The sequence below is a fragment of the Squalius cephalus genome (assembly GCF_949319135.1).
Source record: "Squalius cephalus genome assembly, chromosome: 2".
Classification (NCBI taxonomy): domain Eukaryota; kingdom Metazoa; phylum Chordata; class Actinopteri; order Cypriniformes; family Leuciscidae; genus Squalius; species Squalius cephalus.
In genome coordinates, this window is record NC_137123.1 from 3,905,293 (window position 1) to 4,049,471 (window position 144,179).

At 38.8% G+C, this 144,179-nt stretch overlaps 7 protein-coding genes across 9 annotated transcripts; 3 read left to right on the top strand and 4 right to left on the bottom strand.

Annotated features, from left to right (window-relative positions):
- The first annotated feature begins 244 nt into the window (after positions 1-244).
- Positions 245-21,430, top strand: slc27a1b (solute carrier family 27 member 1b). Of its 2 annotated transcripts, none has more exons than XM_079864471.1 (13): positions 245-462; positions 1,292-1,465; positions 2,708-3,102; positions 4,262-4,426; positions 6,619-6,688; positions 6,843-6,934; positions 11,702-11,811; positions 12,652-12,861; positions 14,581-14,707; positions 17,023-17,160; positions 17,230-17,394; positions 18,083-18,229; positions 20,321-21,430. In XM_079864471.1, the coding sequence occupies exons 2-13, from the start codon at positions 1,293-1,295 to the stop codon at positions 20,476-20,478; spliced, it is 1,950 nt and encodes a 649-aa protein (XP_079720597.1). In that variant the 5' UTR covers positions 245-462; position 1,292; the 3' UTR covers positions 20,479-21,430. The 2 variants fall into 2 exon arrangements, with proteins under 2 accessions (XP_079720597.1, XP_079720596.1); XM_079864470.1 differs by having other exon boundaries at positions 245-458.
- A 2,281-nt stretch (positions 21,431-23,711) lies between these two features.
- On the bottom strand, positions 23,712-31,645 carry LOC307154496 (uncharacterized protein). The gene is made up of 4 exons (XM_079864500.1): positions 31,627-31,645; positions 30,919-31,086; positions 30,327-30,717; positions 23,712-25,952 (listed from the first exon to the last, which is right to left on the bottom strand). Exons 2-4 carry the CDS (start codon positions 31,084-31,086, stop codon positions 24,853-24,855), a joined length of 1,659 nt encoding a protein of 552 aa, XP_079720626.1. The 5' UTR covers positions 31,627-31,645; the 3' UTR covers positions 23,712-24,852.
- Positions 31,646-39,400: 7,755 nt separating this feature from the next.
- LOC307154507 (uncharacterized protein) lies at positions 39,401-44,539 on the bottom strand. 2 transcript variants are annotated; one of them, XM_079864513.1, is made up of 4 exons: positions 44,490-44,539; positions 43,749-43,916; positions 43,185-43,563; positions 39,401-41,702 (listed from the first exon to the last, which is right to left on the bottom strand). In XM_079864513.1, exons 2-4 carry the CDS (start codon positions 43,914-43,916, stop codon positions 40,693-40,695), a joined length of 1,557 nt encoding a protein of 518 aa, XP_079720639.1. In that variant the 5' UTR covers positions 44,490-44,539; the 3' UTR covers positions 39,401-40,692. The 2 variants fall into 2 exon arrangements, with proteins under 2 accessions (XP_079720639.1, XP_079720638.1); XM_079864512.1 differs by lacking the exon at positions 44,490-44,539 and adding an exon at positions 44,350-44,398.
- A 5,387-nt stretch (positions 44,540-49,926) lies between these two features.
- On the bottom strand, positions 49,927-59,811 carry LOC307154503 (uncharacterized protein). Its single transcript, XM_079864508.1, has 4 exons — positions 59,789-59,811; positions 59,037-59,204; positions 58,511-58,898; positions 49,927-51,862 (listed from the first exon to the last, which is right to left on the bottom strand). Exons 2-4 carry the CDS (start codon positions 59,202-59,204, stop codon positions 50,844-50,846), a joined length of 1,575 nt encoding a protein of 524 aa, XP_079720634.1. The 5' UTR covers positions 59,789-59,811; the 3' UTR covers positions 49,927-50,843.
- Positions 59,812-74,250: 14,439 nt separating this feature from the next.
- LOC307154506 (uncharacterized protein) lies at positions 74,251-85,817 on the bottom strand. Its single transcript, XM_079864511.1, has 4 exons — positions 85,788-85,817; positions 85,051-85,218; positions 84,457-84,844; positions 74,251-76,454 (listed from the first exon to the last, which is right to left on the bottom strand). Exons 2-4 carry the CDS (start codon positions 85,216-85,218, stop codon positions 75,445-75,447), a joined length of 1,566 nt encoding a protein of 521 aa, XP_079720637.1. The 5' UTR covers positions 85,788-85,817; the 3' UTR covers positions 74,251-75,444.
- Positions 85,818-108,869: 23,052 nt separating this feature from the next.
- On the top strand, positions 108,870-115,758 carry LOC307154531 (B-cell receptor CD22-like). Its single transcript, XM_079864545.1, has 7 exons — positions 108,870-109,208; positions 109,307-109,555; positions 111,712-111,966; positions 114,440-114,521; positions 114,671-114,716; positions 114,890-114,970; positions 115,123-115,758. The coding sequence occupies exons 1-7, from the start codon at positions 108,938-108,940 to the stop codon at positions 115,138-115,140; spliced, it is 1,002 nt and encodes a 333-aa protein (XP_079720671.1). The 5' UTR covers positions 108,870-108,937; the 3' UTR covers positions 115,141-115,758.
- A 1,242-nt stretch (positions 115,759-117,000) lies between these two features.
- On the top strand, positions 117,001-127,389 carry LOC307154787 (GTPase IMAP family member 8-like; the record flags this gene model as incomplete). The annotated part of the gene is made up of 4 exons (XM_079864871.1): positions 117,001-118,026; positions 118,787-119,803; positions 125,648-125,767; positions 126,803-127,389. The coding sequence occupies exons 1-4, from the start codon at positions 118,008-118,010 to the stop codon at positions 127,387-127,389; spliced, it is 1,743 nt and encodes a 580-aa protein (XP_079720997.1). The 5' UTR covers positions 117,001-118,007.
- Between the last annotated feature and the right edge of the window lie 16,790 nt (positions 127,390-144,179).

Below are 144,179 nucleotides of genomic sequence, written 5' to 3' on the forward strand. Positions count from 1 at the left end.
CATTTTAGGCATATTAAACTATTATGAAATCAAACAAATTGTGAAATAGCGAGTCAGTTCATTCATTAAATCCTGAAACGTTCTAAGAACATATTTAGTTGTGAGCTGAGACAGCCCTCATTGTCATTTGCCAGAGGGTTGAGTTGTGACAGGACCCCAAAACAGCCAGTCTAGACACGCAGAACCCGGAGAACCGGCAGACCCGTGATTGACGGCGGAGTCCACCAATGAGAGCGGAGCTCGGGGACGTGGAGGCGGGGCTTCCAAGGCTTAGGAACGCGCACTGTGAGCCAAGTGAGAGTTCGCGAGCGTTAATAAAGGGTTTGGTGTCATCTAGAAAGTCTATCCGTTACAAACATTTCTCAATAAGTTCTCGTCAGCTGGTGTAACGTTCAGCATTTCTCAGGGATTTCTTTGGGCAGAGGATTGAACAGCGGTCAAACCCAAGCGGAGCGCAGGCAAGTGCGTTTCATGAGCAGTGCGCGTACTTTACACTATTATTATACAGCCTACGCAATGCTTTTACATGTATTTAGTTGATTCTTCAGTTAGCATAACGTTTTAAAATAATGGATGATGAAAAATGTTTTTATTCCATCCATTTTAGCTTTACAGAATAGATTAACACATATCTATTTCTGTGATTACTGTCTTTTTGTAAAAGAAAAAAAGTATTTAAAAAAGTATAAAAGTAGTTCGAATGAGGAAATTATACTTTTTTTCTCTTTTTTTACTTTGTCAGAATAATTTAAACATTTTCAATTGGGTATTTATATGTACAATTGATCGTTTTTGTAATAAAGAATCACTGTCCAAAATTCTGCTGTCATTTCCACCATCACACCAAAGCATTTTAGAGAATAATTGATTTTATTCATAACCTTTTCTTATTGAAATGAGATGTGATGACAGTGGAAGAGAAACAGAGTTCCAATTTCCGAGATTTATTTTAATATTTTTTTTTAGATACATTAGCTAATCGTAATTCAGAAACAATTAATATTTCTACTTTATTGACAGCTAGCAGACTTGTTCAGGTTCAAGGCTCATCCACCTTATTTAAAAAAGAAAAATTAAAAAATGCCATCACATGTCATTACCAAGATTTACCAATAATTATTATAAAAATTATAGGTTAAAATGTAGAACCATTTCGTTTTCACCTTTTTAATCACTTTTTCTTCCGCCTTCACTGGTTAATTTTAGGTCATGTAGTGTCAGAAATACACGTATCCTCAAAGAACATGTGTATTAATTAAAAGCGTGTTTCCTCTGGTCTTCTGTGGTCCAGGATGGGTGCTGGAGACGGGTTTCGTGCCCCAGTGGCGGTGATCGCTGCCGGGCTCGCGAGTGTCCTGGGCCTCTCGTGGTTCTGGAGTTTGGTGGCACTTTCAGGAGTGTATTTGTGTTCTGGAGGATGGTGGTTTCTCTATGTGGCCGCATGCACCATCAAGAGAGACATGATGCAAGTACAACCTACTTTCTCTCACTTTGTTCAGTCGCGTTGTTTGGACCAGTGGGTGATCTGACGATTTTATATTGTCATCGGTCTTGAAGACGTCCACGATCCTCTTTTCAAGCGAATCGTAGAGATCATCGAGCCGTAGGGCTGTGCGATGAATCAAATTTTAGTTTCGGTTGTGAATCCTGAAAAATCATATTATGAAAATATGATAATCAAGATAAAATGATCACTGTGCCACATGCCGTTCCTTTCCTTTAAAGCGGTGCGCTCTCGCCCCTCCTTAAAAGCCTAAAGTCCACATCAGTGTCTACTGGGGGACATGCTTTATAAAAAGTTATTAAAAGTGTATTAAACTGCGAAAGAGTCTGATCCCCACGAGAAAAGTATACATGTGGTTTCAGGCATGCGTCAAATATACACAAAAATATGTGCAAATGTCCGTCTTGCCGAGTATATGTTACGTTTTAAGGTGAATAAACAGATGGGAAAGAAATTGGATGCGTGTCGTCATATTAGATCTATTCAGTCTTAAAGCCTGATGCAAAAACTGCTGTCTGTGTCATTAATGCTCAACAGAAGACAAAGACTACATCACTCACTGCTCTTGACTGAGTCACTTTAGTAGTTTTAATAATAATCAGTGCTTTAAAGTTCAACTCAGGGTTTAATGACTATTTATTTTGACAACTGATTGTTTTTAAATTGTGCAAATTTTCAAGTCTGGATATATTCTCGATACTACATCTCACAATTGTGAAGATCGCGACTCAGATCGTGGATTGTGGTTGTTTGTTATAAGATCGTAATATGAAATTATGGGAAGATTGCCCCTAGGATGGCGTACAATGTGCTGTATGTAACTTTTTCACTCGACTAAAAGCATAAAAATACCATGATATGTTTGCATATATTGAGGAAACATGCGACTCGTTCCTCTGAAAAACACTTCTACAGCCAGTTATTTTACGTTATTATACTCTGAAATGTGTTTCCAGGCTGGAATGTGTGTTTTTGTTTTGTTCTGTGAAACTGGACGTTGCCAATTTGCCGATTTTCATTGTCCTTTGCGCTCGTTCCTGTTGCGCATGCTCAAACTGGCGACCCGTGTGAGCGCCGTCGAGTCTGTGGAGGCGGGAGAAACGACGATCTCCGATATTTTGAATTTGGACTGCAGTACCTGTTCTGACCACTAGCTGTGAATCTTACAGACTGCACCTTTAACTCTGTCTTTGTCTCTTCCAGTGGTCTGTACGTACTGTTGCGTGTGAAATACTTCATGTATCATTATACCCGCACACGCAGCACCGTCCCGTCCATATTCGCCCAGCAGGTGGCGCTCCACCCGGACAAACCGGCTCTCATAGATGAGTCCACGGGCGAGGTGTGGAGCTTCTCCGAGCTGGACCGGCGCTCTAACGCCGTGGCGCGGTGGGCCGTGGCGCAGGGCTGGGCGTCGGGGGACGTGGTGGCCATCTTCATGGAGAGCCGGCCGCCCACGGTGGCGCTGTGGCTCGGACTGGCCAAAGTGGGCGTGGAGCCGGCGTTCATCAATTTCAACCTGCGCCGCGATTCGCTGATGCACTGCGTGAACGCGTCAGGAGCGCGCGGGATGGTGTTCGGGGCGGAGCTTCTGGACGGTGAGATGCGCTCTACTTTACTTTCGTCTGTGCGCAAACTAAACTGACGTGATTTTTCTCAATGGCCAGTAGAGACATTTAGTGAGAAGTGTGTGTAATAACCAGGGGTGTAACAGTAGTGGCACAATATATCGCAATGCAGAAATGCAACAATGTGTATCGTGGATAATTCTGCCGAAATGAAAATTAATGTGCGAGAAAGACATCACGTTTTTACGAGTTTTAGTGTCAGCACTACATTAAACTACTATTTATAATGTATAATAATGCAATGCGGGAATATTTGTGGATCCTGATAATGTCACATATCTGATGTTACCAGTAAAAAGTGACTTAAATTATTGTAAATATAGTGACAGAGCTTCTGGACGGTGAGATGCGCTTTTTATTTTGTTCGTCTGTTCGCAAACTAAACTGTTTTTTTTGCAATGGCCAGTAGAGATATTGTGTGACAAGTGTGTCTAATAACTGATGGTATATGCATAATTCAATATGAGCAAATGAGACCAAATTATTATTATTATTTTTTTTTATATATATATTTTTTTTACATTTTAGCACAATATTTACTCAAAATTTGTTTAATAACTGAAATCTGTTGAAATATTATAAGCTATAATATGTTGACATTATAAATATATATATATGTATATATATATAAATATAAATGTAATTAATATTATTTCATTATGAGTTTTAGTGACATCATCTCCTACTCAAGGCCGGACTAATTGTTTTGTTTTTTTCAATCAGATGCTCAATTAATTATTTCATTAATTCATAAGTAGGCAATGATGGTTTTGTAAATGCAAGGGTAAAAAGGACAAGCCCTTTGATATATAAATAAATAAATGAATAGAATAAATAAATAATATAGTAATAGATAACACATAATGATAATAAAAAAATAAAGAATAAATAATCAAGTAATAAATAATAACATAAATCCTAATATAAATAATGATAATAAATAAATCAAATATATAAAATAATAAAATAATATAGTAATAACTAATAGATATAATGATAAGTAAATCAAGTAAATAATAAGTCGCATCAGTTCCACTAAAAGTGAATGTGAATGTATGTGTGTCTGTCTGTGTCTGTGTCTGTGTGTGTGTGTGTGTGTGTGTGTGTGTGTGTATGTGTGTGTGTGTAGTGCTGCTGGAGGTGAAGGGGTCTCTGGGCTCGCTCTCTCTCTTCTGCACCGGTGTGTGTCCTGGACTCGCGGCGCTGGACTCGCTGTCGGCACAGAGCCTGGACTCGCTGCTGGCGTCATCGCCACACACACCGCCCGCCGTCACACACAGCAAGGGCTTCAACGGTCGGTGTCACACTCCACTCTCTGTGTGTATGGATGATTTATGGTGTGTGTGTGAGAGAGAGAGAGTGAGTGAGTTTTTCACGACAGGTAAATGCCTCCACATGTCTTACATATTTTAGATTTTGCAATCGTCCCGCTCTCTCAAATGTCATGAGGGCACGTCTGGGTCACATTTCACTGCGAAAACCATTTTATGCCCCCCTCCCTTTATTTTTTACCTTGTGATATTCTTTTCATTAAAATAAAGCACATTTTCCCTCCCCCAAGTTTTAACGTAATTCTTATAATTATTTTAAATATATTTATTTATCAAAAGTCAAATTTATTTATACAGCACCATAAAAAAACATTATAAGCAACAATACATACTAATATAACAATAACAATTTATTATGGTTGTTTATAATAGTATATATTTATTATGTTTTTAATGTTGATTCTCATTAGATTCTTATTATATCATATTATATCATATCATTATATCATAACTGAATTATCACAGATATTACCTTGATAAATACATGCTTTTATAACTGTAATTTTATGTGTACAATATGTTGTTTATGATATAATCATGAGAATAATCTTAATAATCTAGTTATCTTGTTATATTACTTATTATGTTTGCTTTATTTAAATCTACATAAATGAATCAGCATAGTAACATATTGAATATAATATACATCAAATATATAACAAATGCATTTAAGGATATATATATCATTAGATACAATTATTTAGTGAATTACAATATATATGTTTTATTTTGGGGGAAATGTGCTTGAAAATGAAGCCACAATGCTAAAAATCCAAATAATCTTTAAAACAGGTTTACTTTTCTTTATGCACAGTCTAATTCCTTGTCTTTTTTTCTGGTGAGTTTGAGTTGAAAATGAGCCGGACGTGTTTTTGGCAGGTCGCGTGAGATTCACCCCTTTATAGAGAGAGATTACGTGTGTTTTCAGCCAGAGAGCGAGTGGTTAAAGTGGGGAAAAGGTTACATACCAGCCAAGAGCGCATGAAAGAGAAAGAGAGAGAGAGAGAGAGAGAGACTGAAAGAAAGTCTGAGGCACAAAAGCAGATTGTGTGAGAAAAACACGATGAAGGGAGAAAGAGAAAACACATCCGGTCCCTGAGGACCCGATCAGGAGAAACACAGCAGTGTCTTACACAGAGTAAATGTGTCCGAGGGTGAACTCTCATTGGTTAATCACCTCTGACCCAGTCAGCTGGCCTGAGTGTGTGTGTGTGTGTGTGTGTGTGTGTGTGTGTGTTTGGTGGTACACTCATCTCCAGACGCCAGTCAAATCTGACACAACTGGAAACAGGATTCACACTATGTATTCCTGACCTTTCCCCCATAATGCATATGTGGGACCCAGTTCGATTCATGTCCTCCATTGCACAACCCATGCTGTCAATGATGATTATTAATGTGTGTATAGTGTGCGTTTATTTCAGGGTCACTGTAAATCACAGGGAATAAAACAGGGCTATTACAGTTATGAGATAATATAAAGATTTACAGGCCTAGAAATGTGCAAATCCTTAAAATTCATAAAAAAAATTGAATGGATTTTGATTTTTTTTTTCAGTTTTAGTCAGCTAAAAAATATTTAATCGAAATTGCTTTTTAAATGAAGAAAATCTGAGAATTTAATGAGGAGAATTTTTTAAACAATATACTGTATATATAACATAATAAATTATTTAATATTATTATTATAAAGTATTGTATTGTTTATTGTAAAGCACTTTATGATGCTATATAAATAAATTTGACAAATAAATCTATTTAAAATAATAAGAACGATTACAGTAAAACTGAAGAGTGAGAGTTGGCGAGAGAGAACATGCTCTAAAAATTGTCACTAAAATGAAAAAAAAATTCTAGTTTGCTCTGCTATAAAATATTTAATTGAAATTGCTCTTTAAGTGCAATCAGAATTATTTATTTTTTTTAATTTGTCACTAAAATGTATGGAAATTCATTGGCCAAAATGTCAAAAGGCACGTTAATGGAAATAGAGCTGAAATAACCTCGATGTATCCGTTTAAGAGTTAAAATAATACTAAATTCCATTGTTTTCTTCTAGTAGTAGTGCTAGGGCTCACGTTAGCATGTAGTAATTACAATCATCTTTACAACCGAAGCTCTGTGAGTGTGTGATACTGTGTGTCTCTGGTCTCAGACAGGTTATTCTACATCTACACCTCAGGGACGACAGGTCTGCCTAAAGCCGCCATCGTGGTCCACAGCAGGTTTGTGCAACACTGCTCTTAAAACACTGAGCAAACATCATCTGTACGACTGCTTGGCTCTGTGTGTGTGTGTGCGCTGGGTCATCTGTGTGTGTGAGTGTGCGCTGTGTCATCTGTGTGTGTGTGTGTGTGTGTGTGTGCGCTGTGTCCACAGGTACTATCGCATCGCTGCGTTTGGATATCACTCGTTCGGTCTGCGGCCGGATGATGTAGTTTACTGCTGTCTGCCGCTCTATCACTCCGCAGGTTTGCAGGACACACACACACACACACGTTCAACACTCTTTGTGCACTTGACTCGCTCGGGTGTGTGTTTCCCGTGCAGCGACGTAACTCGCTGCTTCACTACTGTAGTACGACGCACCGCTGAAGAAATCATCACGACTGTTTCCAAAAATGGGTCAATTTTTTGAAATTGAGATTTACACATAACCTGAAAGCTGAGTAAATAATCTTTCCATTGATGTGCGGTTTGTTAGGATAGGACAATATTTGGCCGAGATACAACTATTGATAATCTGGAATCTGAGGGTGCAAAAAAATCTAAACGTTGAGAAAATCTCCTTTAATCAGAGGCGGACAGAGTACACAGCTACATTACTTGAGTAAAAGTACAGATACCCCTTGCTAAATTTTACTCAAGTACAAGTAAAAGTACTACAGTCAGATGTCTACTTAAGTAAAAGTACTAAAGTACTTGTTTTTAAAAGTACTTGAGTATCAAGAATACAGGAGTACATTTTCTAAATATTGCATTACTACTGCCACAGTGCTTACATTGGTAAACACAGCGAAAACTATCATTAACTTGTTCAGAAAATTGAAATAGTCTGGCGAGGTGGGGCCACGGCTTGGCACTTTCCCGGGATGCGATATTTTTTTTCCCAGGATGGTAGGGGAAGACTCATGAATATTCATTAAGGAAGTCATCCCTGATTGGTCTGATGACCTACCCCTAACCCCACCCCTAAACCTACCCGTCACTGGGGGTCTTATGACCTCCATAACCCCACCCCTAAACCTACCCGTCACTGGGGGTCTTATGACCTCCATAACCCCACCCCTAAACCTACCCGTCACTGGGGTTAAGACCAATCAGGGATGACTTCCCTAATGAATATTCATGAGTCTTCCCCTACCATCCTGGGAAAAAAAATATCGCTCCCGGGATGGACCTGCTGCGTCTTCATCCATTGTTTCGTCCATGGTTTCATCTCTTATCTAAATCTGACCATGGAGTTGACTTTGGCGGAAAGCTGAAGGTGATTGCTGATAGGCTGTCCCAATCAGTGGCGCCTGCACAATCCAATCACATTTGAGAGGGTTTCCGAGATGTTTCTTTTTTCCTTTTTTTTTTTTTAGAAGTAACGGGTACTCACAGTTATGGATAGAAATGTAGTGGAGTAAAGAGTACAATATTTGCCTCTCAAATGTACTTGAGTAAAGTCATGAGTACTCCCCAAAAATGATACTCGAGTAAAGTACAGATCCCTTAAGACTGTACTTAAGTACTGTACTCAAGTAAATGTACTCAGTTACTGTCCGGCTCTGCCTTTAAAGTTGTGCATTTATGTTCGTGATTGTGCTGCATTCACTCACAAAAATTGGGCATAAACGAAAAATCAATAATTTTGACCCATACAATGTATTGTTGACTATTGCCACAGATATACCCATGCGACTCGTGAATGGTTTAGTGATCCAGGGTCACATATTATCGCAAATTGGTCGTTCAACCATGTAAAATTGAAATTCACCCCTTTATAAAGATTGGTTTAGATCATATCTATCTGGTCGGATTCAGTTTGTTCAGATAAAACAATTTAAATCGCGGATATCTCAGATAACCAGCGGTGTACCTCAAGGATCAGTCTTGGGCCCTCTTCTGTTTATCGTATATTTATTGCCTCTAGGACAGATCTTCCGTAAATTTAATATGAATTTTCATTGCTACGCTGACGACACCCAGCTCTATATATCTTCAAAGCCTAGTTCGATATTTCCGTCTTCCTCTCTGTTGCTTTGTCTCTCTGAAATAAAATCATGGTTTACATGCAATTTTTTCAAGGTTAATAGCGCAAAGACTGAAATTTTATTAGTAGGCACTAAAGCAAAACTGCGTAATTGTGAAAGTTTCTCACTTGCTATCGACAACTCTGTTATCTTTCCTTATTTTCAGGTAAAGAGTCTGGGTGTCGTCCTCGACAGTACTCTGTCCTATGAGGCTCATGTTAATAATATTACACGGTCAGCATATTAATATCTGCAAAATATTAATTGTCTCCGACCATCCCTTTCTGTTAATAGTACTGCTGTTCTGGTGCATGCATTAATAACGTCTCGAATTGACTATTGCAACTCTCTGCTCAGTGGTGTCTCACAGAAACTCATTCACAAACTTCAGATGGTTCAGAACTCAGCAGCTCGGATCATTACACGAACACCTTTGAATGAGCATATAACTCCGGTATTAGAGCATCTTCACTGGCTTCCGATCAAATACCGTATCCAATTCAAGATTTTACTTTTTACTTATAAGGCTCTTCATGATCTAGCACCTTCATATCTGAGTGAACTTCTGCATGTGTATTTACCTACTCGATCCCTCAGGTCTTCTGCTTCTGTGACTCTTATAGTACCATCTGTGCGTTTGACTACGATAGGAAGTCGAGCTTTTAGTTGTATAGCTCCGTCGATTTGGAATACTTTACCACAAGACATACGTAATAGTCTTAAGGCCCGTTCACAACAAGCACGATAACTGTAAAGATAACGATAAAGATAACTATATATGCGTCCACACCAACGACCGATAACGGTCTTTTTATTCTAAGCACGCGCGCGCCAGCGCTGCGGTTTCAAAGTAGCAAAAATGGATGACCTGCTGCTGCTTTACGTTACAAAAAAATATCAAAAGAAAAACAGGCGCTTTTGGGTACACGATATCCTTAATGTATACAACGCCTTTTTCACTGCAACTTCAGCAATGTTGTCAAAACTAGCGCTGGATAGCCTACCTGAGGTAATTTTGTTACACTATGCTAAACTGCATAATATCTCATCGTTAATCCTTCTCACCATTTATTCCCAGGATACGACCGATTGCTTTCCATATATCCATCTTTTTTAACGTATCCTTGAAAAGGGGGTTTGACTTGTCAAACAGTGGAGGATTTTTTTGTACCTCGCGCCTTTCAAAAACGGTGCGTTAAATCTCTTGACAAACTAAAAGACGTAAATGACACTTATATGTATTCTAAATAAAAGACACAGATTGTACTGAATGTCAGCTTGATTATTCTGCTCAAGATCAGGATTTATTGAGTCCACATGTCATGCAAACTAGAGACTCTTCTTCTAACCACAGGTCGAGATCTGTCGTTACACACACACAACTCTGCGATGCTGTTTGCGAATGTTCGTTATAACGATGGTTTCGGGAAACACTGACTCGTTGAACTGCTGATAATGACTGAACTTGCGAACACAGTTGGCTAACGATGCTTTCGGGAAACACACCCCTGTTCAGCGTATAGATAACATGAATAACTGATAGTCTGAATAACTCTTCATTATAGCGATATAGACCAAGTTCGTAAATCGGCCCATATTTGAGTTTACTGATATACCAACCGGTGTAATAGTTCACCTTGGGTCAGATCCATAATCTACCAGCCTCGTCAATGGATAAACAATTTGTTCTTGTGAGCTTGAGTAAATATTGTGTAAGATGGGTGTTTGCTTAAATTCAGCACTTTTGTGTGTATTATTTACATGATCAGTTTAAGTAAATACTATAAAGGGAAGTATATACCTGCATGTTATCATCAGATATCACCACTGACCTTTTTAAAACCATAATGGATGACTACCAGCTCATCCATTATGGTTTTAAAAGGTCAGTAGTGATATCTGATGATAACATACTGGTATATACTCCATAGTTTTTGTAAGGATGTGTGCAGGGAAGCTGAAGAAGACAGAAGACTCAGGTTCAACAAAACACTAACAGGTTTAATTCCAACTCAAAACACAAACAAACAGGCAGTGCAAACACATCTCAACATAACAGAGACTGGACCGAGAGTGAAGGCAAGCGTGAGGCTTAAATAACAAACTGAAATCCGCAGATGATAAATGACACACAGGTGAAACTAATGATGACGGTAACCATGGAAACTGAACAGCGGACCATAAACAAAACAGGGAAACTGATCAAAAAACAAAACTAAAACCAACATAACCCTGACAGTTTTATGAATAAAATATTAAATATTTATCAGGTGAATTTGATATGAACACAACCCGCAGTAAAAACCTTCAGATTATAGATATTAATGAAAATTTTAAATTTGGTGTATGTAAGTGCTGCTAAAGTGGAGAAAAAAACTTATTTTAAGATGTCAAATAATTATCAGGTGAATTACATATGAACAAACACCTCAGTAAAAACCTTTAGAATATAGATAGGAATTAAACTGTTAAGTTTGGTGTGTGTAAATGCTGCTGAAGTGGAAAAGAAAACTCATTTTGAGAAAAATGCCTTTAAAAAATATGTACTGTAATTGAAATCTACGGATGCAAATAGATAAAGTGCAATAAAATAAACACTTAAAAGCGTGCTTTTTTCTTTCTACTAGTCTGAAACAAACTTAATAAAATTCCCAAAATTGACCAATGCATGAAAAAACAACAATGTTTTCTCCTGCAGAATCTTGCCTTAAATATCTTTAATCTCATGTGACCAGTTTTTAACATTTAATCCAGAAATATCTATACTGAAAAAGATTGATATATATCTATATCTATATCTATATCTATATATCTATAAGTATATATAGTAAAGGTATACAGTATGAAACCTATTGTTACGTCTGTGTCTCTGCGGGTTCTTGAAGGAACTACCGCATTAATTATCCTTTTTAAATTACGAAATATGCCATTGAATGTATAGTTTAGGTCACATGATCGGTGTAATCAACCAGTCAGCTCCCTTCTTTCTGTGTTTTCCAGGTAACATCGTTGGCGTGGGTCAGTGTCTGCTGCACGGTCTGACTGTGGTGATCCGCAGGAAGTTTTCCGCTAGTCGTTTCTGGGACGACTGTGTCAAATACAACTGCACGGTGATGACCTTTGACCTCAATCACAGTCATGTTTGATTGGCCAATGAGAGTGCAGCTGATCTTGTAATTGTGCAAGGACAGTAAATTATCAGACTTTTACAGTGCATTTTTCATTCAAATCAAATTTTATAGTATTTTGGTGCAAATTCATCTGACACTCTGTCGTTTCCAGTCCATATATCTAAAAATTCTTCAAGAAAATCAAGCATTTACTAGATAAGTAAAACGCCATAAGAAATTCTGTCTCGTTTCCTGATAAAAAAAGAGTTTTTACTTAAAACTAGCAAAATTATCTGCCAATGAGGTCAGAAAAATAATATTGTTTTCCATTTGAATTAAGATTTTTTTTCTTACCCCACTGGCAGATAATTTTGCTAGTTTTAAGCAAAAACTCACTTACTTTTTTTTATTTTTTATCAGAAAACAAGATAGAATTTCTCATGTTATTTTTACCTATCTAGTAAATGCTTCTTGATTTCAGATATATATTTTTTTAGATATTTGGACTGGAAACAAGACAAAAATACTAAGTAAGAAAAGCATTTTTTTGCAGTGTTCAAAATAAAAGTGAAATGCTGTACCTTGAAGAAAACCAGTTTGTGACAACCAAGATGTGTCGTATACAATAAATAATTGGCTTTACGTACTACTAATGAATTTAGTTTGTTTTTAAGGTCTTTTTTGCTTACTTTTGTACGATAAACGAGTCTGTGGAGGCGGGAGAAACCACGATCTCCGATATTTAGATTTGGACTGCAGTACCTGTTTCGACCACTAGTTGTCATTCTTACAGACTGCACCTTTAAATAAAAGTTAAATGCTGTTTGTGTGTGTTTGCAGGTGGTCCAGTACATCGGTGAAATCTGCCGGTACCTGTTAGCACAGCCGGTCCGCGCGTCCGAGTCTCTTCACAAGGTGCGTGTCGCCACGGGCAACGGTTTGCGTCCCAACGTCTGGGAAGCGTTCACTAAACGCTTCAACATCAAACGCATCGGTGAGTTTTACGGAGCCACCGAGTGCAACTGCAGCCTGGCCAACATGGACAACAAGGTGCGTGTGTGTGAATCTGAACTCATTACATTTAATGGGCCCTATTGTAACGATCTAAGCGCATGGTCTAAAGCAAAATGCGCAAGTGCACTTATGGCGTGCCCGAATACACTTTTGCTATTTTAAAGACGGGAAAAATGGTCGGTGCTCCCGGCGCATGATCTAAAAGGGTCGTCCCTATTTTCTTAATGAGTAATGGGTGTGTTTTGGGCGTAACAATATTTAAACCAATCAGAGTCTCATCTCCCATTCCCTTTAAAAGCCAGGTGCGCTCGCGGCATGGCGGATTCGCTATTTACATGACGAAATTTGCAAGCGGAAAAACTGAATGCGTCTTGAGAGCGCAAACGGATCTGCTTGTGCGCGAGGTTAAAGCTGTGTGTGTGTGTGTGTGTGTGTGTGTGTGTGTGTGTGTGTGTGAGAGGTTAAAGCTGTGTGTGTGTGTGAGATTAAAGCGCAAGCAGACCATCTACGGGACAAGCCGGATTCCACCATATCTTTATGTACACAATATTGATCTTTTACATTGTAGTCCTTTTATTTATAATATTTGGCATGTTTGTGTGCTGCTGTGTGTCCCTGTGTGTGTAATAAGTAGAGTGTGTGTGTAGTAAGCAGAGTGTACGCGCGTTGTGGACCCGCCTATAGACGCACACATTACTAACACGCTCTTTAAATAACAAACAAAATATTGTGCCATTGACTTTAGAGCAGGGTTCAGTCGGTCAATGACTCAGTCTATTTCAGCTCCTCAAAATAGCAACGTGTCAACAATGCGCCTGAACACACACCTCGTTCTCAGACCAGCAGCCCATGGGTGTATAAATGGGCGCAAATGCATTTGCTATTTAAACAACGTGGCGCAGGACGTGAAAATGATAACTGCGTCAGGCTGAAACTAGCAAAACACACTCGCGTCGCGCCTGGCACTGCATTGCTCTGGGTGTAAGATAGGCATGTGTGTTTTATTGATGTTTATAAAACGGTTAGTTCCAGTCCTTGATTCTGATTGGTTAATAGCTGTTTTATTCATGATAAAACACGGCTATGACCGCTTCACCCAACGGTTCTATGTATCACAACACCCCTAGCAACCACTCTTAGCAACGTAAACACATGTTTGATCTCATTGATATTGTTCATTGAAGCTAGAGTAGAGTATTGTGAGAGATTGAGTAAGTGAGTGTACCTGCATTTACAGTAGACATAGCATTCTCCTTTAGGTCAGTGCTATATTCATAATAAAAAAATCTGTTTGAATGTCCCCTGCGATATCTTGTCCTTTTAACAGTTCAGGGGTTTCCCGAGCCTATAGTCCTCTGTCAGTTGCGTCTTCCTTCTCCTTGTTCACAAGTTTGAGTCCTTTCAATATAAAAGTCTTCTCTACTGACTCACTCACTCATAAAGACAGTCTTTTTTGGTAAAATAATGTATGTATCAGGGACTATTTTTTTCCAGCGGAAGGAAGGCTTGTAGTGATTTTACTTCATGAGAGTTGCACTGATACATATTTTTCGGCTTTAATATTTGTATTGTGTGGTAACCGTTTTATAAAAGCAATCAGGTACTCGAGGCAAGTGCTGTATGGTGAATAAGTCACGGCTGAAGGTGTTACTCCGCTTTGCGTCATGCCTAACAGCGCCCTTCAGCCGTGACTTGTTCACCATACAGCACAGCCTCTCGTACCGTGTTGCTTACGTACTGTGGTCCTCCGGCCAGGTGGGGGCGTGTGGCTTCAACAGCATGATTCTGCCCAGCATCTATCCCATCAGACTCCTGAGGGCCGACGAAGACACCATGGAGTTAATCAGGGACAGTCGAGGACTGTGTGTCCCGTGCAAACCTGGTGAGAGAAACACACACATACACAAACACAATCTGAACCTGAAAACACACAGTACATGTGATTTATTTAAATAATAATAATAATAAACTGCATAAAATATTAGATATTTTTGTATAATGATGCTAAACTTTATAATTGAAACAAAAACGTTTGGGCTCAGTAAGATGTATTAATGTTTTTGAAAGTCTCTTCTGCTCACCAAGGCTGCATTTGTTGATCAAAAATACAGTAAAAACAGTGAAATATTATTACAATTCATAATAGCTGTTTTCTGTGTGAATATAAAGTAAAATGTAATTTATTCCGGTGATTAAATCTGAATTTTCAGCATCATTACTCCAGTCTTCAGTGTCACATGATCCTTCAGAAATCACTCTAATATGATGATTTGATGCTCAAGAAACATTTATGATAATTATAAATGTTGAAAACAGTTCATATTTTATATTCATATTTTATATTCAGGTTCTTTGATGAATAGAAAGTTCTAAAGAACAGCATATACTTGAAATAGAAATCTTGTATCATAATAAATTTCTATATTTTACTTTTGATCAATTTAATGCATCCTTGTTGATTAAAAATATTAGTATCTTTAAAAAAAAATAAAAAACGTACTGACCCCAAACTTTTGAACGTTATTATATATTTTGCAATAATGAATCTGGTGATCGTACATTGTCCCTTCCTTATTGAAACAAAGTATGTGGAAGTAGAATGAATGATATATTGTTTCTTTTAATATATTAGCACGTCATGTTGTGAATATTATCTACATATTTGCCAGGCAACTGGAAGCAACCCGAGCAGCTGTGCAGTTTTCTGAACACACAGTCTCATGACAGAGTAAACAAGTGCATGTCGAAAGTGTTTCTAAAGGTCTTGCTTTATATAATTTGTAAATGGGTCAAAAGGCATCTTCTGTCTGGCTAGTAACGGTAACATACACTTGGTGTGTCCTTGTTTGTGCTTAAAAAACACATTTCACATCAGAGACAAATGACAGCCGATGAGACGGTGCTGTAAATCTGTGTTATCTCAGGGGCCGTTTAAAGAACACCATTTTCAACTAAAAACGGGAAACTTTTGATGTGTTTTGACACACGACAACAGCGTTTCGGGGCCCTGAAAATGCATGTTTTTGAAAGTTATACTGTTATTGTCTCCATGTAAACAACAAAAAACGTGATTTTGTGAAAACGGTGACATCATGGCGGTGCATATTACAGGCGCGTATTGTTTCTTTTACAAAGTGAAGTAAAACCAAATACTGGCCTGGCAGCAGATTCCAGCGATTTTAATTGTTTTCACAGATCCAAGTGTACGGCGATCATTTTGACAATGTTGTCGTTTGTACGCGAAAAACGCAAAGGAGAAACTTCTCCATTTTTAGTACATCGCTGTTGTGTAAATGAGTACCCTTAGTGTCATTGAGATACTATTATAGTTTTTTTTATATTAATATTTTGAATTAGTTTTTTATATTTTTCATTTCAAGTATTTTTTTCATTTTTGACATTTGTATTGTTTTTAAAATATATATACAGTATGTCTATACAGTTTACATTTTTTATTTCAGTTTTAGTTATTTTAGTACGTTAAGTTAAACAAAATAAAAATGAGAATTGTTTTCCTCGGAAACTAGCTGAAATAAAATCAGTTATAAGTAAGAAATACGTTTTTTTCTATATATATATTTTTATCTCATTTAACATGCATTTTACTTCAAGTAATGAAAATGGATTTTTTTATCTTCATATTTTAGTTTACTATAATTACCCAAAATTTTTTCCTCTTCTTTCTCTCCCTTTCTTCTTCCTTATTACATCTTTGACTATTACTATATATATATATATATATATATATATATATATATATATATATATATATATATATAATATATATATATATATATATATATATATATATATATATATATATATATATATATATAAATAATGAGCATTGTTCTACATGTATAGGAAACACATTTTTACACACACACTTCACATAATTACACGTACATCCTACTTTCTGTTTTATGTATTTTGTATTGATGGTATCGTCTAACTATATTTTGTTCTATGTTCTGCTTTAAAAAAAATAAAATAATAATAATAATAATAATAATAATATATATATATATATATATATATATATATATATATATATATACATATATATATTTATATATATACATATATATATTTATATATATATATATATATATATATATACACGTATATATATATATAAATATACAAGACATTTAGCCCTACAATACAAGTTTTTTGTGTATTTTCTGAGCATTTTAGGAGAACCAGGGATCATCGTTGGCAGAATCAATCCACTTGATCCATTACGGCGTTTTGATGGCTACGCGAATCAAGAGGCCACCAGTAAAAAGATCGCACACAACGTCTTCAAAAAGGGCGATTCTGCGTATGTATCAGGTAAAGTCGAAGCTCTGCGGATGCGGCCCGATCCTCCTGGATTCCTCTCACTGTGTTCTTCTGTCTCAGGGGATCTGATGGTGATGGATGAGTTCGGATACGTGTATTTCCGGGACCGAGGCGGGGACACGTACCGCTGGCGGGGCGAGAACGTCTCGACCACAGAGGTGGAGGGAGTCCTGAGCTCTCTGCTGAATCAGACGGACGTGGCCGTCTACGGCGTCTCAGTGCCAGGTTAGATGTCCAAAGTAACTAGCAGAAGACGCTAGGGGTGTAGCGATACCCTCATGTCACGATTCAACACATATCGCGATACTGAACTCACGATACCATATTATTGCGATACTCCAAGACATTTGATAAAAGAAATAACAAAAAATGTACTGTTGATTAAAATGCTAAATCTGGTGTTACATTGTGTGTGTAAATGAATAGTCTTGGACTTGGTGCTGGAAACCCAATGAACAATAGAGACACCAGAATATTCATGATTCTGAAGCTGAAAATACTGAATTATTTTAGACCAATATATTTGCACTCTGACTAGATATATTTAAAATAATGTTGGACTTTTTACGGTTAACATCAGACATTTGGCATTATCAGGACACACAAATATTCCCACATTGCATTATTATGCATTATATTCAACATTATATATAGTAGTTTCATGTAGTACTGACACTAAAACTCTGAGAACGTGAAATTTTTCCTCGTACAGAAATGTTATTTTTGGATGAACTATCCACTATGTATTGAACTATATTGTATTGCGATATATTGTGACATGATATTGTTACACCACTAGAGGACGTTTTAAATAAAGAAAAGAGCTGCAGCTGCTTTATATAATGCAGTGGGGATTTGTTTAGCCGAGTATGTGCAATAAAATTGCTCCATCCATGCCTCTCTTCTTCACCAGGTGTGGAGGGGAAGGCAGGAATGGCCGCCATAGCGGATGTGACGAATCACTTCGACTGCGAGGCTCTTCTGAAGCACATGCAGAACACTCTTCCCTCTTACGCTCGGCCCGTCTTCTTACGGCTGCTACCCGAGGTCGACAAAACAGGTGACGGATTCATACACCATTCCCCACAGTCTTACACTGCTTTCCTCAAACATACTCTGTAAAAAATTATTAGATGTGCGGATCGGCTGTAACGTCTCCCAAATCTGCTGTTAAAGATAAATCATCCGCCCGCCCAAACCACCCGATCGTCACGTTATAATTATTGAGATTCTCAGTGTGAAGCGTGATGATATGGTATAGCATATTACACTGAAGTAGGCGGCTTTTAAAGTCAAGGTAGGCAATTTATTTGAATAAACACTCTTTGATACACTGGCTGAAACTCTATTCACATCCTGATAGCAATCAATAATAGAAGTGGTCTAAATATTCAAACATGTACATATACCTTCTGTATATGGTATAAATTAACTAATTAAATTGACTAATTCATGTAAATTATCAGAGAGGTTGTTGAGTCGAGATGAAAAACAAATGAAATAAATAAGTAAAAAATAATAATTTTATAATAATAATAATAATAATAATAATAATAAAAAAACAAATACATAAAGAAAAGGGGAAAAAAGAAAAGAAAAAAGAAAGAAAGGGGGGGGGACAAGGTGCAAAACAGATTTGAGTACTTTTAGTAAACTAACATTATATCGGTTAAAGAAATAACTTTTGCTTTTCCACTGTAAATTTAAGTTCAATCCATAAAACCTAAAACGTTGCGACCAAGATTGTTTTTATGGTGAAGTTCTGGCGATCTGTCAGTTTCACTGATTCTTTTGTTTAGCAGTGTAAAGGCCCGTTCACACCAAGCACGATAACTATAACGATAACTATATATTTGCGTCTACACCAGCGAATGATAGCGGTCTGCGCTGCGGTTTCAACGTGTGTATGACGTCTCTGAACATGTTTCTGCTGTTCTTGTTGCATTTACTTTACCCAGCCGATGTCCTCAGCATGCTGTGTTTCGAGCGAAGCTGGTGTAATCGATCTAATAACCTAACAGTGAATTTAGAGACGTAGTCAATATACTGGAATAAAAACAACACTCACTGCGATTTCAAAGGAAGCAAGACAGTTACTACGTTTACATGCAGCCAATAACCCGTTCAAAACCAGGATATTAGCAATAACCCGGTCGCGCACGGCCATGTAAACACAGGCAAAAACCCGAATATGCTCATATCCCGGTTTTTAAAAACCCGGATATGATCCCTGGGGTACCCCTTTTCTAACCCGAATATTTGGTCATGTAAACGCGTATCGGCATATCCCCATCAACAGGAACATTGATTTGTGTTCTGCGCATGTTCTGGAATCTTGGTCTTTTGAGTAGAGACGGCGCATACAAAACCCCGCGTGCAGTATACCGGAAGTAAACAAGAAGTAGAGGTAAACATGGCGAGATGCAGCACAGCACCACACTTTTGGAGCGAGGAGGAAAGCGCAAGCAAACGCGATCGCTATCTGCCCCGAACTATTCATTATCCGCGTGCTGCTGCTGCTGCTGTTGTCTTTGGATACAGGAAGAAGAATCGGAAATGACTCATATTGCGTCTTAAGGTTGTCCGTACGTCCAGACGCTAACCGTGCGTCGCCGTTTACATCGGGATATTGCCAATTGATTACAAAATCCATGTATACAGGAGTAACTCTCTCTGCTCACGCATGTAAACGGGTTATTCCGAATGTTTCAGAAACCCCGAACCCGACCATAACCCGGATATTGACAGCTTGTAAACGTAGTCAGTGTTGTGAAAATGAGCACTGGATACCTGAGGTAATCCTGTCTATGAACCATTGTTTTCCTTATGCATTTTCCTGAAAAGGGGCTTGACTTTGTCAAACAGTGGTGGATATTTTTGGACCTCGGCGATTAACTTCACCACAATGTCGTCTGCGATTTTAAATTTGAGTGATTCTGATTGGCTGTCAGTGTTTTATCTTTCGACAGCTGGGAAAAAATCGTTCTGAAAGTGATCCCAACGATATCATTCCTCGTATCTTTATCGTTATAGCTGTGGTGTGAACTCTTGCTATTCTTTAATATGGAGAACGATTTTTAGAACTGTAACTTTATAGTTATCGTCCTTGGTGTGAACGGGCATTAAAATCTTTCATGTCTTTCATCCCCAGACACATTTAAAATAAAAAAAACTCGCCTACAGAAGGAGGGATTCGACCCACGACAAACCAGCGACCAGCTCTTCTTCCTCAACAGCCGTTCGGGGCGTTACGAGCGCCTGACGGACGGACTCTACAGCGACGTCATGCAGGGAAACGCATCTCTATAAGAGCCACACTGAGTCTCTATTGTGTAAATGTCATAGTGGGGCATCAACACGCAGTTTATTGTTCAAAATCAGTGAGAGAACTGCACTACAATCAAGCTCATACTTGACGCACTGTTCGGTTAGCACTTGAAACTACTAGTTCTGCCTTTCACATCATTCTGTAGTAAAACAAGTGGCGTATTTCAATTCAGGCACATCAGTAACAGGCTGAGATTACTTTTATCATTGCAGACTTCTTACATGTTTATAGAGTTTTCTGATTATAAATAATGGACTGAACTCACTTTGTGAGATTAAGCTGAACTAAACACGTGATTTTTTTCCTCAATGGATTGCATAAAATGTCTCTCTGATATCACTGAAATAGGTTTCACGAGGTAAACATTACTGTAAATGACAGAAAAAGAGGATGTGGGGGAGCAGACTAGACTAGATGATCAGTTGTGCTCTGTCTGTGCATCATTTTGATGGTTTTGGAGAGGTTTTCCCATTCATCTGCAATTGAGGATGAATATCTTTATCCAGGTATTGATTTACAGCACTGTTTATGTGGTCAACACTGTAACTGAGCCTTCGATTTCAGCCTTACAGACAGAATTACAGACTAATAATGGTAACAGTATTACAGACCAACAATGTGTAAAACATCTCAAATCAAATGTTAAACTGTAGAATTTCTTTTTTTTAAAAGCAAAGACTTCTGAGCAACTCAGTGAAGTGAAGTGTGTTGAATCAAAATGTTTTGGTGTGAAATGTACTTGATCATTAACCATTAGAAACCCAGTCAGCAACATAGTGTGTGAAAGCCGTGTGTGGGCCGGATCTGGGCCGACGCTGTGTTGCTGTCCGGGAAATCAGATTGTTTTATTCTTTTTTCAGATGTTTTGACTATTTTACATTTACTTGAACTCGATTTTCTAAACAATTTTAATAAATTTAACGTAACAATAAATACATGAGCTTGTTTATTTTCCATCTTTAGATAATCGGGCTTAGAGAAAACAACGAGAACAAATGCTGCAAAGTGATACAAATTCCTCTCTTACTCTCATTCTCATAGAATCAAGTTTCGTAAGTGCCAAGTGGTTTAGCGAGTACCAATGGGAAAAGAAATCATGTTATGTTTAGTACTATTTTTTTTACCATTATGATTTCTTTCTTATAACTATTTTCCACATGCTTACAGAAAATAATTGATTAATTTATGAATTATTCCTCTATCAGTTCGAGGAATAAACTGATTTCTTGCCTCTTTCACAGTTTACCTGAAGTCAGTGTTTTCTTTTTATTGTATTTATTTGTCGGAATGATCCGTTTGATCTTTCATATTCTCATTAGTTTTAAATTTGCTTCTAAAATTTGTTATAGCTGTATATCAGTTTTATCAAATTAGTAACTAATTTCTCAAATTATTTCATTCTCATGTGGCCCCCATAATTTTCCAATTCATTTGACAATTTTTTGTCTTTTTTCATTTTTAGAAATCCAATAGCTTCGTTTATAAATAAATACAGTCAATACTCTAATTTTGTTGTTAAGTAATCAAATTTTGTAAGAATGTCCAGAATAAGATTAATTTTCTTCTTGATTAACTGCATCAGATTAATCAGGTGATTTACTGACCTGTAATTGGTGGTGCCTTTCTCAAGAAATCCTCTTTTTCTGATTCAGATGCTCAATGATCGCTTTTACTTGCACTGCTCACTGCTCTCTCTCTCTTTCTTGATCTGGATGAATCAATGACGGATGAATGGAAAGGACAGACTGAAACTGCTCAGGTTAACTCCCCGTATTTGAGTATATGATCACATGACTGCAGCGTGCAAATGTTTCGCTTTAACCTTTCAGAGATATTGTAGTTATTAATAATGAAATAAAATCTCTTTGTCACTCTAAATGGAAAGTTTTATTTTACTTGGATGCTTCTTAAATAATTTAATTGTTTAATATGTTAGTCAGTACATTTAACAAGTTTCATTCGGTACATAAATCTTCTATAGAGGATTTGAAAGAAGGAAAGGATAAGCTTATTTTATAGTATTCTGCACAATGATAAAGTCTATATAGATTAGCATTACATTATAAATATAATCTATTATTATGAAAATACCTGGCATGGCTTGAAAAACACAGGTAACTCAAATATCATTGCAATCATGTTTATTGTCTTCAAAACATCTTTATCTGCATGTTACAGCGAGATCTCTGTAAGCTGTGTATGTGTTCGTGGCTTCCTGGAATGTCACATGATTATGGCTCTTCTTCATGTTTCATATATGGACTATTATTGTGCATAGGGCGCCCTCAGGCTGTTGGTATGAATTGAAAACAGTAAATCAGTGTATACAGCGCTCATAATGATTACATCAATGCATTCGGGTATAAATTCAATAAATATTATTCCTGTCTATAGAAATCTGATGTAAACCTATGAGAATCTATCAATATTTCTCCAAATCTGCACATTTTTGAGCTAAAAGCCCTGAGGGATGTTGTTTTGTCAAGCGCTGTCATGACGACAGCACAGAGTTTTTTTTGAAAATGAAAGCTGCTGACCCTCATAATTCATATTAAAGGTATCACCTTAGTTTTTCATTTCATAACTCCTGACACAAATTAAGAAATAACTGTCGCTATAAGTTTCTCAGAATACAATAGTGGTCAAATACTGAAACTTGAGTCTTATATCTTTTTAATGATGTATAGTTTGTCAAGGTATAACATTAAATCTGATAGTAACTTTGAACTAAAAAAAAAAAAAAAAAAAACGCTTCAGTGCGCGGGCGCACTGGCAACGGTTAACAGGTTAATTAAAATAATGCACTTTTATGTATGCACTATTATTTACCACATAAAACGTCTCGGTTACTGATGTAACCCTCTTTCCCTGAAGGAGGGAACGGGAGACGTAACGTTGACCTGATGACGTAATTGGGATCGCCTTGAGAGACCAATCTACTTCGAGAGTATTAAAACAAGCCAATGCACATTGGCATGCGATAATTGCATCAGCTGCTCTGCTTGCAGCGCAAGCATATAACGAGCAGTGGGTGCGTCGCATATTTGTTTTACGCTGAGGAGCCGAGACGTGTTCGGCCGTACAGCGATGGTCAGCAATGGTGACGACGGGACATTACGTCTCCCGTTCCCTCCTTCAGGGAACGAGGGTTACATCAGTAACTGAGACGTTCCCTATCAGTCGCTCGCCGTAATTGGGATCCCTATGGAAAACGCCATGGTTGGAAAATGCCACCCTACGCAAGACTCTCAGACCCCCAAATGGCTGGGGCAGAAGGCCTGCGTAGAGGGAGTTCAAACTGCTGTTCCATTACATCCCACACAGTGGAACTCTTTGGATAACACTGGGAAAGCGTGCCTTTCCAGGGGAGAGGGACGCTGCGGAAGCCACATCCTGCCCGAAGGAAGGTAACATGTGGAGAATACACATATGGACTGGCCGGTTAGGCGCAGTGCAACATATGGAATATCACTGAGGTGGCTCCAGCCTGAGAAGGGGGAGACGTGACGCACGTATAAATTCTCCTCCCCCTTCACATCGGTCACAATAATTTTAATGAAGAGACGTTCTCCTGAGGAATCAGACTCGTTTTCCTCTTTTGAAGTTTAACACTGTCAGAAAATTGTAGAGCAAGAACAGTAGAACCGCTCGGTTCCTAAGCGAAAGACAAATATGCGACGCACCTTCTGTTATATGCTTGCGCTGCAAGCAGAACAGCTGATCCAATTATCACATGCCAAAGTGCGTTGGCTTGTTTTAATACTCTCAAAGTAGATTGGTATCTCAAGGCGATTCCAATTACGTTGACGTTATGTCGAACGTGAGCGACTGATAGGAAACCATATAAAATGGTTCCGATATATAGTATGTTAAAAACTACCAACTCACATAAAAATCCAAGAGTCAAACTTACCAACAAAAAGAAACACTGATCATCATAATGATGGCCAAACATTTTCAATACAAAATCAACATCTATTTGTTTAATCCTGCTCTGCTGAGATCTTCAGAGATTTAATGTCTTCTTTTCTCTTCAGTTAATCAGAATTCTAACCAGACTGACTTTATTTCTGTCAGACGTCTACAGGAGTTGTTATTGAGAATTAACATTAATTAGATTTTTATGTGGCTGCTGTGACAGTGTGTTTGTGAAATATATTAGCTAATAGTAATAGTTCAAGTTACAATCATTCTGTCCAACACAACTTCATATACAGAGTTTAGTTCAATCCATCTCTACTCTCTCAATCCACAAGCTCAATGTGACACTGCCTCCTACTGGCAGAAAGAGCTCAATGTACAGTTTCAGGATGAGCTCAATGAGTCCTTTATCCAGATTTACTGATGAAAAGACACTATGATGATTCAGGAGCAGTTTGTTCTTTAGCATGTTTCTTCTGGTGGGTCTGAAAACTACCTAAATAAGCGAATCTCTCGTTGCAGATGGAGCAGCGGTAAGGCTTCTCTCCTGTATGAACTCGCTCATGAGTCTTCAGGACGTCTAACCGAGCAAACGTCTTGTCACACTGAGAACACTTGAACGGTCTTTCTCCTGTATGAATCCGCTGGTGATTTTTTAAGGTACACTGTTTACCGAAACTCTTCCCACAAACGCCACAGTGATACGGTCTTTCTCCAGTGTGAACTCTCTGATGAAGTCCAAAATTAACCGGACTAAAGAAGCTCTTCCCGCAGTAGGAGCACAGGTACGGTTTCTCTCCGGTGTGAGTCCTCTCATGGCAAATCAAATAAAATTTGTGACGGAATCGTTTATCGCAGTGTGAACACTGATAAGGTTTCCCCTCAGAATGTATTATATGGTGTGACTTTAGAGAACTCGAGTTTGTGAAGGTTTTCCCACATTCGCTGCACTGGTACGGCCTCTCGTTGGTGTGAATGCGCACATGCTTCTTCAAATGGGATCCATGGTTGTAGCTCTTCTCGCAGTGAGGGCACTTGTACGGCCTTTCACCCGTGTGTATCCGCTTGTGAGCATCAAGATTCCCTTTGGTGCTGAAATACTTGTCGCACTCGCTGCAGTGGAAAGTCTTTTCACCAGTGTGTATTCTTTTATGACTTGAAAGTTGTTGTTTGTTGCTGAAATACTTGTCACACTCACTGCAGTGGAAAGACTTTTCGCCAGTGTGTGTCTTCATATGAACTGTCATATTAGATGGAGTGGTGAAAAAATCCTTCCCGCACTGTTCACAGTGAAACTCCTTCTTCACGCTGTGCTCTTTTAAATGAAGTCTCTTCTCTTCTAAGGTAGGAAAGCTGATGTTGCATCTCTTGCAGGAGAAGCTTTTCTGTTCTGTGTGTGTTCTCTCATGTCTCGCTAAATGTCCCTGTGAGCTCAATGTTTTCCCACAGGTGACGCAGGAGAAACTCTTAGCCTTCAGCTGATCTTTTGATGTCGAGGTTGTTTCTTCATCAGAAGATGAACCTCCATTCACATCTGAAAATAAAAAAAGGTATTAAAATCTTTGTTAATGTTAACTCACACATATACTAATGCATCTATTCACGTTAACAGCACAATTAGTTAACATTAGTTAACAAGAACTAACCATGAATAATGCCTGTGAAAAGCTTTACTGTTTTGTAAGGTTAAAGGGTTAGTTCACCCAAAAATTAAAATTCTGTCAGTAATTACTCACCCTCATGTTGTTCCAACCGCGTAAGACCTTCGTTCATCTTCGGAACACAAATTAAGATATTTTTGATGAAATCTGAGCCATGTTTCACTCCTCCATAGGCTTCTATGTGACCGAAACTTGCTGGCCCAGAAAAGTTATTAAAGAGATCGTTAATATAGTCCAAGTGACTCCAGTGGCTCAATCTTAAGTATATCAAGCGACGAGAATACTTTTTGTGCGCAAAAACAAACAAAAATAACGACTTTATTCCACTATTCATTTCCTTCTCTCTCGACCTCTAGTTGGTTCGCGTAGTGTTTTTGCGCAGCGCGTCTGTGTTACACGTCACCACGTAGGCTCACTATTGGTCGACGCCGGTCATGTGTGTGTTGCGTGATGACGTGCAACACAGACGCGCAGCGCAAAAACACTACGAGGCCCAGAGAGAAGGAAATGAAAAGTGGAATAAAGTCGTTATTTTTGTTTGTTTTTGTGCACAAAAAGTATTCTCGTCGCACGATAAACTTAATGTAGAGCCACTGTAGTTACTTGGACTATTTTAACGATGTTTTAATAACTATTCTGGGCCGGTGAGTTTCGGTCACACTGGAAGCCTATGGAGGAGTCAAAATTCTGTCAGATTTCATCAAAAATATCTTAATTTGTGTTCCGAAGATGAACGAAAGACTTACATGGTTGGAACAACATGAGGGTGAGTAATTACTGACAGAATTTTCATTTTTGGGTGAACTAACCCTTTAACTTACTGTACATATTTATTAGAGATGTCACGATACCAAAATTCCAGTAGTTGGTACCGATACCATTCAAATTTTACGGTTCTCGGTACCAATTTCGGTACCACAGCAAAATCTGTTGGAACTATTTTTCTATTTGATTTAACCATTTAAAAAAAAAAATTCAATTCAATTCAATTCAATTCAATGACTTTATTATTTATGATGGTAAGCATAAGTAAATTATACATGAGCATTGAAGGCTATATGCTGTTTAACCCTCTGGGGTCTAAGGTGTTTTTGGGGTCCTTGAGATGTTCTGACATGCCCTGACATTTGTGCTTTTTTCAGTTGCTTATAAACATATTAATGGCAAAAAAAAATGACACACTATTTAGCACAAACAGGGCTGCCAGAATATGTGAGCAACAAGAATGTACATGTCTGCATTTTTGAGAGAATAATGTTTATGCGTGGTTATTGAAAAAAATAAAAAATAAAGTTTCTGAAATAAAGCCATAAAACACATTCTAAATATGTGCCAATAAGACTTTTGTCTAATGGATGTCATCACCTAGTGTTTTTTCTTCAAAATGATGTGAAAATCACCCTGCCTTATCATTCACATAACACAATACATTGATTTGAATTTTGCAAAGCACTTTCTGTTTGGAAAGGCAATATGCGGAGTGGGCGTCAACGATCATGCATATTTAGTGGTTCACACCTGAGGAGACAATGGGGCCTGCATACTTAATTAGCCATTCATTCAGGTGAGTCACTGAGCCACAAGAATGCAGGAGCAACAGTTGGAAGCATCTCAATTCTTTTTTATTTTTCCACATATTGTGCTTGCAATTTGGCCTATAATATCCAAGGAAAACATGTCTAGTAATTGTGCAGTTAATTCTCATACTGTATTTTCAGTTTTGGAATATTTATCCTCTCCCCAAATTTGTCACTAATAAAATACAATAAAAATTATTTAAAGAAAAGGCTTATATTCACCTTTTAATAGTTTGTTTACATCTACCTTGTAAATATATTTTTTTATTAAAAAGGTTACAATTACAACAACAATTCAAGTGTAATCTTTCTTTGTAAAAACTAAAGTACCGGTATACATTTTATCATACATATTTCAAAGTTAAGGATTTGATTGATTATTTGATTACTTTATTTTTACATGAGCAAATATTGGCAAACAAAAGCTTATTTGAGGTGGCAGATATTTTACAGTAAAAATGTATAATCTATCCAAAACTAATCAACGAAATGTTGTCTTTCATATGTCTGTAACATAGGTCTTTCATTTTTATTATAAGAAATATAAATGTTAATTTGCAGTTTAATACGTTGCTTATACAAATACATTTTATTTCAACATATTTCAGTCGATTTTTACTCAACTCAGTATAGCAATACAGTTTGCTAAAACATCATCATTCATTCACACAGAGACGCAATTTAAATTTAAACTGTCTTTTTGCGAGTTGTGGTAAACAGCGCGCATCTCTGCGGCTGCCGTTCATTCATTCACAGAAACGCGATTAACTTGAGAAGGAAAAAAAAACTAACTACATATTCGGATCCTCTCTCCTGCAATACCCGCACTCTGAGGTAGATTTTCCATTATTATTATTCCTCACAGCGCTGCCAGATGGTGTAAACAGTAGGCTACAATGATATGATTAAACTTGTGTTTTCTCGAGCTGATATGGGGGCGTTCACAGGTTTGCTTGGATTGCCTCAGTAATTTGCGTTTGAATAGCACGCGCTCTCCGTGGGCGTGTTCACATTACATTTGAATGAGCTGTAATTAGCTCGACTGGAATCGCTCTCTTTTAATAAAGATTTCACAAGATGAGAATATTTGTTTTTTATATAAATTACCTAATTTAAAAGAAGAGAATTCAAGCTTCATGCCTGTGTGTCTGTATGCCTGTTTGACTGAGTATTTGCTGAGTTATGATTCATTTTCGGACGCGTTTCAGAATGGTCTTCACTGACAGAGAGAAGGCAGAACTCGCATCACGTTTATTTTTCTTTATTTGGCAAAAAGCACAACACTTTGTTTTTATTTTGAGTATACACAAAATTAATACACATTTAACAGAATTGATTGATGTATGAAACTTGCTTGTAATATCAAAGTCAACAAAGCAAAATTATTTTTTTTTGAACTGAACTGAAAAAAAGCGAGCCTATCGCGCCGGCACGATTGTCGACCTCAGGGGGTTAAACGTAAATATTGCTAATAAAAAAAACAAGTGAAAAATAAACAACCTTCTATGCACAGATTATTATTATTATTATTAGTAGTATTTTTAATACATGAAGACAAGGCTAAATCTACTTTACAGTAGCATAATATAATTATTTCTGTCAATTTCTTCAAGTTATACCGAACTTTTATTTTGACGGGTTGCCGTGAAGACCTTTGAGTTTCTGTGTGTGTATGATATGACGATAGTTTTTCTCAAATGAAACGGTAAAATGCTCATGAAGTGACTCTCAGAGCGGCTCTGGAGATGAAGTTCATCACGTCATCATATCGTGAGGCAGCAGAGACTGAAAACAGCGCGAGCGTCACTCGTGCTTCAGTGTGTGTCTGTGCGTGTGTGTGTGAGGTAAATGAAACCGCATGTTTGTGCCATTCATTCACACAGAGACCAGCAGAACATGCAGGGTTAATATTTAAACAGTCTTTTTGCGGTTTAATATACACAGACACTATATATATCGTGGTATATATTGGCTGCAGTGATCCTAGTAAAAGAGTTAGTCTGAAGCCCCGCGCATAGATATACACAGAGCGACTGAAAGCAGCTCCTATTGGTGGGTACCGGTACTACAGAAATGCTGGTATCGTCACATTTTAAAAATTTCAGTACCGACTTGGTACCGAAGTACCGGTACTTTTGACAACACTAATATATACATTAGTTTATGTAGCAGTTGACACACACTAAGGATGAACATGTTTTTCCGCTAGTTTCCGCTGTAGAATTATGTTTACCAACAGCCCAAATCAATGCCTTACTATTAAATAATGTTGATAAGGTACACAACAGCATTTTTACCTTTAGGGTAAGATGGTGATTTAGAAATGTTCATCCTTAGTGTGTGCCAACTGCTGCATAAACTTATGTATATATGTACGGTAAGTTAACTAGTGTTGTCAAAAGACCCGGTACTTCGGTACCAAGGCATTGTTCAAGGTTAGTTCATGTTAACTAATTAACTAATTGTGCTGTTACTGTGAATAGATGCATTAGTATATGTGCGAGTTAACATTAACAAAGATTAACTAATGCTGAACAGAGTGTTTTCAGCACATCGGTTCACAGTAACTAATGTCTGCACCTGCTGATTTAGGAGCACAACTAAATGTTTACACACATTCTGAGTATGATTTGCTATAACAAAAGAAGATCATAAATGGAAGATACACACCTGAAGGAATAAAATCATCATTGTCGTCATTTCGATTATCCTCGTCCTCATTTTCTTCATCCTCAACATAATTTCCTTCATCATCCTCATTCTGAACATCTTCATCCTCCTCCTCCTCCTCCTCATGGCTCTGCTGTTGTTCCTCTGCTGTGGTTTCTTCTCCTCGTCTCTCTATCAGGTTCCTGCAGTCCTCCAGTTTGACGGAGCACATCTTCATCTGCTGTTCTCCAGCGTTACAGTCAGAGGTTTGATCAGCGGATCCATGATCCTGAGCGTCAGTATAACACAGTAAAGTGAGGCTGAGCTCTGAGTCCTGTGTGTCTCTGGATCTCCAGACTGAATCCTGAGCTTCTGTCCCATCAGTCACACACACCGAAACCTTCTCCAGATCCTGACAAACACATCATAGATCAACACAAATAAACAACAACTTGTTGATATTAGACTCATTACTCAGCATCTCTAGTGGTTATATTGGTGATTTGTTTGCATATTTTGCTGCTGGCTTAATTTAAGATGTGCATAAGAAGTGAGAAGCTAACAAAACTGTGGTTTGATTGAGCTGAAGGATGAAATGATGAGCTGCTCAAACCTCTCTGTTGGGGTTGTCTCCTCTTTCTCTCAGCTTTGCCTCCAGTGACGCCACCTCTTTCTTCAGCTGACAGATTTCAGTGATGAAATCCTCAATATCCAGCATGGACAGATCAGTTCCTACTGATTTACAGCAGATCACATCCATCTGTGCTGTCATGGTCAACATCTGAAGACAAACACAACATCATTACAGGATGCATTTATCCACATTTATATCAATCTAAGTTTCAATGTGGAGTTTTAATGTACATTTTCTGTAAAGCTGCTTTGAAACGATGTGTATTGTGATTGTGAAAAGCACTATACAAGTAAATGTGAATTGAATTATAATGAACTGACACGTGATTTAAACTCAAAATGACGAACAGAATAAGAAAATGATTGCATTTTCTGATAATATTAATATACCGGTAGACATTAATTTGAGATATAAATAAACATATGTTGAGGCGTGTTTATGTTTAAATTAATTATCGTAGGAATATCATTACAATACATTATCATTATCTAAAACTGCTGGATTTAAACGTAGATTTCAAAAATTGAACATGATAATGTGATACTTGTACTCGTTTCTAAGCGTCATTTAAGTGTCCAGCACTGAAAATTAAACGTGTTAACTTTTGTTTCATTACAAATATCACAGTTAAAACAGCTACTGTAGTAAGCAAAGGCTAATGTGTGTTTATAACTACAATATACTTACTATTACCAATACCCTTTACTATGGTTACTGTGGTAAAATCACGGTTAATTCATTTTTTTTATGAGAAATGCGAATAAGTAGTTAATTTAAAGCTCATTAAAAGACTACAGACAGAAAATCAACACTCACACACAGTTAAAAACAACACACCTCAGTGTGAGCGAGGCTTCCTCTTCTTCAGTGGTTTTACCGGCGGACTGAAGAGCGTCACAGAGACTCCTACAGGTTTCAGGAAGAAACGCTAGTCAGTAGATATATCGTGATTCGTGTCTACAGAAGGAAGAGGAAGAAAAAAGTTTTTCCATCCAGAGGATTAATTTCTTTGCAGCAAATATCTTACCTGACATGGTGGCACAAATGTTCTGGGAAAACACATGGCATTGAAAATGCATAACCCATGGCTCTTTCTTGATTAAATAATATTTAAAATCCCAATAATTTGATTATGGCTTTTATGAATGACTTTTTAACAAGTCTAGCTCAATCAATCTCTCAAGTTTAAGATACAATCATTGTTCTATTCTGTCCAACACAACTTCATATACAGAGTTTGGTTCAATCCATCTCTACTCTCTCAATCCACAAGCTCAATGTGACACTGCCTCCTACTGGCAGAAAGAGCTCAATGTACAGTTTCAGGATGAGCTCAATGAGTCTTTTCCAGATTTACTGATGAAAAGACATTATGGGGCGGTTTCCTGGAGAGAGATAAAACCTTGTCTTCAGATTAACAGAAATCTGCTTTATCTGTCATGGTTTTAAATAGTCCTAGACTTAGTCTAAACCAGAGTTTAAGATCCTCCAGGATATATAATTTTGCATAGGGCTGAATTGGGAGAGTAACGTTAGAGGTTTTGGGGTTACCATTGTGGTGAAGTGTCGAGTATGAGCTTGGGTTGAGGAACTGCTAACCACCATTCAAATTTAATTTAATTACAAAACAATCACTATTGTAGTGTTATAAATACAATAGATCTGAAACATTAATACATTGACTTTAACACATTGACATGTTAAATCTTCTTACGATAAAGTACTGGAAACCAGCTGCCAGTTTTTTACCGTAATTTTTAGTTTGATTATGTAAAACTTTGTAAAATTAGTTAAAAAATTGCTACCGTATTCTTTACAGTAAGGTACAATAAATGCAAGGGTAAGGTTTTTTTTTTTACTGTGTACTTCCAAAATCTGTACATTTAACAGTATATTACTGTATATTACTGTAAACTTACATGAAATGTCCCATGAGAGCATGAAAGTTATGAAATTGTCCATAAGGGTACATACTGTTTAGCAATTAACATTTCTTTTCCATTTGCTTTTTTACATTTTTTTACCGTTAAAATTACGAAAAAATTTTACAGTGTAGATTTTGTATAATATTCTATTCAAAATTCAATATTGGAGAATGAGTTGCCCTTTAAGACATTTGTTGTTGAAGAGGACTTTGTCATTTATTCTGCATGACTCTCTCTCTCCTTTTCTGCTGTCGTATCAGGTTTAGTCGAGTTGCAATGAGTCTGCAACATTATCAGTGATATATAAGCATTTACTGAAAAGAAATGCACAGTAATTGCTGTTGATGATACTGACGTGTGAAATTTGTTTTGTTGTCTAGTCATATTCAAAGATTGATGTTTCAGTTAGACAATTAAAAAACAAACTTGCTTTAAAATCAAAGGTTCAAACCTGAACGCTATGACTAAAATAATACGAGCACTTTAAAATATCAGTTTTTCTATTCTATTTCTATTGGGAAGAACAAAGCATTTTTCCCCTCACAGACTTTGAAAACACACAGCTAAAACTCCACTTGAGGGCGCTATAAACGTGCTCTTGAAGATTTTCTTTGACTGCTATAATTGAATGTTTATAAAAGATATTTGTTATGGCACAAGCGCCAAAGAAAAGTCTGATTGGGTGGGGGAAGTTTCACAGGCATTTGTTGGGAGAGTAAGTTTGCTGGATTAGCAATGGTGACGACGGGACGTTATGTCTCTCGTTCCCTCCTTCAGGGAACGAGGGTTACATCAGTAACCGAGACGTTCCCTCCTTCAGGGAACGAGGGTTACATCAGTAACCGAGACGTTCCCTATCAGTCGCTCGGCGTAATTGGAAAACGCCTATGGAAAATGCCATGGTTGCTGCCACATCCAGCACTCTACACAAGACTCTCAGACCCCCAACTGGCTGGGGCAGAAGGCCTGCGTAGAGGGAGTTCAAACTGCTGTTCCATTACATCCCACACAGTGGAACTCCTTGGATAACACTGGGAAAGCGTGCCTACCAGAGGAGAGGGACGCTGCGGAAGCCATATCCTGCCCGAAGGGAGGTAACGTGGAGAATACAGATGGACTGGCCGGTTAGGCGCAGGGCAACATAAGGAATATCACTGGGGTGGCTCCAGCCTGAGAAGAGGGAGGCTACAGCAGACAGTGACGGTAGAGTGGACTCTGCCTAGGGAAAGACACAGGGGGTTCTTCTCAATATCCCTCCTCGTCTCCTCGCTCCTCCGTCCTCCATCCTATGACCCGAAAACCGATCGAGCTCAGCTATCTTGGAGGACATCTCAATTCTCTAATTGCACCGCGAGGAGGCGAGGATCGAGGAGTGAGGAAGCTTCCTGAGGAGTCATGAGTGAGGATACACAGGTGTATCCTTTACGGAAGAGCTTTATTGACTAAACGTGACACACATAAATTCTACTCCCCCTTCACATTGGTCACAATCATTTTATTTTATACTTTACCTTTGCAGTTTATATAAACCACACATCTCACATATTTCAACAGGTTATCTTGCTTTATTATTTATTATGAATTTCTTAAATAATCAAACTAATACAGCATAAGGGCCGATCCTTTGAACGCAGCTGATGATGCGATGAAGTGACGCTTGAGTGATCAAGTATTCCAATGTATAAAAAAAGCTTTCATTCGATTTTTATGTCCTCATTTTCGTTCCTTGCGTCCTTCCCTCGCATCCCACAGGGAGAGGAGCTGAGACGCGAGGAAAGTAAGCGAGGAAAGGATACGAGGATGCACAATTAATTATTTAGAAGCACCCAGGCTCACCACAGGGAGCTGGTCGTGGAAGAATACGCATTTGGGATCGCCGCAGGGATCACGACATATGGAACTCAGCCTAGGACAGGTAACACAAGCCTACGAGCACTATGCCATGCGTCAGATGCTCCGCAACGTCTGACTGCCGAAGCGGTGCAGAGGTACTCAACAGGGTTCGCCTAAGTGGGGAACTCGACTGGAGCACACAGGAAGAAACCGGCTCAACACATAGGCTATAAAACCTAGCCAACGTGTCAGGTGTCGCCCAGCCTGCAGCTCTACAGATGTCTGTCAGCGAGGCGCAGTGTCCCGGCAGGCCTTGGGCTTCGTAAGCCAAAGCAATAGCATCCACTATCCAGTGGGCCATCCTCTACTTGGAGACAGCCTTTCCCTTCTGCTGGCCTCCGTAACAGACGAAGAGCTGATCTGAGGTACTGAGGTTTTGCGTTCTGTCCATGTAAAGACGCAGATTACGAACGGGACAGAGAAAAAGCCAGGGCTGGGTCTGCCTCCTCCAAAGGTCGCGCTTGCAGGTTCACCACCTGGTCCCGGAACCCTCTTGATGGAGGCCAATGCAATCAGGAGTACTGTTTTACAGGACAGAAATTTTAATTCCGCTGACTACAAAGGCTCTGGTCTCTGAAGTGCCGAAAGGACCAGGACAAATCCCAAGAGGGTATAGAGAGCTGGTGAGGCGGATTTAGTCTCCTCGCCCCCCTCAGGAACCTGACAATCAGGTCATGCTCACCCAGCGACTTACCTTCAACTGCATCGTGATGTGTGGCGATAGCAGCAACATACTCTTTAAGGGTGGAGGAAGACAGCCTTCGCTTAAACATATCTTGCAGGAAGGAAAGCACGGCTCTAATCAAGCAATTCCCCTTTAACGCATAGAGGTGCCTTGTAGAGGGGGAATGAGCCAGTCGTCGAGGTAAATGAGAATGCTTTGTACTGATATGCCCGCCCCTGGAATGCAAAGTGAAGAAACAGTCTGTGTCGAGGTGGAATCGAGACAAGAAAGTACACGTCCTTCAGGTCGATCACTGCAGACCAATCTTGGGGGCGGATGCACTTGAAAATGCGCTTCTGCGTAAGCATCTTGAAAGGCAGCCTGTGAAGGGATCGGTTCAAGACACGCATGTCCAAGATAGGTTGTAACCCACTGCTTTTCTTGGGTACAATGAAGTACGGGCTGTAGAAGCCAGTCTTCATATCGGCTGCAGGGATCGGCTCACTTGCTCACCAGTGAAGGCTAGGGGACGCCGGGAGAACTGAATTGCATAGCCGAGTCTGATGGTACGGATGAGCCAGCGAGACTGGCTGGGAAGCGCCAGCCAGGCTCCCAGACACCGTATGGTGTCTTGACAGACGTACCTGGGGTGGGGCAGCGCGGTGGAATGCAGGGACCAGACTCAGATGGCATAGCGGCCCGAAGTGGGGTCTGAGTGTGCAGTGCAACACTAACCTGACTCCACCGATCGGCAGGGGATGAGTGAGATGGCATAGACGCAAGCACATCAGGCTAATGCTGGTGAAGCAAGAGGGTGGAGAGGCATAGCAGTGTCTCACACCTCTGCAAGGTTTAGTCGGGGCGCTTCTGGACCACAAGGGTGGACATCATCTGGCCAAAGGGCCAGCGCTGTGACTTTAAACACAGTCAGTAACAAGGCGCAGCTCAACCCCGACTCAGAACTACCTTCATGCAGTATGACTGACCCGGGAAAGCATGGCTTCCAAGTCTGAATCTGATTCAGCATGAGCATGCACACCATTATAGTGGGAGCTCAGCATCATCATCATTTCCAGAGTGTAACAGCCCTCTCTCTGATGCAGCGATCTTGTCTAATCCTCCCCTGGAGCCCCGAATGAAATGCTAGGTCCATCATGAGAATGACCAGCATCCCATCGAGAAGCTGCCAGGCATGCAGAACAGTGAATGTGGTCGTCAACTTGACACACTGATTGTTTAACCTTAATGAAAAAGGCAAGACAAACAGCATGCTGATGTGGTCATGTTCTCATAAGAGAATATAACCACCCACAAACAGAGTCTCAACATGTTTGTGATACGATAGAGGAGTGAGGGGGAGTGAGATCGCGGCCAGCGCTGTAATACCAACACCAGATTGAAGAGGCATTCTCCTGAGGAAGCAGACTCTTTTGAAGTACAATACTGTCAGAAGATTGTAGAGCAGGAACAGTAGATCCGCTCGGCCCCAAAGTGAAAGACAAATATGCGACGCACCTTCTTCTTGTTATCTGCTCAGGCAGCAAGCAGAACAGCTGATGCAATTATTGCATGCCAATGTGCATTTGAATTGAATTGAATGAATTGAATGAATAGCTTTATTGGTCACTAGTCACAAGTACCAGCGAAATTCCGCCATCAACCTGTCCATACAAACATACATACAATATGACAAGGGGGTAGACAGGACAGGAAGACAGAGCATTTTAGGAAAGAATACAGCATAAACATGAGGAGAGGTGAGGAGAAAAAAAGGCCACCCCCAGACTACGCTCCTGTAAGGAGTCCAGTTTGGGAACAGTAAAAAACACCTCAGCAACATTTGCACATAATCAGTACACAACATGAACACACAAGACTTGCAACAGGGGAGGGTAGTGGGGGATGGAGGTAACCCAGCACAAGCAAGCAGCCATCCGGTTCCTGCAGCCATTCTTCGGCGCTGGTCGGACCCGCCTGCCAGACTGGTGGTATGTAGCGTCGAAGGCGAGGGATGGGGGTATGGGGTGGTGATTGCATATCTGTATATATGTAGTGCGTGTATGTGTAGGCCTGGAGAGCCGCTGCGTCTGGCATCCTAATCTAGCCTCAGTCCGCAGGATGTCATTGCGAAACACAGCAATTGCTATGGAGACAGCCTTGATCAGGTCCCAGACAGAGTCAACAATCAGCAGGTGTTTGTGGGGGATGGGGGAAGGAACGCAAGGGCGTCACGCTGCAGTGCTCTCACCAGGGGGAGTTGTTGTTGCAGCAGCGGCCTCGCCAAGGCCACTGCTGGTTGAGGGGGGCCGAAAGCAGATAAGATTGGGGTTGTTTGGTCTTGGGACGAGTAGCTGCATTCAATTTACACAGCTCCTGGTCCATTTTGGTCTCGATCCATTTGCCTTTGCAAAGCTGTCAGCTTCTCCAAGATGTTATCCATATTTTGGTTCATAGTCACCAAAGTCACAGTCTGAGTGCTGACAGCTCTGCCCACTGCTTCAATCATGACGGACAGCCTTATTGGGTTTTGGACAGCTGTCACCGTCTTCTTAATTCCTCGATAAACCAGGGCAATGCCTAATCCAAACAGCAGAAAACCTGTTATCATGGTTCCGAATAGGTAGATATCTTCAATGTCCTCCACGGAAAGAGCCGCCAGACACACGACCCGCCACCTCTCCCACGCGTCCATCGTGTAGCCAGCTGCGAACGTCCCGGCAGGGCAGTCAGGTTCCCCCGAACCCAAGCTTCTCGTCGAGAAGATGGTGTCAATTGCGTTGAGAGACCAGTTGATCAAATCCATAATTTCTTAATTTGGAGAGCAGTGTGGAGAGAGTCTCTCAAAGTACAAGTAGACTATACGAGACGAGAGGAGCAAAGCAGGGTAGATAAGGGAGAGGAGGGTAAGAAAATGCGACCGCCTTCGTTGAGAGCAAAAGAAGAGTTTGGCTCGTTTTAATACTCTCAAAGTAGATTGGTATCTCAAGGCGATTTCAAATACGTTGATGTTATGTTGAACGTGAGCGACTGATAGGGAAACATATAAAATGGTTCTGATATATAGTATGTTAAAAACTACAAACTCACATAAAAAAATCAAGTCAAACTGACCAACAAAAAGAAACACTGATCACCATAATGATGGCCAAACATTTTCAAGACAAAATCAACATCTAGTTGTTTAATCCTCCTCTGCTGAGATCTTCAGAGATTTAATGTCTTCTTTTCTCTTCAGTTAACCCTCTGGGGTCTGGGGTGTTTTTGGGGTCCTTGAGATGTTCTGACATGCCCTGACATTTGTGCTTTTTTCAGTTGCTTATAAACATATTAATGGCAAAGGTGTAAATTCACTCTATATAGCACAAACAGGACTTCCATAATATGTGAGCCACATGTATGTACATGTTTTCATTTTTGAGAGAATAATGTTTATGCATGGTTATCGAAAAAACTAAAAATTAAAGTTTCTGAAATAAGGCCACAAAACACATACTAAATATGTGGCAATAAGACTTTTGACTAATGGATGTCATCGCCTAGTGTTTTTTCTTCAAAATGATATGAAAATCATCCTGCCTAATCATTCACAAAAAAACGATACATTGATTTTAGTTTTGTGAAACACTTTTAGTTTGGAAAGCCAATATGCGGATGGGGCGTAAACGCTCCAACAGCATCATGCATATTTAGTAGTTCACACCTGGTGAGACTACGTCCCTGCATACTTAATGAGCCATTCATTCAGGTGTGTCACCTATAGCTAACTTAAATATACAAGCTTCATAAAAATGATCATTCTAGGAGAAAATTTCAGATGGCATTTAGAGGCTTTTGCATCTGAACTCTTCATATACACACACACACATATATATATGCATGCACATACATACTTTATAATCTTTTCAAAACTAGTCAACGTCTTTCAAAACTAAAGTATACATTTTATCATACGTATTTCAAAGTAAAGGATTCATTAGTTAGTTGATGACTTTATTTTTGACAAAACACATACAGTATATATTCCTCATCTCAGTATAGCAATAGAGTTTGCTAAAAGCTGTTCATTCAATACAGCAGTATTTGAAAATCGATCATATTTTGTAAAATTACATTTATATTTGCATTTATGTCAAAACCTAGACACTTTTAAACATCAAAAGGACATTTATTAATATGTATTCGTGTCAAAATGACAAATAAACAGATTTTCCTATTCAATTTTGCATGGAAACGCTTCCAAAAATAGGCGTCGGTTCTATTTCTAGAATGCACGCGTTTTCCACGCGGCTCGTGCCGCGCCTGAGACGCGCGTCTCACACAGGCAGTGTGCAAACTCTAAACTGTTAACATGGGAGCCGAAATAAAAACGGACACGCCACGCAGCTGAGACGCTTACGCCACGCATCCAGTGTTTCACCGGCCTTATCCAGCGGATGTGGGCGTTTCACAGGTTTGTATGGATCGCCTCACATTTGCGTTTGAATAGCGCGGTCTCCGTAGGCGGAGTCACATTAAAACTTAATTAGCTGAGATGAGAATGACTGACATCTCTCTCTTTACATACATATTATATAAACTGTGAATATTTGTTTTTTATAAAAATTACTTCATTTGAAAGAAGAGAATTCAAGCTTCATGCCTGTGTGACTGTATGCCTGTTTGACTGAGTATTCGCTGAGTTACAGTTCATTTTCGGACGCGTTTCAGAATTGACTTCACTGACGGAGAGTAGGCAGAACTCGCATCATGTTTATTTTTCTTTATTTGGCGAAAAGCACAACACCTTGTTTTTATTATGAGCATACACAAAAAAATACACACTAAACAGGATCGATTGATGTATAACACAAGCATATAAGATAAAAAGTAAAAATTTTTTTTTTTTTTGCACTCATACGGAAAAAAACGAGCCTAAAGCGCCGGCGCGATAGCCGACCTCAGGGGGTTAATCAGAATTATAACCAGACTGACTTTATTTCTGTCAGACGTTTACAGGAGTTGTTATTGAGAATTAACATTAATTAGATTTTTTTCTGGCTGCTGTGACAGTGTGTTTGTCAAACATATTAGCTAATAGTAATAGTTCAAGTTACAATCATTGTTCTATTCTGTCCAACACAACTTCATATACAGAGTTTAGTTCAATCCATCTCTACTCTCTCAATCCACAAGCTCAATGTGACACTGCCTCCTACTGGCAGAAAGAGCTCAATGTACAGTTTCAGGATGAGCTCAATGAGTCCTTTATCCAGATTTACTGATGAAAAGACACTATGATGATTCAGGAGCAGTTTGTTCTTTAGCGTGTTTCTTCTGGTGGGTCTGAAAACTACCTAAATAAGCGAATCTCTCGTCGCAGATGGAGCAGCGGTAAGGCTTCTCTCCTGTATGAACTCGCTCATGAGTCTTCAGGACGTCTAACCGAGCAAATGTCTTGTCACACTGAGAACACTTGAACGGTCTTTCTCCTGTATGAATCCGCTGGTGTTTTTTTAAGGTACACTGTTTAGCAAAACTCTTCCCACAAACGCCACAGTGGTACGGTCTTTCTCCAGTGTGAACTCTCTGATGAAATGCAAAATTAACCGGACTAAAGAAGCTCTTCCCGCAGTAGGAGCACAGGTATGGTTTCTCTCCGGTGTGAGTCCTCTCATGGCAAATCAATTGAGATTTGTGACGGAATCGTTTATCGCAGTGTGAACACTGATGTGGTTTCTCCTGAGAGTGTATTTTATGGTGTGACTTTAGAGAACTTGAGTTTGTGAAGGTTTTCCCACATTCGCTGCACTGGAACGGCTTCTCTTTGGTGTGAACGCGCACATGGATCGTCAGATGGGGTTTGTGGTTGTAACTCTTCTCGCAGTGAGGGCACTTGTACGGCCTTTCACCCGTGTGTATCCGCTTGTGAACAAGAAGAGACTGTTTAGTGCTGAAATACTTGTCGCACTCGCTGCAGTGGAAAGTCTTTTCGCCAGTGTGTGTCTTCATATGAGCTCTCATATTAGATGGAGTGGTGAAAAAATCCTTCCCGCACTGTTCGCAGTGAAACTCCTTCTTCACGCTGTGCTCTTTTAAATGAAGTCTCTTCTCTTCTAAGGTGGGAAAGCTGATGTCGCATCTCTTGCATGTCAAGTCTTTATCTTCTGTGTGTGTTCTCTTGTGTCTAGCTAAATGTCCCTGTGAGCTCAATGTTTTCCCACAGGTGACGCAGGAGAAACTCTTCAGCTGATCTTTTGATGTCGAGGTTGTTTCTTCATCAGAAGATGAACCCCCATTCACATCTGAAAAGAAAAAAAGGTATTAAAATGTCGGTAACACTATACGATAAGGTTCCATTAGTTATTGCATTGGTTAACATGAACTAACCATGAACAACGTCCCTGTTCAGCATTAGTTAATCTTTGTTTATGTTAACTCACACATATACTAATGCATCTATTCACGTTAACCCTCTGAGGTCGACAAACGCGCCGGCGCGTTTTGCCGGATTTTCTTCACATTGTAGCACTATAAACTTAAATTACTCCATCATTTATGGTCATACAGAAAAAATAAATATAAAAAAAGAATCTGTGATATTTCTACTTTTGTATGTGTCCACTTACAATCAAATCAAAACATTGTGCTTTTGTAAAATCAAGAAAATAAACAGGGTGTGCGTTCTGCCTCTCCGTCGCGGTGAACTTTTTTTTCTTAAGCACGTCTATAAACTGAAACAAAACTCAGCGAATACTTGTCACACATTTATGAGCCATATACCTTTATAAACATTTAAGTGTGTACTTTTAAATGATCGGATTCAAACTGAAAACAAATATTCTCTGTTTAAGTAATTTGTATAAAACCAACAAGATGTCCAGCTTCTCAAACGCTTGCTCATTATTTTTTAATTTGAACACGCCCACGCACGCAAAAGAGATTCATATGCAAATCTCCACATGGAACGCGAACGCACTCGTTACCTCAGAAACAAAACACCAAAACACTTCACAAGTCTCTGCTTTTTTCAGAAGAAGAAGAACGCGATTTGAAGACAAGAAAAATATAAGGTAAGAAATTCTTACCTTAACTATCGTTCAATGAACATGTTCAGGCACAACAGTGGATGCAAGTTGCGCAAACACAAGCAAGTGGAGAGTAGGGCTGGGCTATATATCGCATGACATTGTTTTGCGCATCTCGTCAGTAAAGCCGGTTCCTTGATTAGTAGTAAATCACCATCACCTGCTTTCAGATGGAGCGGCATTTACTCAGCTCAGCTTGTCAGTTAACTACGGCTCTTTGTTTTTTTGGCTTTACTGACGAGATGCGCAAAACAATGTCATGCGATATATCGCCCAGCCCTAGTGGAGAAATACAAACAATGAAAAGTCCCAGTGCGGATATTAGTGAAATATTCAAACACATTCGATATAAACAAATATATTTATACAATAATAATGGCAATATATTTAATATGTGCTTGTGTTGTTAAATTGAGCTTATAGTTTCCACTGTAATTGGCAAAGAACGTACAAGTATATCTGTGTTAACTAATGAAACCTTACCTTATCTAAACTAATCTATATTTTTCTATAACTTCGAGAGCTTAAAAATTAAAGATAAATGTGAAATTGTGATGCAGCTCATGATACAGTGTTTTCAGCACATCGGTTCACAGTAACTAATGTCTGCACCTGCTGATTTAGGAGCACAACTAAATGTTTACACACATTCTGACTATGATTTACTATAACAAAAGATCATAAATGGAAGATACACACCTGAAGGAATAAAATCATCACTGTCATCATTTCGATTATCCTCATCATCATTTTCTTCATCCTCAACATCATTTCCTTCATCATCCTCATCCTCCTCCTCCTCCTCCTCCTCGTAGCTCTGTTGTTGTTCCTCTGCGGTGGTTTCTTCTCCTCGTCTCTCTATCAGGTTCCTGCAGTCCTCCAGTGTGACGGAGCACATCTTCATCTGCTGTTCTCCAGCGTTACAGTCAGAGGTTTGATCAGCGGATCCATGATCCTGAGCGTCAGTATAACACAGTAAAGTGAGGCTGAGCTCTGAGTCCTGTGTGTCTCTGGATCTCCAGACTGAATCCTGAGCTTCTGTCCCATCAGTCACACACACTGAAACCTTCTCCAGATCCTGACAAACACATCATAGATCAACACAAATAAACAACAACCTGTTGATATTAGCCTCATTACTCAGCATCTCTAGTGGTTATATTGGTGATTTGTTTGCATATTTTGCTGTTAACTTAAGAAGTGAGAAGCTAACAAAACTTTGGTTTGATTGAGCTGAAGGATGAACTGATGAGCTGCTCAAACCTCTCTGTTGGGGTTGTCTCCTCTTTCTCTCAGCTTTGCCTCCAGTGACGCCACCTCTTTCTTCAGCTGACAGATTTCAGTGATGAAATACTCAATATCCAGCATGGACAGATCAGTTCCTACTGATTTACAGCAGATCACATCCATCTGCGCTCTCATGGTCAACATCTGAAGACAAACACAACACAATTATTACAAGATGCATTTATAATGAACTCACACTGATTTAAACTCAAAATGACAAAGAATAAGAAAATGATTGCATTATAATATTAATATTATATAATATAATATTAATATACCAGTAGACATTCATTTCAGATATAAATAAACATATGTTGAGACGTGTTTATGTTTAAATTAATTATCGTAGGAATATCATTATAATTATCATTATCTAAAACTGCTGGATTGAAACGCAGATTTCAGAAATTAAACATGATAATGTGATACTCGTTTCTAGGCATCATTTAAGAGTCCAGCATTGAAAATTAAACGTGTTGACTTTGGTTTTATTACAAATATCACAGTTAAAACACAGCTACTGTAGTAAGCAAAGGCTAATGTGTGTTTATAACTACAATATATTTACTACCAATACCCTTTACTATGGTTACTGTGGTAAAATCACGGTTAATACGTTTTTTTAATGATAAATGCGAATAAGTAGTTAATTTAAAGCTCATTAAAACACTACAGACAGAACATCAACAATCACACAAACAGTTAAAAACAACACACCTCAGTCTGAGCGAGGCTCAGGCTTCCTCTTCTTCAGTGGTTTTACCGGCGGACTGAAGAGCGTCACAGAGACTCCTACAGGTTTCAGGAAGAAACGCTAGTCAGTAGAATTTTTTTTTTTTCATTCAGAGGATTCATTTCTTTGCGATAATTATTTTACCTGACATGATGGCACAAATGTTCTGGGAAAACACATGGCATTGAAAATGCATAACCCATGGCTCTTTCTTGATTAAATAATATTTAAAATCCCAATGATTTGATTATGGCTTTTATGAATGGCTTTTTAACAAGTCTAGCTCAACCAATCTCTCAAGTTTAAGATACAATCATTGTTCTATTCTGTCCAACACAACTTCATTTACAGAGTTTGGTTCAATCCATCTCTACTCTCTCAATCCACAAGCTCAATGTGACACTGCCTCCTACTGGCAGAAAGACCTCAATGTACAGTTTCAGGAGGAGCTCAATGAGTCTTTATCCAGATTTACTGATGAAAAGACATTATGAGGCGGTTTCCTGGAGAGAGATAAAGCCTTGTCTTCAGATTAACAGAAATCTGCTTTACCTGTCATGGTTTTAAATAGCCATAGACTTGTCCAGAGTTCAAGATCCTCCAGGATATATAATTGTGCATAGGGCTGAATTGGGAGAGTAACGTTAGTGGTTTCGGGGTTACCATTGTGGTGAAGTGTCGAACATGTGCTTGGGTTGAGGAACTGCTAACCACCATTAAAATTTAATTTAATAACAAAACAATCACTATTGTAGTGTTATAAATACAATAGGTTTGAAACATTAATACATTGACTTTAACACGTTGACATTGTTAATCTTTTTTACGGTAAAGTACTGGAAACCAGCTGCTAGATTTTTACCGTAATTTTTAGTCCGATTATGTAAAACTTTGTAAAATTAGTTAAAAAATTGCTACCGTATTCTTTACAGTAAGGTACGGTAAATGCAATGGTAAGGTTTTTTTTTACAGTGTACTTCCAAAATCTGTACATTTAACAGTATATTACTGTATATTACTGTAAAATTACATGAAATGTCCCATGAGAGCTATTACAGCTTTTCATTGTCCATAGTAAGGGCACATACTGTTCAGCAATTAACATTTCTTTTCCGTTTGCTTTTTTATATTTTTTTACCGTTAAAATTACGACAAAAATTTACAGTGTAGATTTTGTATAATATTCTATTCAAAATTCAATATTGGAGAATGAGTTGCCCTTTAAGACATTTGTTGTTGAAGAGGACTTTGTCATTTATTCTGCATGACTCTCTCTCTCCTTTTCTGCTGTCGTATCAGGTTTAGTCGAGTTGCAGTGAGTCTGCAACATTATCAGTGATATATAAGCATTTACTGAAAAGAAATGCACAGTAATTACTGTTGATGATACTGACGTGTGAAATTTGTTTTGTTGTCTAGTCATTTGAATACACACAGCTAAAAACACCACTTGAGGGCGCTATAAACGTGCACTTGAGCAAACCTTGCCAGCTGTGTGCAAATTAAAATGTAGTTTCCACTCCTATGTCGTAGTAAAAATCAATAAAGGGCACCTTGTTTTTAAACTAAATGAGAAAAGATGATGCAGAGATGCTACGTTTTCACTATAGTACAGGCAAAATTCACCGTTTTGAGTTATACACGCTTACAAATCCTCTCGTGCACTGTAAAACCTAACAGTAATATGTACTAAATGCAATTGAGTTCACAGCACTCAAATATTACCGAAACTTGAATGACTGAAACAGAACTCAAACTGAATGAGTTATAGAACAAGTAATAATTGAGTGTTTATAAAACATATTTGTTATGGCACAAAAGCCAAGGAAAAGTCTGATCAGGTGTTGATGGTGAAGGATTGATGATGACAATCATTTAGTGACTTGATTCACTGATTTCATTCATAGTTTGATCTCTGATTCAAAGGGCAACATATTAGTTTTACTCAAAACTGTGATTCTACAGCATAAGAGCTAGCCATGTTGTGACCATCAGATAAAATGAGGGATTTTACAAATAGTTGTGCACTAAAAGTTTCACATAAAAGGTATTGCATTACCAAGACTCACACAGACATCAAGAATCAGCATATGAATCTCAACAATGGTGATGATTAATTCATGCTGCAATGCATGCTGGGTACTAGCATAATACAAAACTCATTTTTTAATGGTCACCATTGTTGAGATTCATATGCTGATTCTTGATTACTGTGTAAGTCAGCATGATACCATAGAGGTTTTTAAAATCTGCTTGTCACAACAATGGGCCTTACAGCAGAATCAGTTCTATTATAATGAATAATACAAGTAATACATCACCAGTCTAATCAGAGATTAGGCTCTGGAAAAGATCAGAGAATCAACTCACTAAATTATGGTTTTTATCATCTTAACACAACCACATGCTCATATTTTCTTTTGGCGTATGTGCCATAACAAATGTGCTTTATAAACACTCAGTTACAGCAGCCAGAGGAAAAACTGGTGTTATAAAGTCAATGTCGGTCAGATGTTTTGACTATTTTACATTTACTTGAACTCGATTTTCTAAACAATTTTAATAAATTTAACGTAACAATAAGTACATGAGCTTGTTTATTTTCCAGCTAATCGGGCTTAGAGAAAACAACGAGAACAAATGCTGCAAAGTGATACAAATTCCTCTCTTATTCTCATAGAAACACTCAAAGAAAAGTGTAACGGATGATCATGTTCTGTCAGCATGTCTTGTAAAGGCCGTCCAGAGGCTGTTAAATCTCACATAAAGACACAGAACAGTCTGACTGGCGCAGGAGATCCAGCATAGAGGGGTTCAGTGAATGTGTGTGTGTGTGTGTGTGAAGGACAGAGTGCGTTTAGTCATTGTGCGAGACAAGACATCTTAAACGAGAACACTTCAGCTGCCAAGACCGTGCATTACAGCCGAACAAATAATCATAATGGATCTCGCCACCAGGATGGTTCCCCGATAACTAATGATTCCCTAGAAATGTTTTCCTGGTTGCGTTCGCACCACTAGTAGGAAGTTCCTGTTTTTTTGGCGTGTTCGCAACGCAGGAACTAGGAACCATTTCAGTTCTGGGATCTCCTTTTGGAGGATCTAATTTATCCTACTTCAGAGAGTAGTGAATCAGCGTGAGTGAAACTAATGATGATGTGACGAGCAGCTTCTTCTCCAAAGTTCTCCTGAATCCATTTCACAGCGTTCTTCTTTTCGCCTGTGAATCTCTCATCCAGGCTGATGACCAGCAGAAACACACGAGGACCAGGAGCAGATACTCTCATACACTTCTTCATTTCTGCCTTAGTTTTGTTTTGATAAATTTTGATGTATCTTGGAGGCCTGTCGATTATCGAGATACTCCTGCTACCTTTTCTTGTCATTTTTTTGTAACTGACTCTGGATTAATATCCACTGTAAACTGTCAGTTAATCATACAAAATGTATTATGGATTAGAAATGATATGGTACTTTTTGTCCTTGAAGTTTCACAGCGATCACTTGTTTGATTTTCTCCTGGCAAGATGAAGGATAAAGATAAAACTGGTGAAAAGTCTCATTGACTTTTAAATTGGAGGACAGACCTGAGTCATAGAGATTCAGTAAACAATAGACAAGTAAACAACCACAATAGACAAGTAAACAACCACTTAGAACAATCAAATGACAGCAAGTTTCGTAAGTGCCAAGTGGTTTAGCAAGTACCAATGGGAACTGTTATGTTTAGTACCATTATGATTTCTTATAACTATTTTCCACATGCTTACACAACATAATTGATTCATTTATGAATTATTCATATCAGGTCGAGGAATAAACTAATTTCTTGCCTCTTTTACAGTTTACCTGAGGTCAGTGTTTTTTTCTAACTCTTGTCTTTTTATTGTATTCATTTTTCTGAATTATCCGTTTGATCTTTAATATTCTCATTAGTTTTAAATTTGCTTCTAAAATTTGTTATAGCTGTAAATCAGTTTTATCAAATTAGTAACTCATTTCTCAAATTATTTCATTCTCATGTGGCCCCCATAATTTTCCAATTCATGTGACAATTTTTGATGTCTTTTTTATTTTATTTTTAGAAATCCAATAGCTTTCTTTATAAATAAAGTCAATACTCTAATTTTGTTGTTAAGTAATCACATTTTGTTAGAATGTCCAGAATAAGATTAATTTTCTTCTTGATTAACTGCATCAGATGTAATATTGAATACAAATATTGTAGTTATTAATAATTACATAAAATCTCTTTGTCACTTGTAACAATATTAGCTCAAAGGGGAAATATTAACTATAATCCATAATTACCAATTATGATTAATTATTCATATTTGGGTCAGTTAATTAGATCCACTTTGAGGTAAGATAACTTAACCCTTTAGGCGCCAAGTTTTTTTTTGAAAAAATGCTGGATTTTGACATCAAAATTTCAAAAGCTTGTGGCTTGAAAGGGCTTAAATATAGAGATCTACTGTAAATTAGAAAAATGTTGGGGATGACTGAAATTTTATGTGGGGTGTAAATATACTAATCTAATTTGCATATTATGACGTCATCAGGGGGCGGCCCTCTTGAATTTCATAATATTCAGGAAATAGTAGATATTGAACTGATGTTTGAACTTATTTGCATGTTTTATTTTTATTTATCCTCATTCCAAATGATGAGAAAAGAGGAAACCAACAATAACAGGAGAAAGTACTAAATTATTACTATACTATATAGTAAAACGCATGTGAACAGTAGCCTACTTTTTGATCAGTTCATCAGTAATATTCAGGAAATAGTAGATATTGAATTGATGTTGGAATTTATTTACATAAGAGGAAACCAACAATAAAATAGGAGAAAGTACTAAATTATTACTATATTACAATACTTTAGTAGTAAAACACATGTGAACAATAGCCTACTTTTGGATCAGTTCATCAGTAATATTCAGGAAAAAAAATATTTGGAGTGTTTTTTTTTTGTTTGTTTTTTTGTCTTTTTATCCTCATTCCAAATGATCAGGAAAAGAGTACACTAAGCTTACGTCCACCCCCGCCACCCCCATCCCCGTTGGGCAAATGGTCAAAATGATCTGCTTGTGCTTCGTGAACATTCGCACCTTGCACGGCGGCACCATTGCGCGGCAAAGATGTACCGGGAGATGCGCGCGCGGCACGTTGCGCGGCAAAGATGTACCGGGAAATGCGCGCGCGGCACGTTGCGCGGCAAAGATGTACCGGGAGATGCGCGCGCGGCACCATTGCGCGGCAAAGATGTACTGGGAGAAGCGCGGGCGGCACCATTGCGCGGCAAAGATGTACCAGGAGAAGCGCGATCATTAGACGGCCGATCGTCATTTCCGAAAGGCAAATATTCCTCTTCAGAGTCAGAATCGGCGAATAACATTTGAACACATCCTCACGGACCACGGTACAAGTTTTTATTAGCCATTTTCTCTCACAAATCTCACAATTTACTCAGACGCTCTGAACTGAACTGCTTCCGCATCAATGACACGATCGCTCACTTGCTCTGCTGTTTCCTCCAACACTTTGAATAGGAACATGACGTAATTTTGGTCTTGAATCGAAGTATTACATGTCTGCCATCTAGTGGTAGGGAATACAAATGAGATATTACACCATATTAGGATCTACAGCCTGTTTTATTAAGTATGACGTCTTGTCGCAATTTTGCGACTTTGGCGCTTAGAGGGTTAATATTACAATCAATTAATCAGTTCCAAACAACTCTTTGATAATTAATTTATTCTAAGAAAAGTGTCTCTTTCATGGTCACTGAAAAATAATTATTCCTTAGCTTGTACAGCACTTAGAACATGTAACAAGATCAAGATTGTAAAAGGGACTTTGTATGCAAACAGAGGATCAGAAACCAAATGCATAATTGTGCACAAGTTTTATTAACTAAATCACAAACATAACTAAACTAAACAAACAAACGAACATACATACATTCATCCATACATACGCAGGTAATAGAACTATGGAAAAGATCTATTTCGGTATGAAAAGAACCATCAGCTTATCATTTTCAGAGCACCTCATTAAATTGACACTTGCATAGTTTGAGGGTGCAGGACAATTCTTGAAGTGGTTGAAAATTGTCCGTGAATGTCAAAAGTCATGGTGCAAGTTGCAGTCTTCTCTGCTGGGTGGAGGAGATATGATACACTTGCATGGTGGTTTCAAGCACATGGCTGTTGTAAGTGGAAGCCTGCTGAGGGCACGCGGGCACTGCCTCCTACTGGCAGAAAGAGCTCAATGTACAGTTTCAGGATGAGCTCAATGAGTCCTTTATCCAGATTTGCTGATGAAAAGACACTATGATGATTCAGGAGCAGTTTGTTCTTTAGCATGTTTCTTCTGGTGGGTCTGAAAACTACCTAAATAAGCGAATCTCTCGTCGCAGATGGAGCAGCGGTAAGGCTTCTCTCCTGTATGAACTCGCTCATGAGTCTTCAGGACGTCTAACCGAGCAAACGTCTTGTCACACTGAGAACACTTGAACGATCTTTCTCCCGTATGAATCCGCTGGTGATTTTTTAAGGTACACTGTTTAGCGAAACTCTTCCCACAAACGGCACATTTATACGGTCTTTCTCCAGTGTGAACTCTCAGATGAAGTCCTAAATGAGCCTGACTAAAGAAGCTCTTCCCGCAGTAGGAGCACAGGTACGGTTTCTCTCCGGTGTGAGTCCTCTCATGGCAAATCAAATAAAATTTGTGACGGAATCTTTTATCGCAGTGTGAACACTGATATGGTTTCTCCTGAGAAGAGTGTGTTTTCTGGTGTGACTTTAGACAGGTTGAGTTAGTGAAGGTTTTCCCACATTCGCTGCACTGGAACGGCCTCTCGTTGGTGTGAACGCGCACATGCTTCTTCAAATGGGATCCATACATGAATCTTCTATCGCAGTGAGGGCACTTGTACGGCCTTTCACCCGTGTGGATTCGCTTATGAACATTAAGATTCCCTTTGTTGCTGAAATACTTGTCGCACTCGCTGCAGTGGAAAGTCTTTTCGCCAGTGTGTGTCTTTATATGAACTGTCATATTATAAGGAGTGGTGAAAAAATCCTTCCCGCACTGTTCGCAGTGAAACTCCTTCTTCACGCTGTGCTCTTTTGAATGACGTCTCTTCTCCTCTAAGGTGGGAAAGCTGATGTCGCATCTCTTGCATGTCAAGTCTTTCTCTTCTGTGTGTGTTCGCTCATGTCTCGCTAAATTTCTCTGTGAGCTCAATGTTTTCCCACAGGTGACGCAGGAGAAACTCTTGACCTTCAGCTGATCTTTTGATGTCGAGGTTGTTTCTTCATCAGAAGATGAACCTCCATTCACATCTGAAAAGAAAAAAAGGTATTAAAATCTTTGTTTATGTTAACTCACACATATACTAATGCATCTATTCACGTTAACAGCACAATTAGTTAACATGAACTAACCATGAACAATGCCTGTGAAAAGCTTTACTGTTTTGTAGGGGTGTAACAGTACGTGTATTCGTACCGGACCGTTTCGGTACAGGGCTTTCGGTTCGGTGCACGTGTGTACCGAATGACTGAATGCAATTTTTTTGTGTGCGGAACATAGGTACATTTTCGTGTTTCCACACGAACATATTAAGTGTTCAGCGCAAATCCCGCCCTGCAGCTGATTGTAAAGTTTTACCCGTCGTCTATGGTCGTCACTGTAACCTAAACCAATGAAATAGACTGCAGGGCGAAAAAACGCTTTTCCCGTTCGAGTGCGCCGCCGCACTCTCCGTTCCGTGTGTGTGTGTGTGTGTGTGTGTCTTAGGGCTGAACGATATTCTGTTTTAACATCGACATCGCGATGTGCGAATGAGCGATAGTCACATCGCCGGAACATGCGATGTGAAGGGTAACGTTAGTAGTACCCATAAGAGAACGGTAGCACACAGTAAACACGAGTTTGTTGTATGGCTTTTTGCTGGGGTGACATACGCGTTCTGCGTGCCTGCACAGTGATTGGTTCGCTGTGCCGCAGCTCACCGCGCTCACAGCCAACATTCAAAAATGCGCGACGAAGAGGATCCGCCGCAAAAAAAAGTCAAAATCAGCTATTTGGGACTAGCCTATTTCGTCTACAAAAAGGAGGATGTTGACCAAAAAGAGGTAGGCTACTTTGCTGGAGTGTTATAAAGTTGTGGATGGTTGTCTTTTTTAAACATTCGTTTATTTTTCGTGTTCGCATTTATGAGGAAAAAACAATGTTACGTGATATTACGGACGCGACCGTTATGAAAGCGACACTAAAAGACTGCTTTAAAACTTTCACAGAGACCTCAAACAGAAAGCACAAAGCCTTTCTTTAAAACGAATTTCGTTTTGTATTAATTTTATCTTAATTTTAATCAGTATTTCATTATCCAATTTCCTGGATTTAATAATGATTAGCCTAATAATAATTAAATATAGCAGCCAGCGCCTGAACCCGAGATTAAGCTATGATCCATGAACCGAAACTCAGCGTAAAAGGTAGCCTACTCGCCTCACACACCTAAAAAAAAAAAAAAAAAAAGAAAGAAAGAAATATATCTATTATCTACAGAAATCTCTACTTTTAAACAGAACCATTAAAAAAAATATAGCTATATTTAATCTGTATGAAAAGTGCATTTCTCCCGATCACTGCAGCGAAGATTGCGAGTCAGTATATTGTCAACTTCATCTTTACAGAAAACACTTGTTTATTAATAAACAATTAAAATGTCTCATTGTAACATTTTACATATTATTAATCATTACTTTTGCTGGGTCTAGGTGCCGTTTACATGAACACGTCACTGAATCAGCACAGAAAACATAATTTTTCAGGTCCTAGAACCCGAAGAACGTTAGGTCCTGCGTAGAACGTTCACCGAATTCTGAGAGAAATATGTTTCTGGAATAAAATATTAAGTGGCCTTTTTGTTACTTGTAATGAAGCTTGCTTATTAGTGAAATTATTAATAACATGGAATGGTAATTATTGACTTTAGCCTGGATTGATGGCTCGCAATATCGCGATATATATCGTTGGGAAAAAAATATCGCAATGTAATTTTTTTTCCAATATCGTGCAGCCCTAGTGTGTCTGCGCGCTGCGCTCTCTGCTCAATGTTCAATGTTCGACTCCGTGTTTGCGCTGCGCGTTCTGCTCTGTCGTTAACGGCCCAAACACTCCAATCATGTACCGATCACGCACTGGAAAAGCAAAGTCCGCTCAAATAAGGTGAAATTTCTCAGTAGTACACTTCTGTTTGCTGAGCTGGTATAGTCATGCTGGCAACAATGGTAAAATGACCTGCTCTGATCACATGCTCTGGTAATAATAGCTTTGTACTATAGCTTTGGACTATATTTTATTTTGATAATTATTAAAAAAGTGGAAAAAAAAAATCTTAAATTGATTATGTTGATTGATTATTAAAAAATAGTAATACATTGATATATTTATGCTTAATATTATTTTAATATAGGGCTATTTTCTGTTCCTTTTTTCCCCGTGTTTCATTTAATTAGGTGATTATAAGTTTAATTATTGATGATTACAAGCTTGGAGGAATTGCAATTAATTACAGCAAATTGTGCAATTAATTAGTTCTTTTTTTTTTTTTTATCGATTCCCAGCCTTAATTTTTAAATATGAGCAGGCCTACAAGCTGGGATTGGTAATGCTGCACTGTAATCATAGTTATTTATTTATATTTTTCATTATATTTTATTATGTGATATTGGTTTGAGACTGAGAGTATTTTATTTAGTGGAGAACTTTGCAGCAGTATCTTATTTCTTATTCTTTTTTTTATTTTATATCTATTTTATTATATTTTATTAAAAAGTGTTAAAAAAAGTGTAAACAAATTGTTAAAAAAAGGTTATAGTAATAAACAACCTGCAGTTTAATGTTTGCATTTCTTTCCCTTACTGTACCGAAAATAAACCGAACCGTGACTTTAAAACCGAGGTACGTACCGAACCGTGATTTTTGTGTACCGTTACACCCCTACTGTTTTGTAAGGTTAACTTACTGTACATATATACTAGGGATGATACCAAAATTCCAGTAGTCGGTACCGATACCATTCAAATTTTGCGGTTCTCGGTACCAATTTCGGTACCACAGCAAAATCTGTTGGAACTATTTTTCTATTTAACGATTTAAACATTTTTTTTTTAAAATTCAATTCAATGACTTTATTATTTATGACGGTAAGCATAAGTAAATTATACATATAAACATTGAAGGCTATATGCTGTTTAAACATAAATATTGCTAATAATTATTTTTTTTTTAAATCAAGTGAAAAATAAACAACCTTCTATGCACACATTATTATTAGTAGTAGTATTTTTAATACATGAAGACGTGGCTAAATCTACTTTACAGTAGCCTAATATAAGTAGCCTAATATAATTATTTCTGTCAATTTAAAAAAAAAAAAAGTTAGTCTGGAGCGCCGCGCTTAGATAAACACGGAGCGACTGAAAGCAGCTCCTGTTGGTGGGTACCGGTACTACAGAAATGCTGATATCGTCACATTTTACAAATTTCAGTACCGACTTGATACCAAAGTACCGGTACTTTTGACAACACTAATATATACATTAGTTTATGTAGCAGTTGACACACACTAAGGATGAACATTTCTAAATCACCATCTTACCCTAAAGGTAAAAATGCTGTTGTGTACCTTATCAACATTATTTAATAATAAGGCATTGATTTGGGCTGTTGGTAATCATAATTCTACAGCGGAAACTAGCGGGAAAACATGTTCATGTTTATACGCACTTTACTATCATTACTTGAATTCAACAAAGTATTTATTAATGGATTTTGTGAACCTTATTGTAAAGTGTACACTATTTCAACATTAACTGATGTGTTACTAACATTTGTAGACTCTTTATTAACATGACTAACCATTAATAAATTATTATTATTATATTATTAAATGCTTTATTAATGGTAAGTCATGTTAATAAAGAGTCTACAAATGTTAGTAACACATCAGTTAATGTTGAAATAGTGATTTTTAGAAATTTTTTTTTTTTGATTTTCACGATAATATCTTTGATATAATATCGATATCTTTGGGATGTGGTGGAACGGGAGCTTCGTGCCCTGGATGTGCATCCCACAAATCTCCATCAACTGCAAGATGCTATCCTATCAATATGGGCCAACCTTTCTAAAGAATGCTTTCAGCACCTTGTTGAATCAATGCCACGTAGAATTAAGGCAGTTCTGAAGGCGAAAGGGGGTCAAACACAGTATTAGTATGGTGTTCCTAATAATCCTTTAGGTGAGTGTATATTTATATGGACAAAAAAAGGACTCTTATTTTGATATTCTGGTTGAGGAGTCGAGAAACGTAACAGTGAACTGCGCGTGCTCCCTCATAACTGCAGAGGAGCTGTAAAAGAGCAGACGTGACTTTTCACTTTATTCTGTTTTACAGGTAAAAACATGGACATTCAAAAGAGAAACATTTAACTATACAACAGCGATTGCACTATTACCAAGTATGGTGAATGTAAAGTGTTAAATGTGTTTTAGTTTCTTTCTGCAAAGTTTAACGATTTTTGCCAGATACACCTCAGTTTGTAAACGCCACTGAATTGCATCAAGGAAGCAAATCTACAAAACACTTTTCTTCACCTGAATGGCTGGTTGAAAAACATTTAAAATGGAATGACGACTAAAAGGAAGTTTTAAACCAGCCAGTAAACCAGGCTAAAGTCTTGTGGGACAAACGACTAAAACCCAAAGGACGGCTCGTCGGACATTTGAATATAAGAAGTATTGTATCAAAGACTGAGCAAATTGGGGGTCTGCTGATGGACTCGAATTATGACTTTCTTTTTCCCTCGGAATCACGGCTGAGTTATCACCAACGACTGCTTTTGCTGTACAGGGGTATCATGTTTTTAGGAAAGATAGAAAATACTGGGCGGAAGAAGCTAAGAGATATCAACTCAAAAGTATAGCCTATCAGATCAGTATAATCTTACACAAATGATCCTTGGCCCAACTAGGGTTACTCAATCAACAAACTCAGATAGATTTAATTTTTAGCAATAAACCTGAAAGAATTGCACTATCTTATTATTTACTAACAGGTATGTCAGACCACAACTTGACCTTAATTGTAAGAAAGTTGACAAAACAACGATTTTTATATAAACAAGAGGGCAAAAGCTTTTTTAATATTATACCAAAATCCCTAGTTGGTCAATTCGAGGATAAATTAAAGCACCTGGACTGGAATGATGTTCAGCAGTCTGGTGATATAGGAAAAGCATTTAATACTATGATGGATAGAGTTAATATGACTAAAAATGAATTTTGCAAAAATGTCTCTTACTCGTCGAGTAAAGTTGGAAGCTAATGAAGCAGAGAGACTTGGCATAAAGGCTGCTCTTAAATCTAAATTACCACATGATAAGAGAAAATTCCAGAATTTGCGAAATAAAGTAGTAAAAGAATTAAGGCCGGCCAAAGCTGATTATTTTATTAAATTAATTGATGATTCTAAAGGAAATATTGATACAATTATAAAGAAGGAGAATAAATCAGTTCAAAATTGGATTATAAAGGACCGATCGAAATTAATTGAAGATAAAGAACAAATAGCCTAGCTAAAACTTATAAATTTTAATTTTAACTTATAAATCACTTTTTTTTGCAAATCTCTAACACACCTGATAAATCTGACAATAACAAACTCCTATTTTAATTGATCTGCTACGGCCTTGACGTGGATGAAATCATACCTGACTAATAGGAAACAATGTACAAGAGTGGTTGATAAGTGATAATAGGAAATAGCTGTCCTATAGGGGTTCCTCAAGGGTCTATTTCAGGACCTATTTTATTTAGTATTTATATTAATGATCTCCCTTGAGGAACCCCTATAGGACAGCTATTTCCTATTATCACTTATCAACCACTCTTGTACATTGTTTCCTATTAGTCAGGTATGATTTCATCCATGTGCAGATCGTGAAAATCAAAAAAATTTATTTCTAAAAATCACTATTTCAACATTAACTGATGTGTTACTAACATTTGTAGACTCTTTATTAACATGACTTACCATTAATAAAGCATTTAATAATATAATAATAATAATTTATTAATGGTTAGTCATGTTAATAAAGAGTCTACAAATGTTAGTAACACATCAGTTAATGTTGAAATAGTGTACACTTTACAATAAGGTTCACAAAATCCATTAATAAATACTTTGTTGAATGCAAGTAATGATAGTAAAGTGTGTATAAACATGAACAACATATTTTCCCGCTAGTTTCCGCTGTAGAATTATGTTTACCAACAGCCCAAATCAATGCCTTACTATTAAATAATGTTGATAAGGTACACAACAGCATTTTTACCCTTTGGGTAAGACGGTGATTTAGAAATGTTCATCCTTAGTGTGTGTCAACTGCTACATAAACTAATGTATATATGTACGGTAAGTTAACCTTACAAAACAGTAAAGCTTTTCACAGGCATTGTTCAAGGTTAGTGCATGTTAACTAATGTTAACTAATTGTGCTGTTAACGTGAATAGATGCATTAGTATATGTGTGAGTTAACATAAACAAAGATTAACTAATGCTGAACAGGGGCGTTGTTCATGGTTAGTTCATGTTAACCAATGCATTAAGTAATGGAACCTTATTGTAAAGTGTTACCGATATTTCTAACTTAAAATGAACACAAATATATTTAATGAATCATGCACTTACCATCATGAAATCCTATACTATCAGTCTATATTTTTCTATAACTTCGAGAGCTTAAAAATTAAAGCTAAATGTGAAATTGTGATGCAGCTCATGATACAGTGTTTTCAGCACATCGGTTCACAGTAACTAATGTCTGCACCTCCTGATTTAGGAGCACAACTACATGTTTACACACATTCTGACTATGATTTGCCATAACAAAAGATCATAAATGAAGATACATACCTGAAGGAATAAAATCATCATTGTCGTCATTCCGATTATCCTCATCCTCATTTTCTTCATCCTCAACATCATTTCCTTCATCCTCCTCATTCTGATCTTCATCCTCCTCCTCCTCCTCCTCATGGCTCTGTTGTTGTTCCTCTGCTGTGGTTTCTTCTCCTCGTCTCTCTATCAGGTTCCTGCAGTCCTCCAGTGTGACGGAGCACATCTTCATCTGCTGTTCTCCAGCGTTACAGTCAGAGGTTTGATCAGCGGATCCATGATCCTGAGCGTCAGTATAACACAGTAAAGTGAGGCTGAGCTCTGAGTCCTGTGTGTCTCTGGATCTCCAGACTGAATCCTGAGCTTCTGTCCCATCAGTCACACACACTGAAACCTTCTCCAGATCCTGACAAACACATCATAGATCAACACAAATAAACAACAACCTGTTGATATTAGCCTCATTACTGAGGCATAAGAAGTGAGAAGCTAACAAAACTGTGGTTTGATTGAGCTGAAGGATGAAATGATGAGCTGCTCAAACCTCTCTGTTGGGGTTGTCTCCTCTTTCTCTCAGCTTTGCCTCCAGTGACGCCACCTCTTTCTTCAGCTGACAGATTTCAGTGATGAAATCCTCAATATCCAGCATGGACAGATCAGTTCCTACTGATTTACAGCAGATCACATCCATCTGCGCTCTCATAGTCAACATCTGAAGACAAACACAACATCATTACTACAAGAGGCATTTATAATGAACTCACACTGACTTAAACTCAAAATGATGAACAGAATAAGAAAATGATTGCATTTTCTGATAATATTAATATACATTCATTTCAGATATAAGTAAACATATGTTTAGGTGTGTTTATGTTTAAATTCATTATCGTAAGAATATCATTATAATAATACATTATAATTATTTAAAACTGCTGGATTTAAACGCAGATTTCATAAATTAAAGATGATAATGTGATACTTGTACTAATTTCTAAGCGTCATTTAAGTGTCCAGCATTAAAAATTAAACGTTATAACTATGGTTTTATTACAAATACCACAGTTAAAACACAGCTACTGTAGTAAGCAACGGTAAATGTGTGTTTACAACTACAAATACACTTAGGCTACTATTATTACAAATACCCTTTACTATGGTTACTGTGGTAAAATCACGGTTAATTCGTTGTTTTAAAGGATAAATTCGCATTAGCAGTTCATTAGTTAGTTTAAAGTTCATTAAAACACTACAGACAGAAAATCAACAATACACACACAGTTTAAAACAACACACCTCAGTGTGAGCGAGGCTTCCTCTTCTTCAGTGGTTTTATCGGCGGACTGAAGAGCGTCACAGAGACTCCTACAGGTTTCAGGAAGAAACGCTAGTCAGTAGATATCGGGTGCTTCTCAATTCTTATTTGTGCATCCTCGTTTCCTTTCCTCGTTTATTTCTGCCTTAGTTTTGTTTTCACTATCATTTTTTTGTTTTGTTTTTTGGATGTATCTTGCAGGCCTGGAGTGTCGATACTTTGAGATCCTTTTACCCTTTCTTGTCATTTTTATCTCAGAATATTTTGTAACTGAGTCTGGATTTAAATCCACTTCGAACACTTCTCTGCCCAGGATTGTGTTTCCTGTTGCACTCTTTCCAGCTCCAGTCATTCCCAACAAAACAATCCTCAGATCTCCTGAAGACAGAAATACAAATTGTTTTCAAAATAACACACACACGTTTGTAAGAAATAGCCTACTTGTGAGGACCTCCATAGACGTAATGGTTTTTATACTGTACAAACTGTATATTCTCGCTCTCTGAAAAAAAAAAAAAAAAAAAACATGTTCTGTTTAGTACTATTTTCATTAATTTCTCTCTTTTGACTATTTTCCACATGCTTACACAACATAATAGATTTAGTCTAGATGGAAATAGGGGTCCACGCGCACCCCCCGGCTTTTTTTATGCCACCTGATTTTTTAAAATCTTTAAAGTGTCTATTTTCAGAATCTGCCAGGTGCCAAGCTGAAATAATGTCCCAAAGGCTTCATTTTTAACCCTTTGCTGCACCCGACCGGAACCCGAAAAATAAAAAAATTATATAGAAAGTGGCTTAACATTTGAAGTAAACAACATACAGAGACAAATGAACACATTTTCCCATACAATTCTGACCCCAGGAATTTAATGGAATGGTTATTTTTGACATTTGATAACATATTGACCCTATTTCTGGACAAAAATAGCAAAAAATGGCCAAAAATGTGTAGAGGATCAACTATATTTTCATTTTCTGAAGCGCATAGGGTGATTTTTTTTTTCACAAACTGTTATTTCTTTATTATTCAAGTGTCTATTTTAAAATTAAATTGGGTACCAAGCTGAAATAATGTCCAAAATGCTTTATTTTTAACCCTTTGCACCAAACCCGAAAAATCTAATGTGATATAAAGTGCCATAACTTCTGATGTAAACAACTCACAGAGACAAATGGACACATTTTTCCATACAATTCTGACCCAGGGAAATTGTTATTTGTTATATTTTACAACATCTTGACCATCTATGGTCAAAAACAGCAAAAAAAAAAGCTAATTTGACACCATTTTTATTATACTAATAGCAGCCTGAAATGGGGTTTATTTTAACCTTTTACTGCACCTATCCTGAACCTGAAGAAATTAAAAATAGCTTTACTTTTGAAGTAAACAAAACAAAACAAAGCAAATTAACTTAAACAAAAAAAAATCCCAAAAGGTCCAAAAAGTTGACTAACTGCCAGTTGAATGTTGGGGCTTTGCAGTTGGCAGTTGTGGCCGTTGGTTGGTGCCTACAGATCACCATCTCCCACTGCTCTCTTTTTTGGAACAATTTCAGTACGTATTTGAAACTATAATTGATATACCTTTGTAGTCATAACTAAGTCATAAGTCATTTTTCAACAGTTTTTACTATAATCACAGGCTTTCGGAAAGCGAGAAGCTATCATATCTGCACAGTATCCGAGATATGAGACTCTGTTAAGCAGCCAGTTCACCGTACCGCATGATGGATATTTGTGAACAGATTCCATTAACATTAGAGGACTTGCCTTTGGATACAATTGGCTATCACCAATACTGCTATAAAAGCTTTACAGGGAAAATAGATTGTTTACAAGTGTCAAAGGCTTCTACATCTGGTGAATCATCATCATTGAAAACGGACTCTCTGCGCCATGTCAAATCTCTGTCAATTCAATCTGAAGGAGCTCCAAGAAGGTGTTCCTTCTTGTTTCCCAATCAGTGCATTTTCTGTGACAAAGCAAAATCCAAGTTCAAGGGCAAGACTGAAGAGCTTACAAAGTTTCAGAGTTGGAAACACAAGGAACTAGCCTGGAAAGTTATTGAACCTAGGGCACAGGAATTAAAGAAAGAGGCTCTTTATCGCAAGGTGTAGGACAAGGACACTTTTGCAATGGAAGCTAAGTATCATCTATCATGCAGAAACAACTTCAACACAGAGTACCAAACCCATGAGCGTGGAAGGGAGAGAGCAGAAAAGGCAGCAGACAACATTGACAGCCTGCAGGCCCAGATAGCAGCACATAAGTCGTATTGTGTGGTAAAGGATTACATTCTTAGGAATGTGATTGAATGCAAAGAGGTTGTCCAGCTAAGACCCAACTTGTACATGAAGACATTGGAAAATAACGGTCATTGGAATCGAGAACGGTCACTTCATATTGCATAGCTAATATGCAGTGGGAAACTCCTTTCCTCGAGAATATTGAAGCTAATAATTTAAAACGCAGTGCAGCTGCACAGCGAACACAGCAGAGCGTCTAGCTCGCCCATTGGCTGTGCTGCAGCAACTGCACAACCTTTGGCGCGCTCTGACGTGTTTGGCGCCAAGTCATCTGATTGGGTCGCACGTCAGAGCGCGCCTAAATGGGCGTGGCCTTAGTCTATAAAGGAAGCCCATTCTGGCCAAATAGCAGGTTTAAATCGACTGAAGCGACAAATCCCAACAGATTGTAATAGTGCGGCAGGCTATGCAATACTCGTTCCCTTACTCTCAGGGAACCGAGGTTACGTTAGTAACCGAGTACGTTCCCTTTCGAGAACGGTCACTTCGTATTACGTAGCTAATACGCAGTGGGGACGCAATGTAAAATGCCGCACTATTAGCAAGTGGCTGCATACAACTGGCTCCTAGGGAAGCACCCTGAGGCTCACAGAAACAAGCCATAACAAACCCCAACATAGTGACAGTAACCAGACGTGAGTCGGGTTTCATGAATAAGGGGCTGGAGTATAAGAGCCGGGCTCGCTCCGAACATAAGTCCCAGGACAATTGTGCTAATGGACAGTAATAGGTAGACTGATAAGATTCGGACCCTAGCTGGAGTACTGACGATGCAGCGGCCATGAGATCAAGAAGCCTCTGAAACTTATTGAGGGGCATGCACGCACCCACCCTGAAGGACCCCTTATAGAGAGAGCGCACTCTGGTGTGAGCCGCGCTCTCATCATTGTAGAGTCGTTAACTGTGCCCAGAAAGATTACCTTCTGGCTGGGTAACAGTTTGCTCTTGGAAAAATTGACCCTGAGCCCCAGGCATTCCAATAGCTGAGGAGCATGGATCTGTGTGTCAATAATTCGGTCTTCGACTGACACATAATGAGCCAATTGTCGAGATAGTTCAGCACGCGCACTCCGTTGCCTCGGGAGAAAGTGCTGCGTCCATGCACTTTGTGAAAGTACGGGCTGCTAGAGACAGACCGAACGGTATGACCGTGTATTGATAAGCCTACCCCTCGAAGGCGAATCTCAAGAATGGCCTGTGATGGGGCGTTATCTGAATGTGAAAGTTAAGCCCAATTTATACTTCTGCGTCAAACTTACGCCGTAGCTACGTCATAGGCTGTGTTTAGCGCTTACCCTTCGGCGTACCCTGACGAGCACCTCTCCAAAAATGTAACAACGCGTCAATTCTACGCGGACGCAAGCGCTGTGATTGGTCTGCTAGAACCCCTCCCTCAGGTTTCACATGGTCCCTCTGCATGAGTAATTGCGCGTCAACGCAGACAATGACGCAGAAGTATAAATTAAAACCAATTACTTGCCTACAGCGTAGAGGCTCTGGCGTAGGTCCGATGCAGAAGTATAAATTGGGCTTAAGCGTATAAAAAGGGCGAACCGGCGCGAGGATTTGTTTGGTAGTTATCATTCTGAATGGCCATCTCATGAGAGCTTTGTTCAGAAGTCTCAGATCTAGAATGGGGCGAGTGCCACCGTCCTTTTTTGGTACAAGGAAGTAACGGCTGTAAAAGCCTGACCGGCTCAGCGCGCGCGGGTGGGGGGTGGGGGGGATTGACTAATTCTATCGCCCTTTTTTATAGCAGATTTTGCACTTAGGTGAGAAGCACGTGAGCCACGCCGCTTCTCACGAGGTCTCGATGACCGCCTGAAACCGTGAGGGTCTGCGAGGGAATTGGAGCGAGTAACCTCGCTTTATAATGTACAAAACCCATTTCGACACTACAGGGATGGGTTGTGAACCGCTCTGGATCTCCAGCCAACAGCAGTGGGCGGGCATAGATGGGCGGCAACTGCTTCTTCGAGCAGAGGCAGTTTCTCATAAACTTTTTCTGCTGCGCCGTCAACAGCGGAGAGCGTGGCGGAAGTAAAAGCGCTCGTGCGTGCTGAGTATGGTGCACGCCATGATTTTGCGAGTTCGTCGTGGACCTCAGGGAAAAAAGGCGCTGGCTTGTGAGGGCGGGGTCAACAGAGCCCGTCCACTCTTCCTCAGACGCAGCAATGGAGAGGCTGTCGTCGTGTTCTTCGTGCGATCCGCCGAGGGAGGCGAGACCTGCCACTTGAAGGGAGAGGGGCGTTGGTCTGCCTGAGTGAACAGGACCAGCGAAGTAGACTGAGATGGAGAAAGTGAGTGAGAAAGTGAGAAAGCGACGGTGTCGTCGTCTCGAAAGAGAGCTAGCCGGCCGCGTCCGCAGTGTTGAGATGGGCAGGCTCTTGCAGTGAGAGCAGCCCGCGGCAGAGAGTGCAGCTTCAGTGTGGGTGGGTCCCAGGCACGTGGCGTACTCCGAGTGCCCATCTTCCTTGTGTATGCGTGCTCCACACGAGGGGCGAGGCATTTAAAACAACATTCGCTAAATTTGACTCTTTTAGAACTGAGTGTCGCAGCGGCGAACACAACAGTAGCAGTAAAAGGATATAACGTTTTTCTCGCCGGATGGCCTCAGGAGAGCAGCGACAGAAGGGAAGTGGCTTCGAGGTGAGTTGAAGTCGCTGTCTACTGTATGCAAGGCTTGCTCTAGCTGTTATTGCTTGTTTCGACGGCGAAAGCTTCAGAGGAGGTCAGAGACGTGAAGAGTCGCTGAAAGAGATAAAATCTGCTATTTGGCCAGAATAGGCTTCCTTTATAGACTACGCCCATTTAGGTGCACTCTGACGTGTTGGGCGCCAAGTCATCTGATTGGATCGCGCGTCAGAGGCGCTTGGCCAAAGGTTGTGCAGTTGCCGCAGCACAGCCAATGGGCGAGCTAGACGCTCTGCTGTGTTCGCTGTGCAGCTGCACTGCGTTTTAAATTATTAGCTTCAATATTCTCGAGGAAAGGAGTTTCCCACTGCGTATTAGCTATGCAATATGAAGTGACCGTTCTCGATTCCAATGACCGTTATTTTCCAATGTCTTCATGTACAAGTTGTACATCGGGTGAGATCGGGTGCTTCTCAATACTTATTTGTGCATCCTCGTTTCCTTTCCTCGTTTATTTCTGCCTTAGTTTTGTTTTCACTATCTTTTTTTTTTTTTTTTTTTGGATGTATCTTGCAGGCCTGGAGTGTCGATTATTGAGATACTCCTTTTACCCTTTCTTGTAATTTTTATCTCAGAATATTTTGTAACTGAGTCTGGATTTAAATCCACTTCGAACACTTCTCTGCCCAGGATTGTGTTTCCTGTTGCACTCTTTCCAGCTCCAGTCACACCCAACATAACAATCCTCAGATCTCCTGAAGACAGAAATACAAATTGTTTTCAAAATAACACACACACGTTTGTTTAGAAATAGCCTACTTGTGAGGACCTCCATAGACGTAATGGTTTTTATACTGTACAAACTGTATATTCTCTCTCTGAAAAAAAAAAAAAAAAAACATGTTCTGTTTAGTACTATTTTCATTGATTTCTCTCTTTTGACTATTTTCCACATGCTTACACAACATAATAGATTCATTTATGAATTATTCCTTTATCAGGTCAAGTAATAAACTGATTGCTCGCCTCTATTAAATTTTACTTCAGTGCTTTTTTCTAACTTAGTTCTTTTTATTGCATTTATTTTTCTGATCTTTCATATTCTCAGAGATTTTAAAATCTCATTTGCTCCTAAAATTTGTTATAGCTGTATATCAGTTTTATCAAATTATCTAATTTCTCAAAAGATTTTCCAATTCAATTAATCATTTTCTTTTGTCTTTTTTTTATTATTGTAATTTTTAGAAATTCAATACCTTCGTTTATAAATAGTCAATACTCTAATTTAGTTGTTAAGTGATCAAACCAGAATAAGATTAATTTTCTTCTTGATTAACTGCATCAGATTAATCAGGTGATTTACTGACCTGTAATTGGTGGTGCCGTTTCTCAAGAAATCCTCTTTTTCTGATTCAGATGCTCAATGATCACTTTTACTTGCACTGATCATTGCTTGCTCTCTCTCTTTCTTGATCTGGATGAATCAATGACGAATGAATGGAAAGGACAGACTGAAACGGCTCAGGTTAACTCCCCGTATTTGAGTATATGATCACATGACTGCAGCGTGCAAATGTTTCGCTTTAACCTTTCAGAGATATTGTAGTTATTAATAATTAAATAAAATCTCTTTGTCACTCTAAATGGAAGGTTTTAATTTACTTGGATGCTTTTTAGATAATTTAATTGTTTAATATCTGATCAACTGTAGAGTTTGCTGTTAAGGGGATTTTGGTTTTTATAAAATTACTTACAAATGTACAGTCATTGAGTTTGTGTGTGTGTTTGGATCTTATTTCCAGAATATACAGTACTGTGCAAAAGTCTTAGGCATTTTATTATCTTTAGACTTTTGCACAGTACTGTAGTCACGTATTTGTTATATTTTTGTATATGTTATAATGTTCGGCCTTCATAGTGTAATTATATTGCAACCTAAAAGCTGTCAAATATCCCCAATAAAACAAGTCCCAGGCACTCAAAAAAAAAAAAAAAAAAAAAAAATCCAAGGAGGAGAAGGAAAAAAAGGTTAAAAAGCCTTTATTAATAGTGGCTTAAACCATTAAAAATGCCAACATGTTTCGACCAACATGGGCTGCGTTCCAAACCGCATACTCAATGAGTAGGTACTTAATTTCAATGAGTACTTACTTAACGAGCGCTAAAAGAGTAGGTACTTTATCGCCAAATCTCGTTGAGTATGGATGCGATCCGGACATCATCCGCCATGTTGACGTTATCATGTGACCTATGACGTTATCACAAGCGCAACAATTTAAAAGTTATGAGCAACAGGTGCACCGGCATCTCACTGCATCAGTAGGCTACAACCTAACAGAACGGTTTTCATCAGCGTCTGAAATGGTTGGCATGTCTGCAATAGTTAGACGAATGTGTGCCCAAAGGAGACGTCGGGCAGCCGCTCGGAGATCTCGCCTTTGGAGAAGACTTATGTTTTCATACTCCAACAAAGCAAGTATTACTACTTAAAAAAATAAGATTACCCCAGAATGAATTGCATTACTAGCCCACCCCACCACTTATGGACAATAATAATGACAAATGCTGACCAGCACTTAATTATATAACATTTTCTTAATTAAAATTATATATTTTGGTAAAACAAGCAAACTGTTGTATTGTCATATGACATAGATGTATGAATACACACTAGACAAATGCAGCTGATGTGAATACATACAATTTCATTCAAGCAATGATTAATGCAAGAATTCATGAAATTAATATTTTATTGAAACATGAATAAATATTTAATATGAAACATGAATAAAAATAAGTAAATGAATGAATAAAAGATATCAAATAATCACAATAAATAAATACATATACAAGTCAATACCATATGAAACATTGCTTTATTCAAGCTTTTTGTTCTAACAAACTATCTATATTTACAGGCGGTGAACCCCACATCATACTGCCATCTTAACAGAGCTGTTCCCATTCTGCGGCTCTATTTTGATGAAGCAGCTGACCACCGTGCCCACCTTCGCCTGTCTTTGCCATCCATCATGTCCCTCATTGCTGCAGTCAGACTGGAATCTGACCATGGATGGGAACGGGAGATTGAGGTCCTTGTGTTCCTGCACTGGCTGGCCCATGCAGCATCTTACAGGGTGGTGTCGCAGACCTTCGACATCCCAAATACCTCTGTGTATAACATTGTGCACAGAATGAGCAAGGCCATCATGGGAATTTTGAGGAGGGTGATCTGCTTTCCGACCGGAGATGACCTGGAGGCAATGGGAGCAGGATTTGCACAGCTGGCTGGGTCACCAGCTTTCAGCAGAGCAGTTGGTGCAATAGACGGCTGTCATATCCGTATCAAACCTCCAACAAATAACTCCCACTGTTACTTCAACAGGAAGCTGTTTCACTCCATCCAACTCCAGGCCATCACTGATCACCGGGGGAAATTCCTTGATGTCTTTGTGGGATATCCTGGGTCTGTGCACGATGCCAGGGTGCTGAGGAACAGCCCTGAGTATGCTGGCAGCCTTTATCCTCCTGCAGGCAAGTGCATCCTCGGGGATGGAGGCTATCCTTGCCTGAGTGCCCCCATCTGCCTCATCACCCCGTACAGAGAGCCAGTACAGAACCCTGTGCAGGCTCGTTTCAACAGCAAGCACTCCCGTGCCCGCAACATCGTGGAGAGAGCTTTTGGGATGCTGAAGACACGCTGGCGCTGCATTTTCTTCAAGGCCTTGGAGGTGAGCCCTGCCTTCGTGCCTGAGGTTGTTGCGTGCTGCGCTGTGCTTCACAATCTCGCTCTAGTCAATGGGGACATCGTTGAGCCAGAGGATGAGGAAGACCTTGATGACGGCCTCCCTGATCCCCACAACCTTGAAGCAAGAGTGGGAGAACATGTGCGGGAGAATCTGGCTGCTGCTGTGTCTGCTCCAAACATCCCTGTGCCTGCTCTCCATGAGCACGACTACCTTTAAAACATTTAATAAGATTAAAATGTTTTACAATTCATGTTGTCAGCATTCTGTTTCTTGCCAAATGTAATTTTATAGGTTTACAATTACATGCAAATATTTGTTAGAGCTTTACTACCTTTGTGGTGTAGTGGGCTAAACCACTGAACTGGTTAGCAGACGATTGCTGGTCGATCAGCAAGGCTCTTTACTCCAGGCTGGCCCAGGGTTATTGTCCCTGTAATAAATGCATTTAGTCACTTTGGATAAAAACATCTGGCAAATGCATAAATGTGATTGATTTTTGTAAAGCTTTTTTTTTAAACGGTCTCAGGCATAAACGCTCAAAGCTGCTTATTTCGTCAAGGTATTACTATAATACAAAATGCATACATACATTTACTACAATTTCGATTTGGTGGGTGAAAGGGTTAGTTCACCTCAACATATAAATACAGCCATTATTTATGTGCTTTCATGCTGTTAGATCCCTCTGTTTTTTATTGTTTAAATACAAAAGGGGATTTTTGTCAAGTTTGTTCTGCTGGTTTCATACAATATCAGTCAATGGAGCCCAACTTTCAGAAGCTTCCTGTCATTTTGATGATGCTTTTGAAGCTTCTGAAAGTCTATTGAGTGGTACTGTATTAAACCAACAGTACAAACCTGACCAAAATCACCTTTTGTGTTCAGAAAAAAAAAAAACAACAACAACAGAGGGATCAAACAACATGAAGGGGAGTAAATAATGACTGAATTATTTGCTTGGGTTCATTAACCCTAGTTAATGCAAAACTTAAGGTAGTTTGTGTAAACAGTCTCAAGTTCAGCTTAGGTCATGGAGGGCTATTGTCCAACCCTAATTATACACACCTGAATCAATTTAAACCAATTAATAACTGACTACTTGAAAATCACAGACAGGTGTGCTGGAACTGAACCCTCCATGACCTGCCTTGAAAATCCCTGCATGAGCTCTGTGTGCATTTAGAAGTCATATAATACACTCCAATAAAACTGTTGTTTTAAAGGTTTTTTTTTTTTTTTTTACATTACATCACACATTCACTAATTATTCATCACTTCATAAATATTTAATTTATGAATTTTATCACAATCTTAAAGTATCACTAAATTTCTAGAAGTCTATAATGTAGGCTACTGTGAATGCCTAGAAATTGTTTGTTTTATATACATAGTATTGTACAAAAGTCTTAGGCCACCATTTGTTGTTGTTGCACAGTACTGTGTGTGTGTATATATATATAAATATATATATATATATATATATATATATATATATATATATATATAATTTATTTCATTTTAACCCAAATGTGTAAATGATCATAATATGTTTTTTGTCATTGATTTTATTTTTTGGCAAGAATTTCAAGCACAGAAAGGAATTTTTCATCCCTTTCTTTTGTTTCTTTATCTCTCCTTTCCTCTCTCTCGCTTGCCTCCCGGTGCCATCTCTCTTCTCTTTCTCTTACTTCTCTTTCTTGTCTCTCGTCTCTCTCGTTCTCTTCTGTCCTCCTTCTCCTCCATTTCTCTCCACAGTCTCTCCTCCCTCTCAGCTGCTTTCCTCTCTCTCTCCTCCTCTCTCTCCTCCATCTCCTGGATCAGGTCCTCCAGGTCTTTTACCCTTTTTCTGGGTCTTGCTGGCTCTGGCCTCACTGAGGATGAAGAGGCCACAGCAACATCCGGCCCACATGAGGCAACGAGGGCAGGAGGAGTGATGGAGGGTCTGCCCCCAATTGCCTCATCCATGGCAGCGTACCACTTCCAGGATGCTGCTGTGGCCCCTCCATCCTCAGTGCTCACCCCTGTCTGCGGACATTTCAGATCCTGCAAAAATGCACAAGCATGATACAAAAGCAGTCATTTTAACATCACAATATTTAATCATTTCATTTCTGTATTAGAAGTAACAAAATGATCTTACTTTGTATTTTTGTTTAAGGTTTTCCCATTTTTTTTTTTACAAATGCTGCCGTCACCCTGCCTTGCAGGTCCTGCTCCACCACAAAAGATCTGCAGCAAATGCAGAGAAATCAAGGATCAAAAAAGTGCTGTAATATCTCTGTTGAAATATACTACAAATAAACAATTAAATAGATTTTTTATTATTTCTGTATACTCACTCAAAGCCTTTGATGGCAGCATTCCGCTTTCCGGTGAAGAGGGCTTCATGAGCTCTCCACACCACTCTCCACCGGATAAGCAGATGTGTATGCTCATCCGTCCCTGTAACATCCAGACAAGATTTACGTTACCTCTGTGATTTATAAGCTCAATACTACATTTACATGTTGATCATAAATGTTCCACAATTTTTCTAATGATTTGTACTAATGGACAAATAAAATAGATTACTTGTGTTTAGTTACTTTATGTAAATTTATTAAACATTCGTCTAATGAAAACAGTGTTGACAACAGTGAATTCTCTTAAACAATAGTACACATATACATAACTCAGATGTCTATTTCATATCTATTAGACGTAGAAATATGCAATTCTTATATTAGATTTTCTTACCAGATATTAAATAGACATTTAGTAATTGTATTTAAGATGCATACGGTTTAAAATGTATGCAAATCCACTTTGGAGACGCATGTGTCCTTACTGGAGCTCCTCTGTTAGCTAACTTATACATAATAAAATGTGATTTACAGCAAAAACACAAATTTACCATACTATATAGCATCTTTACATCTTCAACAATTCAACAGTTTACTGTACAGTAGTTGAACACATGCGATCATTTGATTTGTAATACTCACATTTGAAAACACTCTCGTCCGTCATCATTTGCGTCATGTTCGAGTATGACGTATCCTTCTTCTTCATCTTCTTTTTTAAGACGTATCCTCTCGCGTGGCCTCCTGGGATAGAAGAGTATCCATCGGTTGAGCACTCAAAAATCTGGCCGGAAGCAGTAAGCCATCCGGGAACTTCTCGCCTACTCTTTTATGAATACTGATGTTTCGAACGTACTGCTTCCTTCACGTACTGTTTTCGCCTATTATATAGTAGGAAAGTAGGCATATTGGAACGCACTTAAGTCCGAATCTCGCGATAATTCGTACGTCACCCAGGTAATTCTCGCCTACTCTTTTGGATTCGTACATACTTTTTCGCTCGCCTACTCTTTTTCCCATACTAAATAGTAGGGAAGTATGCGGTTTGGAACGCAGCAATGGTCTTCTTCAGGGCAAATTCATACAGAGAATGACAATGACAACAATTTATAAGCAAGTAAAGACCCACCCCTAAACCAAGATAATTGAATTAACCTAATGAGACCAAATGTAATCAATTATCCCAATGAGACAATCAGGTCTACAGGGTAATGGAAGTAACACAGTAAGTGAACAAAACAAAGAAACAATCTACATATCTCAAAAAACAATATCCCTCAGCGAAAACCAAAAAACACAATATAGATCATAAGAGAGAGAAAAAAAAAACAAAAAAAACAACAACAACACATATATATATATATATATATATATATATATACACACATATATACACATATATACATATACAAATATACATATGTATACATATACACATACATACATACAAGGCACATCCAATATATAGGCAGAGAAAATATCATAAAAAACATTTAAACTCTATGTCATCATTCAGACCTGGATACCGAAGCGCATCCAATTGATGTATCCAGAAAGACTCACGCTGGTTGAGTTTGCGAATCCTATCACCACCTCTATCCAAAGGTCTCACATGTTCCAAGGCCTCTATAACTAATAAGGAATCATTCTTGTTATGCACATGCAGAAAATGTTGGGCCATTTGATATTCAGGGCTACTGACACGAATAGCATATTTATGCTCTGCTAGACGATCACGTAGACGTCTTTTAGTGCGACCCACATAAAACACATCCTTACATGGGCAAGATAGACGGTATATCACAAATGTAGTATTACAGTTTATAAAGTCTTTTATCTTATATGTTCTGTTAGATCTAAAATCCACAAAAGTTTTAGCAGGGATAATATTCCTACAATGAGGGCAGTTCATACAACGATATAATCCAATAGGTCTCGAAAGCCAACTCTCCTTCTTCTCAGAGGGAAGACAACTATGTACCAGCTTGTCGCGAATAGTTGGAGCTCTTTTGTAAGAAAACATAGGTGGTTGTGGAAAGACCTGTTGAAGAACAGGGTCAGAATTTATAATGGCCCAATTATTCTGAATTATCTGTTTTATCTGTCTAGCCTAGTTACTGTGTAACAAAAAAGGGACGGGATAGAGTCTCCGTTTTACGTTCCTTCTTAATCAAAGTATCAGAACGGTTCAGGGATTGAGCTCTGGAACGTGCACGAGCGACGATATCTGGTTTGTAATTTCTTTTAATAAAACGTTCCGACATAATTTCCGCCTGTTTTTCAAAGTCAACATTATCATCACATATGCGGCGTAACCGCTGAAATTGGCCAAAGGGTACATTATCAATGAGATATGGAGGATGAAATGAGTCGGCCCTAAGGATAGTATTTCTAGAGGTCTTTTTTCTGAAAATCGTGGTATGTAACTTCCCTTCTGGGTCAATAGAGATGGTCAGGTCTAAAAAATCAATGCTGGTTTTGGAGTATTCCAAAGACAATTTAATGTTGTTATTTACGGAGTTAAAGGGGTCATATAATGCCATTTTTGTACAAGCTAATATGATTCTTTAGGGTCTAAATTAAAAGTTTGTAATATACTTTAATTAAAAATTCTCATTAGTATTGTAAGAAAACACTAATTTTACCTGGTCAAAAACAGCTCTGTTTTCAGCACGCCGTTTCAGTGCATGTGTCTTTAAATGATAATGAGCTTTGCTCACCCCGCCCCCCTGTTCTGTGCGTACACCGTATCTAACACAATAACCACGTGTTATTCGTTATAAACGTGTGATTATGAATTATATTGAGAACGTCGTACATAGAAAACATGCTGTAATGTACCCTGAGTGTAAACCTTAGACGCATTCATCGTGAAGCCTGCAGCAAGGTTTGCAAATTTCGCAAAGATTAATATAAATACTAATATAAAGGTTAATAAAACATTACACTCACATCTTCTGGAGGTTCAGCAGTAACACGTTGGTACCGATCCGTTTTTTCTCGTTTGTAAAGCTGTCTGGTGTGAAATGATTCACGTAAACATGAAAGCATGGACGATCGTGGGGAATCCCCGTGAGGGAATCCCCGCGTCAATCCTTTGGGCATATTGCTTCAAAAACAAAACTCAGCCACTGCATCTTCAACAGCTCAGATTTAGGAACATCCAAATGACTGCTGTGTTCCTTATTACATCTAAGAACAGAACACCACAATCGCTTAGACGCCATTCTGCTCCAGCATATCAACAATGGCGGACTACTATGACGACGGCTGTCACAGCTTGCTCAGGGCGGGTCTTGTGTTGAAACACGGCTATCAATCACAATCGTGGGAGGGGCGTACGATCTTATGACGTCACAATATCGAACGGCTTGATTTCATAGATGGTCAAACATATAAGGAGATTAAAACAAAACCACTGGATGGATTTTAATCATGATAGGATGGTTGTGTACAGGCACTGCCAACAGACATTTCAGTGCAATCAACTTGTAAAAGTGCATGTACCATTATATGACCCCTTTAAGGTATTTGTGAAACTCACAAACCTGAGTGTCAGTACCCTTAAAAATAAACAATAAATCATCAATATAGCGACCATACCATGTTATACAATGATGAAAAGGATTAGTTGGGTTAAGAACATATAACTTCTCCCATAGCCCCAAATAAAGACAAGCATAATTGGGTGAGAAGCAGCATCCCATTGGAACCCCAATCTTTTGTTTAACTCTTTACAATTCTCTGTCAAATATCCCCACCTAGTGTTCAAGTCAAATATCTCTACCTACAGACAAATGACAATTTTGACAAGAGGCAGACTTAAAAACATGTAATTTGCAAAACAAGACAGAGAAAAGTCGGGCATGCCAATGCACTTTCATGTCTGGACCTGCGGTCACTGAGACAGTAATTAGTGTTTGGCATGTAATAGAGTGGTAAATATCAGCATTAAGCTATTTTTTTTTTACCACATAAAACTATTTAAAATGGTTCTGATATATAGTATGTTAAAAACCTCCAAACTGCATGAAGAGCCGAGAGTAAAACTGACCAACAAAAGGAAACACTGATCACCATAATGATGACCAAACATTTTCAATAAGACATCAGCATCTAAACCTCTGTTAATTCTCAATAAGAACTTCTGTAGACGTCTGACAGAAATAAAGTCAGTCTGGTTAGTAATAGTGAAGCTGGTAATGCTGTTTGTGGAGTTGTTTAATCCTCCTCTGCTGAGATCTTCACAGATTTAACGTCTTATTTTCTCTTCAGTAAATCAGAATTCTAACCAGACTGACTTTATTTCTGTCAGACGTCTACAGGAGTTGTTATTGAGAATTAACATTAATTTGATTTTTTTGTGGCTGCTGTGACAGTGTGTTTGTCAAACATATTAGCTAATAGTAATAGTTCAAGTTACAATCATTGTTCTATTCTGTCCAACACAACTTCATATACAGAGTTTAGTTCAATCCATCTCTACTCTCTCAATCCACAAGCTCAATGTGACACTGCCTCCTACTGGCAGAAAGAGCTCAATGTACAGTTTCAGGATGAGCTCAATGAGCCTTTATCCAGATTTACTGATGAAAAGACACTATGATGATTCAGGAGCAGTTTGTTCTTTAGCGTGTTTCTTCTGGTGGGTCTGAAAACTACCTAAATAAGCGAATCTCTCGTCGCAGATGGAGCAGCGGTAAGGCTTCTCTCCTGTATGAACTCGCTCATGAGTCTTCAGGACGTCTAACCGAGCAAACGTCTTGTCACACTGAGAACACTTGAACGGTCTTTCTCCTGTATGAATCCGCTGGTGTTTTTTTAAGGTACACTGTTTAGCGAAACTCTTCCCACAAACGCCACAGTGATACGGTCTTTCTCCAGTGTGAACTCTCAGATGAAGTCCAAAATTAACCGGACTAAAGAAGCTCTTCCCGCAGTAGGAGCACAGGTACGGTTTCTCTCCGGTGTGAGTCCTCTCATGGCAAGTCAATTGAGATTTGTGACGGAATCGTTTATCGCAGTGTGAACACTGATATGGTTTCTCCTGAGAGTGTATTTTCTGGTGTGACTTTAGAGAACTTGAGTTTGTGAAGGTTTTCCCACATTCGCTGCACTGGAACGGCTTCTCTTTGGTGTGAACGCGCAAATGGATCGTCAGATGGGGTTTGTGGTTGTAACTCTTCTCGCAGTGAGGGCACTTGTACGGCCTTTCACCCGTGTGGATTCGCTTGTGAACAAGAAGAGATTGTTTGTAGCTGAAATACTTGTCGCACTCGCTGCAGTGGAAAGTCTTTTCGCCAGTGTGTGTCTTCATATGAGATCTCATATTAGATGGAGTGGTGAAAAAATCCTTCTCGCACTGTTCACAGCGAAACTCCTTCTTCAGTCTGTGCTCTTTTGAATGAAGTCTCTTCTCCTCTAAGGTGGGAAAGCTGATGTCGCATCTCTTGCATGTCAAGTCTTTCTCTTCTGTGTGTGTTCGCTCATGTCTCGCTAAATATCCCTGTGAGCTCAATGTTTTCCCACAGGTGACGCAGGAGAAACTCTTCAGCTGATCTTTTGATGTCGAGGTTGTTTCTTCATCAGAAGATGAACCTCCATTCACATCTGAAAAGAAATAAAAGGTATTAAAATGTCGTTAACACTATACAATAAGGTTTCATTAGTTATTGCATTGGTTAACATGAACTAACCATGAACAACGTCCCTGTTCAGCATTAGTTAATCTTTGTTTATGTTAACTCACACATATACTAATGCATCTATTCACGTTAACAGAACAATTAGTTAACATTAGTTAACATGCACTAACCTTGAACAATGCCTGTGAAAAAAATTACTGTTTTGTAAGGTTAACTTACCGTACATACATACATTAGTTTATGTAGCAGTTGACACACACTAAGGATGAACATTTCTAAATCACCATCTTACCCAAAGGGTAAAAATGCTGTTGTGTACCTTATCAACATTATTTAATAGTAAGGCATTGATTTGGGCTGTTGGTAATCATAATTCTACAGCGGAAACTAGCGGGAAAATATGTTGTTCATGTTTATACGCACTTTACTATCATTACTTGCATTCAACAAAGTATTTATTAATGGATTTTGTGAACCTTATTGTAAAGTGTACACTATTTCAACATTAACTGATGTGTTACTAACATTTGTAGACTCTTTATTAACATGACTAACCATTAATAAACCATTTAATAATGGAATTTATGAACCTTATTGTAAAGTCAGGGCCCTGAGGTCCGGACCTCAGTAATTTTTCTGTGTAGGCTATATAATGAAGGTTGTGAAATAATTGCCTGACATTAACTCTAATGTGGTGCGGGCGGCAATGATTAGCACATCGCGACGATAATAGACCTTCTCATCTGAGCGGCTTCAGCACTCAAACACAGAGTGACCAGATGACCAATCAAATCACAGTAGAATTTAGGGCTTTATGTTCATGTGATACACACACACAGAATGTATACAATTGTGTTTTTTCCCCCTTTTCCCCTTCTCTGAATGTATATTGTTACGAGTTAAATGACTGCATTATTTTCTTATGCAGTGTTAATATGCAAATTAACAAATATATATTTACATTTATATGGACAAAAAAGGACTCTTATTTTGATATTCTGGTTTACAGCTCCTCTGCAGACATGACTTTTCACTTTATCCTGTTTTACAGGTAAAAACATGGACATTCAAAAGAGAAACATTTAACTATACAACAGCGGTTTCACTATTACCAAGTATGGTGAATGTAAAGTGTTAAATGTGTTTTAGTTGATGACGTTTTGTTTGTCTTGATGTATGCTCACTCTAACATGAGGAAAATGAGATAAGTATGCTCCAGTGGTCATTATATCTAACTATAGTTAATAGTTTTTGTGTCATAAAAATTTGTTTGCTCATGTTAATGAGTAGCGTTCAGGGTATCTTTGAAGCTTACACCGTGATCGTGTTTGGCGCGCTTGCCAGTCACCTGACCAGGCACTGAGAGAAGCATAAAAAGCCACTGAATCTCTGTGTATCCATCAATAATCCATTCCTATGGAAGTAAAAATGGCGGAGCAGACGGGGAGTACGGCAGGTGCTGCAGGAGTTTGCCTGGCCGAAACCAAATATAAGTACAAAACTCATCTCAATAAGAATGGTATTTGTTGCAAATCAAACTTCAAACCGAGAACTGGAACAGGATTAAGGCAATTTATTGGAAATATGGCGTACAGAGGCGGCATGATTATTTACATCTTTGCTCTCCTGCTGAATTTGTACCGTTGCTGCTGGTCCGGCCGAGCCGGCTGTGTTGTGTGGGGGAACCATGTTGTCTTCGCTCAGTGGAGTCATCAAGTTGTATATTCAAATATCCTGAGCAATGGAAAGGCTAATATGCCAACTACTGCCCAGCCACGCTTTATGATGAAACCTCCAAACTCAAACTACAGGCTAACCAGCTACCAGCTAATTACGAGCCTACTGGCAGGTGACGTTCAAATCTGGGACCAGTCTGCGATAGCTATCGAAGTTGAATGATAGCCATTTTTTGCCAGATACACCTCAGTTTGTAAACACCACTGAATTGCATCAAGGAAGCAACAACCGATCTGTAAGTCCGATCGCAATTCTACAATAAACTATTCTTAACATGAATGGCTGTAAAGAACATTTAAATAGAATGACGACTAAAATGAAGTTTGAACTTTTTCGACCAGTAAACCAGGCTAAAGTCTTGTGGGACAAACGACTAAAACCCAAAGGACTACTCGGCAAACATTTGAATATAAGAAGTATTGTATCAAAGACTGAGCAAATTGGGGGTCTGCTGATGGATTCGAATTATGACTTTCTTTTTCTCTCGGAATCACGGCTGAGTTATCACCAACAACTGCTTTTGCTGTACAGGGGTATCATGTTTTTAGGAAAGATAGAAAATACTGGGCGGAAGAAGCTAAGAGATATCAACTCAAAAGTATAGCCTATCAGATCAGTATAATCTTACACAAATGATCCTTGGCCCAACGAGGGTTACTCAATCAACATAAACTCAGATTTAATTTTTAGCAATAAACCTGAAAGAATTGCACAATCTTATTATTTGGTAACAGGTATGTCAGACCACAACTTGACCTTAATTGTAAGAAAGTTGACAAAACAACGATTTTTATATAAACAAGAGGGCAAAAACTTTTAAAATATTATACCAAAATCCCTAGTCGGTCAATTCAAGGATAATTTAAAGCACCTGGACTGGAATGATGTTCTGCAGTCTGGTGATATAGAACAAGCTTTTTCGGTTAGAGTAGTGGGGATATGGAATTCATCCATCCATCCATCTTCTTCCACTTATCCGGGGCCGTGTCGCGGGGGCAGCAGTCTAAGCAAAGATGCAAAGACTTCCCTCTCCCTAGACACTTCCTCCAGCTCTTCCGGGGGGACACCTAGGCATTCCCAGGCCAGCCAGGAGACATAGTCTTTCCAGCGTGTCCTAGGTCTTCCCCGGGGTCTCCTCCTTGTGGGACGTGCCCGGAACACCTTCCCGGGAAGGCGTCCAGGAGCCATCCGGAACAGATGCCCGAGCCACCTAAGCTGACCCCTCTCGATGTGGAGGAGCAGTGGCTCTACTCTGAGCTCCTCCCAAGTGACCGAGCTTCTCACTCTATCTCCAAGGGATTGCCCAGGCACCCTGCGGAGAAAGCTCATTTCGGCCGCCTGTATCCGGGATCTTGTCCTTTCACTCCAAAAGCTGTCCAATGCTCATGACCATAGGTGAGAGTAGGAAAGTAGATTGACCGGTAAATCGAGAGCTTCGCCTTGCGGCTCAGCTCTCTCTTGACCACGACAAGCCGGTACATCGACCACATTACTGCAGAAGCTGCACTGATCCGTCTGTCAATCTCCCGTTCCATCCTTCCCTCGCTCGTGAACAAGACCCCAAGATACTTGAACTCCTCCACTTAAGGCAGGAACTCTCTCCTCAAGTGGGCAAGCCACCCTTTTCCAACTGAGAACCATGGCCTCGGATTTGGAGGCGCCGATTCTCATCCCAGCCACTTCACACTCGGCTGCAAACCGCTCCAGTGCATGCTGAAGGTCCAGGTCTGAAGGGGCCAGCACGACAACATCATCCACAAAGAGCAGAGATGAAATCCTGTGATCCCCAAACCTGACACCCTCTGGCCCCTGGCTGCGCCTAGAAATTCTGTCCATAAAAATTATGAACAGAACCGGCGACAAAGGGCAGCCCTGCCGGAGTCCAACATGCACTGGGAACAAGTCTGACTTACTGCCTGCAATGCGAACCAAGCTCCTGCTCCGGTCGTACAGGGACCACATACTCCCAAGAGCACCCTCCACAGGATGCCGCAAGGGACACAGTCGAATGCCTTCTCCAAATCCACAAAGCACATGTGGATTGGTTGGGCAAACTCCCATGAACCATGAGAGGGTATAGAGCTGGACCTATATAGGAACAGTGCGGTTTTCGTACGAAAACCGCACTGTTCCTCCTGAATCCGAGGTTCTACTATCGGCAGTATTCTCCTCTCCAGTACCCTGGCATAGACTTTCCCGGGAAGGCTGAGAAGTGTGATCCCCCTGTAGTTGGAACAAACCCTCTGGTCCCCCTTCTTAAAAAGAGGGACCACCACCCCGGTCTGCCATCCCAAAGGTACTGTCCCCGGCTGCCACGCAATGTTGCAGAGGTGTGTCAGCCAAGACGGATCTCATCCACTCCTGGTGCCTTGCCACCGAGGAGTTTCTTGACTACCTCGGTGACTTCAGCTTGGGTGATGGACGAGTCTACCTCTGAGCCCTCAGCCTCTGCTTCCTCAATGGAAGACGTGTCGGCGGGATTGAGGAGATCCTCGAAGTATTCCTTTCACCATCCGATAACATCCCCAGTTGAGGTAAACAACTGCCCACTTCCACTGTAAACAGCATTAGTAGGGCACTGCTTCCCTCTCCTGAGGCACCGGGCGGTTTGCCAGAATCTCTTCGAGGCCAGTCGGTAGTCCTTCTCCATGGCCTCACCGAACTCCTCCCAGGCCCAATTTTTTGCCTCCACAACCACCCGGACTGCAGTCCGCTTGGCCTGCCGGTACCCGTCAGCTGCCTCAGGAGTCCCATAAGCCAGCCAGGCCCGATAGGACTCCTTCTTCAGCTTTACGGCATCCCTTACTTCCGGTGTCCACCACCGGGTTTGGGGATTGCCGCCTCGACAGGCACCAGAGACCTTACGGCCACAGCACCGAGCGGCCACGTCGACAATGGAGGTGGAGAACATGGTCCACTCGGACTCGATATCTCAAGCCTCCCTTGGGATCCGGTCAAAGCTCCGCCGGAGGTGGGAGTTGAAGATCTCTCTGACAGGAGACTCGGCCAAACGTTCCCAGCAGACTGTTACAGTACGTTTGGGTCTGCCGAGTCTGTCCAGCTTCCTCCCCCGCCATCGGATCCACAGTAGCACAGAAGTCCAATAACAGAACACCGCTCGGGTTCAGCTCAAGAGGGCCGTTCCTCCCAATCACGCCCCTCCAGGTGTCACTGTCGATGCCCACGTGGGCGTTGAAGTCCCCCAGCAGAACGACGGAGTCCCCAGTCAGAGCACTTTACAGCACCCCTTCCAGAGACCCCAAGAAGGCCGGGTACTCTGCTCTGCCGTTTGGCCCATAGGCGCACACGACAGTGAGAGACCTATCCCCGACCCGAAAGCGCAGGGAAGCGACCCTCTCGTTCATCGGGGTAAACTCCAACACATGGCGGCTGAGCTGGGGGGCTATAAGCAAACCCACACCACCCCGCCGCCTCTCACCATGGGCAACTCCAGAGTGGTAAAAAATCTATCCTCTCTCAAGGAGTGTGGTTCCAGAGCCCAAGCCGTGCGTGGAGGTGATCCCGACTATCTCTAGTCGGTACCTCTCAATCTCATGAACAATCTCAGGCTCCTTCCCCGCCAGTGAGGTGATGTTCCACGTCCCTAGAGCTAGTTTCCGTGTCCAGGGATCGGGTTGTCGAGGCTCCCGCCTTCGACTGCCGCCCGGTCCACTAAGCACCGGCCCCTTACGGTCCCTCCTGCAGGTGGTGAGCCCACGGGAAGGCGGCCCCACGTCGCTCCTTCGGGCTGAGCCCGGCCGGACCCCATGGGGGAGGCCCGGCCACCAGGCGCTCGCATACGAGCCCCAATCCCAGGCCTGGCTCCAGGGTGGGGCCCCGGCTGCGCCATACCAGGCGACGCCACAGTCCTCGATTTTAAGTCCATCATAAGAGGTTTTTGAACCGCTTTTAGTCTGACCCGTCACCTAGGACCTGTTTGCCTTGGAAGACCCTACCAGGGGCATATAGCCCAGGACAACATAGTTAGGGTCATTCGGGTTCTCAAACCCCTCCACCATGGTAAGGTGGCAGTTTAAGGAGGGGTATGGAATTCCATACCCATAAACATCCGAAACATTGACAGCTTCACAATTTTTAAAACCAAGCTTAAGTACTGGCTACTATCAGAACAAATCTGCAACCACTGATGACTGTGTTGTAAATAATTTGTTTTTATATACTGATTTTGTAAATCTTACATTCCTGGGCCCAGTTTTTCAAAAGTAATCCAGTGGGATTTCGGATCACGGATTGGATCAAATCTTGGCAATGGGTTTTTCAAAAGCAAAAGAGGGATTCTGAACTAAGATCAGATCATGTAATCCGATCTTAAATTTGATCTGGATCAAACCTGCCCTTTGGGTTTTTCAGAACTTTGAACTCGGTTTGGGATCTATTTGATCCAAAAAAACAGGATTATCCTGATCCCATCAGAAGGGTGGATTCAGTTGTGATTTTTCGAACCAAATAAAACCAGAGAGGTTTTTTTTTTTAAGTGAATGATCACAAAATCAATGTTTACTGATGATATATACATTTCTTCATATTTGAAGCATATATGAAGCATGTCACATCTAATGAGATATGGTAAAACAACAAAATCTACAATTTAACATTATAACAAAATAAGGAAAGTAAAATGTTTCTGTTTATTACAGTGTTTCTGTTTCTTAAAATTAAAATAAACAATGGTTATTTGTGGCCACCGGTATTTTGCCAACTGTTGTTCTTTGCTAAGCCAGTAGGCTACACTGTTGGTTCCATTTAAGGCTCTAGTAAACAGGATTTGGTGATCCTGAAAAGTTCCTATCCGGATCAGATTGATCCAATCCGATGTTGCTTTGAAAAACTGGCTCAAAAGTAAGCTGGATTACGTGATCACGGATCGCAAAAAAAAAGGATTACTAAATCCGGATCAATTTTATCCGGATTAAACCTTTTGAAAAACCGGGCCCTGGACATATGTATGTTGATGTTTTATGCGGTGTATATGTATTATTGTATGTTAGGCTATTTCATTTGCTACTGTTATCCTTTTTTTTTTTATTCTTTTTTTTATATTACTGCCCATTGACATGCTTTTAAAGCTACTTTTTTTTGGCCTTCAAACACTTTAAAAGGCACATGTGCAGATCGGGAAAATAAAATGTTCTTTTTTTAAAAATCACTATTTCATAATTAACTGATGTTACTAACATTTGTAGACTCTTTATTAACGTGACTTACCATTAATAAATTATTATAATATTATTAAATGCTTTATTAATGGTCATGTCATGTAAGTCATAGAGTCTACAAATGTTAGTAACATCAGTTAATGTTGAAATAGTGATTTTTAAAAATAGAAAATTTTGATTTTCCCGATCTGCACGTGCCTTTTAAAGTGTTTGAAGGCCAAAAAAAAAAAAAGTAGCTTTAAAAGCATGTCAACGGGCAGTAGCATAAATTATTTGTCAAGCAGAAAACAGATTCTTAAACATGAGAATCAGTTTAAATGTCGCAATGAATGATCCACACTACAAAATAGAGATGCAGAACGCTTATGCTTATTGTTGACAATACACTATCATATATTCCAAATAGGAATGGCCTTAAATGAGAAAAGTTTCAAGGATTAGTTTGCAGAGATGTTAAATTGAAATTTTTCCATATGTTGCTATGAGCTATTTTTTATTTTATTTTTTTACAAAAATATTTCCACTGCCCATATAGATCCACAGATAGCAATTATTAAAAACATGCTGCTTGAATGGGATTTTCTTTTCCTTTCAAAGTTTGCACAGAAATGTAAGATTTTTCGCAATCCTCACCGACCTTGTCATAAAACTCGTTTAAATGATCATACGACGCCGACGCTATTAGTGAAATATTCAAACACATTCGATATAAACAAATATATTTATACAATAATAATGGCAATATATTTAATATGTGCTTGTGTTGTTAAATTGATCTTATAGTTTCCACTGTAATTGGCAAAGAACGTACAATATAACTGTGTTAACTAATGAAACCTTATCTAATCTAATCTATATTTCTCTATAACTTCGAGAGCTTAAAAATTAAAGATAAATGTGAAATTGTGATGCAGCTCATGATACAGTGTTTTCAGCACATCGGTTCACAGTAACTAATGTCTGCACCTCCTGATTTAGGAGCACAACTAAATGTTTACACACATTCTGACTATGATTTACTATAACAAAAGATCATAAATGGAAGATACATACCTGAAGGAATAAAATCATCATTGTCATCATTTTGATTATCCTCATCATCATTTTCTTCATCCTCAACATCATTTCCTTCATCCTCATTCTGAACATCCTCCTCCTCATCCTCCTCCTCCTCAAGGCTCTGTTGTTGTTCCTCTGCTGTGGTTTCTTCTCCTCGTCTCTCTATCAGGTTCCTGCAGTCCTCCAGTGTGACGGAGCACATCTTCATCTGCTGTTCTCCAGCGTTACAGTCAGAGGTTTGATCAGCGGATCCATGATCCTGAGCGTCAGTATAACACAGTAAAGTGAGGCTGAGCTCTGAGTCCTGTGTGTCTCTGGATCTCCAGACTGAATCCTGAGCTTCTGTCCCATCAGTCACACACACCGAAACCTTCTCCAGATCCTGACAAACACATCATAGATCAACACAAATAAACAACAACCTGTTGATATTAGCCTCATTACTCAGCAGTTTATCTCTAGTGGTTATATTGGTGATTTGTTTGCATATTTTGCTGCTGGCTTAATTTGAGATGTGCTTAAGAAGTGAGAAGCTAACAAAGCTTAGGTTTGATTGAGCTGAAGGATGAAATGATGAGCTGTTCAAACCTCTCTGTTGGGGTTGTCTCCTCTTTCTCTCAGCTTTGCCTCCAGTGACGCCACCTCTTTCTTCAGCTGACAGATTTCAGTGATGAAATCCTCAATATCCAGCATGGACAGATCCGTTCCTACTGATTTACAGCAGATCACATCCATCTGCCCTCTCATGGTCAACATCTGAAGACAAACATAACAATTATTACAAGAGGCATTTATAATGAACTCACACTGATTTAAACTCAAAATGATGAACAGAATAAGAAAATGATTGCATTTTCTGATAATATTAATTATACCGGTAGACATTAATTTCAGATATAAATGAACATATGTTGAGGCGTGTTTATGTTTAAATTAATTATCGTAGGAATATCATTACAATACATTATCATAATCTAAAACTGCTGGATTTAAACGTAGATTTAAAAAATTGAACATGATAATGTGATACTTGTACTCGTTTCTAAGTGTCATTTAAGTGTCCAGCACTGAAAATTAAACGTGTTGACTTTGGTTTTATTACAAATATCACAGTTAAAACAGCTACTGTAGTAAGCAAAGGCTAATGTGTGTTTACAACTAACGTTACAATAAACTTACTATTACAAAAACCCTTAGATGGTTACTGTGGTTAAATGCACGGAAATGCTTTTTTAATGATAAATGCGAATAAGTAGTTCATTTAAAGCTCATTAAAACACTACAGACAGAAAATCAACACTCACACACAGTTAAAAACAACACACCTCAGTGTGAGCGCGCCGGGCTTCCTCTTCTTCAGTGGTTTAACCGGCGGACTGAAGAGCGTCACAGAGACTCCTACAGGTTTCAGGAAGAAACGCTAGTCAGTAGATATATCGTGATTCGTGTCTACAGAGGGAAGAGGAAGAAAAATGTTTTTCCATCCAGAGGATTAATTTCTTTGCAGCAAATATCTTACCTGACATGGTGGCACAAATGCTTTGGGAAAACACATGGCATTGAAAATGCATAACATTGTGTGAGAGGAAAACCATGTCTCTTTCTTGATTAAATAATGTTTAAAATCCCAATGAAAACCATCCAACAATGGAAAAAAAGGGTGTAATTGCCTTACAATCATCCTTGAGCCACTTTCAACACTTAACACACGTTTATCAGAGTTATGAAATCCAGGAACTCATAGATACTATTTTGAGGCTTTTTAACAGGTAAAGTTCAACCAATCTCTGAAGTTTAAGATACAATCATTGTTCTATTCTGTCCAACACAACTTCATTTACAGAGTTTAGTTCAATCCATCTCTACTCTCTCAATCCACAAGCTCAATGTGACACTGCCTCCTACTGGCAGAAAGAGCTCAATGTACAGTTTCAGGAGGAGCTCAATGAGTCTTTATCCAGATTTACTGATGAAAAGACATTATAAAGCGGTGTTCTGGAGAGAGATAAAGCCTTGTCTTCAGATTAACAGAAATCTGCTTTACCTGTCATGCTTTATCTAGTCCTAAACATCTGGTCTTGTCCAGAGTTTAAGCTCCTTCAGGACCAAATTGAGGCTTAAATTAAACCTACCAGAAGGCAGGTTTAATGTCAGATTAATGTCGTGTTTCAAAGAAGACTGGTGGTTTCAAATGGCTCTGGACCAGTTTGTCTCGAATTGTAGGGCATCTCCTGCACTGTAAAAAATGATTTTATGTCAAAGTAAATAAAACAGGAAAAATCATGTATCTTTTGCTAAGAATAATTTTGTAAAAAGGAAAACTTTAGTATATTAAGTAAATCCTAATTATATACTCATTTTTTACTTGAAAATATTAGACATCCAACAGACAAGTAAAATTGACTTCTGACTCTCTGACATATTTACATGCATTAATTAAGTACTTGATGCAAATTTAAAAAAATCAAGTAAAATTTAGTCCATGAAGAAAGGAATCTGCGCATGCGTGGAAAGAAGAAAACACGCGATGATTGAGGGATTTCCAATCTCCACTCCAACTGCTCTCGACAGGTAAGCAACAGTAAAAAATGGCATTATATTACGGATTTTTTTATTCATTCAACGATTGTCTTGTCATCACTTCATTCTATACATTTGAAAAGTTTAGTGTTCTTAAGTTTAGTGACGTGCTCGGTAAAAAAAAGTTCTCGGAGACGCAGAGGCAGAAAGCACCCTGTTTATTTTCTTTCTTTTACAAAAGCACAATGTTTTATTTCGATTGAAAGTGGAAAAAGTAGACATTTAAAAGTTTATTTTTTCACATTTCTTAAGTCTGTAATCTTTATGACCAAAAATGATGGAGTATTTAAGTCTAATTTGCTGCTATGTGGAAAAAAAAATCGAGCAAAAAGTGCGGGCGCATTTGCCAACCGGGTTAATGACGTTAGCTTTGTAGACGTTATATGACGTTATGCCATATATTTTTTTCTCAGTTTTAAACTTTACGTTTTACACGATTTATCAGTAATTACGCCTAAAAACCATGAACATGTTACTTAAATCATGATCTTTTTGTTTAATATTTGTTATTTTGTGAGAAATGTTCTTTATAGATGACAAATATTGGCCACGAATTAACAATAGGCCTAACGTTAAGTGAGAAGGTTCTCGTTCCCTCATCGTGCACAATATAATTCATTTCCTCATTCATTTGCTAAATTGTGCATACTATCTATTAAATGGTCCCTGCTTTTACTAAATCGTGACCACGTTGTAAATTACAATAATTCGTTGCCTTACTTAAATCAAAACGAATGAAAAATTCGTAGCCATGATATCTGCATGATGTGTCACATGTTAGCATTAATGGGTGTAAATATGAGAGTAAGGTCATGCAGGATGTTTTTAATTTTTTTAATGATTTGGTATAAATGAAATGAATAATGTGAATGCAAATTAATTAACTTTTAATTTAAAAGTATTTGCTGTTTACTAATTGTTTTTTTCTCTCTCTCTCTCTTCTTAATTTCAGGATATTTCTCAAATGCAGTCCTTTGTGTAAACAAAAGGACTGTAAACCGTTGCTGTAAACTGGTTTAGAGGGACAAAGAGAGAGACCGAACACACTGAATTGTTATTATTGTCATTATAGATTTCTGTAGATGCTTATTTCTTAATAAATTACTCTTAACTGCACATTGTCACAGTATTATTTTGTCACATTATAAGAGTAACATTTCATTTAATTTAAAATAATTACCAGCACTGCATAAAACAAGTAAAATGTATTTAAAATATCAAGTGGTTTTACTTAATTATATTAATTACATCAGATTTGTAAGTAAAAATTACTCAATATAATTTAACAGGCCAAGTTACTTATTCACTTTGTGAATTTTACTCGGCTTAGTTAAGTAGATTTACTTAATTTCCATAAATGTGAAATTTACTTGAAAAATATTCGTGCAAAAACTTGCCAAATAAAAATTGAGTAAATTCTACTTATTGTTTTTCTCAGTGTGAAAGTGACCAAAAGGTGGCTCAAGAAACAGCTGGCCAAGCACATCATTACTTTCAATAATACCCCAATTTTTTCTTATTATTCTCTTAATTTGTTCTGCCTCTGTACTATACGAAGTGACAAAAATGGGTCTGTCTTTTGTTAGCTTTGGTGGGTTTCTTTGTAGAAGTGATGACCTGTTTACAAATTTGGCCGTGAAATGCTTTCTGGAGAGTTGTGCTTTTATAACCCCGTTCCTTAAAACGTGACGTCATCTCTTTTGCTTTACACTCAAATGAATTGTCTTGGTCACAGATTCTCTTAACTCTCTGGAATTGTCCATAAGGAACCTTTTCCTTCAACCTCTTAGGGTGGACACTTTTAGCATGCAGAATAGTGTTCCTGTCTGTAGGTTTTCTAAACACTGAAGTGTGTAGGGCACCATGATCGTCTTTAAAGATAGTTAGGTCAAGGAAATGAATACAAACTTTGCTATATTCCAAAGATAGTTTAATGTTGGGATTAATGTTATTCAGAAAAGCATGGAACTATTTCAAACCTGCCTCTGACCCAGACCAAAACAAACAAACATCATCAATGAAAATGTCCACCCAAGACAATGTGTTTTAAATAGGCAGTCTTTTCCTGGTTTAAAGTGGGGGGGGGGGGGGGGTGAAATGCTATTTCATGCATACTGAGTTTTTTACACTGTTAAAGAGTTGGATACCCATGCTAAACATGGACAAAGTTTCAAAAATTAAATTGTACGTTTGAAGGAGTATTTCTGTTCCAAAAATGCTCCTTCCGGTTTGTCACAAGTTTCGGAAAGTTTTTTCCGAGTATGGGCATGTGTGACGTCAGATGTAGCGGAATTTCCTTATATGGGTCCTAAAGGCACTTCTCCGGTAAGATCGCGGCCGCGCGCGCAACCGTAGACCAGAGAGAGAAGAGAGCGAAAGCAGTTCGCCCATCAAAGCGCTATGCTCGGCTTTAGGGAAGTGTCACCAAAGAAGTGGGTTTTTGGTTGCCAGGGCAAGACAACCCTGCACAGATTCCCAAAGAACCCAGCGTTAAGGAACCCGTGGATGGAGTTTGTTTTTCCAGAGCATCAACGGAGTTGTGCAAGACTGTTTGTTCCCTGCATTTCGACGATGATTGTTTTATAAACAAAGCCCAGATCGACGGATTTGCAGATCGTCTAATGCTTAAGGATCGAGCAGTCACAATGATAAAGGTTCGCGGTCGTGCGTTGGACCCGGGCGGTGAGTAAAACTGTTGAACAAATGTCTCTGTGTGTTGTTAGCTCGGCGCGTTAGCACAGCTTTAGCTCCGCCCACACGGCCCGCCTCCAGCCGCTCGGTTTTTTCCGGAAAGACTCGGTACAGCCTATCTTTCTGTTAAAAATGTAATAAAACAAAAGACTTTTTGGAGATATGAAGGATGCAATACTACTCTATAGGTACTCAAGATTAACAGGAGATTGAGTGAAAATGAGCATTTCACCCCCCCTTTAATGATTTAAGGGTCAAGAGCCCAACTAAAGCAAACACTGATCATCATAATGGTAACATACCAATTACGGTTTCCTCCTTCAGTGATTCTGCTTGTTAACATCAGGTGTCTTCAATAATGCTCAATCATCACTCAATTAATCACTTAATTATCTCATTAACTTTAACACTGCTTCAGTGTTACTTATAACACTCTGAGTGTGGACTCATATAATATAAACTCTGAGCAGTGTTAATTTAACACTGGGAATTTTGCTGTGTGTGCTCCTAGGAATTTGCTTTTTCCAGCTGTAGACACTGCCCTCCTTGTAGTCTGTAGCATCCCTCTGAAACTTACGTATTTTATCTTCGTTGCGGCTTTGGGTGAATTTCATGAGGTCTGTCTTAAGTTTGTCTTCAAATTCTTGTATAGAGGTGTTATTTGAATGTTGTGCTATTATCTTTTTCACCTCAGCGATTTCTTTCTTCATTTCTTCTCTGTCTTTATTCGACTCTTCTATAAGACGTAACATCAAATCAGATGAGCACTTGTTGAGAATGGCTTCCCACCTGTCTCTGAAGTCCTTTTTGTCATCTCCTCCATAGGCTGGGAATTTATTGATCCTAAGGCCCCTGGAGGTATATCCTTTTCTCCAGTAGTCTGACAAAGTGACTGAATTAAGGTGGAGTCGTGTGTCTTTCTCCAATAGGTGCATCAGTTCTTTGTAGGTTCTGTGGAGATCAGCTTTGGGTAACTCTCCGTCTGGGAAATCATCCAACAGTGAAGTTTTTATGATAATCCGTTGTCCCTCTTCAAGGGAGTAAGAACATGTTTTATCCATCTTGATGTGACAAGTCAACAAGAAAACTGTGGAGCTGCTCCTTAAAGCATGTCCCAAGTGCATGTAAGATTTACCAAATGTCTGTAGAGGAGCGCTTCCAGGACTCAAAATGTTTGCTTGAGGTTCTCTTTGGATGGAATAATCATATGTAGCAAAAATTCAGGGAACTCCAAGGCACTCTCTTTATAAAGATTAAAAAGCCTTTATTGTTATGGCTTGGTCATCTTTAAACCTTTAAAACACTCGAAGCGTTTCGGCATACAAGCCACACGAGCTGGCTGCTGTGTGCCGGGAGGCTGGCTGGAAGACCACCATCTATCCAGTGGAGGTTGGATGCCAATGCCTAGCAGGTGTTCCACCTACCTGTACATTTCACATTGTTCACTTTATTTAAACAATTTATTTTGATTTAACACCATATTATCAGGTTTCTGGTTCAAATGTGATTGCTTAGTGTTAAATGGATGTGAAATGGTTACTCTTTGACTTCACTTGATGTTTTCATTTTGAAATATCATGTTTTAATCAAGTAACAATTTAACAGGACTTTCACTTCGCTTAGCACAGGGCTGAATTGGGAGAGTAAATGTTGAAAATGTGTAAATGTGTTATTTTATGCAATGTTTTTAGCAAGATGATCAGATCAGTTAGCACTTGATATGCTAATGTGAAGCTGAACACATTTGGTTTTCACACCTCTTCTGCTGTCAGAGGAAAAAGTAGTTTTTTTTTAACTACTGTAGAGTAGTTCTCATATGATAAAAAAACAACTTCTGTTCTATTACTCTGTTCATTTCTGATGTTATTATTGTTAATTTTATTACCAACTTCTTTTTAATTAGTCAAAGTGTGTGAAATGCATAATCAATAATTTACTTGGTTCCTTAGAAACCGATTAAATATGCATCAAGTTTGAAACATAATGAGAATCTCTGTGAGCTGATGTAAAGTTTCTCTCAGTTGAACTTTTTTAGTCTAAGGTTGCATCTGTGATGACCTTTTGCCTTGTTTAAACTCTTCTGCTAAATGCTGTGAAGGGGCATGTCTTTAAAATGTGTTAATCACGTGTCATTCATAGTGTGAAAACCCCAATAGCTGTCACACCCTGATCATTTTTAGTGTGTTAACTGATCATGATTGTTGGTGAAACGGGTAAGAGCATGGTTTACCAATCATTCTAAATTATTCTCAGATATGTTGTGTGTGTGTGTGTAGGGGATACTGGGGCTAGTTTTCAGGAAGTGGACACATGGCTGTATCTCAGTAACTATAAGGTTTAAAGTCACATATCAAGATGGTTTTGTATTCAATAAAAAAAATTCTGCCTTCCAAGTTAAAATTCCAGCATTGTTATGTCTTGTAACATCTGTTCAAATCAGCAATAACAGCAATAATTTTCAATGGCTTTTATACCCAAGACTCGAGAAATATTTACAGAACTTAAAGCATGACTAGTCGTGGTGTGTGTGTGAAGACAGGAACTATACCATTTGGTCTGATTTTTAAGATAAATGTTGTAGATTTATATATTTAACATGATTTTTTTCCAGCTCAGTGAGTAAATAAAGTTGTGGTTAAAACTTTTTAAATCTTTATCTGCTGATAAGATGTGGTTAATGGATAAGAACCTGCTGCAAAGACCAGGATATGTTGTATTTTAGATGTTGGTGTCACTACCAGGATTTTACTTTTGCTTAACCAAAAACACGATCTTGGTTTCACCAGAAAGACTACGCTGGTAGTCCAACTTTTAAACCCCTGGATAGCATAAACCATCATTTACAAATAAATGTGGTATTTAGGAAAGCCAAGAATGATGAAATTTGTTTAATTTTTCTTTATTCTTTTTCTTTGTATGGTTATTTTAGGATAATTAAACCCTCCACACAGTCTAAGTGTTGTAGTGCTTGAGTTTCACTGGCCAAAGAGGAAGAGGAAACAGCATGTGTGCTTTATTAAAAGCATCCAAGAAAAGACTTTCCGAAATACTAACAGAAATGAAAGACTTTGCCTTTAGATAAACTTTATATGTTCTTCAACTTCTAGCTCTGACACCATTGATTGATAATTAAGTATAGTGGAAAATTATACTGGTTAAGTTAATTAAACGCAATTCAATAGTGTTTTGTTGGTAAAATAAATATATGTGTGTTATTTTAACAAAAAATATTTGGGTAAAAAGAACATTGCCACAAAACCATTGCAATGAGTCTGGCTAAACCGTAATAAACACCAGTCCATAAACAGACAAGCTAACTGTACTAACTATAATTTACATTTATGCATTTGGCAGACACTCTTATCCAAAGTGACTTACATTGCATTTCAAGGGACACATTTACATTCCTATCAGTTCTTGCTTTCCCTGGGCATGACTGTGGCGTTGTAAGCGCCAACGCATATGTTTGAGCAACAGGAAAGCGTAATATTTACATTTAAATGGACATTTATTAATTTAGCAGATGCTTTTATCCTAAATGAACAACAATAGAGCAACAAAAGCAATTCATCACATAGCCAACAATATTCATTGTGTAAAATGCCATGTTTATTATAAAGCTAGATTAGCAAACAAGCAAGTGCAGAGGATTTTTGTTTGTTTGTGTGTGTGTGTGTGTGTGTGTGTGTGTGTGTGTGTGTGTGTGTGTGTGTGTGTGTGTGTGTGTGTCTGTCTGTCTGTGTGTGTGCGCATTGGTTTTAGGGTTTTGGTGTTTGTGTTTGTGGAAGAGGTGTGTCTTCAGCTGCTTCTTGAAAGCTGTGTTTGTTTCAGTGGTTCAGGTGATTTTGAACCTCATTGTGATTTATAAAGGAACGCTCATTTTACAAAAAGAGCTAGCAGCAGCTAGCATACACTTGTAAGAGTGAATTGAGGCAGGGAGTTGCACTTCCAGTGACATCCCTAAAATCAGGGTCAGTGTGTTAGTAAATAGCACCCCCCACAAGCCGCAAGCCACAACTTAAATTGCAGTTTAAAACAAGGAAATATGGCCCACAGTGTTAGTGTGTGCAGTAAAGAGGTTCATTTTTTATTATTATTTCAGAATAGTACACAAATATCAATGTCTGCCATGAAGAGTGATTTCACTCATTTTTCCCCAAACTAATAACTAACTGCACTATCATGCATAATTAACATGTTATGGTTATATATTATCAGCACATCATGATGCAGCCAGTGTTTAAATTAGTCCAACTTGACATGTTGTCAACTATAACATTTTTGCAACTTTGTTATAAACATATTGTTATCTAAAGTACTAAAGATATACGACATTTAAAATAACTTAAAAGTGTCATGATCCTGGCTCTTCCCATCATTTTCCACCCTCTTCTGGTCACTTGCCTTATTGCACTCACCCGTTTTACGCACACACTCAATCACTCACATTCCTCTTCCCAGCTGTTTCCTATCTTCTCCTGCTCTACTCTAAGTACACCACACCTGTTCCCTTTTCTCTCTGATTACGTTTGCTACTTCTTCTCTCTCTTCCTCCTGCCTCTTTGTCAGATTGTTCGTTGACTACTGATGAAAGAAGTATTTTGTTGCACACCCGCTCTTCCTTGTCCTGTCGGGGAATTAATCTAGCTGCAAGTATAATACTGCTTATGCTCTAACCAGCTCTCTGTGTCCAGTGCTACGCTTGACTGTGCTGCTGCAGTTCCCCGCTGTGTGTCTACTGTGCACCCTTCTCTGTGACCTGAGGCTAGCCGCCAGCTGTGCCCAAGCATCTACGCTGACCACTGTCTAGACCAGTGGTTCCCAAACCTGTCCTGCCGGCACCCCAACACTGCACGTTTTCTTTGTCTCCCTAATCAAACACACCTGATTCAACTCATCAGCTCATAATCACATGGGTTAATGAGCTGATGAGTTGAATCAGGTGTGTTTGGTTAGGGAGACAAAGAAAATGTGCAGTGTTGGGGTGCCGGCAGGACAGGTTTGGGAACCACTGGTCTAGACTCATATTCTAGAAGATTTCTCCGTTGATGATTACTGGCTGTATGTTTTGGCTGTTTCTGTTGTGATTATTCTACAAGAAGATTTCTGTTGATTCGCCCTGCTGGTGGCTACCTCATTTACATTCTATTAAAAGACTATTTGACTGTCATTCGCTACTGGGTCTTTTCTCACCATACAACAAAATGCTGTCACTCACCTCAGTTCACTGTGATCTTACAAAGTTCTGTTATAATCAATGACGATGCCTATGTACTGCTCAATGAGTCTCTTATTTACATTGTTTCCACACTTCTTTTGTTATAATGAGAGGATTCACGAGTGTGTATACTCAGCAATAAAACAAAATCTTTTCATTCTGACTAGCTTAAAAACATCTGATTGGCCATTGCGTTCAAGAAATCAACAGATATGTCTGTGAATGGCTTCATTGCTCAACACTGCAAAAACACATTGTAAATAGAAACCCTTTGATGCTCTCCAGACACAAATACGCACTGGAACATTTATCAAATCAGTTTAGCCAGTATATTATGATTACAAATTTCAACATTAATTGTGGGAGCAAATGAGATGTTGATTCCAATGCAATGTTGATCCAATGGCCGTGTTTCCATTACCTTTCAAATTGCGCAAATTGAAATTGCGAATTGAAAATACGCCCGAAAGAAATACGTCAATTTTGCAAAAACTCCCATTTATCGCAAAAAAGTTTTTACGCTCGCATGAGGAAAAAAGGTCCGTGTAACGCTTTACAATTCAGTTTTCAGACCATACAATGCAAATGCAAAAATGAAAAACTGAAACCAGACATTAATTTTTCTTGTTTTTCCATTTACATTATCAATGGATATTTGCCTTTTTCTCCCCTTTTTCAATTTTACTTTTGCTAAATTGTGACTTCAGAAACAAACATTTGAATAAATGAAATCTAACTGATTTTCTATTTTTCCATTTTTCGTCTTGTAATTTGTGCCGTGGGCGGTACCATTAGCACGGGGGTGTGGCCGTGGACTAACTTTACTATCATTTCATTGATGGAACTGCTTTATTTACACTGCATGCACGTTTGAGGAGAAGTTTAAAAGACGGAACACGGAACGACATTTTTCACCCGAAGTGCCATAACTTGTATTATTAAAGGGATACTTCACCTCTGGGAAGATGAATGTGTATTTAAAATAGGTCATTTAAGTAGAAGAAATGTGAAGAAATTTTTGAATTTGGAGCTTTCTAGACTGAGAAAAGCCAGAAAATGTATTTTTGGCTTATGTGGATGAAAGACAACAACTCCCAGAATGCACTTGCTTCGCTGCCTTAGGAGGCCACGCCTACCGGTAAGAGTGCTCAGTTGAAAACATCAAGGCTTACTTAGCCTACGTGATGAGTTTGCCAGGGATCTCTAGAGATCGCCCAAAATGTCCGGGATTCGGCTTTTGCGTTCTACAGTCGCCATTCATTCATCATGTTTACTGTGGCGAGCAGGACGAGGCTGACGGCCGCGGGAGAACGGCGCGAGGCCGGTGGCGTCATTACTGAGACGCGCCGGGTCTCGCATCTCTCACAGAGGAGCGGAAATTTTCTTAGCAAGGGTAAAACGCACATCAACCGATCACTTGTTTAGCGTTCATGTAAACACTACATTCAGATTCACCGATCGGAATGAATTCAGTTAGATTGAAACGAGAGGTGTGCATGTAAACAATGAATGGCGACCGCAGAAAGCAAAAGCCGAATCCCGGACATTTTGAACAGTCTCACTCGCCGGACAAGTCCGGGAAAAGGAAGATGGTAACCCCTACTTACTCAGCTTTCTCCTATTATTCAGCTTTCTCCACAGAACAAGAGCATGCTAGCTTAGCTTCCAAAGAAAGACGGCTGATACTGTGTACATTCTGTGAGTGAGATCCCTCTATGGGCGGGCTGAAAACATGCGGAACAACGCCATCTACTGGCTGTAGTCTTTAGCCTCTGGACAGAAAATCCTCCGATGACGCAAAATGACGATTTTTGCGTCATCGGAGGATTTTTTCCAGACAAAAAATACATAAATCTCTCCTCTCAGGGGGATATGAGGGGGGAAAGCATGGTAATTCGAAAATACTACAGGTTTTCTACTAATACAAAGCTTAATGCTAAATCCTGAAGTAACCCTTTAATAGTCTGTGCTAAAATATAAGGCAGTCTCGGACCGGCCATCGGGAGCAGCCGGGAAAAGTGAAATCCCGGTGGCCTGGGTACGATTTGGCACCTTTGGCACATTGCCCTTGTTTGTATTTACCTATTCATTCTTACTTTATTTTATTAATATATAGCTATATCCTTGTTGTTGTTCATTTTACATGGTACAGTAGCCTAGGCAGCCACAACCACGAGATCCCAGACAGTTAATTTTCTGTGCAGCAGAACGGGGGTGGCTCGCGAGCTTTTCAAGATCCTTCACGGGAATCTAGAATAATGATAAAAAATTATAGTCTACTAAGCAAAAATATAGAAAAAAATAAGAATAATGTAAATAAATGTAATCAAAAATAATGTCTATAGTGCTGATTTAGGGCTGGGCGATTTAAATCGCGATATTGTTATGCGCATCTCGTCAGTAAAGCCGGTTCCTTGATTAGTAGTAAATCGCCATCACCTGCTTTCAGATGAAGCGGCATTTAGGGCTGAGGAGATAATTAAGTGATTAATTTAGTGATGATTGAGCATTATTGAAGACACCTGATGGTAACAAGCAGAATCACTGAAGAAGAAAATCACAAATTGCAAGTTACCATTAAGGTGATGGGTGTTTGCTTTAGTTGGGCTCTAGACCATTATATGTTTACTTTAATATTTACTGTTGTTTGTCTGCTGTTATTGATTTATAACAGTTAAATGAACAAAGTAAAATGTTATCTTATAGTGTTGGTTATGTTTTGACATAAACATGCTGTGATCTGAAAATGGAAACTTATTGAGATAGTTTGGTTTAACTTGTTAGCTGCAGTTTAGTGATTCTTCAGCCTATGATTATCAGTACTTTACTTATAATTCAAAATATTTAATAAACATTGTTCTGATCAAAAGACATTCAGATAAATTCATTTAAAAACACAGACATCAATAATCAGCCTGTGAATCTCAACAATGGTGACAATAATAAAGCATGTTGCAGTGGCTGCCACCAATCACAACTCATTAATGGCTCCCATCATGCATTGCGGTATGAATAAATTATGATCTGAATTGTCTATGTAATTTACTTTTCCTAATTGAATATTCTGCTCGTCACCATTGTTGAGATGCATAGACTGAATCTTGACATCTGTGTGTGCCTAAAAGAATGATTTTTTTTTTAAACAACTTTTAAGAAATCCTTTATATTATATCAGAAATTCTGGGCATTTATGCAGATTCACAGTTATGCTGTAACCAACAACATAAATCGAGTTCAGTGATCAAGTTCAAATGATGATTGTCATAACATAACCAACACCATCAGATCACTTTTTTCTTTGTTCAACTGGTGATTATAATTCAGAAACAACAGACAAACAAAATCTAAAGTTAATAATATATGGGTCAAGAGTCCAACTAAAGCAACCATTGATCGTCATAACGGTAACTTACAATTTGTGATTTTCTCCTTCAGTGATTCTGCTTGTTAACATCAGGTGTCTTCTATAATGTTCAATCATCACTAAATTAATCACTTAATTATCTCATTAACTTCAACACTCTTGAGTGTGGACTCATACACTCCCAGGAGTGTTAATTTAACACTGGAGTTTTTGCTGTGTATAAAGAGCCGTAGTTAACTGACAAGCTGAGCCATATCGCATTAATTATCGCTGGCGATACGTCCGCGATATTGATGTTTTTTGGCTCAGCTTGTCAGTTAACTACGGCTCTTTGTAGTAAATGCCGCTTCATCTGAAAGCAGGTGATGGCGATTTACTACTAATCAAGGAACCGGCTTTACTGACGAGATGCGCATAACAATATCGCGATTTAAATCGCCCAGCCCTATGCTGATTCATTATCGAATGGCGAATTTAATGTGCTCGAATAAATAAATAAAAAACAAGCTGGGCAATGTGCCAAATGTAGCAAGGTATTTCTGTTTATATTGAAAATAAATAAATATTATTGCTCTTGATTTGCAGCACAGTTAGCTAGCCTAGTATCGCCTCATGCTCATATCCCGGCGAACTGCTTCTATTATAATGAACAGACTAGAGTTCTACAACTGTGCTAGATTTAAGGGCATTTTACGGGAACGAGAAGCGTGTAGAGCTAAAGCACACAGAAGCTCAAGCGGATGCCTTGGTAACGAACAATGCCCGCTATAGTGAAAACATCTGCATCTTTATTGTATTGTAGGCTATTACAAACGAAAGCTAAAAACCTAACAAAAAAAGAAGCTTTTTTTCTATATTTTCGCTTGGTAGTATTTTTATTAATAAGGTCAATACAAACAGGTACACTCTCAGAAAATAAAGTACATAATTGTACCTTTCGGGGTACAATGGCTTGTCACTGGGGCTGTACCCTCAAGGGTACACAGCAAAAAGTCCAGTGTTAAATTAACTCTCCTGGGAGTTTATATGGCTCCAGAGTCAGTGTTAAAATATGAGTGTTAAATTAACACTCAAGAGTGTTAAAGGTAACGAGCTCATTAAGTGATTAATTGAGTAATAATTGACCAATATTGAAGACACCTGATGTTAACAAGCAGAATCACTGAAGGAGAAAATCTGTTTTTTTTAAGACACCGTTATGGAGATCAGTGTTTGATTTAGTTGGGCTCTTGACCCATAAAGCATTACCTTTAAACTTTGTTTGGCCTTTGTATCTGAGTTATAACTCTCAGATGAACAAAGAGAAAAGGTGATCAGGTGGTGTTGGTTATGATTTGATAATCATAATTTCACCTGACTATCAACTCTCATTACAGAGCCTGTGATTCTACAGCAAATGATTTTTATCATTATCAATATAATGCAATATATTTCTTAAAAATTGTTCTGATAAAAATACCTAGAAAATTGCTTTAATTAGACATACTGACATCAATAATCAGCCTGTGAATCTCAACAATGGTGACAATAATAAAGCATGTTGCAGTGCATTCTGGGTGCCACCAATCAAAACTCATTCATGGCTCCCATCATGCATTGCGGTATGAATAAATTATGATCTGAATTGTCTTACTAATTTCCTTTTCCTAATTGAATATTCTGTTTGTCACCATAGTTGAGATTCATACACTGATTCTTGATGTCTGTGTGTGCCTTAAAGAAAGATTTTGTTTTATCAGAACAACTTTTAAGAAGTCGTTTAGACTAGTTAGAAAAAAATATCTTCTGCTGTAGAATCACAGTGATGCTGTAATCAACAATATACATTTAAGTCAGAGATTAGACTCTAAATGAGATCAGTGATTCAGGTGAAATTATGATTATGTCAAAACATAACCAACAAAACCTGATCACCTTTTCTCTTTGTTCATTTGGCAGTTATAACTCAGATGCAACAGCCAAAGATAATGTAATGTTTACAGTTTATGAATCAAGAGCCCAACTAAAGCAAACACCATAACGGTTTATTAAAAAAATTGATTTTCTCCTTCAGTGATTCTGCTTGCTAACATCAGGTGTCTTCAATAATGCTCAATCATCACTCAATTAATCACTTAATGAGCTCATTAACTTTAACACTCTTGAGTGTTAATTTAACACTCATATTTTAACACTGACTCTGGAGCCATATAAACTCCCAGGAGAGTTAATTTAACACTGGACTTTTTGCTGTGTACAATATTGTTTAACCTTTAAAAAAAATGGTACATATATGTAGGCTTTTTGACCCTCAAAAAGGTCCATATATGTACCTTGAGGTCCAATAATAAGCCCTATGGGGTACGTTAGTGTAGATTGTACCTTGGAGGACAGAAATGGACCCCTACCCTACCCCTATTTCTGACAGTGTAGGGCAATGTGCCAAATCATACCCAGGCCACCGAGATTTCACTTTTCCCGGCTGCTCCCAACTGCCTTATAATTTAGTACACGTAGACTATTAGCCTAATAATACAAGTTATGGCACTTCGGGTGAAAAATGTCGTCCCGTGTTCCGTCTTTTAAACTTCTCCTCAAACGTGCATGCAGTGTAAATAAAGCAGTTCCATCAATGAAATGATAGTATAGTAAAGTTAGTCCACGGCCACACCCCCGTGCTAATGGTACCGCCCACGGCACAAATTACAAGACGAAAAATGGAAAAATAGAAAATCGGTTAGATTTCATTTATTCAAATGTTTGTTTCTGAAGTCACAATTTAGCAAAAGTAAAATTGAAAAAAGGGGAGAAAAAGGCAAATATCCATTGATAATGTAACTGGAAAAACAAGAAAAAAGAATGTCTGGTTTCAATTTTTCATTTTTGCATTTGCATTGTATGGTCTGAAAACTGAATTGTGAAGCGTTACACGGACCAAAAAAGCACTCATATTTTAACACTTTAAAGGGGGTCACACACCGGACGAGAAGCGCAGCGCCACATCTTTAAAATTCGAACACATTATTCTCTATGAGTGTACACACACCGGCAGCGCCATTCGGCATCTGTAGTAGTAGTGGTGTTAAAATTTGAGTGTTAAATTAACACACAAGAGTGTTAAAGTTAATGAGCTAATTAAGTGATTGATTGAGTGATGATTGACCATTATTGAAGACACCTGATGTTAGCAAGCAGAATCACTGAAGGAGAAAGCACAATTTCCGTCACCATTATGGAGATCAGTGTTTGCTTTAGTTGCGCTCTTGACCTTTAAATGTTTAACTTCAGATTGTGTTTGGCTGCTGTAACTGAGTTATAAAAGCCAGATGAACAAAGAGAAAAGGTGATCAGGTGGTGTTGGTTATATTTTCACATAAGCATCATTTGACCTGAATCACTGAACTCATTTAGAGCCTAACCTCTGACTTAAATGTATATTGGTCATTACAGCATCACTGTGATTCTACAGAATAAGATCCAGATATTTCAATATAATCCAAATAATTTCTTAAAAGTTGTTCTGATATATATATAAAAAAATCTTTCTTTAAGGCACACACAGACATCAAGAATCAGTGTATGAATCTCAACAATGGTGACAAAAAGAATTTTAAATTAGGAAAAGGAAATTACTAAAACAATTCAGATTATAATTTATTCATACCGCAATGCATGATGGGAGCCATGAATGAGTTTTGATTGGTGGCACCCAGAATGCACTGCAACATGCTTTATTATTGTCACCATTGTTGAGTATCACAGGCTGATTCTTGGTGTCAGTGTGTCCAAATAAAATATTTTTTTGATTAGAAAAGTCTTTTGATCAGAACAACTTTTAAGAAAATATTTGATTATATTGAAAATGCTGACAATAGTATACTGTAGAATCACAGGCTGCTGTAATCAACAAGGTAAACCTAACTCTCTAAATGAGTTTTGTGATTCAGGTCAAATGATGATTATGTCAAAACATAACCAACACCACCTGATCAACTTTTCTCTTTGTTCATCTGAGAGTTATAACTCAGATACAACAGCCAAACAAAATCTAAAGTTATTAGTTTAAGGGTCAAGAGCCCAACTAAAGCCAATACTGATCACCATAATAGTGACTTAAAAAAGAGATTTTCTCCTTCAGTGATTCTGCTTGTTAACATCAGGTGTCTTCAATAATGCTCAATCATCACTCACTCAATCATCAATCACTTAATTATCTCTTTAACTTTAACAAAAAAACTCCCAGGAGAGTTCATTTAACACTGGAGTTTTTGCTGTGTGAGTTCATGGGTGGAATAAACATATGGCAGGACTTTTACTTTCTGACCCCTGGACTTTCCACTTCTGGTTAGTAATAGTTAGGGCTGTGCGATATATATCGTGAGATTGTTATGCGCATCTCGTCAGTAAAGCCGGTTCCTTGATTAGTAGTAAATCACCATCACCTGCTTTCAGATGAAGCGTCATTTAGGGCTGAGGAGATAATTAAGTGATTAATTTAGTGATGATTGAGCATTATTGAAGACACCTGATGTTAACAAGCAGAATCACTGAAGAAGAAAATCACAAATTGTAAGTTACCATTAAGGTGATGGGTGTTTGCTTTAGTTGGGCTCTTGACCATTATATGTGTACTTTAATATTTACTGTTGTTTGACTGCTGTTATTGATTTATAACAGTTAAATGAACAAAGTAAAATGTTATCTATCTTATAGTATTTGTTATGTTTTGACATAATCATGCTGTAATCTCAAAATGGAAACTTATTGAGATAGTTTGGTTTAACTTGTTAGCAGCAGTTTGATGATTCTTCAGCCTATGATTATCAGTATTTTACTTATAATTCTAAATATTTAATAAACATTGTTCTGATCAAAAGACATTCAGATAAATTCATTTAAAACACAGACATCAATAATCAGCCTGTGAATCTCAACAATGGTGACAATAATAAAGCATGTTGCAGTGGCTGCCACCAATCACAACTCATTAATGGCTCCCATCATGCATTGCGGTATGAATAAATTATGATCTGAATTGTCTATGTAATTTACTTTTCCTAATTGAATATCCTGCTCCTCACCATTGTTGAGATGCATAGACTGAATCTTGACATCTGTGTGTGCCTAAAAGAATGATTTTTTTTTTTAAGCAACTTTTAAGAAATCCTTTATATTATATCAAAAATGCTGGGCATTTATGCAGATTCACTAACCAACAACATAAATCGAAGTCAGAAAGAAGGATTTGAATGAGTTCAGTGATCAAGATCAAATGATGATTGTCATAATATAACCTACACCATCAGATCACTTTTTTTTTCTTTGTTTATCTGTCAGTTATAACTCAGATACAGCAGCCAAATAAAATCTAAAGTACACATATAATGGTCTAGAGCCCAACTAAAGCAAACACCCATCACCTTAATGGTAACTTACAATTTGTGATTTTCTCCTTCAGTGATTCTGCTTGTTAACATCAGGTGTCTTCAATAATGTTCAATCATCACTAAATTAATCACTTAATTATCTCATTAACTTAAACACTCTTGAGTGTGGACTCATACACTCCCAGGAGTGTTAATTTAACACTGGAGTTTTTGCTGTGAAAGAGCCGTAGTTAACTGACAAGCTGAGCCATATCGCATTAAGTATCGCTGGCGATACGTCCGCGATATTAATGCGATATGGCTCAGCTTGTCAGTTAATTACGGCTCTTTGTAGTAAATGCCGCTTCATCTGAAAGCAGGTGATGGCGATTTACTACTAATCAAGGAACCGGCTTTACTGACGAGATGCGCATAACAATCTCACGATATATATCGCACAGCCCTAGTAATAGTGAAGCTGGTAATGCTGTTTGTGGAGTTGTTTAATCCTCCTCTGCTGAGATCTTCACAGATTGAATGTCTTCTTTTCTCTTCAGTTGATTTCATCTGAGGCTGTGTCTGAAGTCAGTTGTAGTTCTTGTGTTTCTGCTCGTCTCTTTTTCTGTTCTCTTCTTTCTTTCAGTGATTCTGCTTGTTAACAGGCTTATTAAGGCTGAGATGACTCCATATTTAATATACACAGATTTTGTGGCTCAGATAGATCCAGTTCTGGTTTATTTCTTTGCTCTTGGCTGACATGTGGCATTGCTATGGCCTGCTTGTGGCCCAGATCTGGCAAACAGGAGCGGTCCGCCCAAGGGCCGTCATTCCACGCTGCATGTGGGCCAGATCATCTTTTCACGTGTGCCAGATGTGGGCCGAAACTATGTTGCTATGTGGGTAGGGGAGCGTCTTATTTTTATTTCTGAATCCTCGGCTTCCTTTCCTCGCATCTTAGCAAGGAAAGCATCATTAGTAATTTGATGGCAAGAATTACAGGAGAAACAAGAAAGTATTTACAAATATGTTTACTAGGTATTATTAACCCTCTGGGGTCTGGGGTGTTTTTGGGGTCCTTGAGATGTTCTGACATGCCCTGACATTTGTGCTTTTTTCAGTTGCTTATAAACATATTAATGGCAAAGGTGTAAATTCACTCTATATAGCACAAACAGGACTTCCATAGTATGTGAGCCACATGTATGTACATGTTTTCATTTTTGAGAGAATAATGTTTATGCATGGTTATCGAAAAAACTAAACATTAAAGGAGCTGTATGTAAGAAATGTATTTCAATTAATCATAAAATGGCCCTGATATGTCACTAGACATTAAGAAATCATGTTCATTTCAAATACTTATATCACTGACAACAGTAGTACGGCCAGGATATTGTCATTTAAAAAGTGAAGTTGCAGCCCTCAACTGATGTTGATGTTGTCATCTTGTGTTTTGGCCTGATGCTCCACCCTCTGCCTATCTACCAATCACGAAGTCAGTAGTGTTTCGGCATCCGGGTTGCCAGCTCTGCTCTAGTTACCACAGCTGCAGCTCCTTGTAGCAGCCTACGTTCCTGCTGGATCCTGCAACATATCTGGCAACCTCGAGTCAGGGGGGAGGGGGAGGGGATACAGTGATTGCAGTACCAGTTTTGGCCACAATCTTACATACAGCTCCTTTAAAGTTTCTGAAATAAGGCCACAAAACACATACTAAATATGTGGCAATAAGACTTTTGACTAATGGATGTCATCGCCTAGAGTTTTTTCTTCAAAATGATATGAAAATCATCCTGCCTAATCATTCACATAAAACGATACATTGATTTTAGTTTTGTGAAACACTTTTAGTTTGGAAAGCCAATATGCGGATGGGGCGTAAACGCTCCAACAGCATCATGCATATTTAGTAGTTCACACCTGAGGAGACAATGGGGCCCGCATACTTAATGAGCCATTCATTCAGGTGTGTCACCTATAGCTAACTTAAATATACAAGCTTCATAAAAATGATCATTCTAGGAGAAAATTTCAGATGGCATTTAGAGGCTTTTGCATCTGAACTCTTCATATATACACACACATATATATATGCATGCACATACATACTTTATAATCTTTTCAAAACTAGTCAACGTCTTTCAAAACTAAAGTATACATTTTATCATACGTATTTCAAAGTAAAGGATTCATTAGTTAGTTGATGACTTTATTTTTGACAAAACACATACGGTATATATTCCTCATCTCAGTATAGCAATAGAGTTTGCTAAAAGCTGTTCATTCAATACAGCAGTATTTGAAAATCGATCATATTTTGTAAAATTACATTTATATTTGCATTTATGTCAAAACCTAGACACTTTTAAACATCAAAAGGACATTTATTAATATGTATTCGTGTCAAAATGACAAATAAACAGATTTTCCTATTCAATTTTGCATGGAAACGCTTCCAAGACGCTTGCATGTCGCGTGAAAAATAGGCGTCGGTTCTATTTCTAGCATGCACACGTTTTCCACGCGGCTCGTGCCGCGCCTGAGACGCGTGTCACCGGGTGAAAACCTGGCAAATCCAAAAAGATTCCTCATTGGTTCTAATTCTGGCTCTGTTGAGTGTTGGCCATAACGAGCCCCAGCTGAATCAAATCAGCTGCGCTTCATTGAAGCATGTGCTCAGGAAAAGGAGCATAAAAACGGAGTGTTTGAGCAGTGTGGGATGTTGGGCAGGCAGCAGTGTGTGTTCTGACAGCGGCGGTGAAATAAAAAGGCTGAAGGTTTAATGTCGGATCGGAGTTCTACTGTGAGATTCCCCGAGGCATGCTCATTTGGTGAGTTTTCTGAAGAAACCACGAACAGCAACGCGATGAAGTAAGTGAGAAAGTTATACAGAAGGAAAACAAAAAGGAGAGTGACTGGCAGAAGTGAGAGAGGAAACCACTGCAGGAAAAGTTAAGTGCACTCTTCATTTGATTACCCGTTGAGAAGACCACATTTGAAGATTGACCATCACCAGTGTGCAACTAACCTTTGTTTGCGGGCAGCGTGTGTGATTTTGTTGACAGAACGAAGCATAGTAACGGGGACAGCTGGGAGGATCGCTGATGTGTTCATGCTGATCTTCTGAAAACATTATTCCTCGAGTCATCCACCCTACAGAGAGAAGAGAAACGAGTCGATTAATCACTGTGGAGATGAAGTGAGTTTTTGCAGTGTCTGAAAGAGTGAAGTGCACACGTGTGAAGATTTACAAGAGTAATTTATGCACAAGTGTGGTGAGATCAAACGACTGCGATTCCTCTGAAACTTTGATGGATGAATATTGACTTATGACTGTGAAGATTTCTTCAAATTGATCTGTCTAAAGCTGTGTCCAGGTTCCCACTCGAGTGTATGGTGTGGAGGGAAAGAGCTCAACGCACCCCGAGTACCACACTCCACGAGCACTGTCTCTCACGTCCATGAAGGTCCAGTCTCACAAACTCTCCTAACGACGCCGCTCTGCTGCGCACGGAACGAGAGCAAAGGCGGGTAAATTACCACAGTCCTGTCTCACTTGTTATTATCTGAGCACCGTCACTGTCTGTCCCTCAGAAGAGGTGAGGAAGTTGCTGTCATTCGATCGGCTGTTCCATGAACACGTCCCCAAGCCGAGTCTGAGCACCGTCACTGTCTGTCCCTCCGAAGAGGTGAGGAAGTTGCTGTCATTCGATCGGCTGTTCCACGAACACGTCCACAAGCCGAGTCTGAGCACCGTCACTGTCTGTCCCTCAGAAGAGGTGAGGAAGCAGCTGTCATCCGATCGGCTGTTCCATGAACACGTCCACAAGCCGAGTCTGAGCACCGTCACTGTCTGTCCCTCCGAAGAGAAGAGGTGAGGAAGTTGCTGTCATCCGATCGGCTGCCCTAAGAACATCTTCACGAGCCGAATACTTACCTGCTCTGTCTGTGGGGGAAAGCTGAAGGCGAGAAGAAGCCTCTGTCCGTCCTATAAGCACATTCTGACGAGTCGGAGAAACGAGAAGAAATTACTGTCTGTCCCACAAGCACTTTTCTGACGAGTCGAAAAGACGAGAAGAAGCCATTGTCCCACCTACGAGCCAGAGAGAAGAGGAATATCCTCTTCCCAAACCAGGTTCCAGCCCCGAACATTCTCAGCACTGTTTTTATTGTTTTAAATTAATAAAAAGAAAAACTTACCTTCCAAAGTCATTCTGTTGTCCGCCTCTGGTGTCTGCTCCTCCGGAGTGTGGTAATTGTCCCTCGGCCCTAACATCGGTTACACGCGCGTCTCACACAGGCAGTATGCAAACTCTAAACTGTTAACATGGGAGCCGAAATAAAAACGGACACGCCACGCAGCTGAGACGCTTACGCCACACATCCAGTGTTTCACCGGCCTTATCCAGCTGATGTGGGCGTTTCACAGGTTTGTATGGATCGCCTCACATTTGCGTTTGAATAGCGCGGTCTCCGTAGGCAGAGTCACATTAAAACTTAATTAGCTGAGATGAGAACGACTGACATCTCTCTCTTTACATACATATTATATAAACTGTGAATATTTGTTTTTTATAAAAATTACTTCATTTAAAAGAAGATAATTCAAGCTTCATGCCTGTGTGACTGTATGCCTGTTTGACTGAGTATTCGCTGAGTTACAGTTCATTTTCGGACGCATTTCAGAATTGACTTCACTGACGGAGAGTAGGCAGAACTCGCATCATGTTTATTTTTCTTTATTTAGCGAAAAGCACAACACTTTGTTTTTATTATGAGCATACACAAAAAAAAAATACACACTAAACAGGATCGATTGATTTATAACACAAGCATATAAGATAAAAAATATATATTTTTTTTTAATTTTTTTTTTTTTGCACTCATACGGAAAAAAACGAAAAACAAGAATTCGCGCCGGCGCGATAGCCGACCCCAGGGGTTTAAAAGCACAATGAGAGAATAAAACAACTTCAGTACAATAAAAATGAGCCACTGTGCTTTTGTTGTAGGTGTTGCTATGCTGATGTCAGTCAGAAGAATGGCTCCTCTTTCTATGATCTTTCTGCTCATGATTCACGGTGAGTGGCTTCAACACTTAAGAAACTCTCAAAGGATTTTGCAATTTGTGTACAGATGTTTTTCCGGTATCTTTGATGCACAAGCTAAAGCTAATTCGTTCAGTCTGAATTCTGTGTTTCAGGGGTTTCTAGTGATGATTGGGGTGTGAGTTACAGTCCTTCACGCATCTGTGCAGTAAAGGACTCAACAGTGATAATGAGATGCACTTATACATACCCTACTGGACATCAGATCGAGAAAGTGTTCTGGACCAAAGGCCCTGCAGATGATGTAAATCCTCCAGATCTGTCTAATGACACTGAATACAGTCAGAGGCTTCAGTATCTGGGAGATAAACAGCAGAACTGCACCGTCAAACTGAGTCATGTGACACAGAAGGATGACCACATGTACTATTTCAGATTCATCACTGATATAACAGGAGGAAGATGGATTGGTAAACCAGGAGTGACTCTTACTGTCACAGGTGACTTTGATGAGGTTTATCTCTTCTTCTGTGCATTATGTTGAATAATAATCAGTGTATGACAGCAGCATTAGATATAATGTGTGTGTTGTGTTCAGATCTTCATGTCGAGACTCCTGAGAGAGTGACAGAGGGAGATTCAGTCAATCTGACGTGTAAAAGCAGCTGCGCTCTGACTGGCAGAGCAACATTCATCTGGTACAGAAACTCACAGAAGATATTAACTGAGAGTAAATTCAGTAACAAACTCTCCTTCAATCCAGTCAGAAGAGAGGATTCAGGCAGATATAGCTGTGCTGTAGACGGACACACTCACATCTCTCCTGCTGTTTATCTCAATGTCATGTGTGAGTATGAATTTTAATATGTATATATTTTGTCAATAAAGATCTTGAGTGTCTATTTACACTAAGTACGAGCCACTGCCACCATCACACAGCCTGACTTTTTACAACTGCTTTTTGCATGACTGACCAAGTTTAAAGGACAGGCTCTGCACATCGACTGCAAAACCAAGTAGCTCCTTTCCTGGGCATTTGAGGACACCTTTACTGATCAACCAACACAATCTCATGAAAGTGCGTATCTATAGCACAAATTTTATTTCTCTTGCCATTTATACGCCAAAAATTGTTTTTGCGTGCAAATGAAACGCACTGTAAACTCCTTGGGTAGGATTAGGGGTGTGGAGTGCATGTGTATTACACGCCATAAAGTGTGTATCATATGCACACGAAAACTATTTTTGCCGTATAAATGGTATGAGAAATAAAATGGTTTGGGTTAAGGGTAGGTGTAGGGGTAGGGATAGAGACAATTAAAGGGTCATTTCACCCGTGGAGACATGAATGTGTATTGAAAGTGGGTCATTTATGTAGAAGAAATGTGAAATTATTTTTGAATTTGGAGCTTTCTAGACTGAGAAAAGCCAGAAAATGTATTTTTGGCTTATGTGGATGAAAGACAACAACTCCCAGAATGCACTTGCTTCGCTGCCCTACAAGGCCACTCCCAAGCCACGCCTACCGGTCAGACAGCGCACTGAGCGCAGTTGAAAACAAAAACATCAAGGCAAGGCTAGGCTACGAGTGAGTCTCCGTGACGAGTTTGCCCAAAATGTCCGGGATTCGGCTTTTGCGTTCTACAGTCGCCATTCATCATGTTCACTGTGGCGAGCAGGACGAGGCTGAGGGGCGCGGGAGAACGGCGCGAGGCCGGTGGCGTGATTACTGACGACCGACACCTGTGAGGCACTGTTCTCGTATCTCGCACGGAGGAGCAGGTATTTTCTTAGCAATGTTAAAACACACATCAACCGATCACGCCACCGGCCTCGCGTCTTTCAACCGATCACGCCACCGGCCTCGCGTCTTTCTCCCGCGGCGCTAGCCTCGTCCTGCTCCCTGTATTACTGTGATTACTGATGAGCGCGCCTGTGAGATGCACCGGTCTCATGGGCTATCTCTCACGGAGGTGCGGGTATTTTCTTAGCAATGTTAAAACGCAAATCAACCGATCACTTGTTTAGCATTCATGTAAACATTACATTCAGATTCACCAATCGGGGTGAATTCAGTTAGATTGAAACAAAAGGTGAGCATGTAAACAATGGATGGCGACCGCAGAAAGCAAAAGCTGAATCCCGGACATTTTTGTCGATCTCGACGGCCGGACATGTCCGGGAAATAGAGTATGGTAACCCCTACTACTCCGCTTTCTTCGTCCCTGCAGTGTTTTCTGCAGGTTTCTGCCGTTGAAATCAAACGCACTCGCACTGATCTGTGATAGGTCTGTTAGCGCATTAGGTCCAACCCCCTATGGGCGGGTTTGAAAGGGTGGATCTAGTGCTTGTAGTCTTAACAGAAATCCCCCCCTCTTACACTTCCTCCTACAATGACGCAAAATGACGATTTTTGCGTCATTGTAGGAGGAAGTGTAAAGAGGTAAATACAGATTTCTCTCGTCTCGGGGGAAAATGAAAAAATGTTGCATGACCATTCAATAGTATGACTGGGTTTCTAACAATGCAAAGCTTAATGCAAATGGGTGAAGTGTCCCTTTAAGGTCCCATTGATGCAGCATCCATTTATGATTTTAATAATTATGATCAGATACACCCAGTATGACTTTCAGAAGTATGAACACCATTTACACTTATAGCAAAGAAAATACATTTGCTAGATTTACAATTATTCATACAGCAGACACTTTCATCCAACGTTACTTTTAACACCCTGCTGGAGGATCCCACATGAACGCTGAGCAGTGTTAATTTAACTCCAGAGATTTAACTGTGCGACTAGCTCAAATCAAAACTGCGGGACAGTTTGCCACTGAAGCACAAATTTACAGATAGATCTACACTTATTGCACCATTAAGAATTCAAACAGTGTGATGACATGGTTTCTTAAACAATCTCTACTGTAGTACAAACTGTTTTAAATTGCAAAAAAAAAAAAAAAAAAAAAAGAAAAACACTAAAAATAACACATTTTCTTCTAGATCCTCCACAGTACACTTTTGTTGGGGTGAGTCCATCTGGTGTAATAGTGGAGGGAGATTCAGTGACTCTGAGTTGCAGCAGTGACTCAAACCCTCCTGCAGAAATCAGCTGGATTAAAGGAGGAATGATTGTAGGATCTGGAAGAATCTTCAACATCTCAAAGATCAGCTCTGATGACAGTGGAGAATACAAGTGCAAGTCCATCAATGAACATGGGGAGAAATACTCTGATGCTGTGACTTTAAACGTCATGTGTAAGTTTAAGATAAAACACAAGATGCTCTAGAACATTCCAGTATGTTGATGATGATATAAGTACATATTAGTAGCACAAAAATGGTTCATGATCTTTGCCACAATAAGTTTGGTAATATTTTTTAGACCCTCACAGGAATTAGATTAGATTAGATTGTTTATTTAGCCACACGACAATGGCCGGTGGAATTTGTTTTCGATGCAGTATGTTTAAGCTCTACATCATCATACATAACAAACAACAAATAGACAATACAATTCACAACATGTAACAATACAAGATACAGTGGGTGAATGACCATACGTAGTGTATGAGAGGACAAACTAAACTAAAGAGAGGAGTTCAGAGTCCTGATGGCTATGGGGAAAAAGCTGTTGGTGAAGCGTTTGGTCTTGGTAGAGAGTGAGCTGTAGCGCCTCCCTGAGGGAAGGAGCTGAAAGAGGTGGTGCGCTGGATGTGAGGGGTCGGAGATGATTTTCTTTGCACGCTTTACAATCCGATGTGTATAGAGGGACTCGACTGAGGGCAGTGGTTTCCCTATGATCTTGGATGCTTTGTTGACAGTCTGCTGTAGTTTTTTCTTTGTTTGGTAGACATGTAATTGATGATGGAATGATGGACTCGATGATAGGGGAATAGATCAGAACAAGGAGCTGATGTTTGATCTGGTATTTTTTAAGCTGCCTGAGGAAGTAAAGTCTTTGTTGAGCTTTTGCAATGATGTGATTAGTGTTAGTTGTCCATTTCAGGTTATTGCTAATGTGTGTTCCTAGGAATGTAAAGGGATACTTCACCTCTGGAAAGATGAATGTGTATTTAAAATAGGTCATTTATGTAGAAGAAATGTGAAGAAATTTTTTAATTTGGAGCTTTCTAGACTGAGAAAAGCCAGAAAATGTATTTTTGGCTTATGTGGATGAAAGACAACAACTCCCAGAATGCACTTGCTTCGCTGCCCTAGGAGGCCACTCCCAAGCCACGCCTACCAGTAAGAGAGCGCAGTTGAAAACAACAAGGTTAGGCTACCGTGACGAGTTTGCCTGGGATTTCGAGATCGCCCAAAATGTCCGGGATTCGGCTTTTGCGTTCTACAGTCGCCATTCATCATGTTTACTGTGGCGAGCAGGACGAGGCTGACGGCCGCGGGAGAACGGCACGAGACTGGTTGCGTCATTACTGAGACGCGCCGGGTCTGGAGGAGCTGGAATTTTCTTAGCAATGTTAAAACGCACATCAACCGATCACTTGTTTAGCGTTCATGTAAACACTACATTCAGATTCACCGATCAGAATTAATTCAGTTAGATTGAAACAAAAGGTGTGCATGTAAACAATGAATGGCGACCGCAGAAAGCAAAAGCCGAATCCCGTACATTTTGAACGATCTCGACGGCCGGACAAGTCCGGGAAAAGGAGGATGGTAACCCCTACTTACTTAGCTTTCTCCTACTATTCAGCTTTCTCCTACTATTCAGCTTTCTCCTACTATTCAGCTTTCTCCTACTACTCAGCTTTCTCCTACTATTCAGCTTTCTCCACAGAACAAGAGCTTGTTAGCTTAGCTTCCAAAGAAAGACGGCTGACACTGTGTACATTCTGTGAGTGAGATCCCTCTATGGGCGGGCTGAAAACATGCGGGACAGCTCCTTCTACTGGCTGTAGTCTTTAGCCTCTGGACAGAAAATCCTCCGATGACGCAAAATGACGATTTTTGCGTCATCGGAGGATTTTTTCCTGACAAAAAATACATAAATCTCTCCTCTCAGGGGGATATGAGGGTGGAAAGCATGGTAATTCGAAAATACTACAGGTTTTCTACTAATACAAAGCTTAATGCTAAATCCTGAAGTAACCCTTTAAGCCTTTTTAAATGTAGTTCTCACCTCATCCTCCTGGATGCAGAAGGGTGGTGTTGGAATGGGGTCGGGGGGGATGACTGAGGTAGGTTTGCTAAAGTCCCAGAAAGTCGGCGTGTTCCTTTAAGGAGAATGAAACCTCAGCTGTTGGATCTGGACAGAGTTTCAGTGCACTACAGAGTGGACGCTTCTACTGTCAGGCTCACAATCAACATGGATCTCAGAGATCAGACGCTGTAACTGTGAACAGCTCATAAACTTAAAGTGATAGTTCACCCAAAAATTAAAATTATGTCATCAAGTTGTTCTAAACTGAATGTCTTTGTTATGCTGAACACAGAAGACGATAGAGTGAAGACGGTGGGTAACCAAACATTACTTTTTTTACATACTATGGAAGTCAGTGGCTACCGTTGTCTGGTTGTTACCCACCTTCTTCACTCTATCTTCTTCTGTGTTCAGCATAACAAAGAAATTCATACAGGTTTGGAACAACTTCGGGGTGAATGATGACAGATTTTTTATTTATTTTGTGTTTACTATCACTTTAAATTACTCATTCTAATCTAAAGTGAAGTAAATTAATCTTTTCGGACGTTATACTTTTTGTCTCAGCTATAGGATGTTTGGTGATATTACACATATCCATTGGAGTGGTTTGTGGAGCTGCAGTGATCATTACTATGGTGCTAATTGGGTAAGATGTTTGCAATATTTGACTGCAGTTACTTGTACTAACATATATTTTTTAAAATGTACGCTAAATATTATCCCATAGTTTAGACAAACTAAACTGAAAGGTTTTCAAATAAAAATCTGATCACATCACATTAATTGGTTTTCAAGGGTAAGCAAGCGGATGAAAAAGAGAAACGACACACTCAAATCTCAGGTGAGAAAAATGAATTTGGTTATCAGTAGTTTACTAATCAGGCAAATGAACTGCACTCAGATTGAAGTCCTGAATGTAGTCGTGACTTTTATTTAGTGGGTGTTGGAAGACATTATTCATGAATTTCTCTCTATTCTATTCTGTTTTTTTGTTTTGTTTTTTTTATGGAAAAGATGAGTCAGTCCAGAAATCATTATAGCAGACGTGAAGCTTCTGGTGAGGAGTTAAGTGAACCTGTGTATGAGAATGCAACAGTAAGTGTTTTAACTGAGCTTTTCACACTATTCACTGAATATCAAATGTCTATAGACTAAGCATATAACAAAGATAATATATATATATGTATGTTTCTTCTATATTCATTCACTTACTCATTATTTTTCTCTTCATTGTTTCTTTCTTTTAGCCAAACATGAGGCCGTAATGTTTGGGACACTGAGCAACAAAACTGTTCGCTTGAAATGGAAAGTCTTCACATCCCTTTTAAAACAGCTGTGCATTTTTTATGTAAAAATTTAAACAAAAGATAAATCATATCAGAACTTTTGCATATTTAATGTAACAATTACAACCTATGCAATGCCACAGGACTCCGTTTGGATGGGAGTCTTATCAGTTCGGCACATCTTGACATGGCAATATTTTCCCACTCTATTTTTTATTTTGCAAAAACACTTTGATTCACGATTCCATCCACATTTCAACAACGAGAACCCGTTGATGTTTTGTATAAGCTCTTTATTTAAATTTTGGTTGTCATTTTTTTACATTAAATGTGCAAATGCTCTGACTGAGTTATCTTTGTTTCATGTTTTACATCACTGTTTTAACAGGAGTGTGTAGACTTTTAATATCCACTGTATCTCTTATATGTGGAGCCCTGAAAAGCATCGTGAATTGATATAAAAGTGTGTAATCATTCGTGTGTATTGTTTTTGTTGCATATAGTTTGTTTAGCTTAGATGTTTAAAGATGTTTTGTTTAACTTTAATCCTCATTGTTTGTTTTCAACGCAGAAAATAAAGATCTGATATTGCAAGTTTACCGTCTTCTGTCATACAACAGCATAAAAAGCAATACATTTTTGGGACATTTACATGACGCAGTTTTTAACTAAAAACTGAAATCTTTGTATGCCTTTTCACTGTTCATTTACACAACAACAGTGTTCTGGGCCTGAAAACACAAAACTTTTTAAAATGGGTTTCAAGGTGCTAGTTTCTGAAAATTATAGTTTTTGTCTCAGAGTAAACTACAATAAAATTTGCTTTTGTGCACTTTCTTTAAAATTAAGGTTTATCTGCCATTTTAATTCATAATTTCCACAAAGTGCCATAGAGGAAGTCCATATGATTGATGAGTAATATTTCTGAAGTAATACGACAGCTTTGTGTGAGAAACAAATTTAAGATGTAAGTGATACTGTATATTAGTTGAGGGAGGCCTGTTGATAACTCTGACATTACTCTAAAAAAGCCCTGGATTTACACCGACATTGAAAAGTGAAGAAGCAAACCAAGAGCAACAGAATAAATCTCAACTTCTCTGAAGAACATCTTTCACTAATATTAAAAAAACAAACATATATCTTTGTTTTTCCCACACTTTACATTAAAAGTCATTAAACATTAAAGTATTCTCTGAGATTTTAACAGAGGTATGTGTGTTCACATAAGAAAAGACAATGACAGCAAAATTTACTGGATTTCAGATCATAAATAAATAATAATAATCAAATAGGCCTATTTTTAAACATTGCTTTATAAAGGAGACGTGAAAAACAAGACTGCTTCAAAATTAATTTGTGTACAACATCTTACAGTCTATAGTATCATAAAGACACCCAAAGACATGAAGAATCAGCACATGAATCTCAGAATTGGTGACAAATGAAAAGCTACATGCCGCAATGCATGCTGGGTGCCGCCATAGTACAAAACCCATCCATGACTCCCAGCATGCATTGTGGCATGAATAAATTATGCAGCTGAATATTCCGACTATTTGCTTTTATTTTTGCTGTTGTTTTTGTTTTGGATTTGTTTTGTGATTTTAGATGCTTTTTGTGATGTTCAGAGTTGATCTGTTCAAATGAATAGTTTGTTGATTATCACCATTGTTGATGGTGAACACTTTAAATTCAAATTCATTTTTGTATTTGCATTGTATGGTCTGAAAACTGAATTGTGAAGCGTTACACGGACATGTTCAGGCGCGTTGCTATTTTGAGGCAATATTATTTGCTCCATTGACTTTAGAGACGCGTTCAGTTTTTGCAAATTCTGTCATGTAAATAGTGAATCCGCCATGACTCGAGCGCAACTGGCTTTTGAAGGGAATGGGAGATGAGACTCTGATTGGTTTATTTCTCGTTACGCCCAAAACACACCCATTGCTCATTAAGAGAACAGAGACAAAACACACCCATTACTCATTAAGAGAATAGAGACGACCCTTTTAGACCATGCGCTGGGAGCACCGACCATTTTTCCCATCGTTAAACTAGCAAAAGTGGATTCGGACACGCCATAAGTGCACTTGCGCCGTGTGCTTTAGACCATGTGCTTATATCGTTAAAACAGGGCCCTATGTGTTAAATTCTACACAACATGTAATTTTCACACATCTCTTTTTAGAGTGTATAACTACACAAAGCAACCAAAGAGAGCAGTCATGTGAAAACACCTGTCAAAATCAATGAATCTAACTACACACTGCACAACGAATCTCTTATTTAGGCCACGTCTACGCGTTGTGCTTGTTATCATGAGAGGATTTGTAAGCGCGTATAACTCAGTATTGAGTTCAAAACGGTGAATTTTGCCTGTACTACGGTGAAAACGTAGCGTCTCTGCATCATCTTTTCTCATTTAGTTTCAAAACAAGGTGCCCTTTATTGATTTCTGGCAAGGTTTGCTCAAGTGCACGTTTATAGCGCCCTCAAGTGGTGTTTTTAGCTGTGTGTATTCAAAGTCTGTGAGGGGAAAAGGTGCTTGGTTCTTCCCAATTGGACAAACGGACAGATCTGCCACATTTGTGTAACTACAAGTAAACAAGTATAAGATGCCATATTGGTCACTGTGTATTTTGTGTGATTGAGAATTTAAAGTATAATGAATGTGAGCATATAATCATCAGATCAATAGAGAAACTGAACAGTCTCAGGAAGCTGCAGTCACATGATCATAGTGAGTTTTTCACCAGAAGGTTTTGACTGCCATCAGCACTTTCACTCTGTGCAGTTCAGAGAGAAGACAGCGGAGAAACCCGAGTGACGACAACACAGTAACAATGACTTCAACACAGAAAGGTCTGTATCTATTAATACAGTTCATTTCTGTTTATTTAGTTACATGACAGCTGTAACATCACAGGGATGTTTAAAAGAAAAGTCTATGCAGGAAAAATGTTCTATAAAAATATTATTAAAAAAAAATTCTCTTGATGAATAGAAATAGAATAGAAAAACTGATATTTTAAAGTACTCTTGTTATTTTAGTCAGTGTTCAGGTTTGAACCTTTGATTTTAAAGCATGTTTGTTTTTTAATTGTCTAACTTAAAGATCAATCTTTGAATATGACTAGACTTCAAAAAATAATAATAATAATAATTACACGTCAGTATCATCAACAGTAATTACTGTGCATTTCTTTTCAGTAAATGCTTATATATCACTGATAATGTTGCAGACTCATTGCAACTCGACTAAACCTGATACGACAGCAGAAAAGGAGAGAGAGAGTCATGCAGAATAAATGACAAAGTCCTCTTCAACAACAAATGTCTTAAAGCGTAAATCATTCTCCAATATTGAATTTTGAGTAGAATATTATACAAAATCTAAAGAAAAAACAACAAATGTTAAATATCCATAAATATCCATTATAAAATTTGAAGCAATACCAATAAGCATTATTGGCATGACTGACTACATTGAATTAGAAATTAACTGAATCAAACACTTGCTGTTAATCATTCATTGATCAAGTTACATTATCATTGACCGGATATGAATGTAAATTTGCTTGTACATTTAAAAACTTTTATATTTTTTCTTTTTTCTTTGTAGAGCGTGATCTGAGGATTGTTCTTCTGGGTAAAAGTGGATCAGGAAAAAGTGCCACAGGAAACACCATCCTGGGCAGAGAGGCATTTGAAGTCGTTGATTTTATAAATTCAGCCAGTAAATTGTGTGAGAAACAGGAAGGAAAAGTGGGTGGAAGGACAGTCTCTATAATTGACACTCCAGGACTATTTAATACAGTTGTGACAGAACAGCAACTGAAGGCTGAAATAGAAAAGTGTGTAGAAATGTCTTCTCCTGGTCCTCATGTGTTTCTGCTGGTGCTAAAGCTGGGTGTGAGATTCACAAAAGAGGAGAGAGACGCAGTGAAATGTATTGAGGAGAACTTTGGAAGAGAAGCTTTGTGTCGTACCATCATTCTGTTCACTCACGCTGATCAGCTGAAGGGAAAGCCTGTGGACGAGTACATCAATAACAGCAACAATTTAAAGGAAATCGTTGACAGCTGTGGTGGCAGATATCACTCCTTCAACAATGAGGACAGAAAGAGTCAAGAGCAGGTCACAGAACTGATGAACAAGATTGATGCAATGATGGAGGAAAATGAAATGAATCATTACACTCTTGAGATGTTCAGAACAACTCAACTGCAACTTGAGATGTTCAAAACAATAGAAATGACCACAAAGGAGACAAATATAAAAAGAAATATAATTCTTTGTGCATTTATAGTTTTAGTTTTATGTGGATTTTGTATTTGGTATTTTAATTTTCTGTCACTGCCGCTGCAGGAGAAGTCCCAGTTGCAGGAAATGTTGCATCTACAGAAGAAACCGTCAACACAGCTGGAGGAGAACATGACATCACCGCAGCTGAAGGAGAACATGACATCATCGCAGCTGAAGGAGAACATGACATCATCGCAGCTGAAGGAGAACATGACATCATCGCAGCTGAAGGAGAACATGACATCATCGCAGCTGAAGGAGAACATGACATCATCGCAGCTGAAGGAGAACATGACATCATCGCAGCTGAAGAATTGGTGTTACTCCACAAACAGTACTACTAACCAGACATGTCTGTTTTAATTACAAAGAACGCCTATTAAACAATTGCTTACACTGAAGTTATGCTCAGTTTTGGAACTTAAAAGTAATTTGAGAAGGAGGTAATGAACTCAATTAATGTACTAAAAATCAATTGTAACTGAAGAAATGTATGTAAGATTGTCCAAAACTATTAAAAAGTTTAAAACGACACACTTAGACATCAGCACTCGTCATACAAACCTCAATAATGGTGACAATTGTTAATGAAAAATTCATTGTTCTTGTGTTTATTCATTTAAACTTGTTGATTTCATTTAACTATGCGTAGTAGCATCTGACCATGTGCTTGTGTGAGGGTTTTCTAACAGTTGAAGAAGGGACAGGAAGACAGGGTAATAAATAAAATACTTACACCTGGGCACGAGAAAGGATCCGGCCAGGAAAATACAGGGGTCGTTTAAACAATAAACATGGGGTCCCATGCCCTCCCCTTAGGGGAAGCAGGAGACAATCTAGCAGGAGGCAATTTAGGTCATAAATGAAGGCCTTTTGGCTTCTCAGGGACAAAGAACAGTGTGACCTGCTCAGGGGGGGTAGAAAACCAGTCCAGGCCAGTTGAAGATAGGGGGTATCTTTTGGAAAGTTACAGAAACCTAAGTAGGTGTGGTCAAGATGTTAGAAACCTGTATAAAATGTCTCAGTTTTATTATGTTTTCAGGATTTTTGCTTACAAGCTGGGTGGCTGCGGCTCTGTAATGAATCCTCGGTGAATAAAGCCTTTCCTTCTTTATTACAATTTTGCCTCTTGAATGTTTCTTACACCTGTTGATGCTGTTTTTCCCAGTAAGGTTAAAAATTGCTATTACACAATCAAAAAATAATTCAGCTGCATAATTTATTCATGCCGCAATGCATGCTGGGAGCCATGAATGTGTTTTGTATGCTGGCATGAAGAATGTCACCATTGTTGTGTTTCATATACAGGATGTCTGTGAGTGTATAAATGACCCAAAATGAATTTTAAACAGAACTCAACAAATTCAGTGTTTTAATATGCATTCACAGAAATCAACAGTCAGCATGTGAAACACAATAATGTTGTTACATATCATATTTTTCAATCATTTTTATTAAATCCCTTAAGTCATCAATTATAGTAAAACAGACATGTGGATCTGCTTTCTTAATGCAGAAATGTTCTTCATAAACACCTGCAATTGCTGATAAAACTTGACAAAAGTCAAGGATCAAGAGCCCAACTAAAGCAAACACTGATCTCCATGATGGTGACCTCAAACCAAACATTTTCAATAAGACATCAACATCTAAACCTCTGTTAATTCTCAATAAGATCTTCTGTAGACGTGTGACAGACATAAAGTCAGTCTGGTTAGTAATAAGTGAAGCTGGTAATGCTGTTTGTGGAGTTTAATCAGATCTTAAGAGAGTTAATGTCTTTTATCTTCAGTTCATCTAAGACTGTCTGAATAAAGTTGTAGTTTGTGTTCTTATTACTCTTTCGAAAGATGATTGAAAGAATGTTTCAGGAACATCACACTAACCTTTAATTAACATTCTAGTAACATTAAGGACACTGGACATTTTTATGTTCTTAGAATGTCACAAATCAACGTTCCTATAATGCTGAATTTTAAATCAAAATTAAGTTGAAAAGTTGAAAGAACGTTTGAGGAACATTATACCTTTTAAAACACATTCCTCTAATGTCAAGAAAACGTTTCACATTCCCAGAACCAACACTGAATATTTGGAGAACGTTCTAACAAAAGTCTGTTAGCTGGGTTTGAGCTGTTGTAACTGAAAGAAAAAAATGAAAATATGTCAGTGTCGTTGTTTTGTCTCAAGAAGCACATCAGTAATGTTTTTTTCTAAGACATGTTTATTAAAGCTGCTTAAAGATCCTAAATGAACCAATATGTTATTTTTTAACCAAAACATTATTTTACTGATGCAATACAATATGCACTCATAGGTATCAAAATAAAGATTTACATTTTTAAAAGAATAAAACAATTAATAATTTAGATTTGTATTCTAAAATATTAAAAATCATATTAGAATGGTTAAAATTGTATTTTAAAATGATATATTTTTCATAAACAACCCCCCCCCCCTCCACACACACATCCACCCACCAAAACTTGTGTTTGAATACTAATCAATAATATATAAATATTATTTTAACAATATTTTTAACTCAGATAAACTGCTTTGACCCCATGTTACCTTTGTCCAATCACAAACCTTGCTCAGGTAGTCACCTGACAGTTGGACAGAGGCTGCCACAAATGTGAAGATAGTTTCACTTTGCTTCATTAATGAGTCCTCAGCTGTGTTGATTTGGTTAAAACAATTCTTACCACAACATTTGAGAAATATACGAGGTAACCAAAAAATCATGACATGTTATTAAAAACACGTCATTTTGACTCTGTAAATGCCAGACATTTGCTGTTAAATCAGAAGCGGAAACCACATTAACAACAGTTCATTGATGTATTCTACAGGTGGAGACTCAAACACGGGACAAATTTAGAAATGGCAGGTAAACGTCCAGGTGAGCTAAAACCTTCCAACACAACATTTATTATAATGCTGTTCTTCTGTATCAGTAGACAAAACAAAGTAAACAAGAGTGTCAACAATATCACTCAGAAGAGTACAAAATAAGCTTGACGTGACTAATTTTGTGCCTTTTAAATTATTATAAAATTTAGCAACAAAATGCAATTACTGGTGACCAAACTGTTTAGAGTATAGTGGAGAAAATGCTAAATTTGAAGGAACATACAGTAAACTGCTGGTGCTGTTGGTATAGTTTTTTTCAGGAAATGCCAACAGTTCAAAAGTCTTTCTTTACTTATAATGACCCCTAGAATGAAGGAAATTGGCAGGTGTCCCCAAAACGTCCTGTTTTCCAACTACACTAATTTATTTTGTGTGAAAATTAGACATTTCTCTCACAAGATATATGCCAGATATAATTATTATTCATCACACCCAAAATATATTGGCCAATGTGTGTTACATTTCTTTTCAAAATTCTTTTGATAATTTTTTTGATACGTAGATGATTCATTGCTCTGTATTAAAAACCTAACTTGATTAATGGAAAGAGTAAAAATGAATGCGCTATATCTAAAATAAATTAAATTAAAATTTAACAAATTTAGAATTGAGTAATAATTAATCAAATTAATTCCTTAAAAGTTAACCATTTAAAATGAGTAAAATTAACAGGAAAAAAAAAAAAAAAAAACATTTAAACAAAAATATCTGAATAGCAGACAGACGTCAAAGATGAATTAAGAACTCTTTATTTTTCATTGCCAACATTGAAGACACCTGACGTTAACAAGCAGAATCACTGAAGGAGAAAACCATAAAAGTCACCGTTATGGTGATCAGTGTTTGTTTTAGTTGTGCTCTTGACCCTTAAATCATTAACTTTAGATTTTGTGTGGCTGCTGTACATGAGTTATAACAGCCAGATGAACAAAGAGAAAAGGTGATCTGATGGTGTTGGCTGTGTTTTAACATAATCATTATTTCACAATCATTTAACCTGAATCACTGAACCTCATATGGAGCCCAATTTATGAGTTAGGTTTACTTTAATAATTATAGCAGCACTGTCCTAGTACAGCATAATATTTTTAACTTTTACAATATAATCAAAATAATTTCGTAAAAAATTTTCGCATACAAAAAAAATATTTTTTTTAGTTTTTAGACACAGACACATCAATAATCAGCCTGTGAATTTCAACAGTGGTGACAATTATAAAGCATGTTGCAGTGCATTCTGGGTTCCACCAATCAAAACTCATTCATGGCTCCCATCATGCATTGCTGCATGAATAAATAATTAACTTATGATCAGAGGTGATCTGTTTGTCACCATTACTGAGATTCATATGCTAATTCTTGATGTCTGTGTGTGCCTACATACAAAAAAAAAAAGTTTTTTTTATTTTTTTTATTGATTTGATCATTTGGATTTCATTGAAAAGGCAAAAAATATTATGCTGTACAATGGCAGTACTGCTGTAATCAATAAAGTCAACCTAACTCAGAATTTGAGATCTATTGGGACGTCCTGCGTGACGTCACACCATTTGGAGCAGCCATCTTGACGGAATAGAAAATGCTAAACCACCGGTGATGCTACAGCTCGTCGCGAAATATTCCTATCATGCCCGAGCGATGCTGTGCAGTTGGATGCGATCAGATACGTGATCATACAAAATGAATATCTTTATACTGTAGCCTATCCCAAAAGAAACAAAACGGAGAAACAAATGGTTGGCGGCAATAAATAAGCAAAACGCTGATGGCGGTGTTTGGCTTCCAACTCAACACACGCAACACACTTTGCAGTCTTCATTTTGGATCAGGTAAGTTGTCCCCTCGAAGGCTAATGAATGATTTCTCTGAGTTCGGGATCAAATGTTATAAATTCACTGTTGCCATAGAAATCCGCAATGTTTGTGTGCACTACCAAGCATTCAACATAACATAAGCTTGTCTTAGCCGGCCACATCAGGCTTCATATGGATCTATGATTCCTAATTCCTTTATCTTCCACTTGTATATAACTTTTTGTGATGCTAATAAGTGCGATGGCATGACGTGAAGCTGAAGCTGACGGCCGCTGTGCTAATAATAGATAGTGGTGGGGGAAAAAATCGATTCTGTTCAGTATTGAGATATTTTGCGCACGCAATTATATCAATACTGTAGCGCAAAGTATTGCAATATCTAATAATATATTATTACACCATATTATACACACAATTATATCAATACTGTAGCGCAAAGTATTGCAATATCTAATAATATATTATTACACTATATTATACACACAATTATATCAATACTGTAGCACAAAGTATTGCAATATCTAATAATATATTATTACACCATATTATACACGCAATTATATCAATACTGTAATAAACCTCTAAGCTGGGGTTTCTTTTAAGAGGTTTAATTAGATTTCAATGGAGGCCAGAGGGTACACCACACCACAGGCTTTAATGGAAAATATTACTTTATTGACAATGTTCAATTTAGAAAAGTAGTCATTATATGAAACAGCATTTAGTTCATCAAACATCAACTCAGTACGCTCACTAGGACAAACGGCGATACACAAGTGAAACTCCAAACACGTCACTCCACTGCACTCTAGTGGTTAACCTCAGACCAGCACAGCACAATATAAATCGTGATCACACAGCAATCAGGTTTTTAAGTGGAAAATCAGCACGTCCCTCCCTAGTCCAGCATACACGAATTATAATGGCCGTAAACCTCAAAATCTTAAAATACAACATACACACTCACTCATACATGCTCACAATGGTAATTAAAATATAGAACACTTCCCCGTTTCCATGACACAAGACCCCGACCCGGGGTCTAGGGAAAGGATCAGCCGTGCCAGGCAGTCCACAACAGCACGCGCTCTCCTCAGCGTTGTTCCCGTCCTCACAGTCACGGCAATTAATCACTGGTTCTGGCCTGAATTAGTCCTCTTTGGCCGTCACAGCTCTCTTTAGAACTTATAAAGTGTCTTTGGGCTTTACGAGGTCTCTTTGGACAGCACGGCTCTTAACCGTTCCTGGAACATGTGGCAAGCGCTCCTACACCCCAGCCCCACTATTATCTAACTACACAGGTCGGTCTAGCTAACTATCTTCGTTGCCGGACAAACCCTAACGGTCTCGAGCAACACAAAACGTCCCCCTTTCTTTCCCGAGCGCGACAAGCCAGTCCCGTGCTGCCTCCTCTCCACTTCTCTCACTCTCCTTAAATCTCCTCACTCCAGGTGAGATCAATTATCTCTTCCTTCAGGCCATCAATGAAATGTGCTGCAGAAAGTTTCAGATGGGCCGAACCAAACCAGGAAGACAAATCCCCAGCGTTCATCACAATACTGTAGCACAAAGTATTGCAATATCTAATAATATATTATTACACCATATTATACACGCAATTATATCAATACTGTAGCACAAAGTATTGCAATATCTAATAATATATTATTACACCATATTATACACGCAATTATATCAATACTGTTACGCAAAGTATTACAATATTTAGGCTAATTATAAAATAATTATACTAATAATTATATTATTAGTATAATAATATACTAATAATATATATTACCCACCCCTAATAATAGATCCATTGCCACTGAGTAGCTGACGGATGTATTCCGTAAAACTGGCTGACACGCGGCTAGGGGTCACGTGACTGGGAGATCCCTATATGAGTTCAGTGATTCAGGTCAAATGATTGTGAAATAATGATTATGTTAAAACACAACCATCAGATCACCTTTTCTATTTGTTCATCTGGCTGTTATAACTCGGGTACAGCAGCCAAACAAAATCTAGTCAATTATTTAAAGGTCAAGAGCCCAACTAAAACACACACTGATCACCATAACGGTGACTTTTATGGTTTTCTCCTTCAGTGATTCTGCTTCTTAACATCAGGTGTCTTCAATGTTGGCAATAAAAAATAAAGAGTTCTTAATTCATCTTTGACGTCTGTCTGCTATTCAGATATTTTTGTTTAAAAAAAAAATTGCTGTAAATTTTACTCATTTTAAATGGTTAACTTTTAAGGAATTAATTTGATTAATTTTTACTCAATTCTAATTTGTTAAATTTAATTAATAATATCGCTTGTAATCTGTTGCCACAATTTTATTGAGTAGATATAGCGTATTCATTTTTACAGCATACAATTTATAAAACTATTATTTTTTTCTGAAATATGTGTGCCAGAGTATTATATTATAGAATATTATTATGTTATAATACAGACAATGGACATAATATATAAGATGTTTTGTGATTTACACAATATTTATTTCATATTTGTCAAATACTTGAAGTCATACATAAATAAAAGTATATGTTGCAAAATCAACTTTATTGAATATAACTAAATTCCCTAATTGTAACAGATCTCAGGATCATTCTAATGGGTAAAACTGGAGCTGGAAAGAGCGCAGCAGGAAACACTATCTTGGGCAGAGATGCATTTAAAGTGGAAAACTCTATGGTGTCAGTTACAATGAGATGTGAGACACAAGTGGCAGTCTTTGCTGGACAAATGATCTCAGTTACTGACTGTCCCGGCCTGTTAGACACTTCAGCTATTCATAGAAACCTGCCAACTTTAATATATGAGTGTACCAACCTGTCTGCTCCTGGTCCTCACGCGTTCCTGCTGGTTTTGAGATTAGGTGTAACTTTCACAGAGGAGGAGAAAAATGCTGTGAAATGGATTCAGAAGAACTTTGGAGAAGATGCTGTAAAGTACACCATCATTCTGTTCACTCACGCTGATGCACTGAAGGGTAAACCTGTAGAGGAATACATCAGCAAAAGCAAAGATCTACAGCAACTAATTCTGACGTGTTATGGCAGATATCACGCATTCAACAATGAGAACAGAGATAATCGAGATCAGGCCACAGAACTGCTGAAAATGATAGAAAAAATGTTCTTTTTTAACGGAGGAACGCCTTACATAAGGAAACTGTATTAATAAACCCAAGAGAAAGCAGATGCTCAGAGATGACAGACAGAGAAGAGTTGTCGAAGCTATAAATGCATTAGATTATTAAAACTAGACTGGTGTTTCTCAACGTTGTTCCTGGCGGCACACAAACACTGCAAGACTGTTTTGGATATTTCCCTTTTCTGACCCATTCATTTCAGGTCTACTTCATTTTCTATGCCCTTTTCTCGCTTACCTCCCTCTGTCTCGTTCACTCGGATGTACCGCGTCATTGCTGGCGGTACCAGCTTGCCCAAATGTAACACTAATCCCTTGCGATCCACACTTTGTTGCCTCTTTTACTGTCGGTTAGAAATCTGCTGCATAGCCATTGTAAGTTCACAAGACCACTAGTGTGACATTTGGGACAGGGCCTCCCATGCAATGGGGTTAATTGGAACGTCCTAGCCACTAACAACTTTTAAGAAATCCTTTGGATCACATTGAAAATGCTAAATATATTATGCTGTACAAGGACATCGCTGCTATAATCAATAAAGTAAACCTAACCTAACCTAACTAGAAATCATAGGCTCTAAATGAGTTCAGTGATTCAGGTCAAAAAATTGTTATGTTAAAACACAACCAACACTATCAGATCACTTTTTCTCTTTGTTCCTCTGGCTGTTATAACTCAGATACAGCAGCCAGGGTCAAGAGCCCATATAAACACTGAGCAGTGTTCACTTAAAGGAGAAATCCGGTCAATTTTAACATTGAGCTCATTTTTTTGTAAATTTGGAGTGCTGTCAGTACAGAGAACAACGACAAAAATCGGTATTGCCTACACCGTGGCACTTGTGATGACACATCAAGGATGTTAAGAGGCTAAAAGCAGGTTTAAAACTTGCCCCATTGAAGTCAACAGGGTGCAAATTTTAAAAAGAGGATAACACGGTGTAGGCAACACCGATTTTTGTCGTTGTTCTCTGTACTGACAGCACTCCAAATGTACAAAAAAATGAGCTCAATGTTAAAATTGACCGGAGTTCTCCTTTAACACTGGCGATTTTGCTGTTTGGGTGTGTGTCTAAGGGGCCGTTTACACAACACCGTTTTCAACTAAAAACGTAAAACTTTTTATGCGTTTTGGTCATTCATTTACGTGACAACAGCGTTTTTGGTGCCTGAAAACGTGAAGTTTTGGAAACGGCTTTCAAAGTGCAAGTTTTTGAAAACGGTCTTCATGTAAACAACAAAAACGCGAATCTCTGAAGACGATGACGTCATGCACATGCGTATTACGCCATCTTCTGGATGGATGCAGGAATTTATTCAGCACGACAACCACAGTGCATTATGGGTATTCTCTAGTCGTTGAGCGCACATCTGTTGTACACTCATTATTGCAGTGCATTGTGGGATTGAATGAGTGCCCTCGATAACCTCCACTATGGTTTTAGACATCACTACAAGTGGCTGTCTCCTCAAATATTTCTCTATTTTAAGGTATAGAGTCTTTACTAATGAGCTTTTGTGTTAAATCAGGTGTGTTTGATTAGGAAGAGTTTGAAAATGTGTAGTGTCAGTTTGCCTCCAGGAACAGGGTTGAGAGACTCTGCTTTTGATCATTGTGAAAGAATGAAATGACAAGTGAATTATTTTCAGTCCATCAGGAGGAGTATTTCAAACAATTCTATCACAACCAAATACTTTTATAAAAAATAAAATAAAAATAGAAATACTTAATTATTGTATATATTATGATTGCATTTTACTCTGTTGTATAATTTGGTCATCTCTGTTTAAGTAAACTCAGATTAATACGTCTAATTTGTCGAATAAATGCTGTTCTCGTATAACATTGTGTGATCTAGTTTATCACAGTGCTGAAATAAAATGTTTGTGTGCAGCTCTCAATAGGCTGCTGCAATGTCTATGATTTTAATTCTTTATTAATTTTGAGCTTCCTTTACATTCTCTATAATGTCACTGGTTAATAAATGATTTTTTATGAAACACACTGCATGCCTTTTCAAAAAAGCTTTCAATAAGTGAATGAACTATTTGCTCTGCTCATAACTTCAGTTTCAGTTTTCCACTCTGTATTTGTTGGAATAGATCATGACTAATATTGAGAAATTGGGCTGGCCCAATGTAACAATTACAATTGAAGTTGTATTTGTTCACAAAAACATTTCTGAAATCTAAATATCCAGACTTACCTGACTGTAGTGAGTAGGATATTAGCTAAAAAAAAACATAAAATAAAGAAAATAAAATTCTATCACACACAGCAAAATCCCCAGTGTTAAATGAACACTCAGTGTTTATATGAGTCCACACTCAGAGTGTTATAAGTGAAGCAGTGTTAAAGTTAATTAGATAATTAAGAGATTAATTGAGTGATGACTGAGCATTATTGAAGACACCTGATGTTAACAAGCAGAATCACTGAAGGAGAAAACCGTAATTTTATTTCACCATTATGGTGATCAGTGTTTGCTTCAGTTGGGCTCTTGATCCTTAAATTATTAACTTTAGATTTTGATTGGCTGCTGTGTCTGAGTTATAACAGCCAGATGAACAAATAGAAAAGGTGATCTGATGGTGTTGGTTGTGTTTTAAAATAATCATTATTTCATAATCATTTGACCTGAATCTCTGAACTCATATAGAGCCCAATTTCTGAGTTAGGTTCACTTTGTAAATTATTGAAGCACTGTTCTTGAAAAGCATTATATTTTTTACTTTTGTATCTTTTGTAATTTAAATTTCCTATAAGTTTTTTTTTTTTTTAAACAGACATCAAGAATCAGCCTGTGAATCTCAACAATGGTGACAATTATAAAGCATGTTGCAGTGCATTCTGGTACCACCAATCAAAATTCATTCATGGCTCCCATCATGCATTGCTGCATGAAAAAATAATGAGCTTATGTTCAGAGTTGATCTGTTTGTCACCATTGTTGTGATTCATACGCTAATTCTTGATGTCTGTGTGTGCCTGAAAAGAACGCTTTTTTAAGAAGTTTTTTTTTTTTTTTGTTATTGATTTGATCATTTGGTTTTCATTTGGGTTTCAAGGGCAGAGCTGCTATAATCCATTAGGTAAACTTAACTCAGAAATTATACTCTCAATGAGTTCAGTGATTCAGGTCAAATGATGATTATGTTAAAACACAACTAACACCATCAGCTCACATTTGCTCTTTGTTCATCTGACTGTTATAACTGAATTACAGCAGACAAACAAAATCTGAAGTAAAAAAAGTAAGGGTCAAGAGCCCAACTAAACTAAACACTGATCATCACAATGGTGACCATTTTTTTAATTAAATTTTTAACCTAAAGGCAGAAATTGTATTCATAAATGATGACACTTCTGCAGAAACTATGAAATCCATAGTTTCTGCAGAAGTGTCATCATTTATGAATACAATTTCTGCCTTTAGGTTAAAAATAGCAACATATAATTCTATTATTTTTTCCAAAGGCCTTCAGTCACTATTCAGTCCTCTTAAATTCATAAAGTTAAAGTTACATTAATCATGAAGCATTTCCATTGATATAGTGAATAGTTCCCAGCATGCGGAGAACCGAAAGGTTAATATTTAGGTTACCACACAGAAACTGCTGTGTTCTCTCTTATTCTTATCAAAGTCTAGGTTAAAGTTTATTTTTATAGCACTAAGTATACAGCAGCTTATGAATAACGTGCTTTACAATGCATCATAAAACAATCATCATATAACATGAGGAGAAGAAAAAACAGGCAAGAAATGCTGGTGATAAATTGCTAAATTTAGTGAACATTAACCCCCGGTTTCACAGAAAAGGCTTAAGTCTATAGTCCCAGACTAAAATGCATGTTTGAGCTGTTGTAACTGAGAGCAAAAATGAAAATATGTCAGTGTCATTGTTTTGTCTCAAGAAGCACACTAGTAATGTTTTTTTCTAAGGCATGTTTATTAAAGCTGCTTATGGCCACGATCACACTTAACGCGTTTTTTTTTTGCAGTGAGAGGCGCCTTTTTAAAATTGTTTTCCTATGGCAGTGAGCGTTCTGCACGCTGTTTATGTGCCCCAGGCGCCTCGTGTTTTTGCAGATAAAAAAAATCTCAGAGAGGAAAAAGCGCCTGACGTCATTACGTTTTTTTCCACTGTCCAATTGAATGAATGCTACTTCCGTTGTAGTTTAGAGCTTAGAGTTGCTTTGAACGTACGGAGACTAAAATGATGGAGGATAAACTTGTGGTGGCTGTCACGGGTTACCAGGAGCTTAACGACTTCATGTCACGAACCGTAACTACCACAATGTTAACAGAAAGTAAATCAAGTTAATAAAATGCTAATATGTCGTTTACTTGACTGACAGGACAGCTGTTTCAGTGGGTGCCTAGCAACATAAAAAAACGCAGCACACTTCTCGTTCTGTGTGATCGGGGCCAAAAAAGGCAGTGCTGTGCATCGAACCTGAAAAACGCGTTCAGTGTGATCCGGGCTTAAATATCCTAATTGAACTAAGGCCTATTCCTGGCTTAGTCCATGGAACCCGGCTTAAGGCCCCGTTCCCTTACGAGAACGTTCTCTCGTACTGCGTTGCAAACGCTGTGGGAAAACTCCTTTTCTCGAGAATATTGAAGCCTTAATTTTAAAACGCATTGCTGCAGCACAGGCGAGAGCATCATGCTCGCGCGAGCTTGCTGATAGGCTGTGCTGTAGGCAACTGCACGAACCAATGGCGAGAGAGCAGAGGCGCGCGAACCAATCAGAGAGCTTGGCGCCCTGCCATACTCGAGCGCGCCAAATAGGGCGTGGCAGGAGAGTATAAATACAGAGAAATCTCGCCATAAAACAGATCTAATCTCCTTCAGCTTCGAGACTCACCTCTTCGCTGAATTCTCCAGAGAGAAGCCGCTCGCCGTGGAAAAGCCCTTCAGCAGAACAGCTTCGCGTCTTGGCAGATCGCCGGCTGAGCGTTTCCCTGTGGCATCCGACGAGTATCCTTTTTGCTATCTCCTAAAAGAGCAAATCGCTGTTTTCACAGCATACGCCGTTGTTTCAAATGCCTGTCTGTGAGTCCTGCGGGGTTTCCCTGCATGTGTCTGACAGACACACTCTGTGTGCTGTCTGCCTCGGTCCTGAGCACACCGAGTCAGCGCTCACTAAAGGCGGCTGTCCACACTGTGACAGCATGACCATGGCTGTCCTCCGATCACGACTCGCCCTCGCTACTTCAGAGGGCGAACCCGCCTCACTTCCTTCTTCGGCGCCCCGCGAGCCCCGTAGGAAAAAGCGACGAGATCAGAGGATCCCCGAACGCGGTGAGGTTGGAGAGTTCACGCCGGGTCCTTCCCCGCGTGCTTCGCCCACCCCCCCATCTTCGGTTCTGTTCGCGAGAAGCGATCAACGCCCCTCTCTTGAAGCGGCGGGACTCGTTTCCTTCGGCGGATCCGCTGAGGACCTGGATGATGCAGTCTCTGTGAGAGCGAGGAATGGTCGGGCTCCGCGGACCCCGCCCCCTCCTCTCTATGCGATCGTCCTGACACACGTGCGAGTGTTGACGCCGAACTTTTCTGCGTCATGTCTCGCGCTGTCGATGAACTAGGCCTCAACTGGCTTTCTCCAGCTGAACCTACCAGAGGCCGCCTCGACGAGTGGTACCTGCCGGGCCGCCAACCGGCCCCCCGTCAGCGCGCCGCTCCTTTTCTGCCGGAGGTCCACGAGGAGCTCACTAAAAGCTGGCGCGCGCCCTTTTCAGTGCGAACGCGCTCATCAGCCTCTTCCACACTCTCCTCCGTCGACGGCGCTGAAGAGAAGGGCTACGTGTCTCTTCCCCCCATCGAGGAAGCGGTCGCCGTTCATTTATGCCCTCCCACTGCAGGAAGTTGGAGGTCTAAAATGGCTCTCCCCTCCAAGCCATGCAGGGCTACCTCGGCTCTGGCCAGCCGTGCTTATGCCGCCGCTGGTCAAGCCGCTTCGGGGATTCACGCCATGGCTACACTTCAGGCGTTCCAAGCCAAGCTCCTCCGCTCCATGGATGAGTCAGGCCCTGACCCGGACGCCCTGAAGGACCTCCGTAGTGCTTCGGATTTGGCGCTACGGGCCACGAAGACCACTGCACAGGCCCTCGGCCGCAGCATGGCCAGTTTGATTGTGCTTGAGCGCCACCTATGGCTCAATTTGACGGAAATCAGGGACGCAGACAGAACCACCTTCCTGGATTCTCCGATCTCCACATCTGGTCTTTTCGGCCCATCCGTTAACGGCTTCGCGGAGCGATTCACCGAAGCACAGAAGGCTTCAAGTGCTATGAAGCACTTTCTCCCTAAACGCTCCAGCTCGGCTTCACGGCGTCCCAAGAGCGCGCCGCGGCCAGAGAAGTCAGTGCCACAGGTTCACCAGCCCCGCCCAGCGGCTGAAACCAGTCAGCACCTAAAGCCGGCGAAACGGTACCCGTTCCCTAAGCGCCAGGGACCCAGGCCGAAGCTCACGCTCGACCACGAGCCTAAGAAGCCGTCCTAACCGACAGAAAGAGGGGTTCATGTCCCGCCGCGGCCGGACCAGCCCCGAAGACCGCTCGAGTGCTACTCACAGCCCCCTCTTCAGTTCAGGCGGCTGGAGTAGTTTTACATGCAGAAAAAGGGCCTGTTATTCATCACGCACCTCTGCACCCAAACGCTGTTTTAACAGCGACCCACAAAAAGCACAAATCGAGCAAAATTTCTCATTTAAATTCATGTCTAGTCGAGCCCCCGACTCCGGGCGCTCAGTCTTCAGATATGATCATACCTCTGGCTCATCGGGCTCTGGCGTGGCAGGCCATTCCCGGAATCTCAGAGTGGGTGATGAACATAATAAAGCGCGGTTACTCGCTTCAGTTCGCCCGCAGACCCCCACGCTTTCGAGCTGTTATTCAAACCTCGGTAAGGAGCACGTTGTCTCACGTCCTCCGCACCGAAGTACAGGGTCTGCTGGCAAAGGGGGCTATTGAGATAGTTCCCGCTTCACAAAGCGAGTCAGGGTTTTACAGCCGTTACTTCCTCGTTCCGAAGAAGGACGGCGGCGTAAGACCCATTTTAGATCTCAGACATCTGAACAAGGCTCTCATGACACGGCCATTCAGAATGCTTACAACCAGACACATCCTGGCGCAGATTCGCCCAGGCGACTGGTTCTTTTCAGTGGATCTAAAAGACGCGTACTTTCACATTCAAGTGAACCCCCACCACAGGCCATTCTTGAGATTCGCCTTCGAGGGCAAGACATACCAGTACACAGTTCTACCTTTTGGACTGGCACTGGCAACTCGTACGTTCACGAAATGCATGGATGCAGCTCTCTCCCCCCTAAGACAGCGGGGAATGCGCATCCTGAACTACCTCGACGACTGGCTCATTCTGACTCAGTCAGAGGCGGAGTCCCATACTCACAAAGCCTGGCTCCTCAGTCATCTGGAATGCCTGGGGCTCAGAGTAAACCTCTCCAAGAGTATTCTGTTGCCCAGCCAACGTATCACGTTCCTGGGAACAGTTCTCGACTCCGTACTTATGAGAGCATGGCCCACACCAACCCGTGCTCTCTCGATTCAGCGGCTCGCCACGTCGTTCACGAAGGGCGCTTATGTACCCCTCCGAACGTATCAGAGGATTTTGGGCCTTATGGCTTCGGCATCTTCAGTACTCCAACTAGGCCTACTGCGCATGCGTCCTCTTCAGCTGTGGCTAGCACCTCAGGTACCGCCTCACGCCTGGCGTTCGGGCATCTTGAATATCAGGGTGGACCAGCACTGCATTCAGGCACTGGCCCCCTGGAAGAACGCCACAAAAAGTGTTCCCACAGCATTTGCAACGCAGTACGAGAGAACGCTCTCGTAAGGGAACGTACTTGGTTACTTACGTAACCTCGGTTCCCTTAGAGATAAGGGAACGAGTACTGCGTTGCCCTGCCGTGCTATTTCTCGAACATCAGATATTTTCTTTCAGTCGATTAGACCTGTTTTATGGCGAGATTTCTCTGTATTTATACTCTCCTGCCACGCCCTATTTGGCACGCTCGAGTATGGCAGGGCGCCAAGCTCTCTGATTGGTTCGCGCGCCTCTGCTCTCTCGCCATTGGTTCGTGCAGTTGCCTACAGCACAGCCTATCAGCAAGCTCGCGCGACCATGATGCTCTCGCCTGTGCTGCAGCAATGCGTTTTAAAATTAAGGCTTCAATATTCTCGAGAAAAGGAGTTTTCCCACAGCGTTTGCAATGCAGTACTCGTTCCCTTATCTCTAAGGGAACCGAGGTTACGTAAGTAACCAAGTACGTTTACACTTACATGGTTATTTTGAAAAACTGAGACATTTCCCTTCATTTGTGCCCTTCGTCAGTAAAGCCGGTTCCTTGATTAGTAGTAAATCGCCATCACCTGCTTTCAGATGGAGCGGCATTTACTACAAAGAGCCGTAGTTAACTGACAAGCTGAGCCATATCGCATTAATATCGCGGGCGTATCGCCAGCCATAATTAATGCGATATGGCTCAGCTTGTCAGTTAACTACGGCTCTTTGTACACAGCATAAACTCCTGTGTTAAATGAACACTCCTGGGAGTGTATGAGTCCACACTCAAGAGTGTTGAAGTTAATGAGATAATTAAAGGTCCCATTCCATGGATTATTTTTATTATTTTAAATTTCTAAAGCTAGGTCTTCTAAACATTAGATCACTCACACCTAAGGCAGTTATTGTAAATGAAATAGTCACAGATAATAGCTTCGATGTACTTTGCCTTACTGAAACCTGGCTTAAACCAAATGATTATTTCGGTCTAAATGAGTCTACTCCATCAGGATACTCCTATAAGCACGAGCCCCGTCTGATTGGTCGTGGCGGCGGTGTTGCAACAATCTATAGAGATATTCTCAATGTTACTCAGAAAACGGGCTATAAGTTTATTTCGTTTGAAGTACTTGTACTAAATGTTACGCTCTTAGATGCTAGAAAAACATCCCTATTATCTCTAGCCTTGGCTACCGTATATAGACCGCCTGGGCCTTACGCTGATTTCCTAAAAGAGTTTGCAGATTTTCTCTCAGACCTATTAGTTAATTTCGATAAAGCATTAATTGTTGGAGACTTTAATATCCACGTAGATAATTCAAATGATGCGCTAGGGGCTGCGTTTACAGATTTATTAAACTCCTTTGGGGTCAAGCAAAACGTTACCGGACCAACTCATCGTTTTAATCATACACTCGATTTAATTATATCACATGGAACCGATCCAACCGATATAGATATCATTCCACAAAGTGACGATGTCACTGACCATTACATGGTAACTTGCATATTACGTACTCCTGTAATATGTCATGCTGCGCCGCGTTATCGATTAGGCAGAACAATCCTTCCATCTACCATAGATAATTTTTCAAATAGTTTATCTGATCTATCTCAGCTGCTCAGTGAACCTAAACAAACAGATGAACTTGAGGAATTAACTAGCACTATGAGCACCATTCTCTCTGGATCATTGGATATTGTTGCACCCATTAGATTAAGAAAGGTTAGAGAGAAAAGTAAAGCACCATGGTACAACAATACTACGCATGTTCTAAAGAGAGAAACCCGTAATTTAGAGCGTAAATGGAAAAAAACTAACTTAGAGGTCTTTAGAATCGCATGGAAAGACAGTATGTCACGTTACAAAAAGGCCCTAAAAGAGGCCAGGGCTGAGCATCTCCGCAAACTAATAGAAAACAACCAAAACAATCCTAGGTTCTTATTTAACACTGTGGCTAGACTAACAAATAAACAGATGTCTCCTGAACAAAATATTCCGTTACAGTTTAGTAGTAATGATTTCATGAAGTTCTTCACTGAGAAAATAGAAAACATCAGAACCACAATTGTAAACGTTCAATCCTCAATTGCGTCTTATAATTCAGCCTCAATTATCACCCCGCAAGAACAATTACAATGCTTTACAACTATAGAACAAAAAGAGTTAAATAAACTTATCACTTCATCTAAAACAACAACATGTTTACTAGATCCTATACCAACTAAACTTTTGAAAGAAGTGTTACCTATAGTGGAGGAGCCTCTCCTCAATATTATTAACTCGTCTTTATCTTTAGGTTATGTTCCAAGAACATTTAAACTGGCAGTTATAAAACCTCTCATTAAGAAACCACAATTAGATCCACATAATCTAGCAAATTATAGACCCATTTCAAATCTACCTTTTATGTCTAAAATACTAGAAAAAGCTGTGTCCGCTCAACTGGGCTCTTTCTTGCAAGAAAATGACATCTATGAAAAGTTTCAGTCTGGATTCAGGCCGCATCATAGCACTGAAACTGCGCTTGTTAAAATTACAAATGATTTACTTTTATCTTCTGACCAAGGCTGTATCTCAATACTAGTTTTACTTGATCTTAGTGCTGCGTTCGATACTATAGATCATACAATACTCTTAGATCGACTACAAAATTATACTGGTGTTCAAGGACAAGCACTAAGCTGGTTTAGATCGTATTTATCTGACCGCTACCATTTTGTTTATTTAAATGGAGAAAAATCGATCATAACTCCAGTAAACTATGGAGTGCCGCAGGGATCTGTGTTAGGCCCTCTATTATTCTCAATATATATGCTGCCACTTGGAAATATTATAAGGAAACATGGAATTAGTTTCCATTGTTATGCTGATGACACTCAAATCTATATTTCATCACGGCCAGATGAAAACGCTAAATTATCCAAATTGACAGAGTGTGTTAAAGATATAAAAGATTGGATGACGCGCAATTTTCTTTTATTAAATCCAGACAAGACAGAGGTACTAATCATCGGTTCAAAAAACCACCCACAAAACCTCTTACAATACAACTTTAACATCGTAGGATGTCCTTTTACTTCATCCTCTACAGTAAAAGACCTGGGTGTTATATTAGACTGCAACCTGTCTTTTAAAAATCATATTTCATATGTTACAAGAACAGCCTTTTTCCACCTTAGAAACATTGCTAAGCTACGTAATATGCTATCTGTTTCTGATGCAGAAAAGTTAGTTCATGCATTCATGACCTCGAGACTAGATTACTGTAATGCTTTATTGGCTGGTTGTCCTGCATCCTTAATAAACAAGCTACAGTTAGTCCAAAATGCCGCCGCTAGAGTTCTAACTAGATCAAGAAAATATGATCATATAACACCAATTTTATCATCACTACATTGGCTACCTATAAAGTTCCGTATTAATTACAAGGTATTGCTACTGACTTATAAAGCCCTAAACGGCTTAGCTCCAGTCTATTTAACCGATCTTCTATCGCCCTATAATCCATTGCGCTCTTTAAGGTCAGTAAATTCGAGGCTTTTGGTCATACCTAGGATATCCAGATCCACCAAAGGAGGGAGAGCATTTTCACATTTAGCTCCAAAACTCTGGAATAGTCTTCCTGATACTGTTCGTTGCTCAGACTCGCTCTCCCAGTTTAAAACTAGATTAAAGACGCATCTCTTCAGCCAGGCATTCATATAATACTTTTAATCCTACAGTTAAATCCGACCTCTAGTTCATAAACGCCAGAGGAGAACTGGCCCCCGACTGAGCCCGGGTTCTCCCAAGGTTTTTTTTTTCTCCATTAGGTCACCTGATGGAGTTTTTCGGTTCCTTGCCACTGTTGCCTTTGGCTTGCTCAGTTGGGGATATTTGGGAATATTTAATTTAATTAATCAATCAACGATACTATTGATCAGCATTACCAAACGTGGACGTTCCACTAGAAACAAACATTGATGTATTGTTTTATTACTGTGAAGCTGCTTTGATACAACCTATGTTGTGAAAAGCGCTATATAAATAAACTTGACTTGACTTGACTTGACTTAATGTTTCCAGGGGTTCCCTTATAATGTTAGTATGTTTTTTAGATCAAAATTTTTTATTATTTAGAAATAAAAGGCATATTTCCTAGCCTGATTTCATTCCCTGGTTTGAACACTCTGTTTGAAGGGGCGTGTCTGCTGTGAGACTTCAGTGTAAATGCCCTCTGCTGTGATTGGCTGACATGCTTGCATATGAAATATCTGGCATTACATGTGGAACTATCTGGAAAACTTTTACTATTACAGCTATTATACGTTTTTACTATTACAGCTATCGGGATTAACAAATCGTGAGAAGTTTTTTAAGTATTTAGATCTATTCCCATCACATAAAAGGTTGCAGTGATGATGAGCATTGAGCAGATGACAGCCTGTTGATCGCGTGAAAGATCTTATCATTGCAACGCAGTTTCTGCACTCACTAATGATTTCACCAATGCAAACATGAGGTATATAAATACAGTAAGAGCTTCGTTGTGCAGCGTAACAGCGTCATTGATTTCATAACGAGTTATTAAGTGTCCAGATAAACTCGCGCTGTGTGATTGACAGCTTGGGCGATTGGAAAGGGACTGTTCTTTGATCGCTTTCTGTATATTAATCACAGTTTAAGTAAGATTATTTTCATCCTACTAAGAGAAACGATGTGAAGTTGATCGCTACTTCCATATTAAATCACTACTTACCGCTTGCTGGAATATAGTTGAAATTGCGCCCTTCGTCAGTATGAAACACTGAGAGAAGCCTGCTTGATATTATCCGAATACTTATTTCGAACAAATACTTTAAAAATATTTGTATTCGGGAACAAGAAAAACTTTATATCAAAAAACTGCGTTTCCTCATGAGACATGGCGACCGGCGGCGCTGCTGATGTGGTGGCTGTAAATCCACTTGTTGATAAGAAAAGAAATATTTTGGATTAGGCTAATGTCACGTTGTCATAAGGGGCCGTTCACATAGCGCGTTTTCTGCGCGTGCAGATTTCAAATGTAGGCGCGTGTTTTTTCAGGCGCGTCTATGTCTATTCCCTGGTTTGAACACTCTGTTTGAAGGGGCGTGTCTGCTGTGAGACTTCAGTGTAAACGCCCTCTGCTGTGATTGGCTGACATGCTTGCATATGAAATATCTGGCATTACATGTGGAACTATCTGGAAAACGTTTACTATTACAGCTATTATACGTTTTTACTATTACAGCTATCTGGATTAACGAATCGTGAGAAGTTTTTTAAGTATTTAGATCTATTACCATCACATAAAAGGTTGCAGTGATGATGAGCATTGAGCAGATGACAGCCTGTTGATCGCGTGAAAGATCTTATCATTGCAACGCAGTTTCTGCACTCACTAATGATTTCACCAATGCAAACATGAGGTATATAAATACAGTAAGAGCTTCGTTGTGCAGTGTAACAGCGTCATTGATTTCATAACGAGTTTTGGCAAGTGTCCATATAAACTCGCGCTGTGTGTTACAGCTTGGGCGATTGGAAAGGGATTGTTCTGTGATCGCTTTCTGTATATTAATCACAGTTTAAGTAAGATTATTTTCATCCTACTAAGAGAAACGAACGATGTGAAGAGTGATCGCTACTTCCATAGTAAATCACTACTTACCGCTTGCTGGAATATAGTTGAAATAGTCCCCTACGTCAGTATGAAACGCTGAGAGAAGTCTGCTTGATATTATCCCAGGTTAGAAAAACAGTCCATGGTGAAATGGACAGAGCAAACTAACAACTTCGAATTAAACTTTTGCGGTATCCGATATATTATAGATAAACATCAACCACGTCTGTTGACATTTCGCCATCAATACGCCTGTGTTCCTGTGGGCGGAGGTTACGGTTCTAGTGACATAATTAATGAAGGAAGTAGAGGGGTGTAGTCCAATCCAGCCGTTTTTTGTAGTCAACTTCTGTTAAATAAAATATCTCGCTTGGCATTGAACTTTGAGCTTTATAATTTTACAGATATTATTTATACTCTAACAACAACATTACACACTAACTAAAGTTTGAAACATGGGATCACGAAGAACGGGACCTTTAACCCTCTGGGGGCTGAGGTGTTTTTGGGGTCCTTGAGATGTTCTAACATGCGCTGACATTTTTGCTTTTTTCAGTTGCTTATAAACATATTAATGACAAAGGTGTAAATTCACTCTATTTAGCACAAACAGGGCTACCATAATATGTGAGCACCATGCATGTACATGTTTGTATTTTTGAGAGAATAATGTTTATGCATGGTTATTGAAAAAACTAAAAACTAAAGTTTCTGAAATAAGGCCACAAAACACATAGTAAATATGTGTCAATAAGACCTTTGACTAATGGATGTCGTTGCCATGTGTTTTTTCTTCAAAAGTATGTGAAAATTATCCTGCCTAATCATTCACATAACACAATACATTGATTTAAATTTTACAAAACACTTTCTGTCTGGAAAGTCAATATGCGGAGTGGGCGTCAACGATCATGCATATTTAGTGGTTCGCACCTGGAGACAATGGGGCCGCATACTTAATGAGGCATTCATTCAGGTGTGTCACAAGAAAGAATGCAAGAGCAACAGTTGGAAGCATCTAGTATTGGCCTATAATATGAAAAGGAAAACATGTCTAGTAATTGTGCAGTTAATTCTCATACTGTATTTTCAGTTTTGGAATATTTATCCTCTCCCCAAATTTGTCACTAATAAAACACAATAAAATATTATTTTAAAGAAAAGGCTTATATTTACCTTTTATTAGTTTGTTTACATCTACCTTGTTTTTTTTTTTTATTAAAAAGGTTACAATGACAACAACAATTCAAGTGTAATATTTATTTGTAAAAACTAAAGTATACATTTATCATACATATTTCAAAGTTAAGGATTCATCATTGAATATAGCCTATAGGCTACATTGGAATAAACACTATAACATATTATTTGATTACTTTATTTTTGACAAAACATACTATATTTAACGTATGAGCAAAAATTGTCAAACAAAAGCTTATTTGAGGTGGAAGATATTTTACAGTAAAAATGTATAAACTATTCAAAACTAATCAATGAAATGTTGTCTTTCATATGTCTGTAACATAGTAACTTTCGTTTTTATAATAAGAAATATAAATGTTAATTTGCAGTTTAATACGTTGCTTATACAAATGCATTTTATTTCAACATATTTCACTCGATTTTTACTCAGTAGCCTATAGTTTCAAATTTATTAAGAGGAAACCCCTTGAGATGTAACATCTCGTTTTCAAGGGGGCCTCAAGCAATACAGTTTGCTAAAAGCGAAACATTCACAGACAGAAACGATTCAAATTTAAACCGTCTTTTGCCAGTTGTGGTAAACAGCGGCATCTCTGCCGTTCATTCATTCATTCATGCACAGAAACGCGACGCACTTGAGAATGAAAAAAAAAAAAACTTACTACATTATTCCATAGCCTCGGATCTGTTGCTCCTCGTACTTCTGAGGTAAATTTTCCATTATAGTATTATTCCTCACAGTGCTGCGAGACTGTGTAAACAAGTACAATGATCTGATGTGTTTTCTCGAGCTGATGTGGGCGTTCACAGGTTTGCGTGGATTGCCTCATTCATTTGCGTTTGAATAGCGCGCGCTCTCCGTGGGCGGGGTCACATTACATTTGAATCAGCTGTAATTAGCTCGACTGGAATCGCTCTCTTTTAATACAGATTTCACAAGATGAGAATATCTGTTTTTTTATATAAATTACTTCATTTTAAAAAAGAGAATTCAAGCTTCATGCCTGTGTGTCTGTATGTCTGTTTGACTGAGTATTCGCTGAGCTATTGTTCATTTTCGGACGCACTGACAGAGAGAAGGCAGAACTCGCTTCGTGTTTATTTTTCTTTATTTGGCAAAAAGCACAACACTTTGTTTTTATTGTGAGTATACACAAAAATACTACACATTTAACTGAATCGATTGATGTATGAAACTTGTTTGTAAAATCAAAGTCAAAAGAATATTTTGGGTCTCAATTCTGATAAGGAAAAAAGCGAGCAGATCACGCCGGCGTGATTGCCGACCTCAGAGGGTTAAGTGATTAATTTAGTGATGATTGAACATTATTGAAGACACCTGATGATAACAAGCAGAATCACTGAAGGAGAAAATCACAAATTGTAAGCCACCATTATGGAGAATAGTGTTTGCTTTAGTTGGGCTCTTGACCCTTATATGTTTACTTTAGATTTTGTTTGGTTGCTGTGTTTGAGTAATAACCGCCAGATGAACAAAGAATAAAGTGATCTGATGGTGTTGGTTATATTATGACAATCATCATTTGAACTTGATCACTGAACTCATTAAGATCTTTATTTCTAACGTAGATTTATGTTGTTGTTTACATAACTGTGATTCTGCATAAATATCCAGAATTTTTGATATAATATAAATGATTTCTTAAAAGTTGTTTTAAAAAAAAAAAAGTACGTTTAGGCACACACAGACGTCAAGATTCAGTCTATGCATCTCAACAATGGTGACGAGCAGAATATTAAATTAGGAAAAGTAAATTACATAGACAATTCAGATCATAATTTATTCATACCGCAATGCATGATGGGAGCCATTAATGAGTTGTGATTGGTGGCAGCCACTGCAACATGCTTTATTATTGTCACCATTGTTGAGATTCACAGGCTGATTATTGATGTCTGTGTTTCTAAATAAATTCATTTGAAAGTCTTTTGATCAGAACAATGTTTATTAAATATTTTGGATTATAAGAAAAATACTGATAATCATATGCTGTAGAATCACAAAGCTGCTGCTAACAAGATAAACCAAACTATCTCAATAAGTTTCATTTTTCAGATCACAGCATGATTATGTCAAAACATAACCAACACTATCAGATCACACTTTGCTTTGACAAACAACAGTAAAATCTAAAGTAAACATATAAGGGTCAAGACC

Excerpts from the sequence above, each read along its gene's own strand:
- slc27a1b (XM_079864471.1), top strand. The coding sequence starts at position 1,293 with ATGGGTGCTGGAGACGGGTTTCGTGCCCCAGTGGCGGTGATCGCTGCC. Across the intron at positions 17,161-17,229 it reads CGATTCTGCGTATGTATCAG|GGGATCTGATGGTGATGGAT; the intron begins GTAAAGTCGAAG and ends CTTCTGTCTCAG. Across the intron at positions 17,395-18,082 it reads CTACGGCGTCTCAGTGCCAG|GTGTGGAGGGGAAGGCAGGA; the intron begins GTTAGATGTCCA and ends CTTCTTCACCAG.
- LOC307154496 (XM_079864500.1), bottom strand. The coding sequence starts at position 31,086 with ATGTTGACCATGACAGCACAGATGGATGTGATCTGCTGTAAATCAGTA. Across the intron at positions 30,718-30,918 it reads GAGACAACCCCAACAGAGAG|GATCTGGAGAAGGTTTCGGT; the intron begins GTTTGAGCAGCT and ends TGTGTTTGTCAG. Across the intron at positions 25,953-30,326 it reads TGATGATTTTATTCCTTCAG|ATGTGAATGGAGGTTCATCT; the intron begins GTGTGTATCTTC and ends TTTTATTTTCAG.
- LOC307154507 (XM_079864513.1), bottom strand. The coding sequence starts at position 43,916 with ATGTTGACCATGAGAGCGCAGATGGATGTGATCTGCTGTAAATCAGTA. Across the intron at positions 43,564-43,748 it reads GAGACAACCCCAACAGAGAG|GATCTGGAGAAGGTTTCAGT; the intron begins GTTTGAGCAGCT and ends TGTGTTTGTCAG. Across the intron at positions 41,703-43,184 it reads TGATGATTTTATTCCTTCAG|ATGTGAATGGGGGTTCATCT; the intron begins GTGTGTATCTTC and ends TTTTCTTTTCAG.
- LOC307154503 (XM_079864508.1), bottom strand. The coding sequence starts at position 59,204 with ATGTTGACTATGAGAGCGCAGATGGATGTGATCTGCTGTAAATCAGTA. Across the intron at positions 58,899-59,036 it reads GAGACAACCCCAACAGAGAG|GATCTGGAGAAGGTTTCAGT; the intron begins GTTTGAGCAGCT and ends TGTGTTTGTCAG. Across the intron at positions 51,863-58,510 it reads TGATGATTTTATTCCTTCAG|ATGTGAATGGAGGTTCATCT; the intron begins GTATGTATCTTC and ends TTTTCTTTTCAG.
- LOC307154506 (XM_079864511.1), bottom strand. The coding sequence starts at position 85,218 with ATGTTGACCATGAGAGGGCAGATGGATGTGATCTGCTGTAAATCAGTA. Across the intron at positions 84,845-85,050 it reads GAGACAACCCCAACAGAGAG|GATCTGGAGAAGGTTTCGGT; the intron begins GTTTGAACAGCT and ends TGTGTTTGTCAG. Across the intron at positions 76,455-84,456 it reads TGATGATTTTATTCCTTCAG|ATGTGAATGGAGGTTCATCT; the intron begins GTATGTATCTTC and ends ATTTCTTTTCAG.
- LOC307154531 (XM_079864545.1), top strand. The coding sequence starts at position 108,938 with ATGAGATGCACTTATACATACCCTACTGGACATCAGATCGAGAAAGTG. Across the intron at positions 109,209-109,306 it reads AGTGACTCTTACTGTCACAG|ATCTTCATGTCGAGACTCCT; the intron begins GTGACTTTGATG and ends TGTTGTGTTCAG. Across the intron at positions 111,967-114,439 it reads TGTGACTTTAAACGTCATGT|CTATAGGATGTTTGGTGATA; the intron begins GTAAGTTTAAGA and ends TTTTTGTCTCAG.